We start from the raw sequence: 136,223 nt of genomic DNA on the forward strand, positions 1-136,223 counted from the left end.
GAACCAATGCAGGGAGACAGAGGGAAACAAAAAGGAGCCAAAAGCAAAAGACAGAAAGGAGAGGAGGAAAAGTGTAGGGCAGAGAAACCCAAGGCAAAGAACAAAAAGGGCCACTGTACAGCAAAATTCTAAAAGGACAAAGGGTGTTAATAAAACAAGCCTGAAGGCTTTGTGTCTTAATGCAAGGAGTATCCGCAATAAGGTGGATGAATTAATTGTGCAAATAGATGTTAACAAATATGATGTGATTGGGATTACGGAGACGTGGCTCCAGGATGATCAGGGCTGGGAACTCAACATTCAGGGGTATTCAACATTCAGGAAGGATAGAATAAAAGGAAAAGGAGGTGGGGTAGCATTGCTGGTTAAAGAGGAGATTAATGCAATAGTTAGGAAAGACATTAGCTTGGATGATGTGGAATCTATATGGGTAGAGCTGCAGAACACCAAAGGGCAAAAAACGTTAGTAGGAGTTGTGTACAGACCTCCAAACAGTAATAGGGATGTTGGGGAGGGCATCAAACAGGAAATTAGGGGTGCATGCAATAAAGGTGTAGCAGTTATAATGGGTGACTTTAATATGCACATAGATTGGGCTAGCCAAACTGGAAGCAATACGGTGGAGGAGGATTTCCTGGAGTGCATAAGGGATGGTTTTCTAGACCAATATGTTGAGGAACCAACTAGGGGGGAGGCCATCTTAGACTGGGTGTTGTGTAATGAGAGAGGATTAATTAGCAATCTCATTGTGCGAGGCCCCTTGGGGAAGAGTGACCATAATATGGTGGAATTCTGCATTAGGATGGAGAATGAAACAGTAAATTCAGAGACCATGGTCCAGAACTTAAAGAAGGGTAACTTTGAAGGTATGAGGCGAGAATTGGCTAGGATAGATTGGCGAATGATACTTAGGGGGTTGACTGTGGATGGGCAATGGCAGACATTTAGAGACCGCATGGATGAAGTACAACAATTGTACATTCCTGTCTGGCGTAAAAATAAAAAGGGGAAGGTGGCTCAACCGTGGCTATCTAGGGAAATCAGGGATAGTATTAAAGCCAAGGAAGTGGCATACAAATTGGCCAGAAATAGCAGCGAACCTGGGGACTGGGAGAAATTTAGAACTCAGCAGAGGAGGACAAAGGGTTTGATTAGGACAGGGAAAATGGAGTACGAGAAGAAGCTTGCAGGGAACATTAAGGCGGATTGCAAAAGTTTCTATAGGTATGTAAAGAGAAAAAGGTTGGTGAAGACAAACGTAGGTCCCCTGCAGTCAGAATCAGGGGAAGTCATAACGGGGAACAAAGAAATGGCGGATCAATTGAACAAGTACTTTGGTTCGGTATTCACTAAGGAGGATACAAACAACCTTCCGGATATAAAAGGGGTCAGAGGGTCTAGTAAGGAAGAGGAACTGAGGGAAATCTTTATTAGTCGGGAAATTGTGTTGGGGAAATTGATGGGATTGAAGGCAGATAAATCCCCAGGGCCTGATGGCCTGCATCCTAGAGTACTTAAGGAGGTGGCCTTGGAAATAGCGGATGCATTGACAGTCATTTTCCAACATTCCATTGACTCTGGATCAGTTCCTATGGAGTGGAGGGTAGCCAATGTAACCCCACTTTTCAAAAAAGGAGGGAGAGAGAAAACAGGGAATTATAGACCGGTCAGCCTGACCTCAGTAGTGGGTAAAATGATGGAATCAATTATTAAGGATGTCATAGCAGTGCATCTGGAAAATGGTGACATGATAGGTCCAAGTCAGCATGGATTTGTGAAAGGGAAATCATGCTTGACAAATCTTCTGGAATTTTTTGAGGATGTTTCCAGTAAAGTGGACAAAGGAGAACCAGTTGATGTGGTATATTTGGACTTTCAGAAGGCTTTCGACAAGGTCCCACACAAGAGATTAATGTGCAAAGTTAAAGCACATGGGATTGGGGGTAGTGTGCTGACGTGGATTGAGAACTGGTTGTCAGACAGGAAGCAAAGAGTAGGAGTAAACGGGTACTTTTCAGAATGGCAGGCAGTGACTAGTGGAGTGCCGCAAGGTTCTGTGCTGGGGCCCCAGCTGTTTACATTGTACATTAATGATTTAGACGAGGGGATTAAATGCAGTATCTCCAAATTTGCGGATGATACTAAGTTGGGTGGCAGTGTGAGCTGCGAGGAGGATGCTATTAGGCTGCAGAGTGACTTGGATAGGTTAGGTGAGTGGGCAAATGCATGGCAGATGAAGTATAATGTGGATAAATGTGAGGTTATCCACTTTGGTGGTAAAAACAGAGAGACAGACTATTATCTGAATGGTGACAGATTAGGAAAAGGGAAGGTGCAACGAGACCTGGGTGTCATGGTACATCAGTCATTGAAGGTTGGCATGCAGGTACAGCAGGCGGTTAAGAAAGCAAATGGCATGTTGGCCTTCATAGCGAGGGGATTTGAATACAGGGGCAGGGAGGTGTTGCTACAGTTGTACAGGGCCTTGGTGAGGCCACACCTGGAGTATTGTGTACAGTTTTGGTCTCCTAACTTGAGGAAGGACATTCTTGCTATTGAGGGAGTGCAGCGAAGGTTCACCAGACTGATTCCCGGGATGGCGGGACTGACCTATCAAGAAAGATTGGATCAATTGGGCTTGTATTCACTGGAGTTCAGAAGAATGAGAGGGGACCTCATAGAAACGTTTAAAATTCTGACGGGTTTAGACAGGTTAGATGCAGAAAGAATGTTCCCAATGTTGGGGAAGTCCAGAACCAGGGGTCACAGTCTGAGGATAAGGGGTAAGCCATTTAGGACCGAGATGAGGAGAAACTTCTTCACCCAGAGAGTGGTGAACCTGTGGAATTCTCTACCACAGAAAGTAGTTGAGGCCAATTCACTAAATATATTCAAAAGGGAGTTAGATGAAGTCCTTACTACTCGGGGGATCAAGGGTTATGGCGAGAAAGCAGGAAGGGGGTACTGAAGTTTCATGTTCAGCCATGAACTCATTGAATGGCGGTGCAGGCTAGAAGGGCTGAATGGCCTGCTCCTGCACCTATTTTCTATGTTTCTATGTTTCTATGTTTCTAAATATGTTCAATGATCCAGCCTCCTAAGCTCTCTGGGGCAGAGAATTCCACAGATTCACAAGGTTCAGAGAAGAAATTCCTCCTCATCTCAGTTCTAAATGAGAGGACTTATGAGTTCTCTGGATGGCTGAAATAAGATAAGCTAAATGGTCATCTTATCTGTAACTATCGTGACACACAATATTTTGAGGATGCAGGTCTACAATACAGATTACAATGTTAAGCACGAGTGTGAATATTTGTATGTATATCTGTTTTCTTGCAATGAGCAATTTCAATTAATATTTATTCAAAGAGAACCTGTCGTTCGTGAATTGAGATGCTATTTATATGGACTTCCATAAAGCATTCGACAAGATTCCACATAAGAGATTGTTAACAAAAATTAGAGTGCATGGAATTGGCGGCAATCTATTGACTTGGATAGAAATTTGGTTAGGAGATAGGAGACAGAGAGTAGGGATAATGGGTATGTACTCAAATTGGCAGGATGTGACGAGTGCAGTCCCTCAGAGATCTGTACTGGGCTTCAGCTTTTCATTATATTTATAAATGACTTGAAGGAATAGTGAGCTGACGACACAAAGTTAGGTGATACCGTAACTAGGATAGATTGCGTTACATCGAGTGTACAGCACAGAAACAGACACTTCGACCCAATAGGTCTATGATTAAATTTATGCTCCACACAGGCCTCCTCCCACCATACTTCTTTGATCAGTGTATCCTACTATTCCTTTCTCCCTCGTGATTATCTAGCTTTCCCTTAAATGCATTTATTCTATCAGCCTCTATTGCACCCAGTGGTAATGTTTCACATTCTTACCACTCTTTGGGTAAATACATTTCTCCTGAATTCCCTATTGGATTTATTCGTGATTATCTTATAGTTCAGACCTTTTATTTTGGATTTCCCGGAGGTGGAAACATTTTCTGTAAGTCTATGCTACTAAACTCTTTTATTATCTTAAAGACCTCTAAAAGATCACCACCAACACCCCCCCCCCTCCCCCACCAGTCTTTTTTCTATAAAAAAGAGCCTCAGCTGATTTAACCTTCCCTGATAGGCATATTCTCTCAGTTCTGGTATCATCCTTGTGAATCTTTTTTGCATCTTTTCCAATGCCTCTATATATTTTTTATAATATGTCCAGAACTGTGTGTAGGGAAGACTTCTCTCCTTCAAGATGGACTCCCTGACATAAGGAATCGACAGCTCCGCCTGTTGATATAACGACCACGGAATCACTCAGACGAAACCTTCGGTTCAACCGGTTTATTCGGGCATATGCAAGGGGAAAGTTCAAACTTGAACCTTCCCAGAACAATGGTTTTTACCCACAATTATACAACAAACCGAAGTGTGTGCCTCTCCCACAAAAGCACCGGTTGGTTTACTGCTTATCAGCGAAGTTACATTGATTTGTCGTCTCTTATCAGACTGGCTGAGTGATGTTTCCCAACTGTCCATCTTCCATCATATGTTAATTGTGTTGTTCAATGATGTGAACTTTGACGTGTAAAGTAACTCTGTTCCCAAACACCGGCTTTCTTATCTCTTCCCCGAGAGACTCTAGTCAAAATATTATGTATCTTAATTGCTGACCTCTACTTGTTATGTGTTACTAAGGTTAAAGATGGTTCATTAACCATCATGCTTTAAGTGTAATAAGTGTGCTTTACATACGTAAGCAAGTGTTGCATACAATCTGTCAATAGGCAATTACAATTCATACCATAAGTAGAGGAACTTCACCGATTCCTCAGACCCTCCTAATACTGATAAGCCGTATAATCTGCACCATATATCAGATTAGTTCACTACCTTTTAGCATACCTGTTAGTGACCACCTATCTGTCTGCTCTTTGCCTGCTACAACTCTATACCCCTTACACTATGCATAGCAGAAAGTTGCAAAGAGACATTGATAGATTAGATGAGTGGCCAAAAAATGTGGGGAATGGTGTTTAATATGTTAGCCATGGCTCAGTGGGTAGCACCCTTGCCTCTGAGTCCGAAGATTGTGGGTTCAAATCTCATTCCAGAAACTTGAGTATTAAAATCTAGGCTGATACTCCAGTGCAGTACTGAGAGAGTGCTGCATTGTCGGAGGTGACGTCTTTTAGATGAGACGTTAAACCAAGGCCCCATCTGCCCTCTCAGGTGGACATAATATATCCCATGGCACTATTTCGAAGAAGAGCAGGGGAGTAATTCCCGCTGTCCAGCCAATATTTATCCCTCAATCAACATCATTAAAACCGATTATCTGGTCATTATCATATTACTTTTCGTGGAAGATTGCTGTTCACAAATTGGCTGCTGCATATCCTACATTACAACAGTGACTGCACTTCAAAAAGTAATTCATTGTCTGCAAAGTGCTTTGGGATGTCCGGTGGTCATCAAAGCCGCTATATAAATATTAAAGTCATAGTGAAAGAGAAGGTAGTTGAGATACTGGATGGGATAAGAATTGATAAGGAGGAGGTACTAGAGACTGCCTGTACTTTAAGTCGATAAGTCACCAGGACCGGATGGGATGCATCCTAGGATGCTGAGGGAAGTAAAGGTGGAAATTGCGGAGGTACTGGCCGTAATCTTCCAATCCTCCTTGGATACAGGGCTGGTGCCAGAGGACTGGAGAATTGCAAATGTTACACCATTGTTTAAAAAAGGGTGTAAGGATAAACCCAGCAATTACAGGCCAGTCAGTTTAACCTCCGGTAGTGGGGAAGCTTTTAGAAACAATAATCCGGGACAAAATTAACAGTCACTTGAACAAGTATGGATTAATTAAGGAAAGCCAAATCGTTAAAGTCAAATCGTGTTTAACTAACTTGATTGAGTTTTCTGATAAGGTAACGGAGTGGGTTGATGAGGGCAGTGAAGTTGATGTTGTGTACATGGACTTCCAAAAGGCTTTTGATAAAGTGCCACATAATAGGTTTGCCAGCAAAGTTGAAGCCCATGGAATAAAAGGGACAGTAGCAGCACGAATACAAAATTGTCTAAGAGACAAGAAACAGAGTAGTGGTAAATGGTTGTTTTTCAGACTGGAGGAAGGTATACAGTGGTGTTCCCCAGGGTTTGGTACTAGGACCACTGCTTTTCTTGATATGTATTAATGACTTGGGCGTACAGGGCACAATTTCAAAATTTGCAGATGATACAAAACTTGGAAGTATCGTGAACAGTGAGGAGGATAGTGTTGGACTTCAAAAGGACATAGACAGGCTGATAGAATGGGCGGACACGTGGCAAATGAAATTTAACACAGAAAAGAGCAAAGTGATACATTTCGGTGGGAAGAATGAGGAGAAGCAATATAAACTAAAGGGTACAATCCTAAAGGGGGTGCAGGAAGAGAGAGACCTGGGGGTATATATATGCACAAATCGTTGAAGGTGGCAGGGCAGGTTGAGAAAGCCGTTAAAAAAGCATATGGGATCCTGGGCTTCATAAATGGAGGCGTCGCGTACAAAAGCAAGGAAGTTATGATGAACCTTTTATAAAACACGGGTTCAGCCTCAACTGGAGTATTGTGTCCAATTCTGGGCGTCGCACTTTAGGAAGGATGTGAAGGATTTGGAGAGGGTGCAGAAAAGATTTGCAAGAATTGTTCTAGGGATGAAGGACTTCAGTTACGTGGATAGACTGGACAATTTGGAGTTGTTCTCCTTGGAGCAGAGAAGGTTGAGAGGAGATTTGATAGAGGTGTTCAATATCATGAGGGGTTTAGACAGAGTGGATAGAAACTCTTCCCATTGGTAGAAGGGTCGAGAACCAGAGGACACAGATTTAAGGTGATTGGCAGAAGAACCAAAGGCGACATAAGAAAAACTTTTTTATGCAGCAAGTGGTTAAGATCTTGGATTCACTGCTTGAAAGAGTGGTGGAGGCAGATTCAATTGTGGCTTTCAAAAGAGAATTGGATAAGTACATGAAAGAAAAAAAAATGCAGGGCCATGGGGAAAGGGCGGGGGAGTGGGACTAGCTAAAGTGCTCTTGCAGAGAGCCGGCACAGGCTCAATAGCCCAATTGGTTCCTTCTGTGATGTAACCATTCTACGATTCTATGAACCAAGGCTAGTAGATGGAATTAACAAACAGATCAGCCATGATCTAACTGAACGGCAGAACACGCTTGAGGGGCTGAATGGCCTACGTTCCTATGAGAGATAAGGAACATGGCACCTTTTCAAAACATAAGTCCAATATTGTGTCTAATATGATGGTCTGTGTTGATCAGTGAATTAATAGTGTACACACTTCAGGAAGTCTATACATTTTTAGGGCCATTTTCTATTTTTCATGAAAGCTAATTTTAAGTATCGAAAAGTAAGTATATAACTGAAATTGTCATTGATAAAACTCTATAAACATTTTCAGGAAGCTTGTTTGCAGCAGCAACAGAAATTCCCACTATCGGAGGTATCATACACACAATAAAAAGGTTCTGTTTGTCATGCATATTATGCAGGTTAATTGTACCACAATCGACAGGATAAAGTATGCTCAGCATGTTTATAGTGAATTCAACATATAGTACTTTCCATTCAATTATAGTATCTCAAAAAACTGAATAGAACTGAAAGCAGTTACGTTTGTTCTTTGAATTTCTGGGGAAATAGCCAATCTGCCAGGAACTGCAAGTAAAACCATCAGGTGTTCATGTAATGCTAACTGCAACGGGTTGGTTTAGATGGGTGGAGCTGTGGAACACCAAAGGGCAGAAAACGCTAGTGGGAGTAGTGTACAGAGCGGCAAACATTAGTAGTGAGGTTGGGGATAGCATCAAACAAGAAATTAGGGATGCGTGCAATAAAGGTACAGCAGTTATCATGAGCGACTTTAATCTACATATAGATTGGACTAACCAAACTGGTAGCAATATGGTGGCGGAGGATTTCCTGGAGTGTATTAGAGATGGTTTTCTAGACCAATATGTCGAGGAACCAACTAGAGGGCTAGCCATCCTGAACTGGGTGATGTGTAATGAGAAAGGACTAATTAGCAATCTGGTTGTGCGAGGCTCCTTGGGGAAGAGTGACCATAATATGGTAGAATTCTTTATTAAGATGGAGAGTGACACAGACTAGGGTCCTGAACTTAAGGAAAGGTAACTTCGATGGTATGAGACATGAATTGGCTAGGATAGACTGGCAAATGATACTTAAAGGGTTCACAGCGGATAGGCAATGGCAAACATTTAAAGTTCACATGGATGAACTCCAACAATTGTACATCACTGTCTGAAGTAAAAGTAAAACTGGGAAGGTGGCTCAACCGTGGCTATGAAGGGAAATTAAGGATAGTGTTCAATCCAAGGAAGAGGCCTATAAATTGTCCAGAAAAAGCAGCCAACCTGAGGACTGGGAGAAATTTAGAATTCAGCAGAGGAGGACAAAGGGTTGAATTAGGAGGGGGAAAAGAGAGTATGAGATTCTAACGGGTTTAGACAGGTTAGATGCAGGAAGAATGTTCCCAATGTTAGGGAAGTCCAGAACCAGGGGTCACAGTCTAAGGATAAGGGGTAAGCCATTTAGGACTGAGATGAGGAGAAACTTCTTCACCCAATGAGTGGTGAATCTGTGGAATTTTCTACCACAGAAAGTTGTTGAGACCAATTCACTAAATATATTCAAAAAGAAGTTACTACTAGGGGGATCAAGGGGTATGGCGAGAAAGCAGGAATGGGGTACTGAAGTTGCATGTTCAGCCATGAATTCATTGAATGGCGGTGCAGGCTCGAAAGGCCGAATGGTCTACTCCTGCACCTATTTTCTATGTATCTATATATTTCTATGAAGCTTGCTGGGAACATAAAAACTGACTGCAAAAGCTTCTATAGATATGTGAAGAGAAAAAGATTAGTGAAGACAAATGTAGGTCCCTTGCAGTCAGATTCAGGTGAATTTATAATGGGGAACAAAGAAATGGCAGACTAGTTGAACAAATACTTTGGTTCTGTCTTCACGAAGGAAGACACAAATAACCTTCCGGAAATACTAGGGGACCGAGGGTCTAGTGAGAAGCACGAACTGAAGGAAATCCTTATTAGGCGGGAAATTGATGGGATTGAAGGCCGATAAATCCCTGGGGCCTGATCGTCTGCATCCCAGAGTACTTGAGGAAATGGTCCTAGAAATAGTGGATGCATTGGTGATCATTTTCCAGCAGTTTATTGACTCTGGATCAGTTCCTATGGACTGGAGGGTAGCTAATGTAACACCACTTTTTTAAAAACGAGGGAGAGAGAAAACAGGTAATTATAGACCAGTTAGCCTGATATCAGTAGTGGGGAAAATGTTGGAATCAATTATTAAAGATGAAATAGCAGCGCATTTGGAAAGCAGTGACAGGATCGGTCCAAGTCAGCATGGATTTATGAAAGGGAAATCATGCTTGACAAATCTTTTAGAATTTTTTGAAGATGCAACTAGTAGAGTGGACAAGGGAAAACCAGTGGATGTGGTGTATTTGGACTTTCAAAAGGATTTTGACAAAGTCCCACACAAGAGATTTGTGTGCAAAATTAAAGCACATGGTATTGGGGGTAATGTACTGACATGGATAGAGAACTGGTTGGCAGACAGGAAGCAGAGAGTCGGGATAAATGGGTCCTTTTCAGAATGGCAGACAGTGACTAGTGGAGTGCCGCAGGGCTCAGTGCTGGGACCCCAGCTATTTACAATATACATTAATGATTTAGATGAAGGAATTGAGTGTAATATATCCAAGTTTGCAGATGACACTAAACTGGGTGGCAGTGTGAGCTGTGAGGAGGATGCTAAGAGGCTGCAGGGTGACTTGGACAGGTTAGGTGAGTGGGCAAATGCATGGCAGATGCAGTATAATGTGGATAAATGTGGGGTTATCCACTTTTGGTGCAAAAACACAAAGGCAGAATATTATCTGAATGGCGGCAGATTAGGAAAAGGGGAGGTGCAACGAGACCTGGGTGTCATGGTACATCAGTCATTGAAAGTTGGCATGCAGGTACAGCAGACGGTGAAGAAGGCAAATGGTATGTTGGCCTTCATACCTAGGGGATTTGAGTGTAGGAGCAGGGAAGTCTTACTGCAGTTGTACAGGGCCTTGGCGAGGCCTCACCTGGAATATTGTGTTCAGTTTTGGTCTCCTAATCTGAGGAAGGACGTTTTTGCTTTTGCGGGAGTGCAGCGAACCAGACTGATTCCCGGGATGGCAGGACTGACATATGAGGAGAGACTGGATCGACTGGGCCGGTATTCACTGGAGTTTAGAAGGATGAGAGCGGATCTCTTGGATACATATAAAATTCTGACGGGACTGGACAGGTTAGATGCAGGAAGAATGTTCCCGATGTTGAAGTCCAGAACCAGAGGACACAGTCTAAGGATAAGGGGTAAGCCATTTAGGACTGAGATGAGGAGAAACTTCTTCACTCAGAGTTGTTAACCTGTGGAATTTCCTGCCGCAGAGTTGTTGATGCCAGTTTGTTGGATATATTCAAGAAGGAGTTAGATATGGCCCTTACAGCTAAAGGGATCAAGGGGTATGGAGAGAAAGCAGGGAAGGGGTACTGCAGGAATGATCAGCCATGATCTTGTTGAATGGTGGTGTGGGCTCGAAGGGCCGAATTGCCTACTCCTGCACCTATTTTCTATGTAACACTGAGTACTGGATCGCAAAACTTGGAGTCTATTAACTCATCCAGCAAGTACAGTTGATGGACATTAGTTTTGTAATCTACTTGGAGCTAGAGATGAATCCCATCTTGGACTGGGCTCCCTGAGGTCCCTTTAGGCTCAAGAGTACTGTTGGTGATGACAGTAGATAAACACACATTGTGTTTGTGTAACATTCATTTGTCTGCTATTTTAGTACAAGTATTAACCCATTTAATGTAAACAGCTTAATGCTGTTGTAAATATAGCAGAGGAATATCAGACAAATATAGTAATCATCTGTGTTAATATCAGCAAAATCATTTTACCTTTTGTTGGACTAAATTTGAGATAATCTCCAACTCAACTTGGTAATGACTATTTTCCTGGGAAATTTGAATCCTAACAAGGCAAGGGGATTGCATGAAACTTTAGTCAGTGCCCTAGTGAAACACTACATGAACAATTTAGAAACAATTGACTAAAAAGGGCATTTGAAGTTTTAGATAGCTACTTCCAATTATTTTAAATATGCATAATTATATGACAAACAGGGACATTTTTCTTTAATTGTTTAAATCATTAGATCTGAAATGAAGACTGCCACTAAATTACAAAATAGCAATCAACGCTTCAGGAAAATAGCTAGCTGATAAAATGAATTCCTATTGATGCCAGAAGTCTGTAGTTGATAATTGTATGTCTTGACAGATTATTGAGCTATTAGGACATGTCATTGCCAAGTATGAAATCCAGTCTAGGGAAGCGCATGGAGGAAATGTGGAGGATTGAATTTCCAATCATTAGCAAATCACTTCCCAGATGTAAAGATTGTGACCATTTATTTTTGTTTACTTCAAATATTGTCGTAACTACATGTGCAATTATACATATAAGCAGAAAAGTACAGCATGTGCAACATGAAAAAAAGCACCATGGCATGTAGCCATGATACTGACCATTAGTTTTCAGTTATGACAAAAATAATTCACACTCTGGGTAAACTGGAACTTGCATCTTCCACACGCTATATCTCTATTAAAGAGTCAAATCTGACTGTGTCACCCAAAAATCTGGTTACTTGTCAAATATTTTAAGTACCTTTCTAAAAGGGTATATTAGTCTCCTGTGAATTGATTCCAGTTTTTTTTGTTTTTCAATATTATATTGTTTGTATCTTGCTATTCTTTTCTGCTTCTATATATAATTGCACATGTAGATGAATATGACCTAGTAGGTTTAGTCTGTATAAATAGCTGACTATAAGCTCCCAGGCTAACTTCTCACCATTCAAATACCAGAAGAACTTTAGTGGACTTCTTTGAATGGTGCTATGGGATCTTTTAAATACATTTGAGCAGGCAGACGTTACCTCAGTTTAACCTCATCCAACGGATGACATTTCTGAGAATGCAGCACTCCCTCGATAATGTACTGAAGTGTCAGCTAAGATCACGGAGTAGAATTTGCGGTTGAGGCTTCCTCCAGCGGATACCTCCAACCTGCAAAAGATCTACAAGCTTACTTGGTGGTCCAGGAGGTTTGGTGACTTGCGGTCCTGGGCCTCTACGCGTAGGCCTGCGTAGAAACCCACGTATTTCAAGAGTGCATATAGTTTGCAAACGCCTCTGGGATCACATGGGCCGGCCCACCAATGAAAGTAGGAGGATCCCTATTCTTACTTAATGGTGAGTTCCATTTTTACGGAGCTGCCGTAAGTATGAATGGGAATACCCCCCCCAAAATATATAAACACATGAAATAAATAAAAAAAACATTACATATTTAAAATTAATTAAAATTACATGTTTTTTTATTTTTTATTTTTTTTATGTTTTAACAGGGCTAAACATAAACTTACCTTAATGGACGGGGTTTTTAATATATAAATGAATGAAAAAAATATATTTTTCTATTTTTTAAAACTCTTACGCTGCCTGCTTTTACCAGACATAAGTATTTTAAGGACATTCACTGGGCAGAAGCTGGGCAAATAGCCCAGCTCTCCACAGCAAATGCCCATTTCTGTCAGGTTTTCTTGACAGATCGCAAGTTCAGGGTTTCAGTGCATGCCTAAACCCAAAACTTGTGGGGCCACTACGGGCTCGTATGGGGCCGCAAATTCAGCCCCCATATGCTCAACTCTCTCACGACCATTGACTCCGAGGCAAAGGTATTACCGCTAAGCAAAGACTGACCTTTCTAAATCAGAACTGTAAAAAAAAAAAAATGCAATAATGGTGCTGGGAATATTGGGATATGTCTGCAGCTTTAGTTTTAACAAGCTCCTGTTCACTGTACTCTGTAACTACTTGTTTTTTTCGAAGTGCTCCTTCCTGCAGGCACTGACTGTCCCTGATGAGTATCTCTCCATTCTTAGCCCTCAGTGGGGTAGGATCTTGAGTGCTTGGGCCGTAGGTGGTCCTGACTGTGCTTAAAAAAAAAGTAGCGCACGTCATGGTTGTTGGCTAGTTGTTGGATCTCCTGCGCTCTTTCCACCCACCATCTGTTCTTTAGGACATGAGTTTTTTTTTTGTTGGACCTCGGACTTCAGTTGCCTGTAGATCTGTTTTCTCTTTTCCAATTCAAGAATGCCTTGCGTTTATGGTTTATTACCTCCTGGATCTCCTGGTCGTTCTCATCGAACCAGACTTGATGTTTTCTGTTAGAGTACCCAACAGTTTCTTCACAAGTTCTAATTATGGTGGATTTGAGGGCAGACCAGACACTATGGGTACCCCGTGGCTCCGGTTCATTTGAAGTAGTCAGGCGTTGGCTGAATTGAGCTTTTTTTTGCAGGGTCTTTGACTGCTTCAGCGTTGATTTTTTTGCAGTAGTGTTTTTGTTGCCAACGTTGATGGAGATAACAGAGCAGATTAGGCAGTGGTCAGTCATGAGCTCCTGTGATATAGACGTCCTTGGGGGTCCCTCGCTTGGACAATGACGTAGTCTAGCAGATGCCATTGCCTGGAACGAGGATGTTGCCATGAAGCCTTGGAATTGTCTCTCTGACGAAACAAAGTGTTGGTTATGACAAGACCGTTTTCTAAACATTTCGTCAGGAAGAGAATACCGTTGGAGTTGGCTTTCCCTACCCCTTCCCTGACCATCGTGCCTCTCCATAGGTCTGTGTCCTTTCCAACTCTGGCATTAAAGTCGCCAAGGAGAATCAGCTCGTCTCCGTTGGAACTCGGGATAGGGATTGTTCAAGGCTGGAGTAGAATTCCTTTTTGGTCTCATCTGTAGCTTCTAAGGTTAGGGCATACACACTGATGACCGTAGTGTACTGGTTCTGGGTTCGGGTGAGCCGGAGGGTACATGAGGCATTTGTTTATTCTGCCTCATGTACCCTCCGGCTTATTAAGGGGCATCTCTAAGGCACCAGACTAGCTCATTTTTGATGGCAAAGCCGACCCCATGGAGATGGCGTTCTTCTTCTGGTTTGCCTTTCCAGAAGAAGGTGTATCCACCACTTTGTTCCTTGTGCTGGCCGCCTTCTGCCTGCCGTGTCCCGCTCAGGGTGGCGATGTCAATGTCAAAGCATCTGAGTTCTTGGGCAACGATAGCAGTGTGACATTCAGGTCTGTCGCTGTTGGGGTTTTCCATGAAGGTCCTGATGTTCCAGGCCCCGAACTTTATTTTAGAGGGTAAAAGATGCCTCAAAAGTTTGTCACCATTCTCCGCCTGCTTCACGATGGCATGCAAGCCATGATCCTTACCAACGGATCCACCACAGGCTCAATACAAGTGCAGACTCGGGTCAAGATAGACTGTGTCATTGCACCGATGCTCCTCTGAATCTTTCTCGCTGCAATGCTTCATCTAACCACCAACAAGCTTCCTGCTGGAGTGGAGCTAATCTACAGGACGAACAGGAAATTGACAACTTCCGTCACCCCCAGTCGAACGCCAAGGTTGGCCCAACCTTTGTCATTGAACTACAGTATGCAGACAACACTTATGTTTGCATACACTCAGGCTGAATTCCAAATCATTGTTGACACCTTCACTGAAGCGTACGAAGAGTCTGGGCCTTACATTAAACATCCGTAAGACAAAGGTTCTCTACCAACCTGCCCCGCCTCACAGTACTGCCCCCGATCATCAAGATCCACAAGACCTTGGACAGCATGGACCACTTTCCATACCTTGGGAGCCTCCTGTCAGCGAGGGCAGACATTGATGAACAAACCCAACACCGCCTTCAGTGTGCCAGTGCAGTCTTCGGTCGCCTGAAGAAGAGTGTTTGAAGACCAAGATCTCAAACCTGGCACCAAGCTCATGGTCTACAGAGCAGTAGTGGTTCCCGCCCTCCTTTATGTTTCAGAGACATGGACAATGTACAATAGGCACCTCAAAGCACTGAAGTACCATCAACATTGCCTCCGCAAAATTCTACAAATCCATTGGCTGGATAAACGTACCAACATCAGTGTTCTCGCTCAGGCCAACATCTCCAGCATTGAGCGTGATCGATCCTTCGATCAGCTCCGATGGACTGGCCACGTAGTCCGCATGCCTGATACAAGGCTCCCGAAACAGGCACTCTACTCTGAGCTCCATCACGGCAAGTGATCCCCAGGACGGCAGAGAAAATGCTTCAAGGACACCCTCAAAGCCCGCCTGAAAAAATGTATCATCCCCACCGACTCTTGGGAATCCCTGGCCGATGACCACTCAAAGTGGAGAAGCATTCGGGAAGGTGTCAAACACTTTTTTGAGTCTCTTCGTCGGGAGCACACGGTGGTCAAGTACAAATCGCAGAAGGAGCATACGACAAACCAAGCACCCCACCCACCCGGCCCTTCGACCACCACCTGTCCCACCTGTGACAGAGACTCTAGATCCCACATTGGACTCATCAGCAGAAGCAAATCATCCGTGGGACTGCCGAAGAAGAGAACTTGTTTTCACACGTCAAGGGTAAGACCATTGGGCTTCAGCTTTTATAGAGATTTAACCGAATTGCAGAATATGAAACGCGTTAAAAATTCTGGAATTGTGCAAGAAAAGCAGAATTCAACTACTTTGGTCACCTTTAAAGCAGTGGCCCTGCTCACAGGCCTATAGTCAGTCCCATTTGAGTTGTCGGGTTTTGTGATTTTCTAGATTGGAACAGACAGCTCAAGTATTGGCACATCAGGTCAACTGGTGGCAAACTGAAATCACGCCCGAAACTTGGGTGAGCAGGAGCCCAAGCTGCATTAGGACCGCAGCACCATGCAATTCCATGGGGTCCGAGCGGATCCAGTGAAAGGACATGCATGCAATGGTAACAGTGGATCCCTGGTCATTTGTCAACTATTCTTGCATTAACTTTTTGCAAACATGCCTTTTGACGATTGTGCTTGAGCAGCTCTGACACCAGATCAGTTATCATTGTACAGTAAGATGCCATTCCGGACCACCCCGCTGTGGAGCCGCAGCTCCTGTTCAGAACCCGGGCTCCGGGTTTTCCCGCTCGATTAGCTGTCCACTCCGCCCCCAAACAAGCAGCTTCCGGGGCGTCTGCATTTAAGCGCCGCCAAGGCCGCGCCGCTTCCTCTTGAGCTGTGACTGCGGGCCTGCACGGAGCTGGAGGCTGCTCGCTTGTTCCTGACTCACCGCTGTTCGTTCACTTTCACAATCCCAACCGAAAGAGTCGACGGATAAGTCGGTCAGGAAGTTACCATGGTGAGGGGCGGACCTGGGGAGGGTGAGGGAGGAGAGGGACGGTGGGGACCGCGAGCACACACACACACACACTAGGCCTCGGGCCCGGCTGGATGGTTTTTTCCGCGTGCTCCACTTTTCGGACGGGTTTGTTGTGGAGTGGCGCGGCGCACAGTGAGGTGGCGGGGGAGCCGCTGCGCTGTTGTGTCGATGTTGCTTCTTACTCGGGCGGCTGGCACAGAGAAAGAGGAGGTGAGCTGGAAACATTCAGCAGGTTAAGGAGCATCTGAAGAGAGAAACCCGCGTCAGTGTTTCCTGTCGGACCTTTCCGGTGTTGAATTGTTTTCGCTTCTGGATGGTCGTTAGCCCCTTGTGCGGGTTAAGTAATTTAGTACAACAAATGTGCCCTGTTTAAACCGAGCAAAACGTTGACTGCCCTTCCCCCAACCCGCATCTGGAGGGAACGGACTTTATTTAATTTAATTTCATGTGGTTCGTTTTGGGCAGGTTTAACTGGAATCCCTAATGTGTTTCATGTAAGTCACATTTTAAGTAAGAAATTAGTAATTCAGACACTGCGTGGGCTGGTATATTGCAAGTGTCATATTGTCTTTTAAGTAGATGCAGCCGTATGACTGGTGCAAGATGTTAAAATAGAAGTTTACTAAAGCTGTTTGGCTCTGTTATCAGATTTTTTTAGTGTGCCCTTGAGTCTCTGTTGGCTATAAGCGCATTTAGCATTTCCCGACAACATAATTGATATTGGGATTTCACCACAACGTGGAAGATTTCAAGATTATCATACAACAATTTGGTTCAGTTAGATGTTTTACTTTCGATCTTAATCTGGTGTTAATATCATAGAATCAGAAATTTACAGCACCGAAGGAGGTCATTCGGCCCATCATGTCCGTTCCTATATAAGAAATAAGAACAGGAGTAGGCCATACGGCCCCTTAAGCCTGCTCTGCCATTCAATGAGATCATGGCTGATCATCAACCCCAACTCCACTTTCCTGCTGATCTCCATATCCCTTGATTCCCCATGGATCCAAAAATCTATCTTTCAGCCTTGAATATACTCAGATGAGCACCCACAGCCTGCTGGGAAAAAAATTCTGAAGATTCACAATCCTTTGTGAAGAAATTGCTCCTCATCTCTCTCAAATGGTCCACCCCTTATCCTGAGATTATGCCCCCTGATTCGAGACTCTGGACAGGAGAAGCAACCTGGATACGAAGGGAGAGTTGGCTAAAGTGGACTGGGAAAATAGATTGAGGTGTGGGATGAGTAGTGGCAGACATTTAAGGAGATATTTCATAACTCAACAGAAATATATTCCAATGAGAAGGAAAGACTAAGAGAAGGGATAACCACTTGTGGCTAATTAAGGAGGTAAAGTATCAAACTGAAAACAAGGGCATACGAAGTGGCCAAGACTAGTGGGAGGCCAGAGGATTGGGAAACTTTTAAAAGCCAGCAAGGAACGGCAAAAAAATTAATAGAGAGGGAAGATGGATAATGAAAGTAAACTAGCACGAAATATAAAAACAGATACAGGTTGAACCTCCCTTAACCAGAACTACCCCATATCCAGAACCATTCCCGGCCATCGGGTGGCGCATGCACATGACTCCGACATGAACAAATTGAAGTCCTTCCTCACTGCCGACACCTGCAATCGCTGGTCTGACCCCATAATCCACCCCACCCCCCCAATGATCTCTCCGCCACACTCCCAAGCCAGCCAACCCCGATATTCCCCCTGCCATCCAATTTAACGTGACCAACCCTCGTCCGGAAAAATCCCTTATCCACAACAGGCCAGGTCCTGAGGGTTCTGGATATGGGAGGTTCAACCTGTAGTAAGAGTTTCTACAGGTACATAAAAAGGAAAAGAGTGGCTAAAGTAAATGTTAGTCCCTTAGAGGATGAGACTGGGGAATTAATAATGGGGAACAGGGAAATGGCAGAGACTATGAACAAATATTTTGTATCGGTCTTCATGGTAGAAGACAAGAAAAACATCCCAATAGTGGATAATCAAGGGGCTACAGGGAGGGAGGAACTTAATACTATCACTAATGAAGTAGTACTTGCCAAAATAATGGGACTAAGGCAGACAAGTCCCCTGGACCTGATGGCTTGCATCCTAGGGTCTTACAAGAAGTAGCTGCAGCGATAGTGGATGCATTAGTTGTAATCTACCAAAATTCCCTGGATTCGCAGCAGGTCCCAGCAGATTGGAAAACAGCAGATGTAATGCCCTTTTTAAAAATTAAAAAAAGGAGGCAGACAGGAAGCAGGAAAAGATAGACCAGTTAGACTAACATCTGTATTTGGGGAAAATGCTGGAGTCTGTTGTTACGGAAGCAGTAGATGGACATTTGGAAATGCATAATTCAATCAAAGTAGAGTCAGCATGGTTTTATGAAAGGGAAATAGTGTTTGAAAAAATTGCTGGAGTTCTTTGAGGATGTAACGAGCAGGGTTTGAGGGGGAACCAGTGGATGTGTATTTGGATTTCCAGAAGGCATTCGATAAGGTGACACATAAAAGATTACTGCACAAGATAAGTTCACTGGGTTGGGGTTAATATATTAGCATGGATAGAGGATTGGCTAACAAAACAAATTTGGGATAAATGGGTCATTTTCAGGTTGGCAAACAGTAACTAGTGGGGTGCTGCGGGGATCGATGCTGGGGCCTCAACTATTTACAATTTATATTAATGATGTGGATGAAAGGACCGAGTGTAATGTAGCCAAGTTTGCTGCTGATACAAAGATGGATGGGAAAGCAAATTGTGAGGAGGACGCACAAAAATCTGCAGATTAATATGGACAGCCTAATTGATGGGTAAACATTTTGCAGATGGAGTAAAATGTGAGGTTATCTACTTGGAAAAAATAGAAAAGCAAATTTATAATTTAAATGGACAAAAATTGCAATGTGCTGCAGTACAGAGGGACCTGGGGGTCCTTGTGCATGAAACACAAAGTTAGTTTGCAGGTACAGCAAGTAAAGGAAGGCAAATGGAATGTTGGCCTTTATTGTAAGGGGGATGGAGTATAAAAGCAGACAAGTCCTGCTACAATTTTACAGGGCATTGGTAAGGCCACCTGGAGTTCTGCGTACAGTTTTGGTCTCCGTATTTAAGGATGGCTATACTAGCATTGGAGGCAGTTCAGAGAAGGTTCACTAGGTTGATTCTGGAGAATGAGGGGGTTGACTTATTAAGATAGATTGGGCCTATACTTATTGGAGAGTGGGGGCTCGACAAGGTGGATGCAGAGAGGATATTTCCACTCAAGACTAGCAGGCATTGTCTCAGAATAAGGGACTGCCCATTTAAAACTGAAATTTCTTAGGGTTGTAAATCTGTGGAATTCTCTGCCCCAGTGGAGGCTGGGCCATTGAATATATTTAAGGCAGAGGTGCAGATTGTTGAGCAATATGGTGGTAAAGGGTTATGGAGAGTGGGCAGGAAAGTGGAGCTGAGTCCTATGATCAGATCAGCCAAACTCATTAAATGGTGGAGCAGGCTCGAGGGGCCAAATGGCCTACTCTCACTCCTAATTCTTAAATTATGTTTTCTCAGCATTTATCCTGTCAATTGCCTTCAGAATCTTGTATGTTCCAATGAGATCAACTTTCATTCTTCTCAACTCTAGAGACAATTGGTCCATTCTACACAATCTCATCCTAAGACAGCCCTCTCATCCCAAGAATCAATTTAGTGAAACTTCGTTGCACCGCATTCAATGCAAGTACAGGGTGGAGCGTCTGAAATTCGGGGCCGTGGTACGGGTATTTCCGGATTTCGGAACGTCTTTCCGACGTCCCAAATCTGGAAACAACTGGCCCCAGGTATGTGGGGACGGCCGGGGCCTGGGGAGTTCGGGTGGGTGAGGTCTGAGTTTGACGGCCAAGGCCTGTGGAGTTCAGGCAGCTGAGGCGGGGGAGTCTGGATTTCAGAATATTTTTCGATTTCAGGACGACCCTGTCACGGACAGGTCTGGATTATGGAACATTACGAATTTTGGAACTCTGGATTTTGGACACTCAACATGTATCTCCTGCCTTTGATAAGAAGGTGCTTCATCAGAACGTCTTTTTTGAGAATTTGTTTTTTGTCTATGTCACCTGACTTTTTTCTTCCAAACAGGCATTTAAAGATACTGGCAAAGCACCTGTAGAACAGGAGGTTGCAATCCACCGCATTAGAATTACCTTGACCAGCCGAAATGTAAAATCACTTGAGAAAGGTAAGCATAACTTAATACATAGGGATCATTAAAATCATTTCTTACCAATTTCCCCAATGAATGGATGGATGTTATGGGTAATGAATCAGCAAACATTTGAGGGAGCAGAATTTGATGTCTTGCCAAAATTCTGGTCTGTAAGATAACTGCGCCGTTGATGCAATTTCATCATCATAGGCAGTCCCTCGAAACGAGGATAACTTGCTTCCACGCCGAAAAGGGACGAGTTCACAGGTGTTTCAATGAAGGACATGATATTCCAGATCCCGAACTACATCTTGAATGGCACCAGCCATCACAGGCTTGACCGAGCTAGTTCTTGGTCCAGTGACAAGGATTAACCAAGATGATTGGAGATCAGCTCTGCTGCACGGACCTAGTGCGCACACATATCAGTGTGGGCTGGCCTGTGCTGCCCCTTGGCCCCGAACACACTCCTCTCCGGGGCCCCGATCATATCCCTCTACGAAGTCTTGCTGCTCCTTCTCCCTGACCTCGCCGTTGATGCTGTTGCCCGCACCGCAATCAGCCGTCGCCCTCCTGCAGAAGCACGCGCTGCTCCCTCTAATGGCCCCAGCCTGCTGGTGGTCTTGCACATCTTGGAACACTATTTTCTCAACAGTGAAGGAAATTGAGGCAATTTGGATTTTTAAAGGGACCTAGAAAGTGTCCATCTTGCTTTTGGAGTTTGACTTTCAAAATAAACTAGTTTTCTCAATTTACCAAGGATCCTGTTATTTTTCACTGACTTTGTGCCACCAGGAAACTTTAGCTTTTAAAATTGACAAATACTAATCCACACTCATGCAACTGGATGAAGTGGTAATCTGTTCTTGAGGAGAATCTAAATCTTTGGTTGCAAACAAGCATAAGATTTTTTAAACCGAAACCAAATGTTCATACTGTACAGCGAAGGATCTAAACGGGCAAATGGAACACATCTTCCATAATACAAGAATAAATTGGTAGAAGCATAAACTTGTATTTGTTTCAACTAAGCTGCTGGGTTTTGCACTTGCTGGCAATGAGGATATATACTGTAAATGAAACAACATGATTGCGTTATACGCTATTCTGAGCCAGTTTTGATGCTGACAACATAAATTATAGTGATGTATGCTTTTTCCCCCTAACTACACTGTTCCTCCATTTCCAGTTTGTGCCGATCTAATTCGTGGTGCCAAAGAGAAGAATCTGAAGGTCAAGGGACCTGTTCGCATGCCCACCAAGGTGAGATCTTGTTTAGATAAAAGGCTGAGGGAGATCAGAACTTTTGAGAAACATTGATTTTATGACCTTTGTATTTGCAGCCCAGAGAATTGATGGGAATGTTTAGATCACTGATTATAGTAGTAATTACAGGGCTGGGGAGGAGATGAGAATGATTGGAATTAGATTGGCGGCTGGGGTGACAGATTGCTCATCAGTCGATCAACTTTTTCTTGGCTCAGTGGTAGAACTCTTTCAGAATGCCCCTCTCCAGAGGCTTGTACATAATTTTGACTGACCATCAAATATGTAATCTGTTGGATGAGACTGAGGAGGACCTGTCTCCCTTGAATGTAAAAGATCTCATGGTAATATTCAAAGAGCATGGGAGTTCTGATGACCAGGCCAACATTTAATCCTCAACCTATATCGCTTAAAATAAGTTATCTCGTCATTTATCTCATGGCTGTTCATGGGACTACTGTGTGCAGGCTGTCATGCACATTTGCCTGCATTATAGCAGTGACTACACTTCAAAAAGTATTAATTGATTGCGAAGCACCATGGAATGCTCTGAGGATGTGAAAGGTACTATATAAATGAGCATTCTTGCTTTGTATCAAGTCCTGGGGTGGATGTTGTAGCCATATTCTAGTCTTGGAGTTAGAATTTCCTGGAAGCGGATTTTAGGAATGGAGAGATATGACTTCCATTTAAGGTTAGTATGGCAAACGTCAAAGGAAGGGTAGTAGCTAGACTTTTAAAATGTCTGTCTAAAAAATTGAAATACTTGATTCACTTTTTTAAACAATGGAGATAGAGATGACTATTGAGGAATTGCAATCTGAAAGGTAGATGCAGAAAGTTAAAATGCAGGTGCAGCAAGCAATTAGGGAGGCAAATGGTATGTAGCCTTTATTGCAAGGGGGTTGCAATATAAAGGTATGGAAGTCTTGCTGCAATTATATAGGTCTTTGGTGTGACAACACCTGGAGTATTATAGTTTTAGTTTCCTTAACCAAGGACGGATATACTTACTGTTGAGGGGGTGCAACAAAGGTTCACTAGATTGATTCCTGGGATGAGAGGACTGTTTTGAGGAGCGATTGAGTAGAATAGGCCTATATTCTCTGGTGTTTTAGAAGACTGAGAGGTGATCTCATTGAAACATAATATTCTTAGTGGGCTCGACAGAGTTAGATGCTGAGGCTGGAGGTTCATAATCTCAGAATAATGGTTGGCCATTTAGAACTGAGATGAGGAGAAATTTCTTCACTTGGGAGGGTTGTGAGTGTTCAGTTGATAAGTATATTCATGACCAAGATTGATATATTGTTTGGCATCGAGGGATAGGGTAGGAAAGTGGAGTTGATGTAGATCATCAGCCATGATCTCAATGCATGGGAGACCAGGCTCGAGGGGCTGTAAAGGCTACTCCCTCTCCTATTTCTTGCGTTCTTGTTGCTAGTAGAACTGGGTGATGATTGCCATGATTCCTACATTACATCAGTGATGACTAAAAAGTATATTAGCTGTAATGAGCTTTAGAACATCCTGAGGTTATGGAAGGTGCTATATAAATAGATGTGGAGGAACAGAATGGCATAAGGTAGAGCCTATATAACTTTTGTGATTTCAGAATCTGGGTAGCCAGGAATATAGCTTGGGTGGAATGTTGTGAATTTAGCAGAGTTCTGTGCCAGACTGCAAACCCCAATAAAGGCATTGGAGGTGTCTGCCAATTGCAATATTCAAGCAATGTCTGAGAGGCCTTATGTAGGGGGCATGATCACTTGTGATCCAACTGTGCTGACGACAATTTTTGAAATGCTGCATAATATGTTTTGTTTAGAGTTCGGCCTGTGTTTTCTCCCATGTATTGTTTAGATAAATTTGCTGTGTAATATGTACCATGTAGTACCTATCTAGAAGGCACAGCTAGGCTGGTCATTAAGTGCTAAATTTCCCTGCTGAAATTTCCACTATTTTCTGTTTTTATATATTATACACTAAGCGCTAGTGTCTGACTGAAATTGATTTTTTTTTGTCAGCCGGGGGGAAAGTGCAAGAAATTGAGCTGAAATGGCTGAAGTTCCGTGGTAGTTTCCATGGAATTGAGCAATAGGCCCCTCCCACCCCCACCATTCAAAAAAAACCTGGCATTCTAAAAACTTGAGATATTAAACTACTTTCATAATGCATGCAGTAATTTGCTGCCAATTATGGTTGTAACTTGCATTTGGTGTCTTGTAACATCACTGTCTCAGAAGTGGCAGCCATTCTCATATTGGCCAAGTTGCATAATAGCACTGCGATAGACCTCCATCTTTAATGACCTCTGGTTTATGTCTCAGAATGGTGGTTACAGTGCAATTTGTTCGATATTGCATTGGACTGTCGCTACAGATGAGTTCAAGCCATGGCATTGTGCTTGCACCCATAGCCTTTGACTTGAGACAAGTGCTGCTAGTTGAGCCAGACTGACTAAGCATCGTTTGGTGACCAGTAGAATCAGATCTTTGATCAGTCATCCAGTCTCGTATAGCTTATCTTTTCTCTTTCTGCTGCTGACAGTTTACTTGACTGTTTATTCTTAAATTAGATGCAATTCAAAATATTATGACCTCCTGCAGGACAGTAACAGTTAAATTCACTATTTAATCTGCTAAATGCTTTGTTTCAGACTCTGCGTATCACAACAAGAAAGACTCCTTGTGGTGAAGGTTCCAAAACCTGGGATCGTTTCCAAATGCGGATCCACAAGCGTCTAATTGATTTACACAGTCCATCTGAAATTGTGAAACAGATCACCTCCATCAGTATCGAACCTGGTGTTGAAGTAGAGGTTACTATTGCCGATGCTTAAATGTCTATGGAAATACAATAAAAGAAACTTAAAATCCTATGGTGCTTTTTTCTAATCTAAATTTATTAATTTTATAAGGATATTATAGTCCAAATAGGCTTTTCTCCAGTGTAATCAGTGAAACCACTTTTTTTGTAATGGAATTTATCCCTTCAAGTATTTATACTGTGGGGTTGATTTTAGCAATAATATAACTGCATTTGTAGATTTTCTCATGTACAATTGCAAGTATTCAAGACACTGCATTGCAAGCCCATCAAGACGTTAAAGGCTTGAGTAACCCCCTTTGAATTAAGTCAAGATATCTGGGTTACTTCGGAGTGAATGAGGTGAAAGAAGTTGCCACGGTGCTGCCAAACCCGGTTCTTCCCCCCAATTTATTGCATGTTGTCAATCATACTAACTGGGTTGGGATAACACCTGAACTTTTCAAAGCAAAATATTTCTTTGGCTTTATTGTCAATTCTTTAAAAATCCAGCCTTGGATATAGTTGGGTATAATTACAAATACAAAATTTAGTTCTATTACAGATGGTTACTTTTCTCATTGAATCTAAACTATACCCACAATTGATCATATGCTACAATGGTAAACGGATGGGATCTTTGCTTGATTGTTCCTCTTCTGACACAACCAGAGACTTCCCCATGTGAAGTTCACATCAAATTAGTTGCTGTCTAATACCATTTTTTTTTGTTCAGTGACGAGTTTTTTGTGTCCTGCGCATGCGAGCATTGGACTCCATCCTCGATTCGGTCGAGTGTGCGCAGTGCGATGTACGAGGAAGTGGGAGCCAAACCGTGAGGCTGCGTGGAGCAGTCAGCTGGAGGTAGAGAGAGAGAGACACTGGGGGGCGGAGGCGGAGAGAGGAGAACTTGGGAAGACGAATCCTGTTTTTCCAACCCCCCTTTGCACTCATCCAATATCTCGGAAAGTTTGTGTGACCAGGGACATTGGAATGGATGAAATCTGGAAGTCACGACATGGTCATTTAACTTCATACCCAATTAACCTGTTAACAATCCATGATACACGCATAATGTCCCATCTATGGTTGGGGGGTCAGAATGGCTCAAATTGCACTTTGCAAAGTCACTTTGGACTTGGATTGGGTGGTTCCAATTACACATTCCAGAGAAGTGTGGCTTGTGGCAATCGGGTCATGTGTTCATGGAGAGCTAATCAGCATTTTCTAATACAGATAGCTACATCTATTTAGTACTCTTGCTGCTTGTACAAGCTCAGATGCCTTATTATCTCCCATAAAATTAAATGTATGTAATCCCTGTGGACAGCACTGGTCAATGCTACAAATATTTGACTAGAGAATATTGTGATGCTACTTTTGTGGATATCCTAAATGGAACAAACTGCATATACTAGTAATTTTAAGCACTGGAACTGAAGTGCAGCAGTGCAGATGGACTTGTGCATGAAACAGTTAGTATGCAGGTACAAGTAATCGAAGGCAAATGGAATGTTGGCCTTTATTGTAAGGGAGATGGAGTATAAAAACAAGTCCTGCTACAGCTGTACAGGGTATTGGTAAGGTCACACCTGGAGTACTGCATACGGTTTTGGTGTCAGTATTTAAGGAAGGATATACTTGCATTCAGGAGCAGCACGGGCCAGCCCACACTGCGATATGTGTACGCGTTCGGTCCATGCAGCAGAGCAGGTCTCCAGTCGTCTCGGGTAATCCTTGCCACTGGACCAAGACCTAGCTCTGTCAAGCCCGTGTGGTGGCTGGTGTGCAATGGCTACCACACGTTAAAAAAATCCATACACTGGCATCTCCCACCCTTCAGGATGTAGTTCAGGACCTGGAATTTTAGATCCTTCATTGGAACACCTGTGAACTTTTGGTGTGGAAACATTGTCCTCGTTTTGAGGGATCGCCTATGATATTTGCAGAGGAGGCAGTTCAGAGAAGGTTCACTAGGTTGATTCTGGAGATGAGGGGGTTGACTTATGAAGATAGGTTGAGTACGTTTCGCCTATACACATTGGAGTTCAGAAGAATGAGGTGATCTTATCGAAACATAAGATAATGAGGGGGTTTGACAAGTTGGATGCAGAGAGGATATTTCCACATAGGGGAAACTAAAACTAGGGTTCTGCTGAGGGAGTATGAACAGCTGGGGGCTAAATTAAAATGCAGAACCACAAAGGTAATAATCTCTGGATTACTATATGAGCCACGAGCAAATTTGCATAGGGTAAATAAGATCAGAGAGATGAACGTGTGGCTCAAAGATTGGTGTGGGAGAAATGGGTTTCAATTTATAGGATACTGGGGTAAGAGGAAGATGTTCTGTTGGGATGGGCTTCACTTGAAGCAGGTTGGGGCCAGAGTCCTGGTGAATCGAATAACTAGGGCTGTAGATAGGGCTTTAAACTGAATAGTGGGGAGAGGGATCCGATGAGCAGAAATGTAAAAAGAGAAAGAAAGCGGCAAAAGTGCAGGAAGGGACACATCGTATACACATAAGACAACATTAAAAGCTCTATATCTGAATGCACGCAGCATTTGTAACAAGATAGATGAGTTGAAGGCACAAGTAGAAATAAATGGGTATGATCTGATTGCCATTAAAGAGATGTGGTTGCAAGGCGACCAAGGATGGGAGCTGAATATTCAGGGGTATTTGCCATTTCATAAGGATAGGTAGAAAGGAAAAGGAGGTGGGGTAGCTCTATTAATAAGGGATGAGATCAGTGCAGTAGTGAGAAATTATACTGGCTCAGAAGATCAAGATGTAGAATCAGTTTGGGTGGAGCTAAGAAATAATAAGGGTAGGAAGTCACTGGTGGGAGTGCTCTACAGGCCCCCAAACTAGCCACACTGTAGGGCAAAGTATAAATCAAGAAATAATAGAGGCTTGTAAGAAAGGTATGGCAGTAATCATGGGTGATTTTAATCTTCATATTGACTGGACAAATCAAAATGGCAAAGGTAGTCTGGAGGAGGAGTTCATAGCGTGTATGTGGGATGGTTTCTTAGAACAATACATTGTGGAACCAATCAGGGAGCAGACTATTTTAAATCTGGTATTGTGTAACGAGTCTGGATTAATTAATGATCCCTTATGAAGGATCTCTTGGGAAGAGTGATCATAGCATGGTAGAATTTCAAATTCAGTTTGAGGGTGAGAAAGCTAGTTCTCAAACTAGTGTCCTGAACTTAAATAAATATAATTAAAAAGGTATGAAGGCAGAGCTGGGTAAAGTGGACTGGGGAAATATATTAAAGGGTAAGACTGCAGAAAATCAGTGACAAACATTTAAGGAGATATTTCATAACTTTCAGCAAAGATATATTCCAGTGAGAAAGACGCTAAGAGAAGGATGAACCATCCGTAGATAACTAAGGAAGTAAAGGATGGTATCAAATTGAAAACAAAGACATACAATGTTGCGAAGAACAGTGGAAGGCCAGAGGATTGGGAAAGTTTTAGAAACCAACAAAGGACGACTAAAAAAATGATAGAGAGTGAGAAGATAGCTTATGAGAGTAAATGAGCAAGAAATATAAAAACAGACAGTAAGAGCTTCTACAGGTATATAAAAAGGAAGTGAGTAGCTAAAGTAAACATTGGTACCTTAGAGGATGAGACTGGGGAATTAATAATGGGAAACAGAAATGGTAGAGACTTTGAACAAATATTTTGTATCGGTCTTCACGGTAGAAGACACTAAAAGCATCCCAATAGTTGATAATCAAGGGGCTATTGGGGGGGGGGGGGTGACTTAACACAATCACCATCACTAGAGAAAAAGTACTAGGCAAACTAATGGGCCTAAAGGTGGACAAGTCCCCTGGACCTGGTGGCCTGCATCCTAGGGTCTTAAAAGAAGTGGCTACAGAGAAAGTGAATGCATTGGTTGTAATTGACCAAAATTCCTTGGATTCTGGAGAGGTCCGAGCAGACTGGAAAATTGCAAATGTAACACCCCTATTTAAGAAAGGAGGGAGACAGAAAGCAGAAAACTATAGACCAGTTAGCCTAACATCTGTCATTGGGAAAATGCTGGAGTCCATCATTAAGGAAGTAGTAGCAGGACATTTAGAAAATCATAATGCAGTCAAGCAGAGTCAGCATAGTTTTATGAAAGGGAAACACTATTTGACAAATTTACTCAAGTTCTTTGAGAATGCAACAAGCAGGGTGGATAAAGGGGAACCAGTAGATGTCGTGTATTTGGATTTTCAGAAAGCATTCGATAAGGAGCCACGTAAAAGGTTACTGCACAAGATAAGAGTTCACAGGTTTGGGGGAATTAATAATGGGAAACAGAAATGGCAGCGACTTTGAACAAATATTAGCGTGGATAGGAGATTGGCTAACTAACAGAAAGCAAAGAGTCAGGATAAATGGGTAATGGCAAACTGTAACTAGTGGGATGCCACAGGGATCAGTGCTGGAGCATCAACTTTTTACAATTTATAATAATGACTTGGATGAAGTGTAATGTAGCCAAATTTGCTGATGATACAAAGATAGGTGGGAAAGCAAGTTGTGAGGAGAACGCAAAGAATCTACAAAGGGATATAGACAGGCTGAGTGGGCAAAAATTGGGCAGATGGAATATAATGTGGGAAAATGTGAGGTTATCCACTTTGGTGGGAAAAATAAAAAAAAGCTAATTATTTAAATGGGGAGAGATTACAAAATGCAGTGGTACAGAGGGAACTGGGGGTCCTTGTACATGAAACACAAAAAGTTAGCATAGCAAGAAATTAGGAAGGCAAATGGAATGTTGGCCGTTATTGCAAGGGGGATGGAATATAAAAGTAGGGAAGTCCTGCTACAAGTGTACAGAGTGTTGGTAAGACCACACCTGGAGTACTCCGTGCAGTTTAGGTCTTCTTCTTTAAGAAAGGATATACTTGCACTGGAGGCAGTTCAGAGAATGTTCACAAGGTTGATTCGTGAGATGAAGGGGTTGTCTTATGAAGGGAGGTTGAGCAGGTTGGGCCTATCTATACTCATTGGAGTTTAGAAGAATGAGAGGTGATCTTATTGAAACGTATAAGATTCTGAGGGGGCTTGACAGGGTAGATGCAGAGAGGATGTTTCCCCTCATGGGGAATTTAGAACTAGGGGACATAGTTTCAGAATAAGGAGTCCATTTAAAATGGAAATTCAGAGGAATTTCTTCTCTCAGAGGGTTGTGAATCTTTGGAATTGTCTACCTCAGAGTGCTGTGGACACTGGGTCATTGAATGTATTTAAGGTGGAGATAAACAGAGTTTTGAAAGATAAGGGAGTCAAAAGTTATGGGGAGCAGGCGGGTAAGTGGAGTTGAGGCCAGGATCAGATCAGCCATGATCTTACTGAATGGCAGAGCAGGCTTGCAGGGCCAAATGGCCTACTCCTGCACTTATTTCTTATAAATCTAGAAGTAAAAAAAATTAGTGCATGTTGTACCTCTCCAATCTTTGGACGGGATCATCCCTGGTCCGGCATCATTCCCAGCGGGGGGGTCGCGACCCGCGCTCTTCATGGAACCTAAGTTCAATTATTTAGATAAACTGCAGGTGCTTCAACAGACAGCTCACCCATTTTAGGAAATGAATTTCCAGCCATTTGCTTCGCTTGGGCAGATGCTGTGAGGTTAGGAGGGGGATGCGGAGGGAGGAAAGCGGGAGGGGGGGGGGGCCTTGATCGCGAACGACACTGGTTCTCCTCCTGGCCCCACATGAATTTTTTAAAAAATTGAACTTACCCTTTTAGTGGCAGCCACTTGCAGGAGAGATTCACCAGAAAAGTTTAGCAGGGTGATTTTCTGACATCATGGTCCCGATGGGGAGCCTTTATCCCTGGAGCAGTTTTACAAAAGATTCAGGCAAATGCCATGCATCATTTTCCACCCATTTGAATTAAGTTTGGAAAGCTGTTCGCATCACATGCCTGAATTTCCTATATGCTGCTCTCAGCATAGACTTCCCATCGGGAGCAAGTCAGAAATTCAATCTTGGGTGTTAAAGTTGCCCGTTACAAGCATCAGCATTTTACATAGATTTATGGTTGTCTGAACTGATGTTCAAAGGTAGACTTCATTCAAACTAAGAAGTTCCCAGGTTTGATTCCCAGTCCATATTAAGTTAGCAAGCCTTATCTAATTCAGTAGTGAGCACTATATAGCGACCCTGACTGGAAATATATGGGCTACATTTTCCTAATTGGCGGATAAGGCTGGAAGTACATTAGAACTGTTTTTAAACATGCCACTTATTATCAGTTATACCACTGAGAATCCAGCCACTCTTCCACAGGGTACCTTCGGCGTGACCTCCGGTGGTCCAGAAAATTCTCTGGTCCTGCACCGGTCAGGTCCCGAGGATGCCGGACTGGAGAGGTACAACTTTTATCAATAATGGTGACCATGGAACAACCGGTTTGTCATAAAAACCCATCTGGTTCACTAATGTCCACTGGGAAGGAAATCTGCTGTCCTTACCCGGATTGGCCAATATGTGACTCCACGCCCACAGCTTTGAGGTTGATTCTTAATTGCCCTCTGAAATGGCCTAGCAAGCCACTCTGTTGTATTCAAGAAGTTGGCTCAGCACCAACTTCTCGAGGGCAATTAGAGATGGGCAATAAATTTGGCCTTGCCGGTGACGTTCACATCCTGTGAATGAATGAATAAAAAATCTAGTCTTCCTTTGACTTGCTTAAGACCTCAGCTTAACACTCAGTTACTCCAATTAATAAATGGAACCTGTCCCAACCAACACTTACAGCCTTACATTGTCCTTTGTTTGGCATGTATATACATATGAAACCACCTCCATATGCTCATCATCATCCAATTCTTTTTAAATACTGAATGTATGATCCACTCCAATGTATTGGAGCAATTTGCATCTATGCTTGTATATAGTAAGGATTTTACACTCTTTAAAGCTATTTCATACAATTGCTAAAGACTTTGACTTCAGTTTCTGTATGTCAACTATACTAATACCATCTGATGCCAAATTGCTTCTGACATTGGTGTCATTCTCATTTCACATCCGCTAGTTTAATCCATTTTGATCCATATATGTCATTGTTTCATGGAAGATGTTGGTGTAATAACAATGGTGACAGCATAGAGGGCTGCTGTCTTTTGACACTCATTCCTTTCCCACATTACAACGGTGACTACACTCCAAAAGTACTTAATTGGCTGTAAAGTGCTTTGAGACATCCGGTGGTTGTGAAAGGCACTATATAAGTGCAAGTCTTTCTTCCAAGCAGATTCTTGATGAATAAAATGCTTAAATAGCATCCCTTTGCTTATTTTGCTACTCCTAAGGTATAAAGTCATGTGACAGTCTGCATTTCCACCGTTATAATCTACCATAAATTCAGTTTTAAAGAACCTGGTGTGACACATTATGGAGGCCTTTTTTTTTTACTTTGCCTATTATGGATTCTACAGTCTTATTTCAAGTACAAAGTGGAACATCCATAATGAAAAAGAACCCTTTGTTAGCTGAGAAGATATCCAGGAATTGAGAGGAGAGGTGAGAGTAGCTGCCCTCAACTTCAAGGCAGCATTTGACTGAGGAGGATTAACAAAACATCTAGTGGCTGGAATTAGACATATGCTTGTGGTTCTTGGAGGCCAACCATTGCTGTGTTCAGGTCATTACTGCCAGAATTCTTCAGAGCACTGTCCTTGGCCTAACCATCATAGCTGGTTCATCCATGACTTTACCTCTGTTATAAGATATGGGCAGCAGAATTTTGGATAAAGTTTATGGAGGATGGGAGAGCATTGAAACAGTTGTTTAAATGTGACAAAGGCATGGATGGGGATTCCAACAGCAGATTGGCTGAGGTAGGGGCAGAGGTGGGTGATGTTATAGATGTGTAAGTAGGTGATCTTTATGATGGAGTGGATATGAGGTTGGAAGCTCAGCTCAGGTAGACGGGCTACTGAGGTTGTAAACAGTTTGGTTCAACCTGAGACAGTGGCCAGGGAGGTGGCAATGTTATAGGTTTGTGGCAGGGGCGAAGTCTATGCCTTTGATCATCCCAATGTTTAGCTGGGGGAAAATGAAAGTTCATCTGCTATAAGGGGCAGACATTGACTATCTCCAACAGAAAAAAACCCAACCACATCCCGCTGACTGCCAACGGCATCACCATCACTGAGTCCCCCGCAATCAACACCCTGGGGGTCACAACTGACCAGAAGGTTAACTGGACCAGCCATATCAATACCGTAGCTATGAGCAGGGCAGCGACTGAGTACTTCATAACAAATTGCTTACATCCTGACCCCACACAGTCTCTATCATCTGGGAATATAGGGATATGGGGCAATGTGGGAAGAGGTAATCAGATTGGGAGGAGGTTCATATGGAGTATAAACACCAGCATGGCCAGTTGCATGGTAGATGCTATGTAATTCTATATACAAGGTTCAGGTCAGGATTGTGATAGAATACTTACCATTCACCTGGATGGGTGCAGCTTCATCGGCATTCATGGACTTCCAACACCATATAGGACAAAGCAGTCTGCTTGATTGGCACTCCTGTCACTGAACTCAATATCTATGACGGCCGCATTGTAGCTGTAATATGTATATATAGGATGCACTGCAGCAACTTGTTTAGCTTAATTCAACAGCTCTTCTGAGCCCTACATCCTCTACCACCAAGAAAGACTTGAGCAGCAATATCATGGGAATGCCATCACCTACAATTTCCCCTCCAAGTTGCACACCAAGCTGATTTGGAGACATACTGATATCTCTTCATCACTAATGACTCAAAATCATGAAAATCCCTGACTAACACCACCATAGAAGTACCATCATTGCAAGGACTGCAGCAGTTCAAGGAAAAAAAAAACACCACATTCTCAGGACAACTAAGGATGGAAGAAATGTGGTCTTGTCAGTCTTGCCCACACCCTGAAAACAAATCTAGACCGATTCCTGAGATCAGGGATTGTCCTATGAGCAGGGATTGTGTAGACTAGGCCTATATTCCCTAGAGTTTAGAAGAATAAGAGATGATCTCATTGAAACATATAAAATTCTTAAGGGGTTTGATGGAGTAGATGCTGGGAAGATGTTTCCTCCGGCTGGGGAGCCTAGAAGTAGGGGCCACAGTCTCAGAATAAAGGGATGAGATGAGGAGAAATCTCTTCATTCAAAGTGTTGGGAATCTTTGGAATTCTCTGCCCCAAAGGGCTGTAGATGCTTAGTCATTGAGTATATTCAGGACAGAGTCGATAAATTTTTGGATACTAAAGGAATCAAGAGATATGGGGATAGGGTGGGAAAGTGGAGTTGAGGTAGAAGATCAGCTATGATCTTATTAAATGGCAATGCAGGCTCGAAGGACTGAATGGCCTACTGCCGCTCCTATTTCTTATGTTCTTAAATCAAAAAATGATTGGGTGTTTAATGTGTGCTACCAGGTAGCTAAATTTTATTTAATAGAATCTTGTCTTTATTTTTTTCTTGAAGATCGGATTGTATTAAATAAAAATCAAATTTCTGATATTCCTGTTTCAAAGGAGCCCATATTATTTTTACTTAGAAATAACATTAATTTTGGTTTCCTGTCTTGCCTCTGGACTTTGAAAGTATTAGTTTTACTGATAGTTTGCAGTAGAAATTTAGTCTTAATTTTAATCTAGTCTTTTGCTCCCAAATTAGTATCATATTTTAGTTTTAGTCTTGCATTAAATGTTAAAAATATATAGCCTTTGCTTTCCATATGTTTGTTTAATGTTTTCATAATTTATATCGCAAAATATATAATAGTTGTTGTTTTGCTTCTCATAAAATCATGAGGCCATAAAGAATGTTGAGGAATAATAAAAGGGAGCTTGAAATGATAATTAAGATGTTATTAGTCCATTTCAATTTCCAACGCTGGTCTAGCAAAATAGGATATGTTGCCTGGTTTTACTATAATATATCTTTTGACCATAGTAAACCAGTTTTTCAAAATGCCAGCTAAGCCATTTCAGCTGCAGAACAAGACTGCTTACCTTTGATCAGAAATCAACAAAGTTAAAGATGCTTTGAATCAGATGCAAACTGAATGAGCCATAATTTGCAGGGTATCTAAGGGTGTAGTTAGACTTGCATTGGCACGTTTAGGTTTTTAATTTTTTGCGTGGCAAGTTGTTGAAAGTGTGAGCTGATAACGTCACAGTGAAGGAAACAGGGCATCTGGGACCTGAGTGAACAAATCAGATTGAAGGATTGTGAAATAAACAGAACAAGGATTGAGAAGGAAGTGTAAATTAGAGTGAGTGAATTCAATGTCAAATCAGGTACAGAAAGGAAAATAAAGAGAGGGAAATAAAGATTGGGTTAAGAAGCACGAGAAAAAAGACACAGAAAGGAAAAGTTGAAAAGAAACATTAAAAAAATTAAATTTTGCTCTTAAAAATCTCCAACAATTAATACCTGAAGGAATGAGATTCCATGCTTACATTAGTTAATTTTCAGCACCTGAGAGATTGATTGGCAGTAATTAACACTTACCAGATCGTTAAAACATAGGAACAAAGACTTGAAATGCCAAGAGTTACCTTTCTGTGGTGAGTTTAATTTGTATTTACCATGTAAATACAGCAGCTTCACACCATTCAATATGTTTCAATGCTGAGGCAGACAACGAGATGCCGTTTCCGCAAAGCTAACGACATTACGGCACAACTCAAACAGCAACTTGTGGATATCACTTTTTCATATTTGTTTCAAAGATATGAATTTGACTCAAGGTTAGTAAACATCATTGATCAGTGAGTTTGTAGTCTATACATATCACAGGTCAGAGGGATTAATCTTTGTTTCTCTATTCCAATGTTTAATGTTATTTCAACAATACTTTCAACTTTTAAACAAAAAACCAGGAAGATTTTAACTGCACATCTGCCCCTCACCTGAAACGTTACAAGGACACCCTCAAAGCCTCCCTGATAAAGTGCAACATCCCCACTGACACCTGGGAGTCACTGGCCAAAGACTGACCTAAGTGGAGGAAGTGCATCTGGGAGGGTGCTGAGCACCTCGAGTCTCGTCACTGAGAGTATGCAGAAATCAAGCGCAGGCAGCGGAAAGAGCGTGCGGCAAACCAGTCCCACCCACCCCTTCCCTCAACGACTGTCTGTCCCACCTGTGACAGAGACTGTGTTTCTCGTATTGGACTGTACAGCCACCTAAGAACTCATGTTAAGAGTGGAAGCAAGTCTTCCTTGGTTCTGAGGGACTGCTAGATGATGATGATTTTGACAACAAATACTGGCCCAATATGTTTAACATCTGACGAAGGGTCATAGACCTGAAACATTAACTCTGTTTCTCTCCCCACAGATGCTGCCTGACCCACTGAGATTTCCAGCATTTTTTGTTTTTATTTCAGATTCCAGCATCTGCAGTATTTTGCTTTTGTATTAATGTTTAACATCTAATGGGCTGCATTTTCAGCTGATTTGCGCCCCAGTTAGCGCCTCGGCAGGGCAAAAAATGATTTTTTTGGGGGGGACGTGAAACGAGGCGCACAAGATTTTGCGCCCGGGCAGATCTTTCGGCAATGGTTTTGCGGCAGCGCTAAAGCTTACCGCCCCACTACTGTTTTGACCATTGGGATGACATAAATCATCGAGCATTGCTGTGCTAGCACCCCGGGCAAAACTTTCGAGCATTTCGCCCGGTTTAGCGTCCACTCGAGAACCTGCCCAAAAAAACTAGACAGACCCAGTGCGCACCAGGTGCTGGCCAATGACCGCCCGAGGTGGAGAAAGTGCATCCGGGAGGGCTTTGAGCTCTTTGAGTCTCAACGCAAAGAGCGCGAAGAGGCCAAGCGCAGGCAGCGGAAGGAGCGGGCGGCAAACCAGCCCCACCCACCCCTTCCCTCGACGAATGTCTGTCCCACCTGTAACAGGGTCTGTGGCTCTCGTAGCAGACTGTTCAGCCATCAAAGAACTCACTTTGGGAGTGGAAGCAAGTCTTCCTTGAATCCAAGGGACTGCCGATGATGATGAAAGCGAATGAGAAAGTTGCAGTTGTGAGTGATTAAAAAGAGGGGAGGAGAATGCTCGTTACTGAATACTTGTGATTGCGAGGTTTATGTGAGTTTCTAGTTTGTTTTATAAAGGATATTTAAGGACATTTTAAAATATGGGGGCCATGCTAGATCAGGAGCTGTTCATCCTGACTGCTATTGCCATACAGCTTCAAGCTGGTAGGAGGCTTATTGATGATCATTTGCAACGTAAGCAAAGAGGTCGCAGACATATGGGGAGGAATCCTTAGCCCCCACGAGTTTACAGGGAACATCGCTCATACCTCCAGCTCTCTGAGGCACAGTGCGTTAGAAGGCTGCGCTTCTGAAAAGAAGTGCTGACAGAGATATGCCAACTCCTACACGCAGACCTACAGCCTACCAGTGGCAACAGGACTGTACTGCCCGTCGAGGTGAAGGTGACTGTGGCATTTGCCTTCTATGTCTCCGGCTCCTTTCAGGCATAGCGGGGGACATATGCTCCCTCTCACAGCATGCTACACATTGCTGCATTCGCCAGGTGACTAATGCACTGTACGCACGCAGAATAAACTTCCCAATGACCAAGGAGATCCAAAATGAGAGGGCTATAGGTTTTGGATGATTTGCTGGCTTCCCCAAGGTTCAGGGTGCCCTTGACTGTACACACATCACCCTGCAAGCAACTTTGCAGAATGCAGAGATTTTCCGAAACCGAAAGGGATTCCACTCCATGAACGAACAGATTGTCTGCAACCATACTCAGCGCATCATGGCAGTCAATGCCCAATATCCAGGGAGCATCCATGATGCTTTCATCTTCTGTGAGAGCAGTGTCTCACGCATGTTCCAGAGCCAACCACAAAGCCAGAGCTGGATGCTCTGGGACAAAGGTTACAGCCTCGCCACCTGGCTCATGACCCCTCTCCAGAATCCTCAGACAGAAGCCGAGCATCGCTATAATGAGAGCCATGCAGCCACACGCAACATCGTCTAACAGAAAATTGGAGTGCTCAAGCAGCACTTCCAATGCCTGGACCACTCTGGAGGCTGCATGCAATACTCCCCTCAGCAGGTCTCTGAGTTCATTGTGGTGTGCTGCATGCTACACAATTTAGTCATCAAGCGGGAACTGGAATTGCCAATGGGGAGTGCAGGACCACCTCGGAGAAAGGGGGGGGGGGGGGGGGTGAGGGAGGAGGAAGACAAGGAAGAGGAGCCTGGCGAGGAACAAACGCCACCACCACCACAACCACAGGGGATGCAAATGAGACACTACACAGAAATGGTTAAGGTAAAGAAAAAATGTATTGATCATTGTAACATTGTAAACTTTGTAACCTTCTTTGTGAGACAATAAAATGAGCTGTATCCAGCAGTGTGATAACTCCACAACATTATCGAAACATAATCCAGCATCCAGCATCAACAACATGATGCAGCAATATCATATCCTGCCCCACTATTTTTTCCCACCGTCTTTTGCCCCCCTTCTCTTCATCACCCTCCCTTGCCTGCTGCTCCTAATTAAAGTGGCACCAAGATGGCGTGCAGTAAGGCTGTCAAAGCACTGCTGTGTTGGGGGTAAGAGATGGCATCTGGGGATGCACTGGATCAGCTCGTGGCGTGGAAGGCCCGGCTTCTGACTGGCTAGTCTTCATCAGTTTTGGCAGTCACAGGTGGTTTGGGTGACAACCGTCGCTGATGCTTGGTTGGCGACTGAGTGGGGGGAGACGGAATGCTGTCATCCGGAGGAATGACACCACCTCCCATATCACTGGAGCCACTCAGTCACGGACGGGGCTGGTCTCCAGCACCTTGCTGGCTTGCTTCGGAACCGTCACTTTCCTGTGTGACAGTGGGGAATGCAGAGAGTATGGAGGCAGGCATTGACTGCATTACCTGCCCAAGCTGAAGCTGAGCTTCTGCCTGTGATGCACCGTATTCTGCTCGGGCTCGTGCCACACTCTCCGGGACTCCAGTGTAACTGCTGGAGACCACCAGCCTCATGTGGGCATTGATGGCCTCGCTGGTATCACGGCTCGCACTGACAATCTGTGACCCTACCTCCATAATGGTCGCTTTCAGACTGTCAATGCTCGCGGGAATCCTACCCAAGACATCAAGGAGCTGACGGCTGATCTGGATGCTCTCCCTGGACATTCCCACCATGTCCAGATCTACATCTGCCTGTCTGTCAGCACACCGACTTTGTTGACTCACCCTCCAGAGAGATGGCCTACAGAATTCATCTCCAGCATCGCATTGCTGCACGCCGCTGGTCCCAGGAGCCTCGGATTCCTCGAACCCCGAGAACGTCACATCATCCTCAGAGGAGCTGAGTGCCGGTGGTGGAACAGGGGTAGAATGATGCTGCACTGGAATCGGCTCATTGGTATCCTCCTTTTCCTCCTCCTCCAGATGATGGCCTGACGTGGAATGTTCCCTTGAGGGATGCTGCACCTGTGACTGGTCACCTGGAAGTAGAAAGCAAGAGACGAGTGGTTAGCAGCAAGGGAGGGGGCATTGCACAGGATCATTTGAAGGACTGCCACTACTCCATTATATGTAGTCCAGAGACACTGCAGGACATTTCCCCAACCTAGTCCAAAGGCACTGCAGGGCATTGCCCCAACCCAGAGAGTGCGCAGGACTTAACCTCAGTATCTGAGTGGGGGTCAGTGCCCCCAGTGGCAGATGCTGGACCAGTGATGCCGATGAGGCCTGTCACTCTGTCCTCAATGTCTGTGAGTGGCAAGGTCTGAGGCAGACTGTTGCCTGTCCGCACCTGCTCACGGCAATTATGAGACTTCTTTGCCTGCAAAGATGAAAATGGGAATGGTTACAAGAGGGTCATCTGCTCTTGTGGCACAGATAGCCACCAAAGCACTTATACCATACTGTCTGAATATAATACATTCCTCTGTTTAATGGCCTTGAAAGTTGCACGTGCTTCATCAGGAGGACATTGAAGTGGGGAGCCATCTTATGAGATCTCAGAAAGCAATCTTAATAATGTGTAAAGATCATTGATGGCAAATAGGGTGCCAAACGAAGCCTACCTATGTGTCATGCATTTGAGGAGGCAACCCACAGAGTGCTAAGAGGCACCAACAGCATGAGAACAAATAGTGTGTCAGATTTATAATTCAAGTAATGAGGGAGTGCATGCATGAAAATGGTACTCACTCTGACGACCCTGGTGAGATCGGTAAATTTCTTTCGGCACTGTGTGCCAGTCCTGACCAGTGTCCGAGGCAGAGACCTCCTCAGCAATTTTCTCGCCAAGTCCTCTTAAATATGGATAGCAGTGGTCTAGATCTACCCCTACGATGTAACTCCTGCCATCTTCTTTCCACAGTCCCCACGAGAGATTCATTAGCCTCGTGGCTGATTTGCCTGGGACGCTGTCTGAAATCATCCTACTCCATCATCAAAATCCAAGTGTGAAATGGCTGATTCAGCCCCGGTTGTACTGTGCATGCACGCGCAGGTAGTAGCCACGCCCTGCATTAGCGTTTGTGACAGGAGACCAGACCAGAAACGCGGGAAGAAAAAAATCGCACATGCGCAGAAGGGCAGGTTGTATCAGTGCCGGAACTTTCGGCTCTGATGCACAAAGCCTATGGTGCAACGGCAGAATTAACGCAACGCTCCTTGTGAACTTTCATTCGGCAAAAGATCCTCACTCTGCCGCTAACGTTAACCCAGCGCAAAATTTTTCGCTCCGCTGCGAATTCTGCCCGACAACGTGCGCAAATGCTAAATGCCGAAAATCGAGCCCAATTGTGTCAAATATTCAAACCCAGATGAAGAACATTTAAAACATCCTATGCGATCATCTTCCTGATTTTATATTTAACAGTTGAAAGTATTGTTGAAATTACATTAAATATTAGAATACTAAAACAAAGATTAACCCCTGTGGCCTGTGATATGATGTATAGACTGCAACTTACCGATCAAGGATGTTTACTGCATCTAACATTAACATTGAGTCAAATTCATATTTTGAAATGAGTAAGGAAAAGTGGTAAAAAGCAACACTGTGTTGTACAGTTTAATCTTTCAATTGTTAATTTCAGAGAATATTTACTAACAAAACAAAGAGGCTATGCACATTATTACAAATTAACTGTGCCTTTCAGTATGACCATATATTTTATATGTGTTTATATTCTAAGTTCATTATTAACATTTGGCTTCTTGATCTATTTTCCAACGGCAATTATTACGAAGGGGATTTTTTTCTGTTTCTTTAAGCTGAATGAATGGTTCCTTTAAGAATAAATTAATGTGACGTCACCAACAGGTGCCAATAACTCCCAATTTAAAGGAAAAAATGTCTTTTAAAAAGATTTTTGTCTCGTAAGGCAGCGGCAGAATACTATTGGTCGTGTTTAAACCTTTCTATGCAGTGAGTACGGATTAATTGTGTTTGTTCACTTTGTGTCGTGTTAAAGGTTGACGAAAAATTCACTTTTCCCAAAAGATTGGTGATTGTGAAGCACCAACAATTGTCTCCAAGTTAAAGCCCCGCTGAGCTTGACTTTTAGTTTACTCTGGCCATGAACTCTTGAACAAACTTGTAAAACTTCCCGCATTTTTCACACATTAATCCAGTGTGTTTCGTTGCCTGTAACTGATTTGATGCAAGAATTGTGACTCTAAACTTCGACTGGGATATTTCAACACAGCCCTTCGGAGGCATTCAGTCCGCACCAAAACTGCGAGCCGTTCAGCTCACTGAGTGTGTTTAAATGATTCGAGTTCATTGGGGATACAGACACTCAACCACTTTGCTCTGGGGCTAGGCTTTGCATGGGGCTCCAAATGGAATTGTACTTGTTTATATCGGGTTAAGAATAATTGTTTTTTTTCCTCTTGGGATTCTAGAAATCATGTTCTCTCTGTCTGAAGAGCCATGTTCCATGTTTCCTGAACGACAAGAAGCACAAACTCAAGAGCTGCTGCCATGTGATTTATCAGATGGGTTCTCAACTCCACAATGTTTGAAGGTTGGTCCTTCACGGTTTTAGTTCAGGATATTGCCTCACTTGAACTATCCCAGTTAGTGTTTGACCTACTGTTGTGCTTAATCCGAACAGGCGCACAGTCGGGTAAAAGGCAGTTTACCTGTTACTGAGGATCAAGATCTGAAGGTGTATCTGAGAGTGAGGCCATTTTTAAAAGCGGAATTGGCAAATGACGAATCCAAGGTTAGCAAATGCAATCGACATGTAAAGTGATTTATTTCCTGTGTAGTCAAATGTGATTTATCTTTATCGAATTTACATTATTTGAAATAAAAACATTTCAGTATAATTCATCTCCCTGTCGAGATTGATGGGTTGGCTGTTAATTCATTTTCTGATCTCTTTTTGCATAATTATCCTCCATCAAGAATTCTGAAGCTAACGACTGCCAAGGTTATTACATTTTAGTACCATTTAAGATGAGCAATTTTGGAATTGTTTTGTGCATAGATCCATGAAACAGCATCGGGACAACACTCTTTTTTTTAAAAAAAAAAGCTTTATTGCAGCACAGAATATGCAGTATTAAATGATCATCTGTGACTAATTTCGACCCCCAATTGGCTGGAGTATAATGTGAAGTTATTCATTGTGAGAAGAATAGAATATATTATATTTGTTTCCTATAACCAGAATTCTCTTTTCACAAGAAAATATTGAAGAAAACCTTCTTAATTTTTTTTTAAAGGCAAGTTGTAGCCTAGTTTGATGAATTTATTTTTGAGGCCATAACTAGCAGGGTGGATAAAGGTGAACCAATGGATGTAGTATATTTGGATTTCTAAAAGGCATTCAATAAGATGCTACACAAAAAAGTTGTTACACAAGCTAGGGGCATATGGGTTGGGGGTAATATTAGCATGGATAGAGGATTGGTTAACGGGCAGAAAACAATAGGAATAAAGAGTCACTTTGCGGTTGTCGGGCTGTTGCTAGTGGGATGCCACAAGGATCAGTGCTGGGGCCTCAGCAATTTACAATCTATATTAATGACCTAGACGAAGGGGCCAAGTGTAATGTATTCAAGTTTGCTGATGATACAAAACTAGGTGGGAAAGTAAGCTGTGAGGAGGACACCAAGTCTGCAAAAGGATAGAGGCAGGTTAAGTGAATGGGCAAGAAGTTAGCAGATGGAGTGTATTGTAGGGAAATGTGAGATTGTTCACTTTGGTAGGAAGAATAGAACGAGAGAAAATATTAAATGTTGATGTTCAGAGGGACTTGAGTATCATTGTACATGAGCCACAATATTAACATGCTGGTACAGCAAGCAGTTGGGAAAGCAAATGATATGTTGGTCTTTATTATAAGGGGGTTGGAATACAAGAGTAAAGAAAGACTTGCTGCAATTGTACAGGATTTTGTTGAGACCACACCTGGAGTATTGTGTGCAGTTTTGGGCTCTGAACCTAAGGAAGGATATACTTGCCTTTTGGAGGCAGTGCAACAAAGGTTCACTAGATTGATTACTGGGATGAGGGATTTGTCCTAATGAGGAGAGATTGAGTAGAATGGGCCTATACTCTCTGGAATTTAGAAGAATGAGTGGTGATCTCATTAAAATGTATAAGATTCTGTGAGGGCTTGGTTGAGATGCTGAGAGGTTGTTTCCCCTGGAGAGTCTAGAACTAGGAGACACAGTCTCAGGATAAGGGGTCGACTCTTTAGAACTGTTAAATTTCTTCACTCAGAGGGTGGTGAATCTTTGGAATTCTCTACCTCTGAGGTCTCCGGATGCTCAGTCGTTGAGTAGATTTAAGGCTAAGATCAAAGATTTTTGGATACTAAAGGAACCAGGGGATATGGGGATCGGGTGGGCAAAGTAGATCTGTGGTTGAAGATCAGCCATGGTCTTATTGAATGGCGGAGCAGGCCCGAGGGGCTGTATGACCTATCACTGCTTTTATTTCTCATGTTCTTGTTTAATATAGAACAAGTAAATTAACAGTACCTCATGCAAAACCTTTTCTTTACTGTGACTTACAAACATTGCTATATTTCAAAATAATAAACTTTCTCTGAGCTGTCATTTTCAGGATACATTAAAACTTAAACATGGGTTCAGTTCTTTCCATGGCATTGTTTTGCCAAACATCACTAATTTGATGCAGGCTGTAGCTTCAAACTGTATAGCGACTTCTGCAGTAACTTCACCTACAAAAATATCGTGCTAAATCTTTTGAAATGCATTGATGCAAACCCATTAATACAAAAAAATGTATTTTCATAATATTGAATAGTTAGCCATTCTTGTGTATGATTTATGTTTCTCCAACCCCCCCACCCCGTTTGAAATATTTGATAGTCGGAAATTAACACTGTCTCTCCGTTAACAATACCATAAGACCAATTTAACCCAAAGCCTCTGCATTTAATTGCAAATAACACATTAAAGTCCACTTTGGTCTGACAAAAAAACAAGATACAAACCCAGATGCATACTAGTTGACCTTTGCTTGCCTGAATAAAATGTGTGCTTGCAGAAATTGCCCCGAGAAACTAAATTAACTTTGTACTTTCGGTAGTAACGAGACATTCAAATCAATAACAAAAATATATTTAGTCACGTGAAGTGAGTTGGAAGTCAACAGTTTTAAAAACTGAAAATTGTGGACAATAATTAAAAAATAGAAAGTTCTAGAAATTCAGAGACAGCTGGCACCTGAAAAGACTATGGGGTCGAAATTCAATTCCGCCCGAAATGGGGCACAGCTTCCGTTTTTTGAAATTTTTCTCCGCTGCATGGGTTGCGGCAGAGATGCCATCGATATTCAGCGCTTGGAAGTTTTTTTTGCTTGGGGTGGATGTAGTTGCGGCTGAAGGGCAGAAGAGCCCTTGCAGCAGGTCGGCTGCCCCAATCCCTCATCAGTGCTGCGCTAATGATGTCAGCGTGTTGCAGATGTACTGCATCGCGCTAACATGTCACAACGTGTCTCCCTTTCAGTTAAAGGGGAGGGCCGCTGCGAGCTCTGCATATTTTTAAGTTCGGTCCACTGGGCCACCAAGGGAGGTTTTCGGCCAGGACAGTGGCTTGGCACCTAAGAGGGGGTGCTAGGCTGCCTGTTGGGGGGTCTGGCTGAACCCAGGGGCATAATTGTCAAGCTGACCTGGCAGTCGGCTGACAATAAAAAATAAAATGGCGTCGCCGGCGGCAGCACCACCTCCCCTTTAAGGGTGGCTGTGCCCCTGACCAACAAGAAGTGCACCGACACAAAAAGCTGTTGGTGGCACTGGGCGGCACTGCTCCCGCGGGGCTAATATGCAAAAGGGATATTTCCCGCGGGGCAATTTCGGGAAATGGTCGCTGTCGGTCGGTAAGGGGTCGGTGTGTGCATGCCGCGATGGGAAAATGGGCGGAGCGGTCCCCTACACCGCTCTGACCGCGATGAAGGGCAATGTACAAAATGGCGGTCCCTCAGCGTAGAGTCGGTGGCCATCCCGTGACCGCTGCTTTCAGGCGGCCAGAGGCCTTGTTGAGAAGGGCAATTTTGGCCCCTAAAGTAGGCGATCATTTTGTGTAGAGACTCTTTTTCGGCCAAGTAATGTCATTTCCTAAGCATTCTAAAGATTGGGATGTAATTGGTTAATACTGAGGAAATAATCAATTTTTAAAAATACTTGCAAGTGGGAGCCTTGAAGTAATAAAACAATATTTTGTAAAGAACAGGCAGACCCTGCCACTATAAATACTCATCAGAAATGTGAGGCTGCTCGGCACAGCTCTAATCAAAATGTGCATCACTGATCAGGTGTGCAGATGAAATTATTTGTCTCTGTAAAGGAATATGCAATACAAAGGGACACTACCCAATGTTACTGGGTGTTGGGTGGTTTGTTCCTTTTTAGCAGTTCTAATATATTTTCTGCAACCAAGGTTTTAACAGCCCATTTATTAGAATTATATGAATAGGGTCTGCTCTCTTGAATATTTCCAGCCCATTGGATAGGAGCTAGCTGTACTCCTATTTGTTGCACTGTGATCCTATCTGACTTCTCTTTAGTACTCTTTTTAGGCCATCTCTGACCACCAACCCTACCACCTCCTGTGTCCACCCCTGGAAAAAGCACTCTCCCAACTCTCTTACAACTGCACTTATCAACTCCCAACTGTCCAGCCTTTGGCCCTCCATTCACCATGACATCTCTTCAGCCACCGATCTGCTCAGTCACACCCTCACCGCCATCTTTGATGCCCTAGTCCCTGTTAAAACAATTACTCTCTCTCTCACCCTGGCTGTTCCTCCTGGTACAGCCCTGATCTTCGCTCCCTTTAAGTCCAAGGGATGCAGACTTGAATGGATATGGCAGACAACTGGTTTAGCCATTCACTGCCAGATCTGGCTGGAACTCATAAAGCACTATTGGGTCCTGCTCTCGTCTGCCTAAATCACTCACACTTCCAGAATCATTCTGGAATGTAAAGATAAACACTGGCTTCTATTCTCCACTGCAAACCACCTTTTTAAACTCTTCGCCCCAGTCTCCACCCTCATCTCCGACATCATCATCATAGGCAGTCCCTCGAAATCGAGGAAAACTTGCTTCCACTCTAAAGATGAGTTCTCAGGTGACTGTACAATCCAATATGGGAATTACAGTCTCACAGGTGGGACAGACAGTTGTTGGAGGAAAGGGTGGGTGGGGAGTTTGGTTTGCCACATGCTCCTTCCGCTGCCTGCGCTTGTTTTCTGCATGCTCTTGGCGATGAGACTCTGTGCTCAACACCCTCCTGGATGCTCTTCCTCCACTTGGGGGCGATCATTGGTCAGGGACTCCCAGGTGTTGGTGGGAATGTTGCACTTTATCAAGGAGGCTTTGAGGGTGTCCTTGAAACTTTTCTTCTGCCCACCTGGGGCTCGTTTGCTGTGTAGGAGTTCCAAGTAGAGCGCTTGCTTTGGGAGTCTCGTGTCAGGCATGCGAACAATGTCGCCTGACGGCTGCCTTTGCCTCTTCCCTTCCTTTCCCTAGCCCACCGGGCCAAACTTCCTCTAAGGAAGCCCGCAGCCCTATCCCCGACCTCACATTTTTCTCCAGTTTCTCTCCGACCTCCCCTTGTGACCTTTCCGAGCTCATCCTGTCCATGAGACCCACTTCCTGCTCCCTTGACCCTATTCCCACCAAACCGCTGATCACCAAATTTCCTTTTCTGGCTTCCATGTTAGCTGACATTGTTAATGGTTCGCTCTCCTTGGGTACTGTCCCTTTCTCCCTCAAATCTGTCATCGTCACTCCTCTCTTATTTAAAAAAAAAAACCTCGATCCCTCTTTCCTTGCTAACTACCACCCTATCTCCATCCTCCCTTTCCTCTCCAAGGTCCTTGAATGTGGTGTTTCCTCCCAAATCTGTGCCCATTGTTCCTGCAATTCCGTGTTTGAATCTGATTTCTGCGCCTGCCACAGTACCGAAACGGATCTCATCAAAGTCACAAATGACATCCTTTGTGATTGTGACAAAGGCCAACTATCCCTCCTCATCCCTCTTGACTTGTATGTAGCCTTTGACACGGTTGACTACTCTCTCGCCAACATCTCTCCACCTGTGTCCATTCTTATCTATCTAATCGTACCCAGAGAATCATCTGCAACGGCTTCTCTTTCCACCCCCGCATCGTTGCTTCTGGTCTCCTCCAAGGATCTATTCTTGGTCCCCTTCTATTTCTCATCCACATGTTGCCCCTCGGCAACATCATCCGGAAACACACATATGCTGACGACACCCAGTTCTACCTCACTACCACTTCTCTCAACCCCTCCACGGTCTCTAAATTGTCAGACTGCTTGTCCGACATCCAGTTCTGCATGAGCAGGAATTTTCTCCAGTTGAATATTGGGAAGACAGAAGCCATTGTTTTCAGTCCCTGCCACAAACCCCATGCCCTAGCTACTGACTCCATCCCTCTCTCCAACCTCTGTCTGAGGCTGATCCACACTGTTCGCAACCTTGGTGTCATATTTGACCGCATATCTGCAGCATAACAATGACCACCTATTTCCACCTCAACATCACCCGTCTCTGCCCTTGCCTCAACTCATCTGCCGCTGAAGCCCTCATCCATGCCTTTGTTACCTCTGGACTTGACTATTCCAATGCACACCTGGCTGGCTTCCCACATTCTACCCTATGTAAACTAGAGGTGATCCAAAACTTGGCTGCCCGTGTCCTAACTCGCACCAAGTCCCGGTCACCCATCACCCCTGTGCTCGCTGACTTGCATTGGCTTTCGGTTAAGCAACGCCTCGATTTTCAAAATTCTCATCCTTATTTTCAAATCCCTCCATGGCCTCGCCCCTCCCGATCTTTGCAATCTCCTCCAGCCCCCTCTCGCCCGGGAGATAACTCTGCTCCTCTAATTCTGTCCTCCGAGCATCCCTGATTTATAATCGCTCAACCATTGGTGGCTATGCCTTCGGTTGCCTTGGCCCCCAAGCTCGAATTCCCTGCCTAAACTGCTCCACTTCTCTACCCCTCTTTCCTCTTTCAAGACGCTTCTTTGACCAAGCTTTTGGTCACCTGCGCTAATTTCTACTTGTGCGGCTCGGTGTCACATTTTTATCTCACAATACTGTGAAGTGCCATGGGACATTTCACTATATTAAAGGTGCTATATAAATACACGTTGCTATTTTATGAGCTTGGCATGAGCTTTATTGACTTTGCAATCTTCATGTGTGGTTCAGGATTGTGTAATAATAGAAGATTCGGAAACTGTTGTATTGGAAGCACCCAAGCATTCAACCACTATGAAGAATAGTGAAAGAGGCATTGGACAAGCTGTACATAAATTTACATTTTCTCAGGTGAGTAACAGCTTTTATTATATTTTAGTAATCGTGATTGCTGGAAACTGCGCTCAACCACTTCTGAACTGTAATTGATGTTTTTGCGTCCTGTTCTTTTTCATTTTGGAAATGATTGTCAATTTACAAAATTTGCTGTTGACTTTTCAAAAAATTCTGTAATATACCTTCTCTTTTCCCTTGAATACTCCACAGTGGTCCTGAAGATGTATTTCACAAAGCAAATTTTCTGAATTGTTTTAATTGTTTCTGTTTCTTCTACTGAAAATAAACTATTGCCCACATTGGCTTTTTTGATTTGTCGGTTTTCCATCATTTGCAATTTTTCATCCAGAAAATGTCCTTTGTCTATCAATTTTGTGGCCCATAATTACTATTTATAGTTACAAACGTGCTTGTTTACTTTTGTATTTCCTTGCTCAACCTCCTAAATGCCAGAATAAAATACACTGAACTGTCTTTTGTACTGAATTTGCTTTGTTTGCAAACTGGAATCTTTGCATAAAATGAAGGTGGGAATAAAATTGCTAAAAAACACACCTTTACATAAGATTTACAGTACAGAAATAGGCATTCAACCCAACAGGTCTATGCTGTTTATGTTTCACACAAGTCTCCTTCCAACCTATTTCATCTAACCCCTTTAACATATCCTTTCATTCACCACAACCGCTCCTCTCGGCAAGTTCCACATTCTCACCACTGAGTAAAGAAATTTCTCCTGAAGTCCTTACTGGATTTATTAATGACTTGTGTTTATGGCCCCTAGTTTTAGACTCAAGTGGAAGCGTCCTCTCCATGGCTACCCTATCTAACCCCTTCATATTGTTAAAGACCTCTGTCTGCTCTCTTCCAGAGAAAAGAGCCCCAGTCTATTCAGTCTTTCCTGATAGTTGTGGTTCTAGATACTTTTTGATATTTGAGTTCTTCTCATTGGTCATAATTTAGAAGTATAACATTCCTTCCCAGTTCTTTTATCACCTTTTGTTAGATCTTTGGGCAGGAAACCAGTCAGAAAGCATTCTTTGATGGCACAGTAAAAGATCTCGTCAAACAATACCTCCAAGGGCAAAACAGTTTGGTGTTTACCTATGGAGTTACAAATGCTGGGAAGACCTACACTATTCAAGGTATGGAGTTAGTGAGAAGAAAGAGATCAAAATATATGGTACCAAAGAAGAATTGTTACTAATTATAAGCTTGTTGTATTCAAAAAGCCATGTACAATTTGCCCTATTGTTGACTATGTACAACTCAAACCATAGGTAAAACTTCTGAAAAGATAAAACAGTAACTTCCTCCATGACTATGGTAGTATAATAAATATCTAGATTTCCTCTGGCCTTGTCCGAGGCTTTTCATTATTGAAATCTTCAGCTTTTGTTTCACTAAATAAGTTACAATTTCATTTTTGGATTCTGTGCTGGACATTCTATTCTGGTTCAACATCACTAACTACTTCTGTAAGCAGACTTCATTCCCCTATGAACTAGAGTTAGCTTACCAGAATGTGTCATCTGTTGCAACATGCTTCTACTTGCTTTCAGTAGGCAGATTGACAACACACTCTTGGACCAAAACTCTGGCTATAAACCAAGCAATTTAATAAAGAATAGGTAAATTAACTGTGTTCCATAAGTGTTATTTACAGTAATTGCAAACTTTGCTATTCTTGCTGTGTCAAAATAATAGATACTTCTCAGAGCTATCTTTGAACCTTAAATGGATGTTCACTTCATGTGATTGAAGTTAAACTAGCCCAGTGCTGCTTGTAGTCTGCCTTCTAAGATAAACTCCCCATTGAAGTATAATTTCAAATTGTGTGCTAAAACAAATCCTATTCACAAAAAATACATTTTATATATTCATATTAGATGGTTAGCTTGCTCTTTGTCAATTGCATTAAGATGTTTGTCCCCTAGTTTGAAATATTTGATTGTTGGAACTTAATAATTCACAAAAAATGGCTGAAGACAATGTCTCTGCCTTTAAAGTAACATAAGTAAATTCAAACTTTCATTTTAAAGAAACCCAGATTCATAATTGACCTTTTCCTGCCTGAATCAAATGTATTTTTTGTACCTTGCAGAAACAGCTAACAGAAGCCTGAATTAATCCTGTTTATACAATTACTAGTAATAAGGAATTCAAATTAATCTAAAACAAATTACATTTTTGTTACAACTACTTACAGCTGCATTTGAAATAATGTAATTTGTTGATAAAAACCTGTTTCCTCTTCTGACAGTGGTCCCAACACTGATCCTTGTGGAATACTACTTCCCACCATTTTGCTTTTAACCCGCTCTGTTTTGTAGCCAGCTTGTTATCCATTCTGTTACTTGTCCCCTGAATCCACATGCTCTGACCTTGGTCATGAAGGCAAGGTATCCCTTCCCCCATAAATTCAGAGATTGTGAAAATTATGGTTTGAGTGGATCAAACAATAACCAACTCACTGTCTGACATATGACTTGTATCCCATTGGAGAGTCCATAGATCACAGCCGTTTGTAGTTTTTGTGATGGACTCCCTTTTGGTTTAAATATATTTTAAAATTATCTTAATATACATTATCTTAAATTTATCCTAGATAAATTCATCTACTGTTGTTGACATATTAATATAATATCCGGTGGGGGGGGGGGGGCTCTTATCCTGATCATCTAGTGAAGTAGCTTGATTTCATTGGCAACTTATCCAGTATTTCTAAAAGTAACCTGTATATAACTTGCACAAATGGTAAACTGCTGGAGACAAGTATACCTCGATGATTTTAAGGTCTAGGTGTAAAACTATAATGTTGAAGTCATAACCTTTTTTAAAGTTACTAAAATTAAAGTGTTCAATACTTCAATTTCAGTAATTAAATATTTAAATGTATTCCAATTTTTGATTTTAAGATTTTCAGAAATTGAAGTCATGACTTGCTCACCTATCTGTAAAATGTAGAATGTTATTACCTCCTTCAGATACTTATACTCTTGGTCAACTATAGGTACTGCTAAAGATGGTGGTATCTTGCCAAGGTCACTGGACATGCTCTTTGATCACATAAAAGGCAGACAATATCAAAAGATGGATTTAAAGCCACATATCGGTGATGAGGTGTTAAAACTGGGCAGTCACCAAACCTGGCAAGAAGAAGCTATCAAGGCTGCAATCTTTTCCACACTGAGCGAGGTAATATGATTGTGGAAATGAACACTGATTTATGTTATGAAACTCCTTTTTTATTTTTGGAAAGTAGTAATATTCATAAATGTTCTTTCTAAATCAATTGCTTTTGTATTGTGCCCTACTGAAATGTACATGAACTAAAGCAAAATGTTGTAAACCATAACTTTATCTAATATTTATTAAATCAGGTCTTTTGCAGATGGGACCAAATTATAATTAGAGCTGATGTGATGTATTGTGAAAACCTGTGGTGTATCATTTACATTTCACAAGTGGAAATTACCATAACTCACCTATTTTGCTCATGAGTCAGCCTGTTTTATTATAAAATTCCTGTAAAATAGATTTAGATAATGTATTCTCTTATTGGTGACACAAACATTTAGTCTTTTTTTCAATGCTAAGGAGATTTGCCTGCCTATTTCCATTACATGAAGCAGTGCTTTCTTTAAAATCGCTGGAAGAAAAGTGTAACTGGGACTGTTCAAAAACACTAATTGATGCACTTACCTTACTGGACAAGATAAAAGTTCACGGGGTTGGGGGTAATATATTAGCATGGATAGAGGATTGGCTAACGAACAGAAAACAGAGAGTCGGGATAAATGGTTCATTCTCTGGTTGGCAATCAGTAACTAGTGGTGTGCTGCAGGGATCAGTGCTGGGACCCCAACTATTTACAATCTATATTAACAACTTGGAAGAAGGGCCTGAGTGTAACGTAGCCAAGTTTGCTGACGATAAAAAGATGGGAGGAAAAGCAATGTGTGAGGAGGGGACACAAAATCTGCAAAAGGACATAGACAGGCTAAGTGAGTGGGAAAAAATTTGGCAGATGGAGTATAATGTTGGAAAGTGTGAGGTTATGCACTTTGGCAGAGAAAAATCAAAGAGCAAGTTATTATTTAAATGGAGAAGGATTGCAAAGTGCTGCAGTACAGCAGGACCTGGGGGTATTTGTGCATGAAATACAAAAGGATAGTATGCAGGTACAGCAAGTGATCAGGTAGGCCAATGGAATCTTCCCCTTTTATTGCAAAGGGGATGGCGTATAAAAAGCAGGAAAGTATTGCTACAATTGTACAGGGTAATGGTGAGGCCACACCTGGTATACAGCATGCAGTTTTGGTTTTCAATTTATAAAAGGATATACTTGCTTTGGAGGCAGTTCAGAGAAGGTTCTCTGGGTTGATTCCGGAGATGAGGGGTTGATCTATGAGGAAAGGTTGAGTCGGTTGGGCCTCTACTCATTGGAATTCAGAAGATTGAGAGGTGATCATATCAAAACGTATAAGATTATAAGGGGGCTTGACAAGGTGGATGCAGAGAGAACGTTTCCACTGATGGGGGAGACTAGAACTAGGGGGCATAATAATTTTAAATGGGCGGCCCCTTATTCTGAGATGAGGAGAAATTTCTTTTCTCCGAGGGTTGTAAATCTGGAATTCATTGCCTCAGAGCTGTGGAAACTGGGACATCGAATAAATTTAAGACAGAAATAGACAGTTTCTTAACCAATAAGAGGTTATGGGGAGTGGGCAGGGAAGTGAAGCTGAGTCCATGATCAGATCAGCCATGATCGTATAAAATGGCAGCGCAGACGCGAGGGGCCGTATGGCTGACTCCTGCTCCTATTTCTTGTGTTATGTTTAATGCTGTTGATTCTAATGCCAATGTTACAATAGAACAGAATGAGATTGACTAAAACAAGGTCATTGCCTCCTTTTTAATAGGAGGTTCAATATTGATTATACAGATTGAACGGCCGAAATCCGGAAACCTCTGGACCGAGGCCGTTCTGGATTCCGGGTATTTCCGGATTTTGGAACGTCTTTGTCTGGGCCGATGTGGTTGTGGAGTGGGGGGGGGGGGATGGTGTGAGCCGAGCCAGGGTGAGGTCATGCTGCCGAGGGCCGGGGCGGGCGAATTCAGGCTGGGGCGAGGTCGGGCCGGTGAGGGCCGGGGCGGGTGAAGTCGTGGTGAAGTTGGGCCGGGGCGAGATAGAGCTAGGGCAAAGTCGGGCCGAGGGCCGGGGCGGGTGAGGTCAGGCCGGTGAGGGCCGGGCCGGGGGGAGTCTGGATTTCGGAACATTTCCCGGCTTCCAGATGACCCCACCATGGATTGACACGGTGTCCGGATTCCGGAACATTCCGAATTTTGGAACTCCTGATTTCGGACGCTCAACCTGTACTACCATTACCTGTTTTTCATGTATGGATTAACGCAATGTTTTGCGTCTCAAATACAAATTAAACTGAAACCTATTACTGTGGTATGATATAGTCCAGAGTTGCTGGTTTCACCAAGAAATATACAGTTCTCTGGTAGAGTGTTCTGTACTGATGTTTGCCCAAATAGGTTAAGTTTCAAATTAATTGCTACGGGTGCACTATGTGGATCTCGTAATCGGGTTGCTGACCCATCCACCTCCATGGCACGAACCTGGTATTGCAGTACTTCCAGGAACGGTGCAGTGGCTCTCGGCCTTTTGGCTAAGAGCATTGGCGCAGAGTGATCCTTGATGTGTGCAAGGTGACCTCTGGCGTTTGTGATTTGACAAAGAATTGGAAAGATTGGCTACGAATAAAAAAAAAAATATATAAAATGAATAAGATGCATAAATTTAAAATATTTTAACACATCCTTTTTAAACTGGGTTAGCCATGATTATTGGGACAAAACTACTGGATTGGTTCAGTGTCATATGCACTGCATATTTCAGGAATACAAATGGATATTGGAGTGACATTCTAAGCATATAGCATCTCCTTTTCTTCTAGGAGACAGAATGTCGCCCTTTGAGGATGACAACCAACAAGAGCAGCCCAAAGAATCTGGCACAGCCAAGCTCCATCACTCCGGCAGTCTCTGTAGCCTTTGATCAACTAGGTATCTTTTTATTATCTTAACGAAGCCTGTTCTGCATGGAAGGATTTGATGCATATACATACAACTGTTTTGTCAAAAGGATTTATTTTGCACAATTAAGAACTAAATGATTTTTGAGTTGGCTCATACCTATCATAGACTGCAGAATTTGGGGGTAGAAGAAATGTTGTTATAATTAATAATTTTAGAATTTGAGATTATTGTGGTAGATCAGGAAATGGCAGCATTATCTGATTGTTGTTTTGTTTCAGTATTGGAGGCAAGTTGAGGGTTAAGTACCCAAAAGCTTGTGGATGAGGAAGTAGAAGGGCAACCAATTGATGATTGCATGAATAAGAAATATTAAGGGGCTGAGAGTGCTTAAAAAATTAATCCAGGATCAAGTGGTACTTATCCTTGAATTCTGAAAGGGGTTAGTTTGGAATTAGTGGAGGAACTAAACATTCATTTTAATAAAAGAAAAGCAAGACTTGCATTTATATGCACCTTTCTTGACCAACAGCCATCCCAAAGCACTTTATAGCCAATGAAGAATTTTTTGAAGTGTAATAAAAGAATCATTAGAGACAGGAGCTATGCCATTGTACTGTGGGGTGGCAAATATTAAACCTCTGTTTGAAAAGGGGGAACGAGATGAGCCAAATCTGATATTTGGTGAGCCTTGTGTCAGTAGTAGGAAATTACTAGAGAAGATAAGCGAATGCTTCAAGGACATAGACTGAATAGAGATGGGTCAACATGGATTTGTGAAGCATAAAACTTGAAAAGTAGAGGAGCAGAGAGACTTGGGTTCAGATATATTTATTTTATTGGAATGATGTGTTGAAGCTTTGTTTTTAAAAAAAAAAGTACAAATGGGATGCGGGTTTGTTAATTGGCGGTATTGAGTAAAATCAAAGAGGCATGGCTAAACCTATACAAATCACCAGTTAGACCACTGTTGGAATTTTAGGAAAATATGTCAAGGACATGAAGAGGCATAGAATTAAATAATGTGCTCTAGGAATGAGGATTTGGTTGTGAAGAATTACTACAGAAATTTGGGCTCTTTAGTCGAGCAGCAAAGGTTAGAGGAGCTAGGATATCTGAGGTGTATAAGATTATGAAGGGTTTTGAATGGGAGTGGAGCTATTTCCACTGGTAAGTGCATCATTAACTAGAGGACATAAATTTAAAGATTTAAAAAAAAAATGGAGAACTTCTAATAGGACACTACCTACCAGAAGCTGTAGTGGAAGGAGAATCCATGATGATGTTTAAAAGGGAATTGGATCATAAAAATTTGAAAGAGCAGGGGAATGAAACTTGGATAGTTCTTTCAGTGAACTAGCCCAAGCATGATAGTTTGTGATTTTGTGATTTTAGCTAGGTCATGTTTGATCAACCTGATGGAATCTGTTGAGACTGGGGGCAATACAGTATAGGTCTTTTTATGAACTTCAAAAAGCATTTCATAAAATCATAGAAATTTACAGCACGGAAGGAGGCCATTTTGGCTCATCGTGTCTGTGCCGACCAACAAGAGGCATTGGTGGCCGGGGCCATTGGAGAGAGCAGCGTGCGATGGCCCGGCCCGAAAATCGGCGCGGTTCCGACCTGCAAAACCATCAGCAGGCCGGGGCCATTGGAGGGAGCAGCGTGCAGTGGCATACCGCTGCAGGGAGCAGCGCGTGCTGCTGCAGGAGGGCGACAGCTATGAAACCAAATCACTGATTGCAGTGCGGGCAGGCACAGTAGGAGGGACGAAGGATCGACAAGAGTCCATGGGCCCAAGTTTCGGGCTGCGCCTAAAATGGTGCAGCCCGGACCTGGACGCCCGTTTTACGCGCCACAAAGTGCGCCTGAAAAAAACTTACCTATTCTCCGGCTTCCTGCAGGTCCTCTGGAGCTGGGCGCGGCGCAGCACGAGCTGTGGGGGGCGGAGCCAGGTCCCTGCGCTGAAAACAGTGCCGGGACCTCTGCACATGCGCTACAGTGGGCGCGCATGTGCAGTAGCTCCAGGCGCCCAAAACTGTGGGAGGGGCCCGAAGCACGCAGCCCCTAGCCCTGGCCGAATGGCCTCACTGGGGCTGCATGGATAAGGCTCCTCCCGCCCGACCCGACCTCTGCTCTCCGCCCCACCCGACCCGACCTCCGCGTGCCCCACCCCCCGACTCTCTCTCTCTCTCTCTCTCTCTCTCTCTCTCTCTCTCTCTCTCTCTCCCCCTCCCCACCCCCGAGACCCGACGCCACCTACCTGGAAATCCAGCCCGAAGTCTTGGGCCCGGCCATTCAGCCTCTTTCCCTCCCTCCTTTGCTCCCCCCCTCCCTCCTTTGCTCCCCCCCCTCCCTCCGAAACAGACACACTGGGGGTGCAGTCCCAGCACGCTGTTGAAGGACTCCCGGTGCTGCAGTCGGTAAGTAGAAAATGTTTTTTGTATTTGGTTTTAAAATTTTTTTAAATTTATTTTGTCTTAATTTTTTTTGATTGATTTATTGATGTATTTATCATTTATTATTGATGATGGCTTTTTATTTGTAAAACTGAAGTGTTTAATGTTTGTAAACTTCCCTTTAAACCACCACCAGCACCCCCCCCCCCCACTCCATTCCCTATGCCTGATTTGTAACCTACGCCTGATTTTCCAAAGTGTCGACAAGGTTTTTTTTCGAACGTACAAAAATCTTCACTTACTCCATTCTAAGTTAGTTTGGAGTAAGTTTTCACTGCCGAAACTTTGAAAACAGGCGTAAGTGGCCGGACACACCCACTTTTGGAAAAAAAAATTCTGTTCCAAAGTGAAATTGTTCTAACTGACGAGAACTGGAGCAAACTAAATGCAGAGAATTCAAATTTCTAAGATACTCCATTCTAAACCAGTTGCTCCAAAAAAACAGGAGCAACTCAGGCCGAAACTTGGCCCCCATAGAGGGAAGTGACCGGGGCCCAAGAGAGGCATGAATCTGGGGCCCAGAAGAGGCGAGGGCCCAGGGGCAGCACGGGCCAGCCCACATTGCGGTATGTGTGCACGCTCAGGCTGTGCAGCAGAGCTGGTCTCCAGTTAGTCTTGGATAATCCTTGGCACTGGACCAAGACCTAGCTCTGTCAAGCCTGTGTGGTGGCTGGTGTGCAATGGCCACCACACATTAAAAAAAATCCAAGCACAGGCATCTTCCACCCTTCACGATGTAGTTCGTGATCTGGAATATTGGGTCCTTCATTGAAACACCTGTGAACTCATCCCTTTTTGGTGTGGCAGCAAGTCATCCTCGCTTCGAGGGACTGCCTATGATGATGATCCAGCCTAATCCCACTTTCCAGCTCTAGGTCCATAGCCCTGCAGGCCATGGCACTTCAAGTGCACATCCAAGTATTTTTTAAATGTGGTGAGGGTTTCTGCCTCTACCACCCTTTTCAGGCCATGTGTTTAAGACCCCCACAACCCTCTGGGTGAAGAAACTTTCCCTCAAATCCCCTCTAAACCTTCTACCGATTACTTTAAATTTATGCCCCTTGGTTGTTGACCCCTCTGCTAAGGGAAATAGGCCCTTTCTATACACTATATACCTAGGCCCCTCATAATTTTATACACCTCAATGAGGTCTTCCCTCAGCCTCCTCTGTTCCAAGGAAAACAAACCCAGTCTATCCAATCTGTCCTCATGGCTAAGATTCTCCACTCCTGGCAACATCCTCTGTAAATCTCGTCTATACCCTCTCCAATGCAATCACATCCTTTCTGTAATGCGGTGACCAGAACTGCATGCAGTACTCTAGCTGTGGCCTAACTAGTGTTTTACACAGTTCAAGCATAACCCCCTGTTCTTGCCTTTATTAACTGAGACATAGAATACAAGCATTCCACATGCCTTCTAAACCACCTTATCTACCTGGCCTGCTACCTTCAGGGACTGTGAACATGCACTCCAAGGTCCCTTTGTTCCTCTACACTTCTCTGTTCTACCATTTTTAATGTGTATTCCCTTTCCTTGTTGGCCCTTCCCAAATGCATTACTTCACACTTCTCTGTATTAAATTCCATTTGCCACTGTTCTGCCCACCTGACCAGTTCATGGTTATCTTCCTGCAGATTACAGCTTTCTTCTTTATTATCAACCACACAATCAATTTTAGTATCATCTGTAAACTTCTTAATCATACTCCCTACATTCAAGTCTAGCTCATTGATGATGTTCCATTTGATGGAAAGTCCCATTTAAGAAATTGGTTGAGAAAATTGGGGCTATTGGCATAAAGGGGAAAGTAGTTGGATGGATAGATAGAGATGGTTGACAGGCTGTGCTAAATGAACATTTCTCCGATGAGGAAGCATTGGCTGGCTACCTGTCTCGTTTGCTGATCCAACTCTGAATAGAAAACTATCAGAGGATTGCTGAAAATTACAGGAGTGGTCAATTGCAGTTTAAAACAGAAACGTGTGATTAGTCTTGAAGTGTCCTAGGTTTAAGAAGGTGGCTCACCACCACCACCTTGGGAAATTAGAGATGAGCAATAAATGCTGGCTTTGCCAGCGTAGCTCACATCCTTGAATGAATTTAAAAAAAAAAAATACAATTCTTAAGAACCAGAATATAGATTTATGTGTAAATGTCTTAATGCAGTGGGGGAGTAAAAGGGGTTAGGTGTGCAGATATGCAAGTGGGTGGACAGCATTTTTTATCATATAAGCTACATTAAGGAGGCAAATGGGATTTCGGGTTAAAATTGAGAAATTGCATACTGAGTCTGTATAATATAGCTAGACTACATCTTAAATATTGTCTCTAGTTCCTGGAGACACAATTTATCAGTGTGATACCAGTGATGTGAGTCTGAGTAATGAAAGACTAAAACTGAGCAAATTGAGACAAATGATCAAAGGAATAGTCACAATAAATATAGATACATTGGTAGGAAAAACAAAAGGCTATAATCTTGAGATAAACACTAAAGATTAGAATACATTTTTTCATATTATTGGAATGTTTTTCACAAGTAGTGATCAATGCTTGTCAATTATAGCATTCAGAAAGGTACAAGATCATTATTTAAGAATATAGGTATGGGGAGAATACAGAAAAATAGGATGATGCAAATTCAACACCTGAAGGTTGTCAATTCAGCATTGGTAACACCTCTCTTGTGCTAAAGCATCTCTTTGCATTAATGGAAATTTTCCAATTGCGCACAGTGGTGTTGCACTGAAAATCTGTGTCGTTTGCCATCCCCAGGGCTTTTTAACTAAAACCATTTGTGAAATTACATTTTTAAAATTGGAAAAGGAACAGACTGGAACTGGAGGTTCCCTACCTGCCACATATTTTGGTCCAGTTTTAAACTGAAAGCAACTTCAGGTGGTTAGGGCAAACAAAAATAACTTTTGCATTGGGCACTCTTAAATATCCTCTTCTCGTTCCCAAGTTGATCAATAATTCATTTATCTGGAGGTATTGATGTCTCCCACTGCTTTGGTTATCCAACACTCAGCTGAAGATGTTGTTCTCTGCTGCAAGGTAGTGATTTTAGACGGACAGATGTCAATGAATCAGGAATTGGACGATTTCACCACCATGTCCTATGAAAGACTAGCAAGACTCTGTCCTAGTCTTGATTGGAACTTGCATTTGTGATTCAGGCTTTCACTTTCAAAGCCATAACCGCCTTTTACTATATGCTGAACATTGGTGGTAGAAGCCTAATTTTTCATAATCTCTACTGTAATAGAATACTTGAGATTTAGATGATCTAATCTTTATTTCAAAATTTTTTGACAGAAAAGCATTCTGAAGTCATTTCGAGAGCATCTGATACAGGCCTCGCTGATCAAAGACCACTGAGATATTCAGTATGGGTTTCATTTTGTGAGATTTACAATGAATGTGTGTATGACCTATTGGATGTAGTTCCAACTTTAAAAAGCCAGAAACGTCAAAACCTGCGAGTCTGTGAAGATCAGAAAGGAAATAGTTACATTAAAGGTGCAGCCTAATCTTCTTGATGAGCTGTTGTATAAATAAGATTTAATTGTTTATAAATTCTTTTTAACATGACATGTATTTAAAATCATGTTGCCTGAGGACCTGGTGGATAAAGACCATCCATAGGGCTCAAAATTGGCCAGGAGTTGCTCCGTTTATTTTGGGGGTAACTTGATTTTTCTGGAGTATCTTAAAAATCCCCATTTTGCACATTCAATTTTCGCCAGTGTAAGTGAGTTGATTAGGATTTTTTTTTAGTTTCGTTTTTTTTTCAAAAGGGGGCGTTACGAGCCACCCATGCCGGTTTTGGCCATTTAAGCCACTTTAGACAGCTAATAGTTACTCCAAACTAACTTAGGCCAGCGTATGTGGCCACACAGAAAACCCTTGTGGAGAGTTAAGAAATCAGAGCAGGTAGGTACATCGGAGGGCAGCAGAACTTAATGACTTGACTAAAGAATGTGAATAGAATCAAACAAGACATCATACGACAAACTTCGCAAAGTTAATTTGCTATTCAACAGAAGCATTCATGGAAGCTTAAACTACAAAAATAAAAGAAGTAAAGAGAGAAAACATATTTCCATAATTTTTTCAAAATATCCAAATAAAAAATAGAAGTACCTCCTGCTTGTCTTATGTTCTCCTAGCCGCCTAAGCTCACCCACCATCAGCCCGCCCCTTACAAACAACCCTACCTCCTGGGGTCGGGGATCATAAGAACATAAGAACATAAGAATTAGGAACAGGAGTAGGCCATCTAGCCCCTTGGGCCTGCCCCACCATTCAAAAAGATCATGGCTGATCTGGCCGTGGACTCAGCTCCAATTACCCGCCCGCTCCCCATAACCCTTAATTCCCATATTGGTTAAAAATCGATCTATCTGTGATTTGAATATATTCAAATGAGCTAGCCACAACTGCTTCCTTGGGCAGAGAATTCTACAGATTCACAACCCTCTGGGAGAAGAAATTCCTTCTCAACTCGGTTTTAAGTTGGCTTCCCCATATTTTGAGGCTGTGCCCCCTAGTTCTAGTCTCCCCGACCAGTGGAAACAACCTCTCTGCCTCTATCTTGTCTATCCCTTTCATTATTTTAAATGTTTCTATAAGATCACCCCTCATCCTTCTGAACTCCAACGAGTAAAGACCCAGTCTACTCAATCTATCATCATAAGGTAACCCCCTCATCTCTGGAATCAGCCTAGTGAATCGTCTCTGTACCCCCTCCAAGGCTAGTATATCCTTCCTTAAGTAAGGTGACCAAAACTGCATGCAGTACTCCAAATGCGGCCTCACCAATACCCTGCACAGTTGCAGCAGGACCTCCCTGCTTTTGTACTTCATCCCTCGCAATGAAGGCCAACATTCCATTTGCCTTCCTGATTACCTGCTGCACCTGCAAACTAACTTTTTGGGATTCATGCACAAGGACTCCCAGGTCCCTCTGCACCGCAGCATGTTGTAATTTCTCCCCATTCAAATAATATTCCCTTTTATTGTTTTTCTTTTCCCCAAGGTGGATGACCTCACATTTTCCGACATTGCATTCCATCTGCCAAACCTTAGCCCATTCGCTTAACCTATCTAAATCTCTTTGCAGCCTCTCTGTGTCCTCTACACAACCCGCTTTCCCACTAATCTTTGTGTCACCTGCAAATTTTGTTACACTACACTCTGTCCCCTCTTCCAGGTCATCTATGTATATTCTAAATAGTTGTGGTCCCAGCACCGATCCCTGTGGCACACCACTAACCACCGATTTCCAACCCGAAAAGGACCCATTTATCCCGACTCTGCTTTCTGTTAGCCAGCCAATTCTCTATCCATGCGAATACATTTCCTCTGACTCCGCATACCTTTATCTTCTGCAGTAACCTTTTGTGTGGCACCTTATCGAATGCCTTTTGGAAATCTAAATACACCACATCCATCGGTACACCTCTATCCATCATGCTTATTATATCCTCAAAGAATTCCTCATGTAAATTAGTTAAACATGATTTCCCCTTCATGAATCCATGTTGCGTCTGCTTGATTGCACTATTCCTATCTAGATGTCCCGCTATTTCTTCCTAAATAATAGCTTCAAGCATTTTCCCCACTACAGATGTTAAACTAACTGGCCTATAGTTACCTGCCTTTTTGTTTGCCCCCTTTTTTTAAACAGAGGCGTTACATTAGCTGCTTTCCAATCCGCTGGTACCTCCCCAGAGTCCAGAGAATTTTGGTCGATTATAACGAATGCATCTGCTATAACTTCCGCCATCTCTTTTAATACCCTGGGAAGCATTTCATCAGGACCAGGAGACTTGTCCACCTTGAGTCCCATTAGCCTGTCCAGCACTACCTGCCTAGTGATGGTGATTGTCTCAAGGTCCTCCCTTCCCACATTCCCGTGACCAGCAATTTCTGGCATGGTTTTTGTGTCTTCCACTGTGAAGACCGAAGCAAAATAATTGTTTAAGGTCTCAGCCATTTCCACATTTCCCATTATTAAATCCCCCTTCTCATCTTCTAAGGGACCAACATTTACTTTAGTCACTCTCTTCCGTTTTATATATCGGTAAAAGCTTTTACTATCTGTTTTTATGTTTGCGCAAGTTTACTTTCGGAATCTATCTTTTCGTTATTGCTTTCTTAGTCATTCTTTGCTGTCGTTTAAAATTTTCCCAACCTTCGAGTTTCCCACTAACCTTGGCCACCTTATATGCATTGGTTTTTAATTTGATACTCTCCTTTATTTCCTTGGTTATCCACGGCTGGTTATCCCTTCTCTTACCGCCCTTCTTTTTCACTGGAATATATTTTTGTTGAGCACTATGAAAGAGCTCCTTAAAAGTCCTCCACTGTTCCTCAATTGTGCCACCGTTTAGTCTGTGTTCCCAGTCTACTTTAGCTAACTCTGCCCTCATCCCACTGTAGTCCCCTTTGTTTAAGCATAGTACGCTTGTTTGAGACACTACTTCCTCATCCTCAATCTGTATTACAAATTCAACCAAACTGTGATCACTCATTCCGAGGGGATCTTTTACTAGGAGATTGTTTATTTTTCCTGTCTCATTACACAGGACCAGATCTAAGATAGCTTGCTCCCTTGTAGGTTCTGTAACATACTGTTCGGAGAAACAATCCCGTATGCATTCTATGAATTCCTCCTCCAGGCTACCCCGTGCGATTTGATTTGACCAATCTATATGTAGGTTAAAATCCCCCATGATTATTGCCGTTCCTTTTTCACATGCCTCCATTATTCCCTTGATTATTGTCTGCCCCACCGTGAAGTTATTATTTGGGGGCCAATAAACTACGCTCACCAGTGACTTTTTCCCCTTACTATCTCTAATCTCCACCCACAATGATTCAACATTTTGTTCATTAGAGCCAATATCATCTCTCTCAACTGCCCTGATATCATCCTTTATTAACAGAGCTACCCCACCTCCTTTCCCTTCTTGTCTATCCTTCCGAATTGTCAGATACCGCTGGATGTTTAATTCCCAGTCTTGGTCACCCTGCAATCACGTTTCTGTAATGGCCACCAAATCATACCCATTTGTAATGATTTGTGCCATCAACTCATTTTAGTTTATTTTGAATGCTGCATGTGTTTAGGTAGAGTGTTTTAATCCTGGTTTTTAAACCATGATTTTTAGTTTTGACCCCTCCTGCAGCCCCTTTTATATTCATACATATTGTCCCTTCCTATCAACTTGTGGTTTACACTTACCCCAGTGCTACTCTGCTCTGTTGCCTGCTGCCTTTTGCATTCTTTCTTGGGGTCCTGTTCATCTGTGCTCTCACCCACTCTAACTAGCTCAGAGCCCTCTCCTGGGTTCCGAATACTCCTCGCATTGAGGCACTGAGCTTTCAGGCTTGCCTTTTTATTACACTTTGACCCTTTAGAATTTTGCTGTACAGTGGTCCTTTTTGTTTTTTGCCTTGGGTTTCTCTGCCCTCCACTTTTACTCATTTCCTTTCTGTCTTTTGCTTCTGTCTCCATTTTGTTTCCCTCTGTCTCCCTCCATTGGTTCCCATCCCCCTGCCATATTAGTTTAACTCCTCCCCAACAGCACTAGCAAACACTCCCCCGAGGACATTGGTTCCGGTCCTGCCCAGGTGCAGACTGGCTGGTTTGTACTGGTCCCACCTCCCCCAGAACCGGTTCCAATGCCCCAGGAATTTGAATTCCTCCCTGCTGCACCACTGCTCAAGCCACGTATTTATCTGCGCTATCCTGCGATTCCTACTCTGACTAGCACGTGGCACTGGTAGCAATCCCGAGATTACTACTTTTGAGGTCCTACTTTTTAATTTAGCTCCTTAAATTCATCTCCTAGGACCTCATCCCTTTTTTTTTTTTACCTATGTCGTTGGTATGAATGTGCACCACGACAACTGGCTGTTCTCTCTCCCTTTTCAGAATGTCCTGCACCCACTCCGAGACATCCTTGACCCTTGCACCAGGTAGGCAACATACCATCCTGGAGTCTCGATTGTGGCCGCAGAAACGCCTATCTATTCCCCTTACAATTGAATTCCCTGTCACTATCGATCTCCCACTCTCTTTCCTGCCCTCCTGTGCAACAGAGCCAGCCACGATGCCATGAACTTGGCTGCTGCTGCCCTCCCCTGATGAGTCATCCCCCTCAACAGTACTCAAAACGGTGTATCTGTTTTGCAGGGGGATGACCGCAGGGGACCCCTGCACTACCTTCCTTGCACTGCTCTTCCCGCTGGTCTTCCATTCCCTAGCTGGCTGTGGACCCTTCACCTGCGGTAAGACCAACTCGCTACATATGTTACTCACATCATTCTCAGCATCATGGATGCTTCAGAGTGAATCCACCCTCAGCTCCAATTCCGCAACGCGGTCCGTCAGGAGCTGGAGGCGGATACACTTCCCGCACACATAGTCGTCAGGGACACCGGAAGTGTCCCTGAGTTCCCACATGGTACAGGAGGAGCATATCACATGACCGAGCTCTCCTGCCATGACTTAACCCTTAGATACACTTAATTTGGCGACAACAATGTTAATAGTTTACTTACTGATATAAAAAAAGACAACAATGTTAATGGGTTACTTACTGATATAAAAAAGAAAAAGAAAAGCTACTCACCAATCACTTACCCCTTTGGTTGTCACATCACCTTTTGATTTCTTTCTACTTCTTTTTTGCTTTTTCTCCCAAGTGGAGCTGTAAAAGCTCGCCTTTATAGGCCTCACCACGCACCCCGGACTCGCGCTGCTCGAACTGTTGCTGCTCCTCCGATGTTGGGCCTTTATAGGCCTCATCATGCACCCCAGACTCGCGCTGCTCGAACTCTCAGATTCTCCAGGATCAGAACAGCACCTGGGGTCAGAGATCAGACACGTCTGGGGATCAGATCTTCCCTGGAGGTCGGGGCTCGGACCGCCCATGGAATTGGAACCCCTACCACGATGGGGTCGGTGATTGAACCTACCCTGCAGTTCGGAATTCCTCCCTCTCTTCTCCCCGCCCCACCCCGGCTTGGGCCCCGCACCAACCTGATTATTGTGGCCACCTAGCCCAGGAAGGAAGTGGGCTGGCCTGTGCGGGAGGTCACTCGGCTCAGGATAGGGGCGCATCAGGTCTCAAGCAGCAGCATGCACAGAGGCTGGGGGCAGGAGCTACCGCACATGCGCGCACACTCCAACGCGCATGTGGAGAGCTGCCGGCACTGTTTCTGGCGCAGGGCCTTAGCTCCACCCCCAATCGACTGGCCATGCTGCACCAAGCCCTGGGAGAGGTAACACAGTGACTAGAATCTGGGGACATTTTATCGACTCCCCTTTTCAGCCTACAAAGTTGCCGCATTTCTGGTGAGTGCGCCAAAAAAAGGGGTGGGCCAATTTTGAACCCGATAGTACTAAATCATACAGATAAGAAGGTCAAAGGTTTGATTCCCAATCGGGTGACTACTTATTCTCAAGTCCCACAAACAGTATTAAGATTTATGGTGGCATCGGCTGAGGGGTGGATGTTGATGAGAACATTGGGGGAACTTCTTGCTCTTCTAATAGTGCCTTGGGATCTTTAATCTAAACAGGCAGAATGAGCCTCAGTTTACCACTTTTAACAATGGAGTGTCATCCAAGGTTCTCACCAGAATTTGAGCATGTCGCCTTTGACACAGAATTGAAAATTCAAGTCAAGCTTGCATTTAGGCTGGGAAAGGAAAAATGGGCAGGGTTCCTGCTCTGAATTACTACCTGACTCTTGTTGGAAAGTGCGCAATTTTGAATATCTTTTTTTTTTCTTTTGAGGATCAAGCTCAACTGAAGCCTTCATAGTCAAATGACTTTGGAAAAGTAAAATGTTAAAAAAAATATATTTTTTTTTGCTGCTTTTCTTTGAATAGAAATCAGGTCAATGTATGAATATTTACTGTTTCCAGTGACTGTAATTATATTTATTCTTGATGTTTGTTTGAATTGTTCTGGATATTTCAGATCTAAAGTGGATCAACATTACTAGTTCAGATGAAGCTTTCAAATTCCTAAAAATAGGAAATAAAAATCGAAGCTTGGCTTCCACCAAAATTAACCAACAGTCCAGCCGAAGGTATGTGTGATTCTGACTGTTACCTTTTTAGATTGAAATAATTAGTTAGTTAGCAATCGGTAAACCTAAGATTTTGTTTGATTTGCCAAAATTAATTTCATGTTAAAAATTTTGAATCTTAATCAAAATCCTTTTATACATAAAATTAAATATGTTTAATCTGAAATTACCTTCTGAAACTATCTTGCAGTCACAGCATATTCTCCATTCAACTGATGGAAATAATTGGTGACGACAAGCCCCATGTTATCAGGACTTCTGAGTGAGTTACCAGTTTAATTTTTAAAAAACTAAACAATAATCCAATTATTCAATTTTCACATCTTCTGATTACCATCGTACCTTAAGTCTTGAGTCTGTATGCTGTTCTGTGCCAGGGCATTACATTAGCAAGTTTTGTTTGATGAATATAGAACCTTGCACATGAGGGGTCCATTCGGCCCATGTCTGTTCTGGCTCTTTGACAGAGCTGTCTAATTTAGACCCACACCCAAACTTCTATCCCATAACTCTGTAAATTACTCCTCCTTCAAATATGTCTCGAATTGGCTTTTGGCAGTTTCTATGGAATCTGCTACACTTGCGGGTAGTGCATTCCAGATCTTAATAGCCCTCTGTGAAACAACTTTTTCCTCATTTCCCCTCCTAGTTCTTTGGCCAATTATTTTAAATCTATGACCTCTGGTTAGCCACCCACTTGCCAGAGGAAACATCTTCTCTCTACTTGCTCTATCAAAACCCCTCTTAACTTTGAATACCTGTTTTGTGTCTCCCCTTGGCTTCTACTCTAAGGAAAACAATTACAACCAATGGGGCCTGTTTAAGAACAGTCTTCAGTAGAAGTTAAAGAAAAAGAAAGAAAGATCTTGCATTTAAAAAGTGCCTTTCGTGATGTTGGGATGCCCTATAGCGCTTTGGCAATGAAGTATGTTTGACGTGTAATCACTGTTGTAATGTTGAAATGTGGCAGCCGATTTGCACGCAACAATGTCACAAACAGCAATGAGATACATGACCAAATAAGCTGTTTTGGTGATGGTCTTTGAGGGATAAATATTGGTCTTATACTCGGGAGAACTGCCCTGCTCTTCAAAGAAGTGCCATGGGATCTTTTACGCTCATTTGAGGGCAGACGGGACCTCTGTTTAATATCTCATCTGAAAGACAGCACAAGTGTCGGCTTGGATTTTGTGCTCCAGAGTGGGGCATGAACCTACAGCCTTCTTTCTGGTGCAAGAGGGCTACCACTGAGCCACAGCTGACACTTGGCAGATTAGTTCATAGCTTTGGCAATATTTTACTTTAAGGGGAAATATACTTTTGTCAATTTATATTTTTGCTGACTATAGGCTATCCTTGTGCGATTTAGCTGGGTCAGAGCGTTGTGATAAAGCACAAACTTTTGGAGATCGACTGAAAGAGGCAGGAAATATCAATAATTCTCTCCTTATCCTTGGCAAATGTATTTCTGCACTCAGGCAGAAGCAGCAGAATAAGTAAGTAATGAAATAAATTACATTGCTTGGATTAATTTAGCGAGTGGAAAACATTGAAATTTAAATGTTTTCTTTTTTGGATTGTAAAACCTAGTCGTGTGTAATTTTTTTTGTTGCATCAGAATAGTGGGTTAGTGTTTTTATTTTGTGTAGGACTAATTAATGTTTTGTAGTTATGGATGATGGTTCAAATTTGCTTTACAACAAAAATTCCCATCTCATTTTTAGGAACTTAATGATTTATTATGGGCTCAATTTTCCCCAGTTATCGGCGCTGTTTTTTTTTTTACGTGCGTGCTATTTTTGGCGTAAATTTAAAATATCCAAGTTTCCCCAAAGTTTCTGCGCCAGCGTAACTTGGTCAGTTACGATTTTTATGCGTAACCTGATGTCTGCGCCAGTTTTTAGTGTTTAAGCAAGTGTGGCCAACTTGCATTTTTCCTCGGACGGCATATGTGACCATTCCCAAAAAACCTTCTGGGCACTTAAGAAAAACCAGTGCAGATTAAAAAAATCGGTGCAGAAAGACGCCATTGTTTACAGGCAAAGTTTTGGAGGGAGTCAAGAAGGCAAAGAATATGCATCATGAAGCTTAATTTTTTCAAAGTCAAAAGGGAGAAAATTGAAGTCTAATGCAATTCTTTAATTTCTGATATTTTTTTTTCTCCCCCCAAAGTACCACGTCATCACCAAACGTCTCCTCACTGGGCTCGAGGGTCTGAGCGTCAGCTGGCAGAATCACTCCCTCACAGCTCGGGGCTCAGCTTCAAAAGAAGCCCGGGTGGGGGCGTGGGGTGAAAGCCAAACCAAAGGGATGCGAACCCTTGGGCTATACAGCAGCTTCAAAACAAACCTGGGAGTGGTGGGGTGGATGCCGAGCCCCTGTGTCCAGGCGAGGGAACAATTCTGCCGGCTGAACCTAGAGTCCGGTGAGGAGACGTTTGGTGGTGGGGTGGTACTTTGAAAAAAAATCAAAAATTAAAGAATTGCATTAGACTTCATTTCTTTCTTGACAGCCTAGCTTCCTGTTCTAAACAAGCCTATTGCGCATGCGCAGACCAGGGTGTGGTCCATTCTAGGGAATTGACCGGGGAGGGGGCAAGGGAGGAGAGGGAAGGAAGGTGGTGTGAGTGGTTTCTTTTCTCCTGCCGTTTTGAGCTTCTTGCAAAACTACAATTAAATTATGGAGGCAATATTGACTGTCGTACCTCGTACATGCCTTCTGCATGATTGTGCTGCGGAGGAGATGATTGATTAGACATCATCACATGAGGAGCCTCTGAGCATGTAGGATGATGAGCAGGAGGCCTTACCCACATTGTATATATTGCGATAGGTGTTCATACCTGCACCTGTGTGAAAAGGCTGCGTTTCTGCAAATAAGTTGTAACCGAGACCTGAAAGTTAATAAAAGCAGACCTGCACCCTAGAAGCATCAGGAGGACTGCTTTGTCAGTTGAAGTAAAGGTTATAGCTGCACTTTCATTTTATACATCTGGATCATTCCAGGCCACAACTGGGATGTGTGCGCCATTTCTCAACATGCAACACACATCTGCATTCGGCAAGTGACTGCTGCACTATATGCCTGGAGGAATTACTACATAAAGTTCCCCATAAACTGCCCAGCAATGCGTGACAGGGCTGTGGACTTTTCCAGGATTGCTGGCTTCCCAAAGGTACAGGGCTGTATTGACTGTACCCACATCACCTTGCGAGCACCTTTTAGAGAATTCAGAGATGTACAGAAACAGAAAAGGCTTCCACTCCGTGAATGTGCAGCTCCTCTGTGATGACCTGCATTGCATCATGGCAGTTGATGCGTGATAAATGCAAAAAATGCTGGAAATACTCTGCAGGTCAGGCAGCACCTGTGGCATAAGAAACAAAGTTGACATTTCAGGTCAATGACCAAAAGGTGGAAATTTTCCAGTTCTGGGTGAGAGCAGGAATCTTCTGTCATCAATGTACTGGAAAAAGAGATGAGGAAGTGGACCTGAGTAGGACTGGAATAAAGAATGTTCCACATATCCCATGAAAAGGCAGGCATAGCTAGAACCCATGTGGGTTCCCACAGCAACACCTTTTATTTGGGGGAAGTGAAGCATTAATGTTGATATATTCTCCCTGTCATAGGGTGATTTTTTTTTTTAAGCTGTGTTCTAATTTGTGTAGATAGCATTTTTTTTTCCTGAGAACTTTGCCAATGCTTTAGAAAATTTGGAAAATGTTAATCCATTTTGTGACACATTGCACAATCTGGTACTATATTGTGCAAAGTGCTTCCTTTCAAAATGGACGTTAATGATCTAAACCAAATGTGTGTAGACATTCGTAGGACTAAATATGGAGATGCCCATATAACTTGCATACTCAAATTAATGTTAAATTACATTTTAAATATATTGAAACTGATTTTTATTAATATTTCATTAAATATTGAATGCTTATTTCCTAATTGTTCCCCGTGAAATACTTCCTGAATTCCAAGATCAGATTCTATAGGTAGCAAATTTCTTGCATTTGTGGTTAAACTAGAGGTAATATCTCCTTTTTGTTTTTCACTTTCAATTTTTATTCTTGGGAAAAGTCCTGGTATTTGCGATGGAAGGATTTTAACACTCAAATCTTCATTGCCTACTATTTCTAACTCGTCCTATCTTTTGGCTACCAGACTGAAACAAATTGTTGTTCCTTTCCGAGAGAGCAAGTTGACTCGCCTCTTTCAAGCTTTCTTTTGTGGCAAGGGCAAAGCTTGTATCATTATTAATATAAACCAGTGTGCTTCCATGTATGATGAGACTCTTCATGTAATGAAATTTTCAGCAATTGCTAAGCAGGTAAGATATTATTCATTGCTTTTTGTCTTGCTTGCTCCCTCGACCCTATTTCCACTAAACTGCTGACCACCCAATCTCCCTTCCTAGCTCCCATGTTAGCTGATATTGTTAATGGTTCCCTCTTGTTGGATACCATCCCACTCTCCTTGAAATTTGCTGTCATCACCCCTTTACTCAGAAAAACAATCCTTGACCCCTCCATCCTTGAAAACTACCACCCCATCTCCAACCTCCCTTTCCTCTCAAGTCCTTGAACATGTTGCCTCCCAAATTTGTGTCCCACAACTCCATGTTTGAATCCCTCCAATCAGATTTCCTTCCCTGCACAGTACCGACAACCGCTCTTGCCAAAGACACAAATAACATCCTATGTGACTGTGACAAAGGTAAATTATCTCTCCTTCTTGACTTGTCTGCAGCCTTTGACACGGTTGACTACTCCATTCTCCTCCAACTCCTCTCCACCATCATCCAGCTGAGTGGGACTGCACTCGTCTGGTTCCATTCTTATCTATCTGATCTTAGCCAGCGAATCTCCTGCAATGGCTTCTCTTCCTGCTCCTGCACTGTTATCTCTGGTGTCCTCCAAAGATCTATCCTTGGCCCCCTCCTATTTCTCATCTGCATGCTGCACTTCGGCAAAATCATCTGAAAACACAAAGACAGTTTCCACATGTACGCTAACAACACCCAGCTCTACCTCACCATCACCTCTCTTGACTCCTCCACTAAATTGTCAGACAGCTTTTCCGACATCCAGTACTGGATAAGCAGAAATTTCCTCCACCTAAATATTGGGAAGGCCGAAGCCAGTGTCTTCGGTCCCCGTCACAAACTCCTATCCCTAATCACTGACTCCATTCCTCTCTCTGCCAACTGACCTGAGGCTGAACCAGACTGTTCTCCACCTTGGTGTCATATTCCCCGAGATTAGCTTACGACCACATATCCACACTATCACTACGACAGCCTATCTGCACCTCTGGAACATCGCCCGACATCATCCCTGCCTTTATTACCTCTAGACTTGACTATTCCAGCACACTCCTGGCTGGCCTCCCACATTCTACCCACCATGAACTTAGTCATCCAAAATTCTGCTGCCCATGTCCTAACTCTCACAAAGTCCTGTTCACCTATCACCCATGTTCTCGCTGACCTTGTTTACAAATCCTTCCCTATCTCTGTAAATTCCTCCAACTCTACAACCCTCCAATATCTACGCTCCTATAATTCCGGCCTCTTGAGCATTTCCGATTTTAATCGCTCCACCATTGGTGGCGTGCCTTCAGTTGTCAAGGCCCTAAGCTCTGGAATTCCCTCCCTATACCTCTCTACCTCTCTTTCCTCCTTTTTAAGATGCTCCTTAAATCCTACCACTTTGACCAAGTTTTTATTCAACTGCCTTAATATCTCCTTATGTGGCTTGGTTTCAAATTTTGATTTATAATGCCCCTGTGAAGTGCCTTGGGATGTTTTATGACATTAAAGATGCTATATAAATAGAAGTTGTTGTTGTCAGCATTATCATCGATTTTGCGAGGATGAAATATTCGATCCTATTAGAAATTTTTTTGAACATAAAAATTCATAAAAGCCACATACAAATGTAATAAACTCCAAATTGTACATAATATTTTAATTGAAATGAATTAGAACATTTAATATTTGCTTGGTTCCATACTGTTGTTCAAAACTTAAATTGTTGCCTATGGTATTCAAAGTCTGTCGTTTGCAGAGATTATATTATGACCAACTGTAATTTGGCAAGTTCAAAAAAATCACTGCTAACAGTTTTCAATTTAAATGTTTACTTGTAGAAAATATTCTGCTTACTTTCCCAATTTTGATGACTGGTTTATAATGTTTCTATGAAGATACTTCTAGCACATTTTAGCATATTTGTGCCAAGAATAGGTAGTTGTGAACACATGTTCAAGTAAACATAGAAACATAGGAAATAGGTGCAGGAGTAGGCCATTCGGCCCTTGGAGCCTGCACCACCATTCAATAAGATCATGAATGATCATTCAACCTCAGTACCCCTTTCCTGCTTTCTCTCCATACCCCGTGATCCCTTTAGCCGTAAGGGCCATATCTATCTCCCTCTTGAATATATCCAATGAACTGGCATCAACAACTCTCTGTGGTAGGGAATTCCACAGGTTCACAATTCTGAGTGAAGGAGTTTCTCCTCATCTCAGTCCCAAATGGCTTACCCCTGATCCTTAGACTGTGTCCCCTGGTTCTGGACTTCCCCAACATCGGGAACCTTCTTCCTGCATCTAACCTGTCCAATCCCGTCAGAATTTTATGTTTCTATGAACTCCCCTCTCATCCTTCTAAACTCCAGTGAATACAGGCCAAGTTGATCCAGTCTCTCCTCATATATATGACAGTCCTGCCACCCCGGGAATCAGTCTGGTGAACCTTTGCTGCACTCCCTCAATAGCAAGAACGTCCTTCCTCAGATTAGGAGACCAAAACTGAACACCGTATTCCAGGTGAGGCCTCACCAAGGCCCAGTACAACTGCATTAAGACCTCCCTGCTCCGATATTCCAATCCTCTAGCTAGGAAGGCCAACATGCCATTTGCCACCTTCACCGCCTGCTGTACCTGCATGCCAATTTTAATGACTGATGTACCATGACACCCAGGTCTCGTTGCACCTCCCCTTTTCCTAATCTGCCGCCATTCAGATGATAATCTGCCTTCGTGTTTTTGCCACCAAAGTGGATAACCTCACATTATACTGCATCTGCCATGCATTTGCCCACTCACCTAACCTGTCCAAATCACCCTGCAGCCTCTTGGTGTCCTCCTCACAGCTCAGACTGCCACTCAGCTTAGTGTCATCTGCAAACTTGGAGATATTACACTCAATTCCTTCATCTAAATCATTAATGTATGTTGTAAATAGCTGGGGTCCCAGCACTGAGCCCTGCGGCACCCCACTAGTCACTGCCTGCCATTCTGAAAAGGACCCATTTATCCCGACTCTCTGCCTACCAGTTCTCTATCCACGTCAGTATATTACCCCCAATTCCATGTGCTTTACTTTTGCACATTAATCTTTTGTGTGGGACCTTGTCAAAAGCCTTTTGAAAGTCCAAATACACCACATCTACTGGTTCTCCCTTGTCCACTCTACTAGTTACATCCTCAAAATTTTAGAAGATTTATCAAGCATGATTTCCCTTTCATAAATCCATGCTGACTTGGTCTGATCCTGTCACTGCTTTTCAAATGCGCTGCTATTACATTTTAATAATTGATTCCAACATTTTCCCCATTATTGATGTCACGCTAACTGGTCTATAATTACCCGTTTTCTTTCTCTCTCTCTCTCTCTCTCTCTCTCTCTCTCTCTCTCTCTCTCTCTCTCTCTCTCTCTCTCTCTCTCTTTTAAAAAAAAAAGTGGTGTTACATTAGTTTCCCTCTAGTCCATAGGAACTGATCCAGAGTCGATAGAAGGTTGGAAAATGATCACCAATGCATCCATTATTTCTAGGGCCACTTCCTTAAGTACTCTGGGATGCAGACTATCAGGCCCCAGGGATTTATCGGCCTTCAATGCCATCAATTTCCCTAACATAATTTCCCACCTAATAAGGATTTCCTTCAGTTCCTCCTTCTCACTAGGCCCTCGGTCCCCTAGTATTTCCAGAAGGTTATTTGTGTCTTCCTTTGTGAAGACAGAACCAAAGTATTTGTTCAACTGGTCTGCCATTTCTTTGTTCCCCATTATAAATTCACCTGAATCTGATTGCAAGAGACCTACGTTTGTCTTCACTAATCTTTTTCTCTTCATATATCTATAGAAGCTTTTGCAGTCAGTTTTTAATGTTCCCAGCAAGCTTCCTCTCATACTCCATTTTCCCCCTCCTAATTAAAGCCTTTGTCCTCCTCTGCTGAATTCTAAATTTCTCCCAGTCCTCAGGTTTGCTGCTTTTTCTGGCCAATTTATATGCCTCTTCCTTGGATTTAACGCTATCCTTAATTTCCCTTGTTAGCCACAGTTGAGTCACCTTCCCTGTTTTATTTTTACTCCAGACAGGGATGTACAATTGTTGAAGTTCATCCATGTGATCTTTAAATGTTTGCCATTGACTATCCTTTAAGTATCATTCGCCAGTCTATTCTAGCCAATTCGCATCTCATACCATCGAAGTTACCTTTCCTTAAGTTCAGGACCCTAGTCTCTGAATTAACTGTCACTCTCCATCTGTTTATAGAAACTCTTGTTTTTTCAGATGTTTCCGATTCGCCCAAAAGTAAACCTGCAACTTATTGATCCAATAGATGGGAGCAATGCCAGTATGATGGTATGCACTGATCTCCGTGAAACACTCACTGCTGAAAATTGTTTTTCTGAAGATCTACTAATTGAAAATGAAGAGCTGGATTTTAGCACCTTGGGCCATGAAGTAATGTTTACAATTCTCTTGAGCTTGTGTATAAAACAGGCTGTACTAACTGTAAACCACTTTTAATTATCCAGAAATGAATGGAATATTGAATTATAGACTGATGCTGTATGTAACATGTAAATGGGGTAACGCTTGAAGAAAAATTATGCATGGATAAGTATTTAGTAGCAAGTCTTGATAGAGGAATAAAAAGATGGAGCAATTAAGTAAAAGAGAAACTTGCATTCATAACATCTTTCCCGACCTCCAGTTGTCCCAAAGCACTTTACACCCAATGCAAATCTACAAGGCACAAGTCTGTAGTGTGATGGAATACTCTCTACTTGCCTGGATGGGTGCAACTCCAACAACACTCAAGAAGCTCGACACCATCCAGGACAAATTATTCCACTTGACTAGCACCCCATTTACCACCTTAAATATTTATTCCCTCCACTACGAGCGCAAAATGGCTGCAGTGTATACCATATTCAAGATGCACTGCAGCAACTCGCCAAGGCTTCTTCGGCAGCACCTCTCAAACCCGCGAGCTCTATCACCTAGAAGGACAAGGACAAGGGCAGCAGGCGCATGGGAATACCATCACCTGCAAGTTCCGCTGCAAGTTATACACTATCCTGACTTGAAAATATATTGTCGTTCCTTCATCGCTGGGTCAAAATCCCGGAACTACCTCCCTAACAGCACTGTTGGGAGTACCTTCACTGCAAGGATTGCAGCGGTTCAAGGCGGCGGCTCACCGTCACCTTCTCTCGGGCAATTAGGGATGGGCAATAAATGCTGGTCTTGCCAGTGACATCTACGTCCCAGGAATGAATTTTGAAAAAAAAAAATTACTTTTGAGGTGTAATCACTGTAATAATGTAGCTGTAGTTATTTGGATTTGAGTTTGCAATAGACATTTATTGCAGGCATCAGAATTGAATTTAAAGTATCAAGGAAAAAACAAGTAAAGTATTGCAAAAATAAAACTGGGGACAAGGGAAAATGTTACTACTTGAGGATGCATTTAGCAATTAATCATTAAAGTCTAAATGTATCCACAGATAGTTAGAGAATCAATAAAAGAAAAGCTTGTATACAATTCAAAGAAATTCCAGTGTTATTGCAGAAATTTTACGAAAGAAATGGATCCTAGAATGATGGGTGAAATGGAAATTGGAGGGGGATGAGCGAGAAAAGACATTCTGAAAGATGAACTTCTATTTATATAAAGCCTGATGTACTTTAGATGTTCCGAGTGCTTTATATCCACTGAAATTTATGTAACGTATCTGTTGGATGATTCTAATTTGTATGCTGATCTTCACCTTGACACTGTTGATACTACAGGTTTTTCTGTTTTCTTACTCAGGAATTATTGGGCATGATAGAAAACCTAAAACAAACACTGATTGCTGAAAGACAGCACAAGCTGGTTTTGGAAATTCGGGTTCGTAAAGAGATGGGAGAGGCCATGTTTCATCAACTACTGCGCACAGAAGAAGTTTGGAGGTAATTTTAATGGTATTTAGATTGTAGATTCGCACAACTGAAACAAATATGTTATGAGCTGATGCTGGAAAATTCTTTCTGGTTTGATATTTGTGGATACTATCCAAAGATGCCCAATAGGTGAGAAAATGAATGGTAACCTCTTATAAATCTCTCCTAGTTATAATCTTTTAGTGGAAATGTGTCCCATGTTTATATAGTGAGGAGTTTAAATTATGATGGAAATGGTGCATTTTTTCTTTTGGTTTGAATTGTCTGGGGAATTTCTTAACTTTAAACACGTTTGTTCAGAAAGCTTTAAACTCCTAAATGGCTTCTACAACTCGGAGGGAAACTGGTTTCTATTCTTAGTTTTGCATGAAGTATATTACAATTAAAGCCAGTACTGTTCAACCTCTCGTGAATGCATTCAAAGTTATTGTGTTCGAACTGATGTCAATAGTTGGTGGCTGCTGCTTATTTCAGTAAAATAACTGACTAAATCTGTTTGGTAGTGTAACCTGTACCAGTGTCTGGTGTGACTGATATTGTCCTTGGATATAACTGAGGCTTATAGTGGAAACCCATTATAAGGGAAGAATTGAGACACTCAGTTTCACATATGATATTGTGTTGGTAGGCTCACTACCTTAACCAATAGGTAAAGAAGGAAGAACTTGCATTGTATAACAATTTTCATATTCTTAGGATGTCCCAAGTGCTTCACCAGCAAAACATTACTTCTGAAACGTAGGCAAGGATAATAGCCAATTTGTGCATAGCAAAGTTTCACCAAAAGCAATGAGAAAAAAGACACTGGGATAACTGCTGCTCCTCTTTGAATAGTGCCATGGGATCTTTTACATCCACATGAAGAATGGGCAGATAGGGGCCTATTGGTTTAACATGTCATCTTGATTTAACGTGTCACCTTTGCCAATGCAGCCCACTCTCTGTACTGTACTGAAGTAACAACCTAGATTGTGTGCTCAATTCCTGGACTGGGGCTTGAACCCATGGCTTTGACACTGAGCTACTATTGATCCATAATGGTGGGTGCCCCAGATGCCATTATTGTGGCTTTTCATGGTTCAAGGGATCGTTATTGAGTGGAGAAACGAAGGGAGTCATCTGTCACAATTGTATTGTGCCTGCGGATCCTGATGGATGCTAACTTTATCCTGGAGAAGGTCCTTTTAAGACTGAACTGATGAGGGGAAAAAGGCACTTTGGTCTTTTCGTAAAAGTTCCAGTACAAGAATGTCACAAGCTCAAGACCAAATAATTCCTGTTTGTGGTACAACACCCCTAGGAATGAAACAGAAGGTTTTTTCCCCAAATACATGTGAAAGGTTCAGATCCAAGCCACAGGATGGATTTGTGGCAAGAGGGATTGTTGCAGGAAAGAAGGGCTTGGCCTAGGTCACAGAGCACCCTCGCTAGGTGGGAAATTCAACTTCCTGGCGCACATTTATTTACCATAACCCCTCAAATGACCTATTGAACACAAGTAAGCCTAATATGTAACATTGGGTTTAGAACATTAAGGTGGCTGGCACATCATAGACTGTCCTAACATGCTAAAGGAAGATGTCTTTTGTATAAATGATTATAAAACTCTTGAAACCTGGGACAGCAATTGTTGGCAGGGAGTTACCTGCGCAGGGTAGAAGAGCATACTCCTATATCAATGCTAACATGATTGGGTTGCAGAGAGGGAAGCAGCTCCTGCTGCAGTCCTGCACCTTTTCAATGGGTAGATACACCATTGAATGGTGTATGTCCATGCTGGGATCAGGAAGTTAATGGGAAGGGATTTGTCTATTAGTGAGTTGTTGAAGTTTTGCAGTGCACCTCATCATTCATGACACATTCCTGATGCCTGCTGCCCACTTAGTGAGGGCACAAACCTGATCTGTCTGTTATCTAATGAACAATTTAAAAACTGCCCTAACCAATGTCACAGATGACATCCTCTGACTTTGAGTATTGGTGTTTATCTGTCATCCACTGTCTCTCTCCTCTTTCTCTTCCCCCCCCTCTGTTTACCTCCACATCACCCTTGACCAGTCACTAACCAGCTACTGGAAACTGCTGAGAAAGTTAAAACCTGCAATAGCCAAATCACCAAACTTGCTGGCTCTCCCTGGGGAGCAACTGCCTCCACTTTACATTCATCTGCTCTTGCACACTGCTATTCAATTGCAGACTATTGCACTCCTGTTTGGGGTCACTGAATACACACTGAACTGATGGATACTTAACTGCATGCTGTTATTTGCCTTGTTGTTATGCCCTATTGACCTTTGGAACATACCTCCTCAACATCTTCATTTAGATGCAGTAGCAAAATTAATGAATAGACTTCATGATAAAATCATGTTGCTAATTCACAGATTTATTCTATCCATCAACACTGCGTCTTTCTTTGAGATGCCAAACATGGTCAACCATTCCTGATTCCTTTAACTTTACCATACCAACTTGTTGGCCTGAAGAGTGGACAGCAGATGTTCCTATAAATCACCATATCATGTCTGAACCGACAGATCATCCACCAGGATTCAGGTGGCCACGACATAGTCGGGAGTTTCTCAATTGCTTTTGATCTGAACAGGGGCAGTGCATCTCAAATTTTCACCTATGGGGTCGTCTTAACGATAACCAATGTCCTTGCTGACAAGTGCAAACTATGTCCTATGTCTACACTAACTACACTATCTGGTGGTCTACGCACTTTGCATGCTGGTGATTGACAATACTCAAGACGGCTGGAATTATATATCAAGTCTAAAAACACAGATAATAAATGACTTTTGTAACCCTCACTATTGGCAGCTATGTCTTCAGCCATCTAGACCTCAAGCTCTGGAATCCCCTCTCACCTTTTTAGAAGTCTCCTTAAAACCCACCTCTTTGACCAAGCTTTCAGTCATCTCTCCTAAAAGCTCGCCCTTTGTCTTCCTAGTGTTTGTCTAATTATGCTTCTGTAAAACTCCTTGGAATGGTTTTCTATGTTTTTAAAAAGGTGCATGCAAATACATGATTATTACTTCTATGTTATCAAGCTACTTGTCCAACATCCAGTCTTCAATGAGTTATAACTTCCTCCAGCTCAACATTGGTCAACGACTGAAGGTAATGTCTCTGTTCCTGCCACAAACACTCTTGCTGTTGATTCCATCCTCCTCCCTGGCTGTTGTCTTGGGCTCAACCAGATCATTTATGACTGTCATTCTATTTGACATTGAACTTTGTTTTAGGTTAGATATTCTCTCTACCACAAAGACCTGCTTGCTTCGCCTCTGGAACATCACTATCCTTCAATGTACCTCTGTCTCTTTTGACTTTGAAACACACATGCATGTTGTCTTCAACCTTGGACTCCAACTATTCCAACACACTCTTTGCTTGCTGTCCTTCCTCCATTATCCATAAGCTTCAACTTGTGAAACTCGACTACATGCATTCTGTCTTGATCACCCATCACTCGCCTATGTCCTCGCCGACCTACATTTGGCTCCTGTCCCCCGGGCATTAAGTATTAAAATCCTCCTCTTCCTGTTTAAATCTCTAAATGGGCATTCCCCACCTTCTCTCTGCATTATCTCTGGCCCTATATTGTGTCCTTTTCACACTTTCTTCCCCTTCCCCACCCCCTTTCCCACCATCCTTGGTGACTAAACATTCAGCCACCTGGGTCCTACTCTTGGGGTTTCCCTCATTAAACCTCTCTAGCCCCCTCTGTTTAAAAAAAAAAAAAAAAAACCTCCCTAAACAACCAACTTTTCAATCAAGCCTTTTGGCTCAGCATCTGTTTTCCTTGTGCCTATCTGTGGGGTGCCTTGGGAGTTCTTTTGTTGAAGGTACTATATAAATGCAATTTGTTGTCTTTGTCATCGGAAGTAGTTTTCACCTTCACTGCCTGCGTGGTAATCTGGCAGAGCAAATCACCCATCTTTTTTATATAATAAAAAAAACCTACCTGATTTTCATTCCTTTGAAATCAATGGAATGAAAATTGGGTGGGTTCTGTAACTGGTGGAGGATCTGCTCTGCCAGAGTATGGCCCTTTTTGGAGTTGACTGCTCTGATATGCCAGTGAACGTGGAAATGTTCGTGGTGGACTTGGTAATCTGATAACTGAACCAGGCAGACCCAGAGGGTATTGTTGATTTTTCAATAAGTCATGTTTATTTGTGGAGTTCTGAGGATTAGTAGATTATCAGTTAGGATTCTTTGCATATGGTTTCATATAACACAGTAAACTAAAGCCTAAACATGTAGGGATGATTTCACCAAAGCTTTCACAGCCTTCCTAAAGTCAGTAGTTTAAAGAGTAGTTGAACATTTATTTTCCTAACCTTCTCATCGTTCTTTCAGTGAATTATCTTGAATTCATGCCTTCTAGTTATCAACTCAGTGACCAGTGAGAATAATTTTTCTCTTTTTAATTATCAAATCCCCTCAATTAAGTGCAAGGAGGTACATTTTGGGAAGGAAAATGAAAATGAATAATTAAATGGCAAGGACAAATCCCAAATCATCCTCCATGTTTAAGGTTTTAGTTTAAAAGGAATGGAATAACAGAGACGTGGGGTGGGTGTGGGGGTTGCAGTTCAAGAAAATACACTAAAATGGTAAGACTTAAGAAAGCTGCTTTTTTAAAAAAAAAAAGCATATGGGTCTAGGGTTTAAAGTACAAAACCAAAGAAGTAATGCTACACCTTTCCAAACATTGGTTAGGCCACAGTGAGAATTCCATCCCTAGTTTGGGCATTCTATTTTTTTGAAGCACGTCAGATGGTACAAAATAGATTTACTAGGATGACACCAGGGACAACAGGTTTTAGTACAAGAAATTAGGTTTCTTTTCACTAACAGAAAAGATTAAATGGAAATCAGATATGGATAGAATTCTTTCTAAATCTTCCAACATTTTTCTGCCTAATCTGTTATCCTGAAGTTGATTGCAGTCCACTTTAGCCAGCCTTGCTCCCTATCTTTGTCCTCTGCACTTTTTGATATTGTTACCTTATACAGATTGTTTGCTCTTTACAGTATATGTAATGTTCCCAAAACTGACCCCAAGAGAATACTATTGTTTATATCCTCCAGTCTAACATCCATCCATTAGCTATCACTCCCTCTTCCTTCTTCCTGTAACTAACTTCCCAGAAAGAAAGACTTGCATTTATATGGTGCCTTTCATGACCACTGGATGTCCTGAAGTACTTTTTGAATTGTAGTCACTAGTAATGTAGGAAACGTGGCTGCTAATTTGCGCACAGCAAGCAGCAATGTGATGACCAGATAAACTGTTTGTGATGTTGATTGAGGGATAAATATTGGCCAGGACACATGGGGATGACTCCCTTGCTCTTCTTTGAAATAGTGCCATGGGATCTTTTACGTCCACCTGAGAGAGCAGACAGGGCCTCGGTTTAACATCTCATCCGAAAGACAGCACTGCCGACCAATGCAGCACTCACTCAGCACTGCACTGGAGTATCAGCCTCAATTTATGTGCGAAGTCCCTGGAGTGGGACTTGAACCCACAACCTTCTGACTCAAAGGCGAGTGTACAACCCACTGAGCCACAGCTGACACACAACAATCCCAGCTTCTCCAGTCTATCCACATAACTGTAATCCCTCATCACTGGAACCATTCTAGTAAATCTCTTCTGTACCCTCACCAAAGCTTTCATAGCCTTCCTAAAGTGTAGTGCCCGGCTTTGGGACATAATACTCCAGCTGGGGCTGAACTCGTATTTTTATTTGGATTTAGCATAACTTTCTGGCTTTTGTACTCACTGCCTCGATTTTAAAAAGCCCAGGATCCCATATGCTCAAATCCTTTGTTAACCTGCCTTGCCACCTACAAAGATTTGTGCAGATACACACTCTGGTCTGTCCCTCTTTATACCCCTTTAAATTTGTACCATTTTAGGTTGTAGTTTCTCTCCTCATTCTTCCTACCAAAATGTATCGCCTCACACATTTCTGCTTTGAGAACATCTGCCATGTTCAGTGTTTGTTCAATTCTTTTTTTAGATAACATTGTGCATATTAATGTTTTGTTCACCCATTAGTGAGCGTTTTGAAGAACTAAAGGAGATCTATGAAGAACAATTGGACAGCAAACTCCACCTGTACAAGGAATCAATCAGACGACATGCATATAAATGTGCTTTGGAAGAGGTTCAATATAAATGTGTTTCAAAAGAAATGTTCACTGATGAGCAATCCAAAGTGAAGGTAACATTTAAGCCCACATTTTGTTGCTGCCTTTTATTATCAAAAGTAAAATGAAAGGTGGGGAAGAGTTGATTTATTATTTGTAATCTATTTGTTCACTTGTGCAGTCACAGTGCCAAGTTACTTGTTCTCTCAAAGTATAGTCTGTTTTGGGTGGGAAGGAGGGGGACAGTTAAACCTGACCATTAATGTTAATCTTTTCTCATTCTTGTGATCTACATAACAACCTATTCTGTCTAGTTTCTGTAGCACATGGTCACTTAACCACATGTCCAAGTATGTGGCCATCTAAATGGTTTTGATACCATACAATTTTTAATACAAGTGGGTTATTTCCAATGCACAGCTTGTTGTAATACGGAGACATAGTGCAAAAAAGTTCTAGGGTTAATCTTGGTTAGTGTGCTGAGTTGGCTGATTTCAACTTGGGACATCAGCAATGTTCCCTCTAAGGTTTATTTGTACTGAGCGGGCCACAAACTCCTCAGTGCAGCTTTTTTGTCCATAGGCAAATTTTACAACAACAGAACCAAGCACATATATACAACAATGCCAGTAAATAAAGTTGACATTTATTCAACATGACTTGGTTATATCCTACTGGGAATTTCTCTGAAATGTTCCAGAGATGTACATCCCAAATCCTAGCCACTTGCTGCGCAAGAAATGTTTTTCTCGTGTCACCTCTGGTTCTTTTGCCAATCACCTTAAATCTGTGTCCTCTTTTATTTTGGACTCTTCAGCCATTGGAAACTGTTCCTCTTAAACTATCTAAATCCTTTATGATTTTAAACACCTTTTCATCAAATCATCTCTTGGCCTTCTCTGCTCCAGCTTCTCTAATCTATCCACTTTTTATTCTGCATGCAACTTAAATATCATATTTTTGATTAGACTGGTCAATGCCCTGTTAATTTTTCTCCTTTTTTTTTAATATGTAATGTTCATTCACTCTAGTTGTGTTGAGTAGAAGAAAAGACCCTTTCAGTCCAGCTGGCCAGCCTTGAAGTTCATAAAATAAAATACTGTTCTGTTAAATCCTGATGTTTCAAGCCTCAGGATTTCAAACAGCCGATTTTTGGTTGGGATGGGGATGAAGGAGAAGGCTGGGTGCACTGCTGACATGAGATGTTGTACGAATGTCTGGCTAACATCTAAAACAGATCCCTTGCTGAATTTCACTAGTTTGGACAGATATGATCATCCACAGTATAACCTCGTTCAGTAAAAACTGGGGGTATCAGCATCAGGCAGGCGTTTCTGTTTACTGGTGTTTTTTAAAATAGATTGTTACTGTTGTTTTGACTGCATCTCAAAGTTAATAATTTTTTTCCACGCTGAGCCGAGCCCCACCACCTATCGCCTCCCACATAGCAAACAACAACAACTCGCTTCTTCAGCGGCTTTTAAACTCAATGCAACCATCCTGAGCTCTCAGTGGAAAAACATTTTCACTTATTTTACAAAATCACATCGGCCTCCTAGATAGCGGGCAGCACTTCATTTCTTATTGCACAGATGTACTGAAGAAAATGGCAAACATTTACAATCCTGGCTCTCATTAGCTCCTATGTTGAGCTTTTAGATGCAACACTTCCCCCTTTTCTTCCACCCATTTAAAAATATGGATGCGCTTTATTTTTGTACTGCAAAAATGGCCACCATGCTCCACCCTTTGTCTCTGACTGGTCCACTTGGAGGATAAGCCACACCCTGAAGTTTCACAGGAATATGTAACTGGAACCGCCCAACCCAAGGTCTCACTGACTTTGCAAATGGTAACTCGATCCACTTTGAGTTCCTGAAGTGACAGAGGACAGAGCTCCCCAGAAGACAGCAAGGGCCAGCCAAATTGCCTTACCGCAGTCCAAGAGCATGCCACCCCCAGCCGAAGTGCCTTACCCCAGCGCAAGTGCATCTGCATTCCCCCACCCCGCCCTGCCCAACCCCTCCTTAGATGGGGCAGGCATTGTGTATGGATTGTTAACCGGTTTATTGGGTATGAAGTGAATAGTGACAGTGTCGTGACTTCTGGATATCATCCACTCCAACGATGTCCCTTGTAAGGAGTTGGAAGATCGTGATCTGTCTTCCCTGAGCTCGCTCTCGCGCCCCTGCGCTCTGGCTCTTGTGCGCTCTAGCTGGCTCGCTCTCAATTATATCACCTGTCATTCTTCTAAACTCCAGAGAGTATAGGCCCAATCTACTCCTAGGACAACCCTCTCATCCCAGGGATCAATCTAGTGAACTTTTGTTGCACCACCTCTAAGGCAAGTATGTCCTTGCTCAGATAAAGAGACCAAAACTGTGCACAGTACTCCAGGTATGTTCTCACCAAACCCTGTACAATTGTAGTAAGACTTCCTTACTTGTACTCCAGCACCCTTGGAATAAAGGCCAACATGCCATTTGCCTTCCTAATTGCTTGCTGTACCTGCATGCTAACTTTGTGTTTCCTGTATGAGGACACCTAAATCTCTCTGAACAGCAACATTTAATACTTTCTCACCATTTATATAAAAATAATTCTGTTTTTCTATTCTACCTACCAAAATGAGAAACCTTACATTTCCGCACATTATACTCCATCTGCCACCTTATTGCCTACTCACTTAATCTGTCTAAATACTGTTTCTGACGCTGTCCTCATCACAGCTTACTTTCCTACCTAGTTTTGTATCATCAGCAAATCTGGATACATTGCACTCTGTCCCTTCATCTAAGTCATTAATATAGATTGCAAATAGCTGAGGCCCAAGCACTGATCCTTGCAGCATCCCACTAGTTACAGCCTGCCAACCTGAAAATGACCCAATTATCACTACTCTCTCTGTTTTCTGTCTGTTAACCAATCCTTTATCCATACTAATATATTACCCCAAACCCCATGAGGCCTTATCTTGTGTAGCAACCTTTTATGTGAATACTTTTTGGAAATCCAAATATACTACATCCACTGGTTCCCCTTGGACTGCACAACCACCTAAGAACTCATGCTAAGAGTGGAAGCAAGTCTTCCTCGATTCCGAGGGACTGCCTATGATGATGATGGTGATTTATCTACTTGGTTAGTTATATTCTCAAAAGACTCCCAAAATTTGTTAACACTATTTCCCTTTCATAAATCCATGTTGACTCTGCCTAATCATATGATTTTCTAAGTGCCACGTTACTGCTTCCTTAATAATGGATTCCAACATTTTCCTGACCACTGATGTCCGGCTAACTGGCCTGTTTTCTCTCTCCCTCCTTTCTTGATTAGCGGGGTTACATTAGCTACCTTCCAATCCGCTGGGATCTTTCTAGAATCTAGTGAATTTTGGAAGATCACAACCAATGCATCCACTATCTCTGCAGCCACTTCTTTTAAAACCCTAGAATGTAGGCCATCAGATCCAGGGGCTTTTAGTCCCATTAGTTTCTCTAGTACTTTTTCTCTACTGATATTAATTACTTTAAGTTGCTCACTCTTATTAGCCCCTTCGTTCCCCACTATTTTTGGTCTGCTTTTTGTGGCTTCAACTGTGAAGACTGATACAAAATATTCGTTTAAAGTCTCTGCCATTTCCTAATTCCACATTATAATTTCAGCCTCTAAGGGACCAATGCTTACTTTTGCTGCTCTCTTCCTCTTTACATACTTGTAGAAGCTCTTACAATCTGTTTTTATATTTCTTGCTAGTTTACTTTCATTCTATTTTCTCCCTTTAAATAATTTTTTAGTCATCCTTTGCTGGTTTCTAATGCTCCCAATCCTCAGTCTTGCCACTATTCAAGAACATTCTAAGCCTTTTTTTAGTCTAATACTATGCTTAAAATCTTTAGTTAGCCACGGATGAATTACTTTTCCTGTCGAGTTTTTATTTCTCACTGGAATGTATACTCGTTGAGAATTTTGGAGTATTTCTTTAAATGTTTGCCACTGCTTATCTACCTTCATACTTGAATTTAATTTCCCAATCTACCTTAGCTAACTCGCCCTCATTCTTATGTAATTAGCTTTATTTAAGTTTTAAGATTCTTGTTTCACACTCAACATGAAATTTAATCATATTCTGATCACTCTTTCCCCAAATGATTCTTTACAATGAAATTACTAATTAACCTGCCTCATTACACAATACAAGATCTAAAATAGCTTGTTCCCTGGTTGGTTCCATGATTATTGTTCTAGGAAACCCATTGAATGCATTCCATGAACTTGTCTTCCAGACTACCTTTGCCAATTTGATTTGCCCAATCTATATGAAGATTAAAATCCTACCTTTGTTACAAGCTAGAAAACTCTGACTCCTGAATCTGCAATTTCCTCACCTCCTCTAATCTAATCTAATACCCTTGATTAGATTAGATGTTGGAGATTTGTTCCCTCTAAGCTGCGCAACTGTCTGCTGGTAATGCATAGCCCGGGACCAGCTTTTCAAATGTGAAATTTTGTGCATGCAAAAACTTTGGGTTGTGCAGCCCGTTAAAGGGACAGTGCACCCAAAAAGAATTGGGGGAACTTTACTTCTGTCCCATTTGTTTTTCCTATTACTATTTAAAAAAAAACTTAAATCCAAAGTTTCTCCCCTTGACTTATTTTTACGTTCCCTCGTATTGCTGGTATGTTGTCCTTTTTCCTACATTGAAAATAACAAGTCTGCCATTTCTTGTTATGTTATAGTCTTGCCTGCATCTATCTTTAATGGACCAACATTCCCCTTTACCACACTCTATTTATAAAAACTTTTACTGTTGAGCATTGATATCCTTTGCAAGTTTTTATTCATGTTCCCATTTTGCACCGCTTATTACTTTGAATCCCTTTGTTGCTTTTTTTGGACCCAACATTGGCCAAGCTGTTTTTTCGGCGCACTGACCTGAAGCACGCCGACTTTGCGCGGTGGAAACGGCGCCGGGAAAAACTCTCCCCATCCTCGCTGCTGTTCACAGTCCCCGGAGTCCTGGCATGGCATCGATGGTGAAGTGTGGGGTGGAGCCAAACGCCCGGGCCAAAAACAGTGCCGGCACCTGCGCGCATGCGCAATAGAGATAAAACTTGGCACTCGGCCATTTTTAAAGAGCTTCATAGCTGTAATTGTTTGCCTGCCAGGAGAGCTCTCAATCTAAATAGCTGGTGTGCTGAACGAAAGCTGCAGTATCCTGCCTGAAATTAACTGTTGCATGCCTGGAGAAGTCTTGGGGATCATTGCAAAAGTGCTGTTAAGTGTCTCATAGGACTGTGTGTTTTTAAAAAATCATACTTTGACTAAGTGCAGTGGCAAAGTGTGTCGCAGCATTGCAAAAGTCCTGTTAGTGTCTCCGAGCAGTTGCAGCAATAATACAGCAACGTCCACCAAGAACAAAGAATTTCTTGCATGACGAAGTCGAGGCACTAGTTACTGTCATTGAGAACAGATGGCAGCACCTGGATACCTGCAGAGGTCACACATAGTGCCACCCAAAGAGATGAAGAAACGCTGGAACCAAGTTGCAAAAGATTTCTGTGGATTGGTGATCGAGATCTGGAAGGCAGTGTAAAAAGAAGTGGCAGGACCTTGGTCAAGTAGTTAGTGTAAGTAATATTTCAATTGTAAATGTGACCAGCTATATATGTCCCACCCAGCAGAAAGACACCCTCTCTAAAAAGTTGCATTTTCACCTTTGCCGCAGAAACTGTCCCACAACAAAAGGGAAACAACTAGAACAGGAGGAGGACCGGCAAATCTGCACCCACTAACACCTTTGGAAGAGAGGGCCACTGCTTTTATGGGTCCTGCCTGGAGAAGAACCATCAGTACTGCACAAGCTGGGCCCACACGTGAGGGAGTGGGTAAGTCATGAAAAGTCATCGCGGCCCTTCAAATCAACCTGCTATGTGTGAGCCTACTCATGCCACCCATTTCATTGTTCTGTTATATGTTGCAGAACTTGAGGACAATCCTCCTGATGATCCAAATCAAGATTCAGATGTGGACGAGCCTGAAGAGGAAAGCAACCTTCCAGAACAACATGGGCATAAGGGGCACTTTGAGGGGTTCGATGACCGGAGTGTTCTACTGAATCTTGAGGTCAACACATCTCACTTGCCAGGCTCTTCCGTGATTAGTGGTTCGACATTCTATGGTTTCCCACCGTCTGAGGTTGCAGGTCCCGGTGGAGGTGGTGTGCCACAGCATTGCACACCTATGGCCCCACCTTCCGAAGTTACAGGTCCCAGCAGTAATGGTGCTGGTGCTGGTGCAAATCAGCAGGGAACACCCGGGGTCCCAAGGTCCCAGCCTGCATCTCCCAGTGGGATGCTGCGACGCAGATCCAGGGGGAGGGGAAGGAGACATGGATCACGTGCTCCTGAGATGCAGGATGCAACAGATGTGGTTCAGATGATGGCATTGGGTGGGGAGAGCGTTGAGCTTACCCGATCACTCCTGGATACTATAACTGGGGTGAATGAGGAGGTAGCAGGACTGTCGGGAGAAGTAACAGTAATGGCACGGGAAATAGGAACCATGTCCGCTAACATCAGTGAGGGAATGGTGGCCATGAGGGATGGAATGTCAGAAGTAGTGGAAAGGATGACTGTTGCAATGACCAAGGCCATGAGGGAGGGAATGTCTGAGTTAGCTGCTGCAATAAGGGAACACGCCCAGACCCCGTGCCCATTGACAGAATCAACTGCCACTCCCACTCCAATCGCTGCACCAAGCTCTGAACAGGCCGAGGCCATGCCCTCCGACTTGCCGCCTGGGCCCTCCAACTTGCCACGTGACGTTGACACCCCCCCACCCTCGAGGTACCCAGTAGCCGAGATGTTAGAAAGAAGAATCTTGGTGTGCACCCCAGAAACACTGTCACCACCTGCGGACAGGGGTCGTAGAGGGCCCAAGACTAAGCACAGCGGATGACCTTAGACTAAGGGGGATGAGAGATGGGTGCAGCCATTCTTTGCTGTTGTTATTTATGTCACTTCACTCACTGTTCTAACTGGGTGTTTTTTGTAATTTATGTAATGGTACAAGTTTATAAGTGATAACGTTTAAGTGATCTTAGAGTAAATTTTCGGCGGGCGTCCACAAGCTTGCACTTCTCCGGTGGGTCTTCCCTCCCCTATCCCAGGCCAAATGGCCTCACGCACAGGCCGGCCAGCTGCCTTTCCCAGGCAGACTTTAAAGATAAGGTAAGATTTACTTTTTTTTATTGTATTTTAATGGTTTGAGCTTTTCCTGAAGGTTTGCTGCTTGGTTGTTGAGGTCCTCTCCAGTTCCCTTCCCTGCCCTAATGTCTGCCGAATGTGTGCTGCTTTGTCTTAACTGCCCGCAAGGTTTTTCAGAGCTGGCCACATCCACTAACCTAAGAGGATTGGCGTACGTTTCTGCTCGCCAAAGTGGCATAAATGACCAAAACTGTCGTAAGTGTCTGGGAAAGCCCCCTTTTTGGAAAAAAAAACGTACCTTTTTTTAAAACAAAATCGTACCTAACTGACTTACTCTGGAGCAACTTTTTGGGGAAAATGGCATTTTCTAATTTGCGCCAGAAAAAACAACTTGCTCCAAAAAAGATTGATCCAAGTCATGGCCAAGAGTACTTAAGGAAGTGGTCCTAGAAATAGTGGATGCATTGGTGGTCATTTTCCAACAGTCTATTGACTCTGGTGCAGTTCCTATGGACTGGAGGGTAGCTAATGTAACATCACTTTTCAAAAAAGGAGGGAGACAAAAAATGGCTAATTATAGACCAGTTAACCTGACATCAGTAGTGGGGAAAATGTTGGAATCAATTATTGAAGATGAAATAACAACGCATTTGGAAAACAGTGACCGGATCGGTCCAAGTCAACATTGATTGATTTATGAAAGGGAAATCATGCTTCACAAATCTTCTGGAATTTTTTGAGGATGTAACTAATAGAGTGGACAAGGGAGAACCAGTGGATGTGGTGTATTTGGACTTTCAAAAGGCTTTGACAAGGTCCCACACAAGAGATTGGTGTGCAAAATTAAAGCACATGGTATTGGGGGTAATGTACTGATGTGGATAGAGAACTGGTTAGCAGACAGGAAGCAGAGAGTTGGGATAAACGGGTGCTTTTCAGAATGGCAGGCAGTGACTAGTGGGGTGCCGCAGGGCTCAGTGCTGGGACCCCAGCTATTTACAATATACATTAATGATTTAGATGAAGGAATTGAGTGTAATATATCCAAGTTTGCAGATGACACTAAGCTGGGTGGCGGTGTGAGCTGTGAGGAGGATGCTAAGAGGCTGCAGGGTGACTTGGACAGGTTAGGTGAGTGGGCAAATGCATGGCAGATGCAGTATAATGGGGCAAAAACATGAAAGCAGAATATTATCTGAATGGTGGCAGATTAGGAAAAGGGGAGGTGCAACGCGACCTGGTTGTCTTGGTACATCAGTCATTGAAAGTTGGCATGCAGGTACAGCAGGCGGTGAAGAAGGCAAATGATATGTTGGCCTTCATAGCTAGGGGTTTTGAGTATAGGAGCAGGGAGGTCTTACTGCAGTTGTACAGGGCCTTGGTGAGGCCTCACCTGGAACATTGTGTTCAGTTTTGGTCTCCTAATCTGAGAAAGGACGTTCTTGCTATTGAGGGAGTGCAGCGAAGGTTCACCAGATTGATTCCTGGGATGGCTGGACTGACATATGAGGAGAGACTGGATCGACTGGGCCTTTATTCACTGGAGTTTAGAAGGATGAGAGGGGATATCATAGAAGCATATAAAATTTGGACGGGACTGGACAGGTTAGATACAGGCAGAATGTTCCCGATGTTGGGGAAGTCTAGAACCAGGGGACAGAGTCTAAGGACAGAAATGAGGAGAAACTTCTTCACTCAGTTGTTAACCTGTGGAATTCTCAACCGCAGAGAGTTGTTGATGCCAGCTCGTTGGATATATTCAAGAGGGACTTCGATGTGGCCCTTATGGCTAAAGGGATCAAGGGGTATGGAGAGAAAGCAGGAAAGGGGTACTAAGGTGAATGATCATCCATGATCTTATTGAATGGTGGTGCAGGCTCGAAGAGCTGAATGGCCTGCTCCTGCACCTATTTTCTATGTTTGGCCCATAAGCTCTCGCATCCGCTGGTTTTCTACTTTTATGTGCATTTGTGAAAGTTTTTTCTTTTAGCTTGATACCTCATATTTTTTGACCCTGATTGTTTAACTATAGAAGTGGAGCCTTTACTTTTTAGGCATATGTACTGGTTTTGTATCATACCAAATACTACTTTTGAATACTTCCCATTATTTGTCTTTAGGTTTACTCATTGACAGTTCAGCCCTGTTTACTGTGGTCAATTCATTACTCATCCCTTCAAGGTTTACCTTACTTTGCGACTTGTTTCGCCACTCAAACTTGGTATCTAACTCAATAATATGGTCACTATATTTAAGATGCTTCCTTACGATCAGATTGTTAACTAATTCTGGTTCATTACTCATTAAATCCAGTATGGCCTTATTGGTGCTTAAGCTTTTTTTAAATACTTGAATTTCATGCAGATTTGCCACTGTACTATCTTAATAGATGTCCTTATTGTTACGCTCATAATAAAGGATGAAACTGAGTACTGTATGCAATGAGTAAGTGTGACTGTTGTCATGTATTTCACCATTTTGCAATGATAGTTATGTAACTGTAACTCATGCACACTGTACCTGTACCCTTGAAATGCACACCCTCACCACAGGGGGTGAGCTTGTGGGAGACACTCCTCACCTGGGTTTCCAGGTATAAAAGGGGAGGTCCCACCCAGGGTCAGCACTCCTTGGCCCTGGGAATAAAGTGAAGGTCACAGAGTGACCGTGTCTGATATATACATGTCTCATGTGAGTTTGTAACCTGGTGCAGAGACACTACATTTGGCGACGAGAAACGGGAATTGCCAAACCATGAGGATGGCCACCAGTGGCAGAGGAATGCTACTGTGTGGGTGAGAACTGGGACAACTTTGTGGAAAGACTCCAGCAGAGCTTTGTCACAAAGGACTGGCTGGAAGAGACAGCAGCTGACAAGCGGAGGGCGCATCTACTGACCAGCTGTGGTCCACAGATGTATGCGGTGATGAAAGACCTGCTCGCACCCCAAAAGCCAGCAGACCAGTCCTTCGAAGAGCTCAGCCAGCTGATCAGTGAGTATCTCAAGCCGGCAAGTAGCGTACACATGGCCCGGCACCAGTTCTACTCTCACCGGCGTCTGGAGGGTCAAAACGTCTCTGACTTTGTGGTGGAACTGTGGCGTTTGGCCAGTCTCTAAGTTCTCCGATGCCTGCAGGGGATAGATGTTAAGGGACTTTTTCATCAAGGGCATTAATCATGCCGGCATTTTCAGGAAGCTCATAAAGACTAATGACTTGACTTTAGAAGGGGCGGCGTTGATAGCTCAGACCTTCATGGCAGGAGAAGAGGAGACCAAGCTAATTTACGCATGCAGCCCTAGTTTTAATGTTGCGATGAACCAGGGAGTTAATGTTGTAAAAGTGATACAGAACCCCGCAGGCAGGCAAGGGCAATTAGACATCGCCCAGGCAGGCAAGGGCAATTTGACACTGCCCAGGCAGCAACAAGCTCCAGGGTGGGCCGACACCAGGGACAATGGAAAGGGGATCGGCAATTCACGCCATCACGAGGAACAATGCATCCCGTGATGGGACCGATAACACCCTCCATCAGAGTGCTTAGAAACAGCCAAACGGGCCATCAGAGAGGAATGCCTGGGAATAATCCTTTTGTTAACAGCAATCTCAGCTCATGCTGGAGGTGTGGGGGTAGACACACTGCCAAAAGCTGTAGGTTCCAGCTTTACACCTGTAGGATTTGTAATGTCAGTGGACACATGGCCAGGATGTGCAAAAAGGCAGTAGCGAGGCTAGTCTGTGAGACAGAGGAACCAGACGAGGAGTCTGAAATGCAGGATGAGGCCTGGGGAACAAATATGGATGCTGAAGTTCAGAGAGTTCATGTGGCTGATGTCCACAGCTCATACACTAAAATGCCACCCATGATGATGAGTCTTACTGAATGGCATCCCGGTGCACATGGAGCTGGATACGGGAGCTAGCCAGTCACTCATGAGCGCCCAACAATTTGAGACTATGGCCACACAGAGCTAGCAGGCCCAAACTGGAACGCATTGAGACGCAGCTACGTACGTACACCAAAGAGATAATTCCTGTGCTGGGCAGTGCAAACTTGGTGGTAACGCATAATGGATCACAGAACCAGCTGCCACTCTGGATTGTTCCGGGAAATGGCCCCGTGCTTTTGGGGCGGAGTTGGCTAGCTGAGATGAATTGAAAATGGGGGGATGTGCACGCCATTTCATCCGTGGAGCGAAGTTCATGCTTGCAGGTATTGCAAAGATTCGAGTCACTCTTTCAACCCGGTGTCGGAACGTTCAAAGGGCACTATAGTGATACGCATCACTCCGAACGCCAGACCAGTGCACCACAAAGCCAGAGCAGTGCCATACGTGATGCTTGAGAAAATTGAAAGTGAACTGGACAGGCTGCTCAGAGAGGGCATAATTTCGGCCGTTGAATTCAGCGACTGGGCAAGTCCCATCGTTCCCGTCCTCAAAGCAGATGGCTCGGTCAGGATTTGTGGCGACTACAAAGCCACCATCAACAGAGTGTTGCTGCAATACCCACTTCCGAGAGCGGAGGACCTCTTTGCCATGCTGGTAGGTGAAAAGCTGTTCACTAAGCTGGACCTCACTTCGGCCTACATGACTCGGGAACTGGCTGAAGATTCCAAGCTCCTGACCACCATCACGACGCACAAAGGATTATTTGTCTACAACAGGTGCCCGTTTGGCATTCGTTCAGCAGCAGCTATCTTTCAGCGAAACATGGAAAGCTTGCTCAAGTCCATCCCTGGAACGGTCGTATTCCAAGACGACATCCTTATAACGGGTCAAGACACCGAGGAACACCTCCGCAACCTGGAGGAGGTGCTACGCCGATTGGATCGGGTAGGCTTGCGGCTGAAAAAGGCCAAGTGAGTGTTTTTGGCCCCAGAGGTAGAGTTCCTGGGCAGGAGGGTTGCCGCAGACGGGATCTGGCCCGCTGAATCAAAAGCTGAGATGATTCGCCAGGTGCCCAGGCCCGGTAACACATCGGCGTTGCGATCATTCCTGGGATTCTTGAACTATTTTGGGAACTTTCTGCCAAACTTAAGCACATTGTTGGAGCCGTTACACATGCTCCTCCGTAAAGGGTGTGAATGGTTTTGGGGGGGATTGTCAAGCACGGGCTTTCAATAAGGCGAGGAACCTGCTGTGCTCCAACAAACTGTTGACTTTGTATGACCCCTGTTTTTAAAAAAAAAAAAATGGCTTTAACATGCGATGCGTCATCCTACAGGGTTGGGTGTGTTTTGCAGCAGGGTAACACTGACGGCCGACTCCAACCGGTGACTTACGCCTCCAGGTCGCTCTCCCAGGCAGAGCGTGGATACGGCATGGTCGAGAAGGAGGCACTCGCGCGTGTGTGTACGGTGTGAAAAAGATGCACCAGTAACTTTTCGGTAGACAGTTCGAGCTAGAGACTGGCCACAAGCCGTTAACATCCCTGTTGTCCTACAGCAAGGCTGTCAACACTAACGCGTCAGCTCGCATACAGCGATGGCCCTCATGCTGACTGCGTATGACTACACCATACAGCACCGGCCAGGCACCGAAAATTGCGCTGATGCACTCAGCAGGCTCCCACTGGCCACCAACTAGGGCGTGTCGGAGCAGAGCGCCGAGATGGTCATGGCCGTTGAGGCTTTTGACACTGCGGGCTCCCCCATCACAGCCCGGCAGATCAAACTCTGGACCAACAGGGACCCCCTCCTATCCATGATAAAGAAATGTGTCCTGACTGGGAATTGGGTGCCCACACACAGGGCATGCCCCGAGGAAGTCCGGTCATTTCGGAGATGGATGGATGAACTCTCCATCCAAGCTGACTGCCTGTTATGGGGCAGCCGGGTAATCATGCCCCAGAAAGGAAGGGAAGCGTTCATCAGGGAACTCCACAGCAAGCACCCTGGCATCGTGTTAATGAAGGCCATTGCCCAGTCACATGTATGGTGGCCAGGGATTGATTCCGATCTGGAACACTGGGTTCGCAAGTGCACGACCTGTGCCCAGCTGGGCAATGCCCCCAGGGAGGCTTCACTCAGCCCGTGGCCCTGGCCCAGTAGGCCATGGTCGCATATTCACATAGACTATGGGGGCCCGTTCATGGGGAAAATGTTCCTGGTCATTGTCGATGCATACTCGAAGTGGATCGAGTGCATCATATTAAACTCGTGCATGACATCCATCACACTGGAGAGTCTGCGTACGGTTTTCGCGACCCACGGCTTGCCGGACATCCTGGTCAGCGACAATGGCCCGTGTTTTACCAGCCATGAATTCCAGGAGTTTGTCGTGCAATGGGATCAAGCACGTCTGGACAGCGCCGTTCAAGCCGGCTTCCAATGGCCAGGTGGAACGGGCAGTCCAAGTCATAAAGCAGGGCATGCTACGCATCCAAGGACCCTCCCTTCAGTACCGCCTATCGCGCCTCCTGCTGGCCTACAGGTCCCAGCCGCACTCGCTCACTCGAGTCCTGCCAGCGGAACTCATCATGAAATGTACGCTCAAGATGTGGCTATCCCTCATTCACCCAGGCCTGGCAGACATTGTTGAGGGCAAGCGCCAGTCCCAAACCGAGCTCCATGATCGAGGCTCAAGGGGGAGGTGTATAGAAATAGATGACCTGGTATTTGTTCTTAACCATGCTTTGGGACCCAAATGGCTTGAGGGCACTGTAATCGGTAAAGAAGGAAACAGGTTCATGGTGGTCAGACTAAACAATGGACAGATATGCCGCAAACACTTGGACCAAGTAAAGACAAGGTTCAGCATAGACACTGAGGAACCGGAAGAAGAGCATGATGAGATAGCACCCACACCACTGCCAGCATACGAGCAACAGAGACAGCCCTCAGCATGCACAGTCCCGGTGGCCAGCCCGAACAGGCTGGAATCACCAAGTGACAGAGACGCGTGCTGAGGCTCAGCCACCAGAGCCACAACTGCGGCGCTCCATGAGAGAGCGTCGACCACCCGATAGACTTGACCTCTGAAACTAAAAGACTTGAGGGGGGAGGTGATGTCATGTATTTCACCATCTTGCAATGACAATAGTTATGTAACTGTAACTCATGCACACTGTACCTGTAACCTTGAAATGCACATCCTGACCACAGGGGTGAGCTTGCGGGCGACACTCCTCACCTGGGTTTCCAGGTATAAAATGGGAGGTTCCACCCAGGGTCATCACTCCTTGGTCCTGGGAATAAAGTGAAGGTCACAGAGTGACCGTGTATCATATATACATGCCTCGTGTGAGTTTATAACAAGGTGCAGAGACACTACAACCTTAGCTCCTTTTAATTAAACTCCAGAGTGTTGGTACAATGTGGGATGCCTGCTTTCTATACAGTGCTCCCAAGGGATGCTGGGATCCCTTGGGAATCCAACAGGTAGGCCCTCTGGTGGTGGTGTGATACTGGTTGCCAAGGGTTACATACATAACACTTATTTAATAGAAGATGCCAATATTTAGAAGCATGTTAGTGTAGTGATTGTTACTAGGCTAGTAATCAAGAGGTCTGGAGTAATAATCCATAGAGCATGAGGTCAATTCGTACAGTGGCAGTTTGAGGATTTGAATTCAGTTTACAATATCTAGAAATAAGCTTGGCATCATTAAGGAGACCATGAAGTTGACATAAAAACCCAACTGGTTTACTAATGTTCTTCAAGGAAGGAAACCGGTTGTCCTTGCCCAGTCTAGTCTATATGACTCCAGTCCCACAAAAACATGGTTGACTCTTAATTCCACTCTGAGTAGCTTGTCTGGCTAGTCATATCAAACTGCTACTGAGCACTGCCGATTCAAAAAGAAGGACCACCATCATCACCTCAGGGCAACTAGGGATGGGCAATAAATGTCAGCCTTGGAAATGATATCCACATCCCAAGAATGAATTTAATTTAAGAAAAAAAGAATGTAATGGCAGAGCAGTTTTTGCAGCCACCAGTAGTAGTCTACAAACTTAAAATTAAAAAAAAATTCTACCTCTAACGACATTTAAAGATGAGCATTGTATAAAAGTAGTCATCTCCTGTGGCATTACACATGGTAAGTTGGTAAGTATGGTCAGTTTTTTATACCTATCTCTGATCTTTTGTATTGCTGCCTCTGTCAATCTCGTGCACTCATTTTGTTATGTCTCAAATAAAGCAATGTGACTGAGTACTGTAGACTTGAGTAAGTGTGACCTTAGTCTCGTTATTCTTACTCCAGAGTGCTGGCACAGTTTGGGAGGCCTGCTTATATGCAGTGCTCCCAAGGGATGCTGGGATCCCTTGGGACTCCAACAGATGCGCCCTCTGGTGGCAGTAGAATGCTAGTTACAAGGTGTTGCATACGTAACACATTTAAGATATAAATTTAACCTCTTTGTACTCTGGTTTTTCAATATTTCTTTTAAGAAACTTTACTGAGTAATAGTTAAAAGAAAAATATTCCCAGCAGTATAGCTGACGGTATGTACTAATGCAATCATGGAAAATTGGAGGTATTGTGCATGCTCAAACTTTATGAAATTAATTCAGCTCAGTCATAGCTTGAGCAAAAATATTAAAGGCTGGATTTTCAGCTTTGCTTATTTTGGGGCGGTAGTGACGATGGGGTGGTAAAGTTTGCGCCCGGGAACAGTTTGTGCCTCAGTCTGCAAAATTTGGCAGCTGGGCCCAGAGTATGTGACGGAGTGCTAAGGGAGGCGTTGTAAGCCTGTGGAGGAAAAAAAAACCCACCAAAGACATTCCCAATGAATATCTCGCTCCACCACAAAATAAATCGCAAAAAAACAATCATACTTGCTTGAGGTTGGCATTACTCACCTCACTGCAGCCGCAACAGCTCGGGCAGTCCCAGCACGATGTTCTATGGATCGGGCGGGAGCCAAAAATCGAGCCGGTATTGCAATCTGGGGCGTTGCACACCGACTCGCCTCTCCTGGGGCGGTAATGCTCCGCGCCCCGCCAAACCGGCCCCGAAAATCCCGGCAGGGCGCTGGAAGCTGGCTGTCTGCCCGGAAGAGCTTACCATCACCATTGCTGCCCCTCTGGGGTGAAAACCGAGGCAGCAACCAACCAAAAATCATGTCCAGGCTTTTGGATGAGGTGGAGGTCTTTGAGTAAGTACTTTAATGAAAGCATTAAAAGATAGACACATTTAATTACGTGAAGTAATGTTTTAATAAACTTTGAACACTTCATGTCAGTAACTGAAAGGGGTTGGGGGGAGGAAAGTGACTGGCTGAGGAATATTCAGAGAGCGGTTTTGAGTGATTTGTGGCAGATCAGGAGGTGATGTGCACTCGCAAAATAGCTATTATACCACCTTTTTTAACATTGAGAAGACCTATGACCCTACCACCAACTGGTGTAACAGCTGAGTTTTCAATGAAAAGTGGACCCCGCCTACAAAATTTGAGGTATAATGGAATAATCTTGGAATGAAGTTTAGAAATGTATTGCTATTGCACTATAAAATGGTAGTATACACCAGTTTATAGTTGCTGTAAATAGAAGTATATAAAGATTAGCATTTTAACTTTATCACTCTCTCTTAAGGTGAGGGACTCAAAAGTGGAGGAGCTGACTGCTGCACTGAGTAAATACCAAAGTCAGCCTGCTCTTGTTGCTGCAAATTCTGAATCTATAACTGGACTGCTGGAGGAGTTGGCATGGTTTAAGGAGGAAGTTTCAAATGCACAATCTCGGCTGCAGAGTCTTCAGCTAGAAGCTGTTGTAAATGAAAATGGTAAGGGGCACACTTATTTGATCTGCAACACTTTTTTTTTGTGCCATGTAGAGCAATATATAATATACAAAACCTAGTTGTATCTGTAGTCAAATTTGGCCATTAATATAAGAATTAAGAGTAGGCGATATGGCCCCTCGAATGCACCGCCATTCAATAAGATCATGGCTGATCTTCAATCTCAACTCCCCTTTCTCACCTGATCCCCATATCCCTTAGTTTCCCCAAGAGTCCAAAAGTCTATCTATCTCAGCTTTGAATATACTCACGATTCACCTTCCACAGCCCTTTTGGAGCAGAGAATTCTAAAGATTCACACGCCCCTGGGTGAAGAAATGTTTTCTTATCTCAGTCTTAAATGGTTGACCCCTTATCCTGAGACTATTTTAGACTCTCCAGCCAGGAGAAACAACCTCTCAGCATCTATCCTCTCAATCCCCCTCAGAATCTTATGTTTCAATCGCCTCTCATTCATCTAAACTCAAGAGAGTATAGACTCTATATCTACTCAATCTCTCCTCATAAGACAACACCCTCATCCCAGGAATCAATCTCGTGAACCTTTGTCGCACATGTATGTCCTTTCTCAGAAAATGAGGCCAATACTGTGCACAGTACTCCAAGTGTGATCTCATCAAAGCCCTGTACAATTGTAGTAAGACTTCCTTACTCTTGTACTCCAACCCCCTTGCAATAAAGGCCAACATGCCATTTGCCTTCCTAATTGCTTGCTGTACCGGCATGCTAATTGTGTTTCCTGTACGAGGACCCTGAAATCTCTCTCATTGTTTTATTAAAAGCACTGTGTACACACATTCCAGAGTAGTTATTCTTTCCTTCTGTTTTGTTTTCTGTGGTGCTATTGTTTCAACTTTCCTCCCTTGATCACCACCAAAAACAAGATGGCCTTGGATTCTGGTCGGAGGCTTTCTTTCCACGAGCTCTGCAGCGCGTCCATATCTTCTAGATAAGGGCGGAGAAGCTGGAGTCACGTGGGCCTGGACCATCAATCACGGCACAGTATTCTCATTGATAGTAATGGGAACTCCGATTTTACGAGTTCCCATTACTGTCAGAGAATAACCCCCTAAAACACCCAAACCCAATATAATACATTTTTAAAAAACGCCACACATTTAAAATTTATTGAAATTGAAGTTAATTAAATGTTTTAGAAAAATATTTTTGGGATTTAAAAAAAAAAAAGTGTTTTAATAGGGTTTAAAATAAACTTGCCTTAGTGGACAGGGTTTTTATGATAAAGATATGTATTAAAATGTTATTTTTATATATTTTAAAACTCTCTTACGCTGGTATGAGTAAGCTATGCGTCTGTTTTTACCGGGCATAATAGTTTGAAGGACATTCGCTGGGCAAAAGATGGCCAAATAGCCCAATCTTGCCTGCATGGATGGCCTGCTCCCGGGGCTGCGGAAGATCTGTCAAGAGAAATCTTGACAGATTGGAAAAGTCGGTTTTCGGCGCATGCGCATTGCGGACCAAAAAATGGCATTTGCACGGCTTCGCCAGGTCCGTACATATTCCATACAGACCCAACGGGGCCGGAATTTCAGGGCCATTATCTGGTCATTCTGTCACTTGCTGTCTGTGTGCAATTAGTTGCTGGGTTTGTCTATCTAATGGTGACACTGTTTACAATATACATAGATGACCTGGAAGAGGGGACAGAGTGTAGTGTAACAAAATTTGCAGATGACACAAAGATTAGTGGGAAAGCAGGTTGTGTGGAGGACACAGAGAGGCTGCAAAGAGATTTGGATAGGTTAAGCGAATGGGCTAAGGTTTGGCAGATGGAATACAATGTCGGAAAATGTGAGGTCATCCACCTTGGGGGGGGGGGGGGAGAAAGGAAATCTAAAAGGGAATATTATTTGAATGGGGAGAAATTGCAACATGCTGTGGTGCAGAGGGACCTGGGGGTCCTTGTGCATGAATCCCAAAAAGTTAGTTTGCAGGTGCAGCAGGTAATCAGGAAGGCGAATGGAATGTTGGCCTTCATTGCGAGAGGGATGGAGTACAAAAGCAGGGAGGTCCTGCTGCAACTGTATAGGGTATTGGTGAGGCCACACATGGAGTACTGCGTGCAGTTTTGTTCACGTTACTTAAGGAAGGATATACTGGCTTTGGAGGGGGTACAGAGATGATTCACTCGGCTGATTCTGGAGATGAGGGGGTTACCTTATGATAGATTGAGTAGACTGGGTCTTTACTCATTGGAGTTCAGAAGGATGAGGGTTGATCTTATAGAAACATTTAAAATAATGAAAGGGATAGACAAGATAGAGGCAGAGAGGTTGTTTCCATTGGTGGGGGAGACTAGAACTAGGGGGCAGAGCCTCAAAATACGGGGGAGCCAATTTAAAACCGAGTTGAGAAGGAATTTCTTCTCCCAGAGGGTTGTGAATCTGTGGAATTTTCTGCCCAAGGAAGCAGTTGAGGCTAGCTCATTGAATATATTCAAATCACAGATAGATTGGTTAAAAATCTATCAGGGAATTAAGGGTTATGGGGAGCGGGCGGGTAAGTGGAGCTGAGTCCACAGCCAGATAAGCCATGATCTTGTTGAATGGCGGAGCAGTCTCGAGGGGCTAGATGGCCTACTCCTGTTCCTAATTCTTATGTTCTTATGTTCTTATTAATGTTGGGGAAGTCCAGAACCAGGGGCCACAGTCCAAGGATAAGGGGTAAGCCATTTAGGACCGAGATGAGGAGAAACTTCTTCACCCAGAGAGTGGTGAACCTGTGGAATGCTCTACCACAAAAAGTTGTTGAGGCCAATTCACTAAGGAGTTAGATGTAGTCCTTACTACTAGGGGGATCAAGGGGTATGGCGATCAATGGGGTACTGAAGTTGCATGTTCAGCCATGAACTCATTGAATGGCGGTGCAGGCTCGACGGGCCGAATGGCCTACTCCTGCACCTATTTTCTATGTTTCTATGACACTATTTCAAAAGTAATTCATTGTTTGTAAAATGCTTTGACATGATGATAAGGCACTATATAAACGCAAGTTCATTTGTTTTTCAAAAGATCATCATATAGAAGATGCTGATTGAATGCTGAATCCGGTGGTCACCTCCCTCCAGAACAGATATACAGTTTTGGATATTGTTGAGGGAGGTGGCTCATCAGGGGAAGGCAGCAGCAGCCAAGTTCATGGCACCAGGGGTGACTCTGCTGCACAGGAGGGCAGGAAAAAGAGTGGGAGAGCTATAGTGATGGGGGATTCTATTGTAAGAGGAATAGATAGGCGTTTCTGCGGCTGCAAACGCGACTGCAAGATGGTATGTTGCCTCCCTGGTGCAAGGGTCAAGGATGTCAGCTGTCGTGGTGCACATAGGTACCAACGATATAGGTAAAAATGGGATGAGGTCCTTCAAGCTGCATTTAGGGAGCTAGGAGTTAAATTTAAAAAAACAGGACCTCGAAGATAGTAATCTCAGGATTGCTACCAGTGCCACGTGCTAGTCAGAGTAGAATTGCAGGATAGTTCAGATGAATATGTAGCTTGAGGAATGGTGCAAGGGGGAGTGATTCAAATTCCTGGGACATTGGAACCGTTTCTTGGGGAGGTGAGACCAGTACAAACCGAATGGTCTGCACCTGGGCAGGACCAGAGCCAACGTCCTAGGTGGAGTGTTTGCTAGTGCTGTTGGGGATGGTTTAAACTAATATGGCAGGGGGATGGGATTCTATGCAGAGAGGCAGAGGGAAGTAAAATGGGGGCAGAAGCAAAAGGTAGGAAGGAGAAAAGCAAGAGTGGAGGGCAGAGAAATCAAGCGCAAAAAAAATCAAAGGGCCACATTACAACATAATTCTAAAAGGACAAAGTGTGTTTAAAAAAGCAAGCCTGAAGGCTCTGTGTCTCAATGTGAGGAGCATTCATAATAAGGTGGATGAATTAACTGCACAGATAGCTGTTAACGGATATGATGTAATTGGGATTACGGAGACATGGCTCCAGGGTAACCAAGGCTGGGAACTCAACATCCAGGGGTATTTAATATACAGGACGGATAGAAAGAAAGGAAAAGGAGGTGGGGTAGCGTTACAGGTTAAAGAGGAGATTGATGCAATATTAAGGAAGGACATTAGCTTGGATGATGTGGAATCTATATGGGTAGAGCTGAGAAACACCAAAGTGCAGAAAACGTTAGTGGGAATTGTGTACAGACCACCAAACAGTAGTAGTGAGGTTGGGGATGGCCTCAAACAGGAAATTAGGGATGCGTGCAATAAAGGTACAGCAGTTATCATGGGTGACTATAATCTACATATAGATTGGGCTAACCAAACTGGTAGCAATACTGTGGAGGTGGATTTCCTGGAGTGTATAAGGGATGGTTTTCTAGACCAATATGTTGAGGAACCAACTAGAGAGCAGGCCATCCTTGACTGGGTTTTGACTTGGGGAAGAGTGACCATAATATGGCAGAATTCTTCATTTAAGATGGAGAGTGACAGTTAATTCAGAGACTAGGGTGCTGAACTTGGAAAGGTAACTTCAATGGTATGAGACGTGAATTGGCTAGAATAGACTGGTGAATGATACTTAAAGGGTTGACAGTAGATAGGTAATGGCAGACATTTAAAAATCACATGGATGAACTACAATAATTGTACATCCCTGTCTGGAGTAAAAATAAAACCGGGAAGGTGGATCAACCTTTGCTTACAAGGGAAATTAGGGATAGTGTTAAATCCAAGGAAGAGGCATAAAAATTGGCCAGAAAAAGCAGCAAACCTGAGGACTGGGAGAAATTTAGAAATCAGCAGAGGAGGACTAAGGGTTTAATTAGGAGGGAAAAAAGAGTGAGAGGAAGCTTACAGGGAATATAAAAACTGACTGCAAAAGCTTCTATAGATATGTGAATAGAAAAAGATTAGTGAAGACTAATGTAGGTCCCTTGCAGTCAGAATCAGGTGAATTCATAATGGGGAACAAGGAAATGGCAGACCAATTGAACAAATAGTTTGGTTCCGTCTTCACTAAGGAAGACACGAATAACTTCCCGAAAATACGAGGGGACCGAGGGTCTAGCGAGAAGGAGGAACTGAGGGAAATCCTTATTAGTCAGGAAATGGTGTTGGGGAAATTGATGGGATTGAAGGCTGATAACTCCTCAGGATCTGAGAGTCTGCATCCCAGAGTACTTAAGGAAGTGACCCTAGAAATAGTAGGTGCATTGATGGCCATTTTCCAACATTCCATGGAATCTGGATCAGTTCCTAATGGACTGGAGGGTAACTAATGTAATCCCACTTTTTAAAAAAGGATGGACGAGAGAAAACATGGAATTATAGACCAGTTAGCCTGACATTGGTGGTGGGGAAAATGCTGGAATCAATTATTAAAGATGTAATAGCAGCACATTTGTAAAGCAGGGACAGGATCGGTCCAAGTCAGCATGGATTTATGAAAGGGAAATCATGCTTGACAAATCTTCTTGAATTTTTTGAGGATGTAACTAGTAGAGTGGACAAGGGAGAACCAGTGGATGTGGTGTATTTGGACTTTCAGAAGGCTTTTGACAAGGTCCCACCCAAGAGATTAGTGTGTAATATTAAGGCACATGGTATTAGGGGTAATGTATTGACATGGATAAAGAACTGGTTGGCAGACAGGAAGCAGAGAGTGGGAATAAATGGGTCCTTTTCAGAATGGCAGGCAGTGACTAGTGGGGTACCGCAAGGTTCAGTGCTGGGACCCCAACTCTTTACAATATATATTAATGATTTGGATGAAAGAATTGAGTGTAACATCTCCAAGTTTGCAGATGACGAGCTGTGAGGGGGACGCTAAGAGGCTGCAGTGTGACTTGGACAGGTTAGGTGAGTGGGCAAATGCATGGCAGATGCAGTATAATGTGGATAAATGTGAGGTTATCAACTTTGGTAGCAAAAACAGGAAGGCAAATTATTATCTGAATGGTGACAGATTAATAAAAGGGGCGGTGCAACAAGACCTGGGTGTCATGGTACATCAGTCATTGAAAGTAGGCCTATAGGTAGAACAGACAGTAAAGAAAGCAAATGGCATGTTGGCCTTCATAACAAGTGGATTTGAGTATAGGAGCAGGGAAGTCTTGCTGCAGTTGTACAGAGCCTTGGTGAGACCACACCTTGAGTATTGTGTACAGTTTTAGTCTCCTAATCTGTGGAAGGACATTCTGGCTATTGAGGGAGTGCAGCGAAGGTTCACCAGGCTGATTCCTGGGATGGCAGGCCTGACATATGAAGAAAGACTGGATCAACTAGGCTTATATTCACTGGAATTTAGAAGAATATGAGAGGATCTCATAGAAGTATATAAAATTCTGACGGGATTGGGCAGGATAGATGCAGGAAGAATGTTCCCGATGTTTGGGAAATCCAGAACCAGGGATCACAGTCTAAGGATAAGGGATAAGCCATATAGGACCAAGATGAGGAGAAACTTTTTCACCCAGAGAATTGTGAACCTATGGAATTATCTACCACAGAAAGGGATCGGGGGATATGGAGAGAAAGCAGGAGTGGGGTACTGAACATGCATGATCAGCTATGATATTGAATGGTGGTGCAGGCTCAAAGGGCTGAATGGCCTGCTCCTGCACTTATTTCTATGTTTCCATGTGGACTTTAAGCAGAGCAAAGGAATGGTGTTTTATCATTCATGACTTCTGAAAATCCATTTATGGTTCTTTTAGGTTCTATACCTAATTTTAAATTTTCAAGATTGATTTAAGAATGAAGGTTTAGTTTAAAATATGCTGTGACCAAACATGAAGGCAAAAATCATCTTTAGACCAGTCACGCCTTGTTTCATTTTATAATCTTGTACTTCTGTAAATTCTTTACTTTTTGGTAAATTACTGTATAATTCCAAGTACATGATAGATATATTTCCATTACTTCTGAAGTATGTAATGGCAGGTATTGTAAATTTGTTTACAAGTTGCACAATTTCCTTTTTCTCTCTCCAAATTTTGGAGTTACTGTTGTGGGGGTGGTGGGGGGGAATGCCTTAGCACTTTTGTTTTAGTATTTATAAAAAAGGTGCAGAAATAATTCAGAAAACTATTGGCCTCAACAGTAGTGAGTGAACTGCTAAGGACTTTAATTGATATAGCACTTTGTACATGAAGCATTTTGAAATTAGATAGTGAATTACTTTGTCATGGCAAACATTGTACACATGATCCCACACAGACAACACAAAGGGATACTCGTGAGCACTTAGTAAGACATGGGAAGGTGGCCAACAGATTTTTTTAAATCGTGCTTGAGTAGATTGCTGAATATATGGGGAAAGGGAATGCAGTACTTGTGAATATATTTGCACTTTCAAAAGCACTTGATAAAATGTCAAGATATTTGCTGGGAAGAGTTAAGATGGCTGATAATAAATATGCAGCATGGCTAGTGGTTAAAGGACACAAGTTGGAATAAATGGATATTTCTTGATTGAAATGTGGCGTGCCCCAGGGACCACATCTCCATATGGGCAAAGAGAGAATTGTATCAAAATTTGGAGCAGGAGGAGTAAGTCAGGGAGTGTCGTCGCAGAGGCCTATAAAGGCCCAGCGGCAGCATCGAGAGGCAGTCGGAGGAGGAGGGAGTCGGGGAGCATCATCGGAGAGGCCAGCCAGTGCAGCTAAAAGGGCAGAAGGTAAACAAAGAAGTAGAAATAAATCGAAAGGTGACGTCACAGCCAAGGGGGTAAGTGATTGGCTGGTGATTGGTGAGTAAGTACTGATACTTTATCAGTAAGTAACCTTTAGCATTATTGCCAAATTAAGTTAACCTAACGGTTAAGTCATGACAGCAGAGCTAGGACACGTGTTATGCTCCTCCTGTGCTATGTGGGAAGTCAGGGACGCTTCCAGTGTCCCTGATGACTACATGTGCGGGAAGTGCATCCGCCTGCAGCACCTGACAGACCGCATTGCGGCACTGGAGCTGCGGGTGGATTTATTCTGGCGCTTCCGCGCTGCTGAGGATGACATGAATAGCACGTTTAGTGAGTTGGGCTTACCACAGGTAAAGGTTACACAGCCAGATAGCGGGTAGGTGACCAACAGGAAGAGCAGTAGAAGGAAGGTAGTGCAGGGGTCCCCTGCGGTCATCATCCCCTGCAAAACAGATACACCGCTTTGGGTACTGTTGAGGGGAATGACTCATCAGGGGAGAGCAGCAGCAGCCAAGTTCATGGCACCATGGGTGGCTCTGCTGCACAGGAGGGCTGGAAAGAGTGGGAGAGCCATAGTGATAGGAGATTCTATTGTAAGGGGAATAGATGTTTATGCGGCCGCAACCGAGACTCCAGGCTGGTATGTTGCCTCCCTTGTGCAAGTGTCAAGGATGCCTCTGAGTGGGTGCAGGATATTTTGAAGGGGGAGGGTAAACAGCCAGTTGTCGTGGTGCATATAGATACCAACGATATAGGTAAAAAAACGGGATGAGGTCCAACAAGACGAATTTAGGGAGCTAGGAGCTAAATTTTAAAAGTAGGACCTCAAAAGTAGTAATCTCAGGATTGCTACCAGTGCCACGTGCTAGTCAGAGTAGGAATTGCAGGATAACTCAGACGAATATGTGGTTTGAGTGGTGCAGAAGGGAGGGATTCAAATTCCTCGGACATTGGAACCGATTCTGGGGGAGGTGGGACCAGTACAAACCGGACGGTCTGCACCTGGGTAGGGCCGGAACCAATGTCCTCGGGGGAGTGTTTGCTAGTGCTGTTGGGGAGGGGTTAAACTAATATGGCAGGGGGATGGGAACCTATGCAGGGAGACAGAGGAAAGTGGAATGGGGGCAGAAGCAAAAGATAGAAAGAGAAACCAAAGCAAAAAGGGCCACATTACAGCAAAATTCTAAAGGGGCAAAGGGTGTTAAAAAGACCAGCCTGAAGACTCTGCCTCAATGCGAGGAGTATTCGCAATAAGGTGGACAAATTAACTGCGCAGATAGCAGTTAATGGATATGATGTAATTGGCATCACAAAGACATGGCTCCAGGGTGATGAAGTCTGGGAACTCAACATCCAAGGGTATTTAACATTTAGGAAGGATAGACAGAAAGGATAAAGGAGGTGGGGTGGTGTTGCTGGTTAAAGAGGAAATTAATGCAATAGTAAGGAAGGACATTGGCTTGGATGATGTGGAATCGGTATGGGTGGAGCTACGGAATACCAAAGGGCAGAAAACGCTAGTGGGAGTTGTGTACAGGCCACCAAACAATAGTAGTGAGGTTGGGGACAGCATCAAACAAGAAATTAGGGATTCATGCAATAAAGGTACAGCAGTTGTCATGGCAACTTTAATCTATATATTGATTGGGCTAACCAAACTGGTAGCAATGGGGTGGAGGAGGATTTCCTGGAGTGTATTAGGGATAGTTTTCTAGACCAATATGTCGAGGAGCCAATGAGAGGGCTGGCCATCCGAGACTGGGTGATGTGTAATGAGAAAGGACTAATTAGCAATCTTGTTGTGTGAGGCCCCTTGGGGAAGAGTGACCATAATGTAGAATTCTTTATTAAGATGGAGAGTGACACAGTTATTTCAGAGACTAGGGTCCTGAACTTAAGGAAAGATAACTTCGATGGTATGGGACGTGAATTGGCTAGAATAGATTGGCGAGTGATATTTAAAGGGTTGACAGTGGATAGGCAATGGAAAAGATTTAAAGATCACCTGGATGAACTTCAACAATTGTACATCCCTGTCTGGAGTAAAAATAAAACTGGGAAGGTGGCTCAACCATGGCTAATAAGGGAAATTAAGGATAATGTTAAATCCAAGGAAGAGGCATATAAATTGGCCAGAAAAAGCAGCAAACCTGAGGATTGGGAGAAATTGAAAATTCAGCAGAGGAGGACAAAGGGTTTAATTACGAGAGGGAAAATAGAGTACGAGAGGAAGCTTGCTGGGAACATAAAAATGACTGCAAAAGCTTCTATAGATATGTGAAGAGAAAAAGATTAGTGAAGACAAACGAAGGTCCCTTGCAGTCAGATTCAGGTGAATTTATAATGGGGAACAAAGAAATGGCAGACCAATTGAACAAATACTTTGGTTCTGTCTTCACGAGGGAAGACCCAAATAACCTTCCGGAAATACTAGGGGACCGAGGGTCTAGTGAGAAGGAGGAACTGAAGGAAATCCTTATTAATGGAAAATTGTGTTGGGGAAATTGATGGGATTGAAGGCCGATAAATCACTGGGGCCTGATAGTCTGCATCCCAGAGTACTTAAGGAAGTAGCCCTAGAAATAGTGGATGCATTGGTTTTCATTTTCCAAAAGTCTATCAACTCTGGATCGGTTCCTATGGACTGGAGGGTAGCTAATGTACCACTTTTTAAAGAAGAGAGAGAGAGAGAAGGCGGGTAATTATAGACCGGTTAGCCTGACAGTAGTGGGAAAATGTTGGAATCAATTATTAAAGATGAAATAGCAGCACATTTAGAAAACAGTGATGGGATTGGACCAAGTCAGCATGGATTTATGAAAGTGACATCCTGCTTGACAAATCTTCTAGAATTTTTTGAGCATGTAACTGGTAGAATGGACAAGGGAGAACCAGTCGATGTGGTGTATTTGGACTTTCTAAAGGCTTTTGATAAGGTCCCACACAAGAGATTGGTGTGCAAAATTAAAGCACATGGTATTGGGGGTAATGTACTGACGTGGATAGAGAACTAGTTGGCAGACAGGAAGCAGAGAGTCGGGATAAACGGGTCCTTTTCAGAACGGCAGGCAGTGACTAGTAGCGTACTGCAGGGCTCAGTGTTGGGACCCCAGCTATTTACAAAATACTTTAATGATGATTTGGATGAGGGAAATGAGTGTAATATCTCCAAGTTTACAGATGACACTAAGCTGGGTGACAGTGTGAGCTGTGAGGGTGACTTGGACAGGTTAGGTGAGTGGGCAAACGAGTGGCAGATGCAGTATAATGTGGATAAATATGAGGTTATCCACTTTGGTGGCAAAAACACGAAGGCAGCAGATTAGGAAAAGGGGAGTTGCAATGAGACCTGGGTGTCATGGTACATCAGTCATTGAAAGTTGGCATGCAGGTGGTGAAGAAGGCAAATGGTATGTTGGCCTTCATAACTAGAAGATTTGAGTATAGGAACAGGGAGGTCTTACTGCAGTTGTACAGGGCCTTAGTGAGACCTCACCTGGAATATTGTGTTCAGTTTTGGTCTCCTAATCTGAGGAAGGACATTCTTGCTATTGAGGGAGTGCAGCAAAGGTTCACCAGACTGATTCCCGGGATCGCAGGAATGACATGAGGAGAGACTGGATCACTGGGCCTGTATTCACTGGAGTTTAGAAGGATGAGAGGGGATCCCATAGAAACATATAAAATTGTGACGGGACTGGACAGGTTAGATGCAGGAAGAATGTTCCTGATGTTGGGGATGTCCAGAACCAGGGGACATAGTCTAAGGATAAGGGGTAAGCCATTTAGGACTGAGATGAGGTTAAACTTCTTCACTGAGTTGTTAACCTGTGGAATTCTCTACCGCAGAGAGATGTTGATGCCCGTTCATTGATATATTCAAGAGGGAGTTAGATATGGCCCTTACAGCTAAAGGGATCAAGGGGTATGGAGAGAAAGCAGGAAAGGGGTACTGAGGTGAATGATCAGCCATGATCTTATTGAATGGTGGTGCAGGCTCGAAGGGCAGAATGGCCTACTCCTGCACCTAATTTCTATGTTTTTATGTTTCACCAACGATGCCAAATTAGGGAACTGGAAAGCTAAGTAGATAAGCATGAGATCAAGGAAGGACATAAAAGTTAGGAGAGCAGACAAATATTTGACACGTATGTTCAGGTGAAGTATATTTTGAGGAAAAGGAACAGAGAATGGAAATGTGCCCTGAACAGTAAAATGGATAAATCTAGGGGTACAAATATAAATCTTTTTTTTTAAAAAGCAAAATTGCTGTTGGTAAAAGCCATAAAAAAGATAAATGGATTCGGGAGCATTGATTTCAAAAGCAAGGTGGTGATGATGATCCTGTATCAGACATTGATTGCTGTATGCAGTTGTGGTAACCCATTATGGAAAGGATGTTTGAGCCGTGGAAAATGATTTAATCAGATGATGCCAAGGATGAGAAGATATAGTTATGATATTTACTCGGGCTGTATTCAATGGAGCAGAGGGGATCTTGTAGAAATGTTCAATATTTTGTGTGATTAATTTCATTGCTTGGTGAAACTTGAGGCTCAATTTTTTTTAGAATTAGTACTGGAATCATAAATTTTGAGGTTTAAAGGATTTTTTTTCAGGCAAAGGATTTAGAATATGGAACATTTTTACAAGTGGCTGTATTTAAAAGGGACTTTAACACCAGGAGGAAAAAAAATTAAGGTTACAGTGAAAGACTTTCCACTTCATCGCTGGGCTATTGTCCATATATCGCCCAAAACAGCCTGTTAGCGCCCATTTTGATTTGAAAAATGGAAAATTAGGCTGGAACATCACTGTAAAATTCTCCAACTTTCGGCGCTCATCGCTGAGGTGATTGCCCACACATCGCGCAGCGCAACTTTCGGCACATCGCTGGGCTGATCGCTCACCGCGAACATCGCTGGAGAATAGTTGCTTTTCCCGGGCCTTCCTCACAGAAATCGGCACTACGGACGCCATTTTGAACGTCTGAGGAAGGGAGGAGGCTGCTCAAAGAAGAGGGCTTATAATTTGTGAGTTATTTAAGGGCCTTTTACAATTAGATCCACTCAAATTTAAACTTGTATTTAGAATTATATTTGCATTTATTTTATTAGAAAGGACAGTTTAGTAGTAGAAAGGGCATTTATGTCAACAGTGAAAGTGATAGTAATAGTAATAGTGATGGGGGCTGTAGCTTCTCTACCATTGTAAGTGCACAGCTGCTGGCATCTGAGCTTGAGTTAAATGAAGGATTTAGTGAAGGTCAATTGAAGAGGTTGCAGACTAACACGTGGGCGTAGGAGGAGACCGTACAGCCGAAGAACTTGGAGAAAAGCAATCTTACCTCGACTTGTCTGACAATGCATGCCTTCGGAGGCTGCGCTTCAGAAAGGAGGTCATCGATGAGCTATACCAGCTCATCAAGGGGGATCTGCAGCCTATCAGGACCACATTGTCTGTTGAGGTTAAGGTTACTACAGCACTATCCTTCTACCCATCGGGCTCCTTTTAGGCTTCAGCTGGCGACATCTGTGGTATCTCTCAGCATGCCACACTGCTCCATTCGACAGGTGACTCAAGCCCTTTATGCTCGCAGGATGGACTTTATAAGCTTCCCTATGACCAGGGAGGCACAGACCGGGAGGGCCTTGGCTTTCTCGAATAGCAAACTTCCCCAAGGTGCAGGGAGCAATAGACTGCATGAATATTGCCCTGAAAGCACCTCTACAGAAACCGGAGGAGTTTAGTAACCAAAAGGAATTCTATCCCCTGAATGTGCAGCTCATTGTCGACCACAACCAAATTATCATGGAAGTTAATGCTAATTTTCCAGGCAGCATCCATGATGCGCACATCCTGTGTGAGAGTGCTGTCTCTGACCTGTTTGACAGTCAGCCACAAGCTCATGGTTGGATGCTGGGGGATAAAGGATATAGCCTTGCCAGCTGGCTCATGACTCCCCTGCGTAATCCCCTTACTGAAGCCGAGAAGCGTTACAACGAAAGCCACATAGCTACATGCAACATCGTGAAAGACAATTGGAGTCCTCACAGTGCTTCAGATACCTGGACCACCCTGGAGACAGCCTACAGCACCACCCTGACCATGTCGCTGAGTTTATTTTGTGTTGCATGTTACATAACCTAGCTATAAGGAGAGGACAACAATTGCCAGATGGAGCTGCTGGTCCACAAGAAGGATTGGAGGAGAAGGAGGCGAAGAGGTTGGTGAGCAACTCTGGGAGGTCAATCAGCCTGGCGATGAACCCATGGCCCCCCGCAAGACTGGAAAAATCCCATGGGAGTTACGCGGCTGCAAAATTGTTGCATCAGCAGCTCCTAAATGAACGCTTTGCATGAACTTTGACTACAGTTACAGTTATGGTTAACGCAAAACAATGGTTGCATTTGCGTTGTTGCGTTTCATCCTTGTTGGGCTGGCCTGGCCATTGTTTTACAACAGATTTTCCGTAACTTATGTTATTAGAAGAAAATGCTCAACAATTGTAAATTGTAATTTTTTTTATTAAACTAACAATTTATTTTAACAACCACTCCCCCCCACCCCCCCACCCCGCCCGCCCCCCCCCCTCCAAAAACCACACCAACAGTAAAACAATAACAATATGTCGACACCTGAGGCCACATTTTCCTCCAGATCCTCTTCCACCCCGTATTTTAGCCCCACCCACCCAATTTGGTCCCCTGTTGACACTGAGATGTCATGGGCATATAGCTGGCAATGGCGAGACTTCCTGCCATGGTTGGGGAGATGGAGGGGGAGGTGAAGCATGGGGATTGCCTTCTGAGTCAGCAGGAAGTGCTTCCTCCTGACCCGCTGGCGTCTGCGGCATCACTGTACGTTCAGTGCCGTGTTCCGCGAACAGTGCATGCCGCAAGGCGTTGGTGGCGGCGATCTGCTCCCGCATCTTCACGAACGTCTGCTGTGACACCCGGGAGAAGGCCACAAACGCCTGGAGATGGTCGCAACTTACTGTGACGGTCTCCTCGCATGGTTGAGTCAAGTCCTCCATGCGATCGGCCAGTGTAGGCATGTGCTCTACTCGCTGACTCGACCTCCGTGGGATCTGCGAGAGCACTAATGTGCGCCTTGGCGTCGCCAGCTGCATGCCGCTTGGTTCCGCTGCATCTTCGGTCGAAGATGACGACGTTATGGCCACAGGTCCAACAGGTGAAATGCTCGGGGCATCATCCTCCTCTATCAGTTTCCAGCTCTGATATAGATCTGTACTGGGCCTGGTCATCGTCATCCTCCCCCTCCTCTCCACCTGTGAGGACCACCTGCATCCATGAGGGCGCATCGGTGTTGTAGGACCTGCAAAACACAATTGAGCTTATTAGAGCGGAAGGGTACACATTTTTGCGCTGCACTGGCATACGAAGCAGGAGCATCACTACTACAATAAATGAGACCAAGAGACATTATATAATACATCATAAGTTAGTACATATGGTAGTACATCTATGTGGAACTGAGTGACAGAAAGCTGTGAAGGCAGGATCAGTCGGAGATAGACAGAATGATTATGGGGAGCGTACATTCGTATATTGTAATAAAATGACGTTATATTACTTTAACACTGCTGGACACATTACTCACGTAACCCATCCGAGGGCTCTGCAGCACCACGGGTGGTGGCCGCATGACTTTAACATAGATTAACATAGACTTTGGCTCCCGACCAGCCGCCGCACCCTCCTGAAGGTCGGAAAGTGGCTGAATAAGAGCAGGGCCCCCTCCGGTGTGTGTCTGCTGTGCCCTGTTGTTAGATATCTTCCTCTGCTAACGTGCAAAGTACCTAGAGCATAGCATTAGCTATATCATGGAACGATAACAGTTTCCAACTTTATATGCTAATAGGGTTTTTATCCACAATTTATGCACGGTTATAACAAAGGTCGGGTTTAGGAGCTAATGATTGACACAAACATCCCTGTCAACTACAATCTCCATTGAAGTCGGCAATGACTGGAGCTAATGTACAAAAGTGTCCCACTGTGTAAGTGACAGCAGCCACGGAGACTTAAAAAGGGCAAGGATTCATAGCCCTGTCCAGATCTTAACTACAAAATTTAATTCAATGTAGGAGATTTACTATTATAATTACAATGTTAATCAATACAATATAAAATCTGTACTTACTCTTGTTGATGCCACAAGGCTGTTCCAATGCTTGCGGCACTGGTCGGGCCCCCTCACCTCGTGGGACACCAAGGAGGCAACATCCGTGATCTTGCACCAAATTTTCCGGTACACTCTGGGTGGAGGTTTCCCACTACCACCCCGGGTTAATTCGGCCCACCTGGAGTGCACCTCCTGGACAAGGACCTCGTTGGAAAAAGGCTTTGCCCTCTTCCGACCCCTCCCCCACACTATGAGGACATGATCTTTTTTGTATCTTTTATTTATCTCTCTCTTAAATCTCTTATCTCTTCTTTATCTCCCTCTCCCCGCAACGGTCTTCTGCACATGTGTGGATGACCCATGACCTCCCAAAGCGCGGGAAAAGCTGTCCTCCAAAAAAGAAATCACTTGCGCAGTAGGCCATTCCTAGGGAAGCTTATCGTTTCACCCATTTCACATTGCTAAGGCAAAAATTGCAATCAAAAAAATAGGCGGTGTTCCAGCGATCAGTAAGGCTGTTACATCGCCCACTTTTTAGGCAATAGCCAGCAAAGTGGAAAGTCTAGCCTCAGGAATCAGATGGCCTTAATAGGAGCATTAGCACCAGTGTAAGCATGGTGGATCAAATGACGACCTCCTGTACTGAAATTTATATTAAGGAATTTCCTATTTTCTTTGAAATTTGTATGATTCAAAAGCTGTACATTTAGTTAGTTGTGTGTTTCCCTGTTTATGTAATGTAAGTTCCTATGATAGAGCGTCAATGATCTAGTCTTATTTTATAATTTTACATATTAAATAATTCTGTTGCTAGAGCCCACAATATTTGTAGTTGTATTTAAGTGTAATCCTCACATTAATTGTACAGCAATCTATTCGGTCAATCCAAACTTGATCTCCTCTAACCTAACCTATCTATTGGGAAGATGTTTAAATTACTTTTGAATGTTTTATGCTCTACATGAGAGCTGGGCTTTTGAGACCTGTAAAAAGTCTATTGGTGTCCTTTTGCACTTTTTCATTTATAATCATTCTTCTGTTTTCTCTCTCACTGAGTATACATCTGTAATTAGATATTTTAGTCAAAAATGATTATGCAAGAAAAGACTAAAAAATTATTTTCTCCACAGAGTTAAACCGATATAAAGAATTATATAAGAGTAAAGTCATATCTGAAGAACAGTCTGCGAAACTGCTTGAACAAAAGGATCAGGTATTATGCATTACCGCAATGAATGCTTCCAATTCAATTTGCTAAAATCATATGTCATGGTATTGAGGGCTAAGCTGGCACCAGCCCAATAGGACGAATGGCCTCCTTCTGTGCTAGAATCATAGAATGATTACATGATAACCTTAGCTTCTCAAAAGCATCATCTAACTAGACCCTAATATTTTATCTGATCGCTATCGTAATGTCTTTCTGATCATGCATATATTTTAGTTAAACTTTTAAACAGACAAATGTAGACAATACATATGAATTTTAAACTGCCATTTATTAACTTCTGGTATTAGGTAACTAGGTTCTTGACTAAGGAGATTTGTACATCTCTGCAGGAGGCAGAGAAAAAATATCAAGAAAGTAATGAAGAATTGAAGAAACTTAATTGGACTATAACAAAGCAGGTATACTTTTTAATATAAGTGCTTTTATTCCCTGTTAAACTGCACATGGAATCTTGACATAACTATTTAGCTATATTACCAAAATTAGTTGTAATTTTGACCCGTGTAATTAGATATAGACCACACTTAAAATGTGCAATGTATTTTTTTTTAAAACAGGTTTTGGGTTTTTCTGGAAAAATGTGGGAAAAGCTTAAAATTGAATTTATTAAATGGTGGAGATTGAGATAGAATGAAGTAACGGAGAGGGTTGATCAGAGTAGTGCAGTTGATGTTGTGTATATGGACTTTCAAAAGTAATTTGATAAAGCATTTGATAAAGTCGGGGCAAAGGAGTGGTGTGACAATGTAGAGGCATGAGTTCGGGGCCCAGGAGAGGCATGAGTTCGGGGCCCAGGGGCAGCACGGGCCAGCCCACACTGCAATATGTGTGCGCACTAGGTCCATGCAGCAGAGCTGGTCTCCAGTTGTCTTGGTTAATCCTTGCCACTGGACCAAGACCTAGCTCTGTCAAGCCCGTCTGGTGGCTGGTGTGCAACGGCCACCACACGTTGTTAAAACCCACGCAGGGGCATCTTCTACCCTTCAAGATTTAGTTTGGGACCTGGAATTTTAGTTCCTTCACTGAAACACCTGTGAACTTTTTGACATGGAAGCAAGTCATCCTCGATTTGAGGGACTGCCGATGATGATGACATAATAGACTTGTTTGTTAGCAAAATTAAAAACCATGGGATTAAAGGGACAGTTACAGCATAGATACAAAATTGGCTTTGGGGCAGAACAGTAGTGGCGAATTGTTGTTTTTCAGACCGGAGGGAAATATACAATGGTGTTCCCCAGTGGTCGGCATTGGCATCACTGCTCTTTTTGATTGTACATTAATGATTTGGACTTTGGTAAACGGGGCATAATTTTAAAGCTTGCAGATGGCACAAAAATTGGGAATGTGGTAAATAATATGGAGGATAGTAACATCGACTTTGGGAGGACATAGACTAGTGAAATGGGCAGACACATGGCAGATGAAATTTAATGTAGAGAAGTGTGAAGTGATACAATTTGGTAGAAAGAATGAGAAGAGGCAACATGAAATGAATGGTACAATTTTAAAGGGGGTGCAGGAATAGAAAAGTGTGTGTAGTTCGAATCTAGGCACTGAACTTTAGGAAGGATGTCCAGGCCTTGGAAGGTGCAGAAGAGATTTACTAGAATGGTGCCTGGGATGAAGGACTTCAGTTATGTGGGGGGACTGGAGTAGCTGGTATTATTTTCAAAGAGAAGATTAAGAAGGGATTTGATAGAGTAAATAAGGAGAAACTGTTTCCAGTGGCAAAGGGTCAGTAACCAGAGGACACAGATTCAAGATGATTGGCAAGTGCCAATGTGGAGAAAACATTTTTTTTTTTCTATGCAGCGAGCTACAACCTGGAATGCACTGCCTCAAGAGATGGTGGAAGCAGATTCAAAAGTAACTTTTAAGAGGGAATTGGATTAATACTTGAAAGGGAATAAAGGGCTATGGGAAAAGAGCAGGGGAGAGGATCTCGACCAAGGAGAAGGAACAGGGATGATTCATCAAATGGTCGCCTACTGAGCCATATTCTACTATGATACTATAAATGATTAAAAATAATTAGATGCAAACAGGTCATTTGACTTGATCAGAGGATATAAGCATAAAATCATTCAGCTCCAAGTGAGATTAGAATCCTCTTTCCCAGAAAGTAAATATTACATCCAAATTATCTAATTTAAAAATAGAATCAAGGGTGATGGAGTATGGGGTACAATATTTGAGAACTAATCTGCTGCTGAGACCATGAAAAATGTAATTTTCCAGAATGCAGGTAGTTGGGCAATATAATGTAAATGATGTTTTGATATTGTGAAACTCCAGTAGATCCCCTGCACTGGATGTGCACTTGGGGAAATTTCAACAGTGTCCAATTGGGTAGTGCAGTTGATGGGTAATTTGTGTGTAGTCTCTGAATGCAACACAATTAGACCATTCAGTCCATGCTTATTGGCTTACTTCCCAAGGTTTCTGTACTTTGTAGAGGAAAATGGTCAATTTTGTTCCACAGTTCATAATTCAAACAAAACTCTCAACTTTATGCTTTTTCTAAAATGTGTGTGAAATGCTGATACATGGATTTGCTACTTTTAGTATTTCAAACTCTATCATTAAAAAAATAAATTACTAGCCCAAGCAATTTAAGGAATAATTCTATAAAATAATCTGAATAAATTGCCCATAGTAAATCCTGTGAATTCTGTATTATTCTAGAACTATTCGGGTACTAAAGATTTGCACAAAACCAAACTTTTTCTGAATAATACTTCCTAAAATTCCCTTTTTATTCTGTTCCACGTCACCACCTAAGGAGAAAATGTTTAAGGAGGTTGAAGAAGAACATGTTGGTCAAATCAATCAACTGCAAGATAAGGTGTCGAAACTCCAGGAAGAGCTTACGCTTGCTACTAAGCTATCTAATGCTGAAAGACCACCACAAATGAAAAAAAGGCTGTTTGCAAATTTAACTGGATCCAAACTGGCAGTTGGCTCACCTTCTAAAACAAGTTTGTTTAAATCCAGGGAGCTGACTCCCCGACTGAAAGTTAAAAAGAATGCAGTGTCTGGAAAATTCCCATCACTACCAAGTAAAGCTCATGAATAATTCATTGTTAGCTCATGTTCAGTCTAATTATACATGTCTTTTAATACTTAGTCTTGTTATTTGAAATGTAAGCAAATAAAAGTTGAATTTTTTAAATAACTAACAGCCACTGGCTTTTAGTATTTTATAGTGACTGAATATTGCAGCATGCCACAATACTACTGCAGGCAGTGAGGGCAAGAAGCTTGAAGAAGGTCAGTTAAGGACAACCAGAGCATTTCATAATAAGGAAATAGAAAAGTGGGCTACAGAGAACAAGATTAATTCAGGGAAACGTTTACTAGTAGATGGATGCTTAAAGATGAAATGAACCCTTTTATAAAGCAAGATTACTCATTAAATTTTGGCCATGGACCTCAATCTCAAGCAGTGGCTTGTTCAAGCACAGCTCTTGTAAAGCTTTTGAAGGAGGCTGAAATCGGGACTGCCAATATTAAATAAATCTTTGAATATGCACACATCACGGAAAATGTTGTATCTAAGTGTTGACCCATGCCAAAAACACTAACCTGGTTATAAGTGGAAAGCTGTATCAGACTTGTCAGAGGACAGCTTGTCTGTCCTATTACTGCTAATGACTGTTCAGGGTAATTGCTATTCAGTTAGGAATCATGTCACTTAAAAAAATCATCTGGAGGAGATGGGCTTACATCAGCAAGGTAGGCTATTTGTATATTTAAGAATAAATAAATCTGGTTATCCACTATACTATCATTAACATTTTAATAATGAAAAGGGACTACTGTGTCAGCTATTTTCAATCACTAAAAATCTATGGAGAATGGTGATCATTGCTTCTCATATTTGAGCCTTGTCTTCCTAACTTATAGTGATGGGCAGTTAAATGTGGTTCTCACTTTCATCACATTAAATAGAGCTAATAATTCGTCCTTCAGGATATATTCCTTGTGTGCACTTACTTTCTCTAGCTGGAGGGTAAAAGGAAAATGTTGTAAAGTAGGGCACTCCCAGGATTCATGGCACCAGTGAAAGTCCCTTTTATTAAAGCTACAGGCACACACCAGAGAGAAAAAGAATTAAAAAAAAAAAATGTGATTAACTGATAGTGTAGGCAAGTGACTCTTGGTCTTGGACATGACATCATAATCTTCTGTGAAATTCCTGCCAAATAGGAAAATCTTGGTATTCTGGCCTTTTATTATTCTGGTCCTTAAAGTACAGGTTGAACCTCACTTATCCGGGACTCCCTTATTTGGCACCACCCCTCGTTTGGGACCATTTCCGCCGCTGGGTCATCCGACATGAAATTGAAGTCCTTCCTTGCTGCCGACCGCAATCTCTGGCCTGCTCCCGCAATCCACCATCACCTCCGGCCTCACTCCCACTCCCAGCCTGCCAGCCCTGATATCCCCGACCCCGCGATCTGCCGCCCCCACACGATCTCTCTGCTGCACTCACTCCCAGCCCACAGCAAATATTCTGCAAGATTTGGGGCAATCTGTTTATAACTGGGGGAAGGGAAATATCACTCCATCAGAGCCAACAGCTGCCATGCCTGGAAATTGTTGAAGGCACCAGTCTTGATCACAGTGCCCATGCCCCTGACTGCCTCTGCCACACTCTGGCTCCAAAACTGATACTAATTAGTGTTGTGATTCAAAATCCCAAGTGTTACTGATATGATAATCCAGTACAGTGCCTTTAGCATTGTAAAACATCCCAAGGCGATCAACGACAGTGCAGTGCAACAAGAGTACAGTAGTGTAACTACAAAAATAATTTATCCATAGTGCCTTTAGCGATCAACAAGGTAAAACAGATAAATTTGACACCAAGCCACAAAAGAAAAACTGGTAACTAATTCAAATTACATTCCAGTTACATTTGGGGTCTCTGCTGTTGTGACATCTGTACCTAATAGTCTTTTTGAACCAATCTTGCAGCTTGACTTGTTTCATGGGGTACCGCAAAGTTCAGTGCTCTCTATATATAATTTAGACGAAGGAATTGAATGTAATATATCCAAGTTTGCAGATGACACTAAGCTGGGTGGCAGTGTGAGCTGCGAGGAGGATGCTAAGAGGCTGCAGGATGACTTGGATAGGTTAGGTGAGTGGGCAAATGCATGGCAGATGCAGTATAATGTGGATAAGTGTGAGGTTATCCACTTTGGTGGCAAAAACAGGAAGGCAGATTATTAGCTGAATGGTGACAGATTAGAAAAAGGGAAGGTGCAACGAGACCTGGGTGTCATGGTACATCAGTCATTGAAAGTAGGCATGCAGGTACAGCAGGCAGTTAAGGCAAATGGCATATTGACCTTCATAGCGAGAAGATTTGAGTATAGGAGCAGGGAGATCTTGCTGCAGTTGTACAGGGCCTTGGTGAGACCACACCTTGAGATTGTGTGCAGTTTTGGTCTCCTAATCTGAGGAAAGACATTCTTGCTATTGAGGGAGTGCAGTGAAGGTTCACCAGACTGATTCCCAGGATGGCAGAACTGACATATGAAAGACTGGATCGACTAGGCTTATATTCACTGGAATTTAGAAGAATGAGAGGGGATCTCAGAAGCATATAAAATTCTGATGGGATTGGAGAGGTTAGATGCAGGAAGAATATTCCTGATGTTGGGGAAGTCCAGAACCAGGGGTCACAGTCTAAGGATAAAGGGTAAGCCATTTAGGACCAAGATGAGGAGAAACTTTTTCAGCCAGAGAATTGTGAACCTGTGGAATTCTCTACCACAAAGTTCTTGAGTCCAGTTCGTTGGATATATTCAACAGGGAGTTAGATGGCCCTTACGGCTAAAGGGATCAGGGGGTATGGAGAGAAAGCAGGAGTGGAGTACTGAAGTTGCATGATCAGCCATGATCATATTGAATGGTGGTGCAGGCTCGAAGGGCAGAATGGCCTACTCCTGCACCTATTTTCTATGTTTCTATGTATTTTGGTCTTTAATGACTTTTTTGTCTTGTATTATGTAGACATACATGATCTCTTGGTCCGAAATGAAACTTCTTTGCTCTAGTCCTGCCATAAAATCTGTGGCCATCTGAATGCACATCAATAGAAATTATTTTAACTTCATCCTCCTCATCTTTATCTTCATCATCACAGGCTTCATCATTATTTTCTCCCTGCTGTACCATTTGCACAATCTCTTGATCAGTAAGTCGATTTACAATTGGTGCATTTTTGTCAAAATCTATCCAGTCTTGTAAATTTTCCTCTTCCAAATCCTGAGTCACATCAAGCACTGCAGGGTTGTTAGACATACCTGCACTTGTTTCTCTTGACACGTGCGAAATCCAGTGAACTCGGCCCCACCATCCATATCAGGACTGTCCTCAAACATTATGGCTGGCCACACTTGTGCCATCCATTTTTTTTTTTTTTTAATAGATGGACATAATTTCTCCCAGACTCTAGCTAGTGTCCAAATCACATCCTTCATGTTAAAATCCTTATGGAATGTTTTCACGAACTTCCCAGCATTAACTGACCGTAGCAATCTTTGCATAACTTCGCAGCGGTACTTGCACTTCAAGGATCTTGGGATACCCTGATCACAAGGCTGAATAAGAGAGGTACAGTTAGGGGGTAAATACAGTTCCACCACATTCTTTGACAAGCAGTTCGGCTTTAGGGTGGGCAGAGCAATTGTCGAGTTTCAGCACAATTTTGCACTTCGTATCCAGCCCGACTGATGTGCAGTGGGCTCTAACCTCCGGTAAAAAATATTTCTGGAACCGTTCGAGTCATAGTTTAGTGGTTATCCAGCCTTTCTTGTTGCCACAGTATATCAATGGGAATATTTTCACCACTTTGAATGCCCTTAGCTTCACACTTTTTTTTCACTGACCATGAGCTTGTACTTGTGTGTACCTGCAGCGTTGCTTCCACCAAGGACAGTTACCCTGTCCTTTGTTGCCTTCATTCCAGTTGGTGCCTCCTCAGCATCTGTTGCTAAGGTTTTCTAGGCAGACAACGCCAATAGAGAACAGTTTCATCGGCATTGTATACCTGCTCTGGGGATAACTTCTCCTTTGCAACTAACTGTACAAATTCATTGACTAACTTAGGTGCTACTTCATGATTTGCAATTCCTTTTTCACTGCAATGTCAAGTAATACCATGCCTGGTTTTAAATTTCTGCAGCCACCCTTGAGAATATTCACATTCATGCTGCACGTTAAATATTTCCGCTTGCGCCATTATCATCTCGCCAGAAATGCTAACACTATCATTCTGACGAAGCTAAACCACTGTAATAGAGCACTCTCTAATTCAATACTTTTTCCTTCCCTCGATGTTTTACGAGAGGTCATACTTTTCTTTGTCAGCAAAAAACTTAAGGATCTTATCCTTTTGCTTCTTAATGTCATACACTGTTGATGAACCAACATAGTAAAACTCAGACAAGGCATGTACCCATGTACAATTTCTTCAATAATTCCACCTTTTGCTGTATGGATAATGACACATGCTGACACCTGGTACCACTTCCACTGCTTGATGGTACCTTTTTGAAGCCATATTCAGGGGTAAATCAGAGCACTGAACTGGAAACCAGGACACCATCCACACAAAGCAGCACTTCACACATAGCCAGGAAGTGTGGGAAAACACCACTCAAATCTCTGCCTCCCCCTCTCGCGAAGCTGGTTTGCCACTGCTGACAACGATGTTGCGCAGAAGCCTACTGCGCAGCATTTCGGGCCCAGCGATTTCCCATTTTCTGTTACAGGTACAATACAGTACCAAAGGTCAGTCTTCAGGGAGACTGGCTGGGAGTGAGTGCGGCCGAGAGATTGTGGAGGTGGGTGGTGAATCGCCGGGTTCCAGGATATCAGGGCTGCCAGGCTGTGGGCTGGGAGTGAGTGCAGGAGAGAGATTGTGGGTTGGGCAGTGGATTGGGGATATCAGGGCTGGCAGGCTGTGGGCTGGGAGTGAATGCAGGAGAGAGATTGTGGGGGTGGGCGGTGGATTGCAGGGTCAGGCTAGCGATCGGACTCCATATCATTACCATATTTCAAGGCTTTAAGAAGGCACTTGGCATTGGTACAGATGCAGCGTCCCAAATCCGGGACTGAGGCCATTCCGCATTCTGTGTTTTCCCGGACTTTGGAACTTCTTTCTGATGTCATGAATCCAGGTTTGGGTATTTCTGGATTTCGGAACATCGGGTGGGGGTGGGGGTGTCCCTGCCGAGGAGCTGTTCGAGCAGGCTGGCCCCACTGAGGAGATCGTCGTCGGGCCGGCCCCACCAAGGATATTGTCGGGTGGGTCGGCGAGGAGGCCTTTAGGTAAGGGCAGCGGCGATGCAAGCAGCAGCGAGGCGGGGGCCCTGAGATCGGCAGGGTCACCGGGTCCGGATTCCGGAACATTTTACGGATTCCGGACAACCCTGCCCTCGATCGGTCTGGATTCTGGAACTCCGGATTCTGGATGCTGCACCTGTAGTTAAAAAATCATAATGTTTACTTGTTACAAAATCCATTTTTGATAGACATTCAACTTTTCCAGCTAAAGTCTATAAATTTGTACCTGTATTTTTCATGCTCCTCTCTTTAATGTCAATCCTACTGATGTCAGGATGCCAATAGACAGATAGTTTGTATAGCTTTGCTCCCCTTATACCACGTGACCTCATCTGGCAAAACCCTTATTCGGCACAGGCCAGGTCCCGAGCATGCCGGATAAAGGAAGGTTCAACCTGTATTGGAGTTGCCTCATCATTTTAACAACTGCTGGGGTGGAACTAGATTGCTTCTGATCCAAGGTTGCAGTTTGCAAACCACATCATGAACGGATGTGTTTATTTCTACTAATAAAATGGTTGCTGTGTCTCTGATTGGCACTCCATTATCACATGACCTATTGCTGATTGGTCCCCTGGGAGCATAAGCCACACCCTGAAGTTTCCCTGAAATGTGCAACTGGAACTACCCAGCCCAAGTTCAGACTGACATTGCAAATTGTAATTCAATCCATTCTGACTTCAGAAGCCAGAGAGGATAGATCTCCACCAACCCAACAAAAGCCAAGTTCCAGCCAAAGTCCCTTACCCCAGTGCAAGTGCATGGTCTTCCCCTGCCATATATTGGCAATATGTGTGGGTCACAGATTGTTAACAGGTTTATTGTGTATTTTGTGTATGAAGTGAATAGTGACGGTGTCGTGACATTGGGAATGCATTCACTTCAAGGATATCCTTTGTAACGCACGCACCGAGCTTTCCAAGAAATTGGGTGTGGCTGTAAAGAGGGCTGGAAGAACGTGATCCATCTTCCCTAGTTCCCCCTCTCCCCTCCGATTTCCATTTCCCCCCCCCCCCCCCAAACCTCTCTTCCCCTCTCTTCCTCCCCCTTTCTTCCCCCCCCCCCCTCAAATGTGTGTGTCTCTCTTCTCTCTCTCTCTCTCTCTCTCTCTCTCTCTCTCTCTCTCTCTCTCTCTCTCTCTCTCTCTCTCTCTCTCTCCATATCTCCATATCTCCCTCCGTCTGTCTTTCTCGCTGTAATTACTCGAGTCTTGTTACTGTCAACTGCGTCAGGTGTAAATCCGATCCATCTTTATTCACGCCCAAAGTACCCTCGTGACATATATGCGTGACCACGCACACGCACATACAGCCCTGTGCCCTCTGGTGTCTAATGATCCCAGGCATCAATATATAACAACATCCCCCTTTCAAGATCTTATCAGTCTTTTTACAAATTAAGATGGTCTGGGACTTTCCGCTCACGAGTTGATTGTCTCAGTTCAACTTTAGTTCCAGGCGAGCGTTCTGAGTCAGTTGTGACTGTCCAGCCATTTGGACTGCCTCCTATAGGGGAATTGGGTAATTTTGCAAAAAAAAATGGCAGGGAAACGTTTATATGTGAACTTCACAGTACCCACCCAGGCATAGTCATGATGAAGGCTATTGCCAGGTCGCACATTTGGTGGCCCGGCATTGACTTGGAATTGGAGTCATGCGTGCACCAATGTAACACTTGCTCACAGTTGAGCAAGGCCCCACTGAGTCTGTAGTCGTGGCCCCTCCAAACCGTGGCCAAGGGTCCACGTAGATTTCGCTGGCCCCTTTCTAGGAAAGATGTTTCTAGTAATAGTGGACGCTTACTCTAAATGGATTGAATGTATAATACTGTTGTCATGCACGTAGTTATGCCACCAGTGAAAGCCTCTGGCCCATGTTCGCCACCCATGGTTTGCCTGACGTCCTTGTTAGTGACAATGGATCATACTTCAGCTCAGAATTCAGCGAGTTCATGACCTGCAATGACATCAAGCATGTCAGGTCTGCACAGTTTAAGCATGTCAGGTCTGCACAGTTTAAGCCCGCATCCAATGGTTAAGTGGAACTGGCAGTCCAAACCATCAAGCAGACCTTGAAACACGTGACGGACGGTTCCCTGCAGACCTAGTTGTCTCGCATTCTGCTCAGCTACCGCCTGCGACCCCACTCGCTTACCGGGGCTCCCCCTGCAGAATTGCTAATAATAGAGAGCACTCAAAACCAGGCTCTCCTTAATTCACCCAGATCTCAATGATCATGTAGAAACTGGACATCACCAGCATAACATGTATCACGATCTAAGGATAAGGGGTAAGCCATTTAGGATCGAGATGCGGAGGAACTTCTTCACCCAGAGAGTGGTGAACCTGTGGAATTCTCTACCACAGAAAGTTGTTGAGGCCAATTCACTAAATATATTCAAAAAGGAGTTAGATGAGGTCCTTACTACTAGGGGGATCAAGGGGTATGGCGAGAAAGCAGGAATGGGGTACTGAAGTTGAATGTTCAGCCATGAACTCATTGAATGGCGGTGCAGGCTAGAAGGGCCGAATGGCCTACTCCTGCACCTATTTTCTATGTTTCTATGATCGTGTGGCTGTATTACGTGACATTGAGGTAAATGACCCTGTGTTTGTTCTTAATTATGGTCATTAATAGGTTTCTGGCACTGTTAGCCAAGGAGGGGAATAGAGTGTTTGTTGTCAAACTTTTGAATGGACAAACGGGCAGAAAGCACTTGGATCAGACCAAACTGTGGTTCACTGACAACCAAGAACAGTTTGAAGAGGACAGTACCATCATTGATCCACCCACACACACCAAACCAGCAATCGACCTTGCCATGAACCACGAGGATGAACCCACCATGCCCGACAGTCTGATCAGACGAGCCACACCGCAGTGCAGCAATGATCTGACCGACTCACCCATGTCAGGACTTCAACTCAGACGATCAACCTGGGAATGCAGAGCCCCGGATCGCCTCAACTTGTATTAACTTGTACATAAGACTTTGGAGGGGAATGATGTTATGTATGTGAACATTACCAATGTGTAAGACTTGCCAGCAGGGGGTGCATCTGTGGGAGAACCAAGGGTCACTTGCACATCCTGGGCAAGCAGGTATAAAAGGCGGTCTGTCATGCTGCCTCCTCACTCTAAAGAGATCACAGTTTGAGTTTAAGATATACAGTCTTGTGAAGTTATTCTAAACGTCACAATCTCTCTCTCTCTCTCTCTCTCTCTCTCTCTCTCTCTCTCTCTCTCTCTCTCTCTCTCTGAGGGCTCAATTTTGGCCATGACTTGCTCCAGTTTTCTGGAGTAAGTTGGTTTTTCTGGCGTAAGTTTAAAAACCGCCATTTTCCCCAATAAACTTGCTTCAGAGTAACTCAGTTAGGTACGATTTTTTTTTTATCAAAAGGGGGCGTTCCCAGACACTTATGCCAGTTTTGGCCATTTATGCCACTTTGGCGAGCTAAAACTTACTCCAAATCGACCTAGATCAGTGTATGTGGCCAGCTCTGAAAAACATTGCCGGCAGTTAAGAATTCGGCGCAGGTTAGTTCCGAGCTTCACACTCATGTTTTTAGATGCTCTGATAATGACTCCACAAGATAATGCGTTGTACTTGAACTGTAGTGACCTTAGTCCTTTTATTGATAACTCCAGAGTGAGGATCACACATGGAGGCCTACCTTTTATACTAGGCCAGGCACACCTGTACAGGTAACCTGCAAGTCTCCCACTGTGCTGTCCTCTGGTGGCACACCTTGTAATAGTACAAGCAGTAACCATGTAGGATACATGACACACACCATTTATTCTGATCTATCTTTCTTGGGTCCAAAGTGGATAATCTCAGCCAAGGGAAACAACCTTTCAACATCTATTTAATCAACTTAGCTTATAGTTTTTTTTAACTCATTACTTGATCTAGTTTAAGTTATAGGTAGATTATATGAAATATTTAATATGTAATATGAACCACTTCATGTATTGAAGCCAAAAAACAGAACCTCCTTCCCCTCTCTGCACTGAATTCCCACTTACCAAATTCCCAACTTTTGCACTCCATTTCTGACAACTCTGAGCGACCCTGAATAAATACTACAGGATATTCCCCACTCACCAGGCGAACATTGGGGCGTCCCTTCGGCCAGGGATAGGGTGCGGCGAACATCGGGGCATCCCTTCGACCAGGGATAGAGGCTACGAGCATTGGGTCCTGCTCACAGCCTGCAGGACACGCTGGGAGGGCGAGGAGTAGCGCACAGACTCCACTGCGCTTGCAGACAGCTGCCGGCAGTGTTTTCTGCACTGGGCTGTTGCTCTGCCCCCCCACTGCACTATGTATGCCGCGCTAGGACATGGGAGACTCGGCAGAGCAGGCAGGATGGGGCCACTTTTTTTCGGCACCGTTTCCAGCGCACAAAGTTGGTACATTTAAGGTAAGTGTGCCGAAAAAAAGGGTTGAGGAAAATTAGGACTCTCTTTCTTTCTCTCCCTCTGTCACTCTCTCTCTTTTTCTCTCTCTCTCTCTGTCTCTGTCTCTTTCTGTCTCCTCTCTCGCTCTCTGTCTCCTTTCTCTGTCTGTCTCTCTCTCGCTCTCTGTCTCTGTCTCTCTCTCTGTTTCTCTCTCTCTCTCTCTCTATTGCTCTCTCTCTGCCTGTCTGTCTCTCTGTGTGTCTCTGTCTCTCTGTGTCTCTGTCACTCTCTCTGTGTCTGTCTATCTCTCTCTCTCTATCTCGCTCATTCGCTCTCTGTCTCGCTCGCTCTCTGTCTCGCTCTCTGTCTCGCTCGCTTGCTCTTTGTCTTGCTCGTTCTCCGTCTTGCTTGCTCTCTCTCTGTCTCGCTCTCTCTCGTTCACTCTCTCCGTCTTGCTCGCTCTTTGTTGCTCACTTGCGCTCTCTCTCTCTGTCACTCGCTCGCTTGCACTCTGTCACTCGCGCTCTCTGTCATGTATGTACATGATGTTTGGAGCCACCAGATGGTGTCATTGTTGGAGGCCACTGAGCAACATGCACATGGTGCTGCTCTGGTATAAAAGACCTTCTATTTTGTGAGTCAGACACTTTGGGACTAAATAAAGCACAGCCAAGGTTGTACCTTGCTTAGGTAAACAATACTCAATTTGAAATTTTATTGCATACATAACATTTGGCGACGAGTATACAAGAACCTTTGTTTGCAAAATGAGCACGATTGGATTTTTAGAGCGATTCATGGAGGGAGAAGATTGGGCAGAATTTGTGAGCCATTTGAACCAGTGCTTCATGGCCAACAAAATGAAGGCCGTGTTCCTCACTGTGTGCGGTTCAAAGATCTACGGTCTGATAAAGAATCTGCTCATGCCTAGTGATCCAACAGAGAAAACGTACAAGAGTTGTGTACATTGGTATGGGAGCACCTCAAGCCAGACAATGGCATCATCATCTCGAGATACAAGTTTTATACAAACGTTCGATCGGAGGGCCAGAGCGCGGTGGAATTCGATGCCGACCTGAGACGTCTAACGGGACTGTGCAAGTTCGGGACGGTGTTGGCAGACATGCTGCGAGACTTTTTTATCGGTATCAACCACGAGGTGATCCTGCGCAAACTTCTGGCGGTGGAGGAGTTGGATTTAAAAAGGGCCATCCAGATCGCTCAATCATGTATGACGATGGACAGGAGATTAAAGCAAATATCCGTGAAGAACCGAACCTTGGCAAGTACTGTAAATGCGATTGATTCAGCATTTGGCAGAGCGGCACATGGCAGGGCCTATCCGGCTGCGTTCGCAAAACCTGTGGCTGCCCAAAGTCTGCCAGCGGGAATGTATCCGACTTCTCCGTGTTGGCGTTGCAGGGAAAATCATAGGCACCAGCAATGCCAATTTAAGCAAAATAGTTGCAAAGGCTGTCTGAGAGTGGAGCATCTCCAGCGCAAATGTCCGCAGATGAGCAAGCGAGCTGTGACACACCACGTGGAGGATGAGAGTCAGACTAGCGCGGATCCGGATACGCAGTCCGAGATGCCAGAGGAGGAATTATATGGACCGTACTCTTTCATAACCAAGAATAAACCAATTTTGATTAATGTGAAGTTTAACGGGATACCGGTATCGATGGAACTGGACATGGGGGCGAGTCAATCAATCATGAACAAGAGGGCATTTAATAAGCGAGGCCCAGGCTGAGCCCTGTTAATGCCAAGCTGCGCACCAAAGAACTGATAAAGGTGATTGGCAGTGCACAAATGAATGTGTCGTATAATGGTGCGGTTCACGAGTTACCGCTGTGGATTGTTCCAGGCAATGGCCCAAAGCTGCTCGGCAGGAGCTGATTGGAGAAAATCAGATGCGACTGGAACGACATAAAGGCGTTGTCATCGGAGGAAGATACATGTGCCCAAGTATTGAGCAAGTTCCCCTCACTGTTCGAACCGGGTATTGGCAACTTCACGAGAGCCAAGGTGTAGATCCACGTGGACTCAGATGCAAGACCCGTCCATCATAAAGCTCGCACAGTGCCGTATATGATGAGGGAGAAGGTCGAAATTGAACTAGACAGACTCCAGCGTGAAGGGATCATATCACCGGTCAAATTTAATGAATGGGCCAGCCACTATTCCTGTGCTGAAAAGTGATGGCACAGTCAGAATCTGTGGAGACTACAAGGCTACAATCAACAGGGTTTCAAAACAAGATCAGTACCCGTTACCGAAGGCTGATGATGTAATTCGCCACAGACCTGGCACAGAGAATTGTGTCGATGCCTTGAGCCAGTTGCCGTTGCCCAAACCGGAGGTGGAAATGCCAGAACCGGCAGATTTAATTTTAATCATGTATGCTTTTGAGAGTGAAGGCACCTCTGTCACGGCTCAACAAGTTAAGACCTGAACCAGCTAGGACCCGATATTATCGGTGGTAAAGGGTTGCAGCCTCAAAGGGGATTGGTCTGCCAGACCTAAGCAAATGTGCGAGGAGGCCAAACTATACATTTGTCGCAAGGACGAACTGTCTTTTCAAGCCGATATTGTGGGGCAATCGTGTTGTAATGCCTAAGAAAGGGGGAGAGAAGTTTGTGCGTGAGTTACACAGCGCACATCCTGCTATAGTGATAATGAAGGCCATCGCCGGGTCCCAAGTATGGTGGCCAGGAATTGATTATGAGCTGGAGGCATGCGTGCATCAGTGCAACACCTGCATGCAGCTCAGCAAAGCACCAGCAGAATCACCGCTGAGTCTGTGGTCATGGCCATCCAAATCTTAGTCCAGGATCTATATAGATTTTGCATGTCCCTTCCTGGGCAAGATGTTTTTAGTGGTGGTAGATGCTTATTCAAAGTGGATAGAATGCATAATCATGTCATCCAGTACGTCCACGGCAACCATAGAGAATCTCTGTTATGTATGTAAACATTACCAATGTGTAAGACTTGCACCTGTGGGAGGCGCACCTGTGGGAGACCCAAAGGTCACCTGCACACCCTGGGCAAGCAGGTATAAAAGGCAGTCTACCATGCTGCTTCCTCACTCTGGAGTTACATTAAAGAAACCAAGGTCACAACAGTTTGAGCTTACAATATACAATCTTGTGGAGTTATTCTGAACATAACAATTGGCGACGAGTAACAGATCGCAAACGTTCACGCGGTTATGGCTGCCGTTGGTATTTTTTAGAGATTTGTTGAGTGTCTTGACCAGTACTTCATGGCCAACAAGCTGGAAAACGTGGTCAAGCGCAGGGCGATTCTCCTCACCGTTTGCGGGTCCACAATAAATGGCCTCATCAAAAATCTGCTAGCACCGACGAAACCAACGGAGAAGACATATGAAGAGTTGTGCACGCTGGTTCAAGAACACCTGAAGCCGAAGGAGAGCCTCTTGATGGCCAGGTATTGCTTTTATACGTACCATCACTCTGAGGGCCAGGACGTGGCGAGCTATGTCGCTGACCTAAGACGCCTTGCGGGACTGTGCATATTTGCTGGATTTTTGGGGAAAGTGTTGCAGGACTTTTTCGTGCTTGGAATCGGCCACGAGGTCATTCTTTGCAAACTGCTGCCTGCCGAATCCCTAGATCTGAGCAAGGCCATCACGATAGCACAAGCTTTCATGTCCATGAATGATAACACTAAACAGATATCATTGCAGCATCGAAGCTCACCAGCAAGTACTGTGCATAAAATAATGCCTTCAACAGGCAGAACTGTACATGGCAGGGCCTACACGCCTGCAGAGGCCAGACCTAGGATGACTGAGTCCATCATGGGGCGTGAATGTGAAACCATTAACACCATGTTGGTGCTGCGGGGGTAATCATCAAGCCCATCGATGTTGATTCAAGCACTACATGTGCAAGGGCTGTGGAACAATGGGGCACCTCCAGCGAATGTGCAGACGTGCTGCGACTCACCACGTGGCAGAGTCGGCAGAAGATGACCTAGGAATAGCAGGATAGCTTAGATGAATACGTGGCTTGAGGAGTGGTGCAGAAGGGAGAGATTCAACTTCCTGGGACATTTGAACCAGTTCTGGGGGAGGTGGGACTAGTACAAACCGGACGGTCTGCACCTGGGCAGGACTGGAACCAATGTCCTCGGGGGAATGTTTGCTAGTGCTGTTGGGGAGAGGTTAAACTAATATGGCAGGGGGATGGGAATCTATGCAGGGAGACAGAAGGAAGTAGAATGGGGGCAGAAGCAAAAGATAGAAAGAAGAAAAGTAAAAGTGGAGGGCAGAGAAACCAAGGGCAAAAAACAAAAAGGGCCACATTACAACAAAATTCTAAAGGGGCAAAGGGTGTTAAAAAGACAAGCCTGAAGGCTCTGTGCCTCAATGTGAGGAGTATTCGTAATAAGGTGGATGAATTAACTGTGCAGGTAGCAAGTAACGAATATGATATAATTGGCATCACGGAGACATGGCTCCAGGGTGACCAAGGCTGGGAACTCAATATCCTGGGGTATTCAACATTCAGGAAGGATAGACAGAAAGGAAAAGGAGGTGGGGTGACGTTGCTGGTTAAAGAGGAAATTAACGCAATAGTAAGGAAGGACATTAGCTTGGATGATGTGGAATCGGTATGGATGGAGCTACGGAATACCAAAGGGCAGAAAACGCTAGTGGGAGTTGTGTATAGACCACCAAACAGCAGTAATGAGGCTGAGGACAGCCTCAAACAAGAAATTAGGGATGCGTGCAATAAAGGTACAGCTGTTATCATGGGCGACTTTAATCTACATATAGATTGGGCTAACCAAACTGGTAGCAATGCGATAGAGGAGGATTTCCTGGAGTGTATTAGGGATGTTTTTCTAGACCAATATGTCAAGGAACCAACTCGAGTGCTGGCCATCCTAGACTGGGTGAAGTGTTATGAGAAAGGAATAATTAGCAATCTTGTTGTACAAGGCCCCTTGGGGAAGAGTGACCATAATATGGTAGAATTCTTTATTAAGATGGAGAGTGACAAATTTAATTCAGAGTCTTGGGTCCTGAAATTAAGGAAAGGTAACTTCGATGGTATGAGACGTGAATTGGCTAGAATAAACTTAAAGGGTTGATGGTGGATAGGCAATGGCAAACATTTAAAGATCACATGGATGAACTTCAACAATTGTACATCCCTGTCTGGAGTAAATGAAACAGGGAAGATGGCTCAACCGTGGCTACCAAGGGAAATTAAGGATAGTGTTAAATCCAAGGAATAGGCATAAAAATTGGCCAGAAAAAGCAGCAAACCTGAGGACTGGGAGAATTTTATAATTCAGCAGAGGAGGACAAAGAGTTTAATTCAGAGGGGGAATTTAGAGTATGAAAGGAAGCTTGCTGGGAACATAAAAACTGACTGCAAAAGCTTCTATAGATATGCGAAGAGAAAAAGGATTAGTGAAGACAAACGTAGGTCCCTTGCAGTCAGATTCAGGTGAATTTATAATGGGGAACAAAGAAATGGCAGATCAGTTGAACAAATACTTTGGTTCTGTCTTCATGAAGAAAGACACAAATACCTTCCGGAAATTATAGGGGACCGAGAGTCCAGTGAGAAGGAGGAACTGAAGGAAATCCTTATTAGGCGGGAAATTGTGTTAGGGAAATTGATGGGATTGAAGGCCAATAAATCCCTGGGGCTTGATAGTCTGCATCCCAGAGTACTTAAGGAAGTGGCCCTAGAAATAGTGGATGCATTGGTGATCATTTTCCAACAGTCTATCAACTCTGGATCAGTTCCTATGGACTGGGGGATGGCTAATGTAACACCACTTTTT

General features: G+C 43.4%; 2 protein-coding genes and 1 non-coding gene across 3 annotated transcripts; all 3 read left to right on the forward strand.

Annotated features, from left to right (window-relative positions):
• The first annotated feature begins 16,257 nt into the window (after window positions 1-16,257).
• rps20 (ribosomal protein S20) lies at window positions 16,258-24,759 on the forward strand. The gene is made up of 4 exons (XM_070892166.1): window positions 16,258-16,399; window positions 20,548-20,647; window positions 21,804-21,877; window positions 24,540-24,759. The coding sequence occupies exons 1-4, from the start codon at window positions 16,397-16,399 to the stop codon at window positions 24,720-24,722; spliced, it is 360 nt and encodes a 119-aa protein (XP_070748267.1). The 5' UTR covers window positions 16,258-16,396; the 3' UTR covers window positions 24,723-24,759.
• On the forward strand, window positions 21,667-21,732 carry LOC139280014 (small nucleolar RNA U54). The gene has a single exon (XR_011596583.1). It is a non-coding gene; the product is annotated as a small nucleolar RNA U54 (small nucleolar RNA).
• Window positions 24,760-41,638: 16,879 nt separating the features above from the next.
• Window positions 41,639-120,706, forward strand: LOC139267338 (uncharacterized). The gene is made up of 20 exons (XM_070885548.1): window positions 41,639-41,754; window positions 41,845-41,955; window positions 48,451-48,570; window positions 49,562-49,700; window positions 51,569-51,753; window positions 54,531-54,639; window positions 60,393-60,596; window positions 67,075-67,186; window positions 67,377-67,448; window positions 68,536-68,682; window positions 71,357-71,522; window positions 75,778-75,951; window positions 77,309-77,448; window positions 83,522-83,687; window positions 89,343-89,502; window positions 89,598-90,499; window positions 100,364-100,553; window positions 117,527-117,609; window positions 117,915-118,025; window positions 120,413-120,706. Exons 1-20 carry the CDS (start codon window positions 41,668-41,670, stop codon window positions 120,704-120,706), a joined length of 3,672 nt encoding a protein of 1,223 aa, XP_070741649.1. The 5' UTR covers window positions 41,639-41,667.
• Window positions 120,707-136,223: the final 15,517 nt, after the last annotated feature.

The sequence above is a fragment of the Pristiophorus japonicus genome, chromosome 1 (assembly GCF_044704955.1).
Source record: "Pristiophorus japonicus isolate sPriJap1 chromosome 1, sPriJap1.hap1, whole genome shotgun sequence".
NCBI classification, from domain to species: Eukaryota; Metazoa; Chordata; class Chondrichthyes; family Pristiophoridae; genus Pristiophorus; species Pristiophorus japonicus.

Excerpts from the sequence above, each read along its gene's own strand:
- rps20 (XM_070892166.1), top strand. Across the intron at positions 20,648-21,803 it reads TGTAAAATCACTTGAGAAAG|TTTGTGCCGATCTAATTCGT; the intron begins GTAAGCATAACT and ends CTCCATTTCCAG. Across the intron at positions 21,878-24,539 it reads CTGTTCGCATGCCCACCAAG|ACTCTGCGTATCACAACAAG; the intron begins GTGAGATCTTGT and ends GCTTTGTTTCAG.
- LOC139267338 (XM_070885548.1), top strand. The coding sequence starts at position 41,668 with ATGTTTCCTGAACGACAAGAAGCACAAACTCAAGAGCTGCTGCCATGT. Across the intron at positions 49,701-51,568 it reads GAAGACCTACACTATTCAAG|GTACTGCTAAAGATGGTGGT; the intron begins GTATGGAGTTAG and ends GGTCAACTATAG. Across the intron at positions 100,554-117,526 it reads AGCTGTTGTAAATGAAAATG|AGTTAAACCGATATAAAGAA; the intron begins GTAAGGGGCACA and ends TTTTCTCCACAG.